The sequence below is a fragment of the Sinohyriopsis cumingii genome, chromosome 1 (assembly GCF_028554795.1).
Source record: "Sinohyriopsis cumingii isolate HCF-2022 chromosome 1, ASM2855479v2, whole genome shotgun sequence".
Taxonomy (NCBI): domain Eukaryota; kingdom Metazoa; phylum Mollusca; class Bivalvia; order Unionida; family Unionidae; genus Sinohyriopsis; species Sinohyriopsis cumingii.
In genome coordinates this window covers 142,700,468-142,837,948 of record NC_142961.1, presented here as the reverse complement: position 1 = coordinate 142,837,948, position 137,481 = coordinate 142,700,468, and the positions used below count along the sequence as shown (strand labels likewise).

The following is a 137,481-nucleotide window of genomic DNA, read 5'->3' as shown; positions in this document are numbered from 1 at the left end:
ATGGCTTTATGGTATACAATTTTTACATGAAGAATATTCCACATATTGGTGGATATTAGTTTCCTTGATATGAATATTTGTAGGGATAGTGTTATCAGTATTCTTTATTACATTTACATCTAAAAATGAAACATGCGTACTAGATGCAGCATAAGTAAAATTAATCGTCGGGTGAAAATGATTTAGGCGATCAATACATTTTTTCAGTTCTTCAGTTGAATGCTTTCAGATCATAAATATATCATCTAAAAATCTGAACCAAAGAGATGGATTAAACTTTTCGTTTTGAAGAAAATCCTTTTCTAATTTACCCATGAAAGGGAAGAGTATGAAGGAGCCATATTAATACCCATTGACGTACCCATTATTTGCATGTAATTCGTATTATTAAATTGAATATAATTATTTTCCAAGAGAAGTTTTGTTATTTTACAAATATCTTCACTAGATAGTGTGCTATTATTAGGATTGTTATCAAGAAAATATTTTCACGCTTCAATACCATCTGCATGCGGAATGTTGATATATAGTGATGTTACATCTAATGATACCAGCATTGAAATTATCAGAAAGCTGTGGAACAGACATGCGGAATGTTGGTATATAGTGATGTTACATCTAATGATACCAGGATTGAGTTATCAGATAGCTGTGGAATAGACTTCAACTTTTTAATGAAAGCAGTAGTATCTTTAATGTCTGAAGGAAGTGATTTCATTAAAGGTTGTAAAACGCTATAAATAAATTTGGATAGGTTTTCAGTATATAAATTACAACCTGATATAATGGGTCGTCCTGGAAAATTTAAAAGTAAATTATGGTTAGGATTTTTATGAGTTTTGGGTAATATGTAGAACTGAGGTGTACGTAAGTTAAGAGGGAAAGCATCAACTTCCTCATATACGGAATTATTATATTTAGCGATCTCATTAATGCATGTTGAAATTTTTATTTAATTTCTAATTGACGTTCAATTTCTTTAACATAATCATCTAGATTCATAATAATATAGTGTTTGACGTATCATCCTTTTTAATCACTATACTGTCGTCATTCATTAGATTATATAAAGACTTAATTTCGTCCTTAGAAATATTACTGTGATTTTGCTTTTAATGATTACCAGTTAATATATCTTTCCAGATACGTTGGGGCGAGTTCTCCCAGGGCGAGTTCTCCACGGGGCGAGTTCTCCGCATACCATATTGTGTTTGTGGAAATGGTACATATTCTAAGCATACGGTTAACCAAAATGACTGCTACTACGTGCTCGAAAAATCAGCCTGAATTAGTCGAAACTGCACTCTCTTTAGCAGTTATTAACACAGGGGAATTTATTTTTTCCAGACTAGACAACACCAGCTTCTGAAAGTGCAATGAATAGATTACCAAGTATATAAAATGTAAATAAAAGTTATCGGCTCTTTATTTTAATTTTATTTTGGTATAATTTTCCTCTTAAGTTCAGGAAGTGAAAATAAACAAGAGGAACTAGTATTTTTTTAATATTTATTATAGCTGTACATCTGAAGTAAGGTCAAGCTGTATATTAAACAACCCAAATTACACCTATCAATCATACACCAAAATAGAGGGAATTAAAGGCTCTTTTCACAATACCTAATGGATGCAATGTCTTCTTTTTTAAAATAAATAGCCATTACTACCAGTGAGGAAATCAAACCATGTGCAAAATATGAAACTGTAGAGAGCAAATTAAAACGAATATGAAAGTTTTTGCAATTATTTGTCTTACTTTCAAATTATCATGTATGATGTTTTCAACAAAACGGTACATTATTACAATAAGTGAGGATGGAAAATTATGTTTCATTAAAAGCTAACCCAATGCGAAATACGATAATGCAGAGCCCCACTTAAATAACTATGACATCCCAAGCATTCAATATCGTATTCCCGATATCCATTACAAAAAATCGTGTTATCGTTACTACTACTACTGCTAGAAGCTAGAAACCGGGGTGGGGGGTGGGGGGAAGAACATGGGAAGTCTTTCTGTGGCTGTGTAGGATTTTAGAAAATTCCCAGATCGACTGTGAATTCCAGAGTTGTTTATATCAAGGATGCCATACTTATTTTCCTCAAAGAAACCCGAGAAGTCTTTGCTCGGAGTTCCCCTAGAAGAATTATATAAGCAAACATATCAACGACGTTCGCGGTTAGAAAGTCAACGATACCAAGTAATATCAACATGGGAGCATGCTTACGGTCGATGTTTCAATACCGATCCAGAATTTAGACGCATTACCAAAAGTTACGACATGATGGAAATCGAACCCTTGAGTCCTCGCGACAGCATGTTTGTAGGACAAATCAAGACTACACGCTTGCTGTATAAAGTTGACGAGCTTCAAGGAGAGCAAATTAAATACATCGACGTGTTCTTTGTGTCCTTGGACGTGTAAATATGCTAAGTTTCCCTGAAATCTTGACAGGACACATTGACTGGAACATATTCGCCAATAATAAGGTTTGATAAAATGCGAAGTCGTACCCTGTGACGAAGTATATACTCAGGCCCTATTTTATTGGAAGTTAAATTTAGTGAAAGATAGCTGTAAAGCTCCAAGCCCCCAGACAGCAATGCTGACGGTTAGATGGTTAAATATACCAAAAAAGGTTGAAATTCAATGAATAGCAATTTAATAACAATTCAGTAATCAAATGACTCAAATTTCCAATTATACTACTTACGCTCGACCATTTAATAAGCCTATTGCATCATTTGATTAGCAGCGTAAGATTGATTTCCACCTATCATTGTATTTCTACTCATCTGTTGTATCCTTTCTCTCGCATATTTCTCCCAATTCCTTCTCTTCGTCCCCGACCTTTCTCCTAATTCCTCCTCCTCCTCGACTTTCTCTAGACTCCTTCTCCTCCTCCTCCACTTTCTCTCCCACGACTACGCTTCTGTCGACTTCGACTGTCTCGGCTACAGTCTCAATTCCGTCTCCGACTATTGAAGACTTGGGAACCAATGGAACCGGAAGTTCTCTGTGACCTAAATGTTTCCTGTTAAAACGCAATGACGGTACAATCTTTTTCCTTAGCCCTCTCATCTCACTACACACAGCCTATCATCACATAACGGCTATTAAATATCTTCGGTCACGCATTCGTTCACACTGAGATACCCATACGCTCTTGTATGGTAAAGCAAACGTCTTAATACTGTGCGGCATTAGGGGCCCCGAGTGGTCTAAAGCGCTCTCCGTTACGGATCACTGCCATCTCACCTCTCTCTGCGTGGGTTCGAGTCTAGGATTCGGCCCATGTGGGTATGTGAGAAAGCTTGTCAGTAGCTTCTCGTGGGTCGGTGGTTCTTTCCGGGGTTTTCTAGGTTTCTTCCTCCGCCATTAGTACTGGCCGCCATGCATAGCATATCGTGTGCTGAAAAATGGCGTTAAACCCAACAACAACAACAACAGTGTGGCATTATTTGCTTGTTATACATGCATCAATAAATTTCGTCACATCAGTACATATTCCTAACCCCGTTATACTAAACAACATCACAATAATCAGACGCATTTCTTTACCTTACAACTCATACAAAGTACGCAAATATTCAAATATCCATGCTCTGATATATGTATACGTCCATAGTAACTAATCTTACATACTTCAACCATTTTTCAAATTCACAATTCAAGCATGTGTAAATTCTAACATAACGCATTAATAAATGCACTGGTTTACTACGAAGTAACCTAACAACGAATTACACAATTAATTTTGACCACAAGCTAACAATATACATAATTCCGCCTCGCATCTAATTATTCTCTACGTAAGCATCAAGCCCATTTCTCAAATACACGTGTAAATTAAACACTACAAAGGTAATTCTACATACTAAACGATCATAGTAATTAAGTTTACATGCTACCAATAATTACAATTATAATGCCGTAATATTCAGCAAATAACGTACTGACTTTTTCGAAGCTTTGTCTTTCCTTAGAATTTAGCTCTAAGTTCTGCTACCAGATTACGGGTGGCTTCTTTCTCGGAGTAGACCCTATTGATCTGCAATCCTTTCAGACGAATACTAAATTACACTTTACGAGTCGGAAGGTATCATTTGGGTCTGAATTGTAATCACGCCATCTATCTCAATTTTTGATTGGATATCGCTGTAGACCGATCCAATCAAACTCAGCGGACAATGTCCCTCTCGCTGTCTGTCAACGTGGGGACGGATAAGAAAACGCCTAGTTTACCCCGTGGACTTTCCTTTTGATCCTTGACATAATCTTTAACATATAAGTGTGATTTAAACAATACGGCAAGTCTCAAGTTTCCGGTCGCTGGCTGGTCACGGTAACCTTGCGTAAGAGTTCAACACTAACTCCGCTGAAACATTTAGAAATCAGACACAAGGCCGCGGTAATGTTCCCAAGACAGGTGGATTATAGCTTACACATGACTCTATAGCTGGGGCTTAGCAAAGATGACATACACCACAACCCTTTGGTACCATCCTGTCTTACCAAATCATTGCCAAGTAAAACTGATATATCCTGTGTACCAAGGCGCCGGGCGACACAGAGGACATGGCTTATGAGTTATATTGCTGAGTACCGGCAACGATGGTAAAGGAGAATAGGGTTATGAGATCTGTTGCTTAGTACCGGCATCCATATTAAAAGGAGGACATGGTTTATGAGATCTGTTGCTTAGTACCGGCATCCATATTAAAAGGAGGACATGGTTTATGAGATCTGTTGCTGAGTATCGGCAGCCATGGTAAAAAGTAAGATATGGTTTATGAGACACGTTAAAATCGGCTTTACGCACAGTTGCGATCATTTTTAAACGATGGTGACTCGTGGATTACATGCTGTAAAAGATGATTCTTTCACGCATCTTCAATGACAGACATAGTCCGAAAGATGCTTTGATGAGAGCAAGAAAATGTGTTGCTTCAAACCTGAAAAGACCTCTTATGTCGCTGAGATATCTTACAAATTCGCTCCACACTTCTGGCCAACGGATTCTTCTTCCACGCGGAATAAACGTACCACTTCAGATCTCGTAAAAACGTTAAGGAAAAGAATAAGATAAGAAGAAAACACGAGCAGTCAGAGAAATGGACGTATTTGAGTACTGACCGAAAAAAGGAAAACTTGATGCGGTGAGATTCTTGCGAATGTTCCAAGCGAGAACTCGATGTGTTTGGCATGCCACCAACGATGATAACGACGCAAGAATCTCGGTGGGTACAATTTTGTCCTGTGTCGTCTTCAGCTACCTCAGCTCCAGTCGATTACCGATGTGGTGGCTTAATGGTAAGAGCGTTCGCCTCAGATGCGGTAGCTCGCGGGTTCGAACCCTCGGTGCTCAGCATTAAGAGGTTTTTGTTAGGACTGGTATGATTGAAAATTTGTTAAAGTTACGTTAAAAATCCAAATTACACACACACACACACACAGAGAAAGAGCTCAATTCGAATTTGAAATCAAAGGACAAACCAAAAATTATATAAATCTCAATAGCAGTCACTTGCACATGAAAGTCAAAGTTCTAAAAGTGGACATAACCAATCCAGGGGAAGATGTCAGAGTGAGCATTTTCAAGCGTCCGTTGTTAAGCAAAGCGGATTTGTGCTTTTTCAAGCGTCCGTTGTTAAGCAAAGCGGATTTGTGCTTGAATAACAAACCGATCAGCAGCAGCATGGATATTTTCTTTACTGAGCGTTCCTTGAAAACCTCGTAACGTACGGAAAAGAAGCGAATAACGCATATCTGGGTGCTTTCGTGGTAGGGAAACGTGACACCTTGAACGTCTGCAACGACAGAGAGTTGTCAGATGATCCTCACTCTGTTGGATTTAACAACAGTCAAAACAAAATCAAACAAGGACGCAGCTTAGAATGACGGAACGTTCGCATTTGGACATGTGGTTGCAAGATATGTATGAAATGGAGTGGATGTGCGCCTTAGACTGAATCGATGTAGTATCTTCTTCCATTTGATGGATAAAGCTAACGAGTACAAAACCATCATCGAGTAAGCCAGATTGTATGTGTGCCGTATGGATGTTTTACCTAAGTGTGAAAGGAAATCAGTCAAACTCTAAGACGAACGACAGCCAAGTATCCACTACGACGAATGGATGTGAAAACCTTCATCATTTCCTCTGGGGTCCGATAAAGATGAAATATCATGTTTTCGAAGGACAAATTCCTACGCGTTTACTCACTGGCATCGTCAGCAATACGAACATGAACGGAGACATAGATCAAAATCCTTTCGAGTTCCAACACTTCAAGCTGTCTGAAATAAAGATGATCAGACGTTGAGTACCAGACCCTGTGAGCCTAACTTCGCACAGAACATTTTTACGTGAGATATTATTAGACACTTAATAACACAAAACAGTTAAGTACCAACAACAGCCACGGTATTTCATACGACTATTCTGCAGTGGAATATGCTTTGTGGACCTTTGATTCCACTCTAGACCAAGGCGGAGATGTAGGACATTTCCACCGTATGAAATCGGGACAACTTAGTGTCTAACTTCAGGTTATTTTACCTCTGGTCATCTTGTATGTAAAAATTCACAATACCCTGTGAATCAACAGTGTGAGAAATGTGATCATAGACTATTAGAAAAGAGAACATGGAACACGAAAAAACATATGGAGATAAGAGATAGGGATGTTTTTGACCCAGAACAACAGGAAGGGAAAGATAACAATAAAGTCATGATGTCAAGATGGCCAGAACATGCACTACATTTAGTCTCCTCTATGAGGGTGCTCTGACTGGAATAATTACAGTTCTAATCAAAGTGTAAAGGGAAAGGATTGACTCTCAATTATCGCACCAGTCGAGTGGTGAACTTTGGTGTGCTGAAAGAAGCTTTGCAGTCTGGACAGGATGGAAACTTTAAAGTGACCACCTACGAACTGCACAAGACTGTACTTTTACCCACACACCAAATTGTCAGTCGGCCTTTGGAAAAAGTCTATCAAATCGTGTACCAGAAGCGAGTGCGGCTTCCCAATCACTTTACTTTACCGTACGATCACGTCAATATTGGACAGCATAAAAAGAGGGACAACGTCCAAGACCGATAGTTCATTGAAACTACAAAGACCAAGCGAGAAAGATGAATACTTTTAAAGAGACATCATTCAAGTTCGGGGATTCTCAAGTGGAGTGCGATGCTCTACTTTGTGATTGCAAGGATACCGTACGCTGTGACGTCAGTGATTCAGTATCACATCATGGGAACTTTGCTATGACTGCTACTACCACTACTACCATACCTTCCATGGAAAGTGATGCTGTGCGTGTCAAACCTGACGTATATGAAAGTGATGCTACTCGTTATCGTGGACCCTTTACTGATTTTCATGGTGGATGTCAACCTCCACGCAAGACCATGCGTCTACCTCACTACAAATGTCATCCAACCCTGAGCAGACTCGTCCGGATTTCACCGTACCCTCATCGAAATGAACATGTGAAAGACGAATATTCATTCCCTGTGCGTTTGCCTGAATACTACGACTTTGAAAGTCGTTTTCAAACGTTCCCAGGAAAGTGGGACTAACTATCTGGGAGGACCTACCCCCGAAGTCTTAGCCAGAGCAGGGTTTTTCTACGTGGGCGAATTGGATAAAGTCAAGTGCTTCAGTTGCGGTGTGTCATGTCACGAGTGGGAGCAGAATGATTCGACTTACATGGAACATGCTCGTTGGTCACCGCATTGTCACAACCTACCTTTGATGGGACCCTAGTCATTGAAGTGGCATACCATGTCGTTTAAGAAGCCAGCTTGACTAGGAGTCAAACGTTGGACAACACATAGACAAGTATTTAAACCCCATTAAAAAATATTAAACGATTAGCAAACGAATTGCAAAGAAGATCTACAAGGAAGTTTGGTAGGGACTTGCCAGAACAAAATCTCAATTGGTGACTGTGAGGAACTTTTGTGTCGAGAAATTCACAAGAGGAAATTGACAAAAGTCAACAAACTCGTCAGATTTTTCTGGATCAAGTCTGCGTTCATCCTATTATTCCGCTTTAGACCATTTACATCAGAAGATTTTATTGCCATTCTTGACCGTTACTCTGAATGGCAGTGGTCAGAAATTACAATGTCCATCACTTTCGCTCTAGGAGAAGATGTTGAAATAAGGACAATTAGAAGTGACCCCAACATGGGTATAAATACTGACTGACATGATCATGGATACTTTACAAGAGAACATTCGTGGTTTGCCTGTGGAGAGAACGCATTTTTACCGAGAGCTGATCAAAATACAAGTTCAACGCAAATAACAACTGCATGCGTTACGTCACCGATGTTTAAACCACTAGTATCTGATACTATAAGAGGACTGATTCAAATGAAAGTGTTCTAGTGGTCAGACATTGATCAACTACCCTTGGGCGAGAGGGATCGGTTTGTTACTGATTGAATGTACTACAACGTAGACTTACTGCAACGAATTTCAGAGGAAGAGTTAGAAGGCTACCAAAATCTTTTACACAGTGTAAACTTATTTCAAGAGTTAACTTCTGAACGATGTGTGATGTGCAAGTTAGTGACTAAACAATTTAGATTCGCCACTGGTGTACGTTCATCTCTGTGCAGTAAGTACACTTATTGCCTCCGACAAAGAGTGGATATAAATACGGGCTACCATGACACGGTCTTTATCAGTGGTGTACAACAAACTGAGTGGAAGGAAATCAATGAGTGTATTCAGACAGTGGAGGATTACCAACACTTATTACACGAACTGTGTCCATTGAATTGGGGTCGACGTGTGGTGTGTGTCTTAGTGACATGCTTTCTGTGGTTTCGTTTACCATGCCTAATTTGACACCCGTTCATCCTTATTTGATGAAACAATGGAAACCCGCGTCTCAAAGAACTTCTCCTTCAGCGGTGACATCCTCCTCCTCTTTAGATGCAGTAGCAGCTTCTCACAAAGTACCTGCCCCCCAAAAATATCGAATATGTTACAGAGTTTACTGGATTTGTCCAAGCAAGAACTGTCGCGATTTAGTCCGTTGCGAACCCCTTCAGTAGCGACGCATTCCAGCATAAAAATGCTACAGTAAAGGATCGGGATCAGCATTTTTGTCCTCCTGAATGCCTCAAGATGTCCCCTTAAACGAGCGCACACCGTTATCACATTCGTCGTTATTCTGTCAAGAAAGGAAAATGAAAATGAAAGGGACAGTCTCGTTATCCGAAAAAATACTAGCCAAGCATCGATGTCTACCCTTTAAAAGTCGCAGTTGTCCAAAATAAATGAGGAGCAACCAAAAGGGAGGATTTTTTTAAAAACCTTCTCAGACAAAAATGGTAAAAGGACGCATGTATAGTGATGGACTTCAGTGTATTTTTAGCTTCTGAACCAAAAAGATGTCCCCTGAAAGAAGTGCACACCACTCTGGCTAAAATAGGAAAGAAAATGAAAGAACTTCCTCCTCGTTTAGACAAACATTGTTGTCTGTCCTGTCCAAAGCTCCTTCACCCATGCGAAAATAACTGATTCAAACAGACTCTAAAGATGTCATTGATACCGTGAACGAATGTTGTCTGAATGTCTTGAAAGGACCGATACCTTTGTCTAAACAACAGAAAGAATGCTTAGCCAAACATCTAAACTTTCTTCGCCAAATGGTCCAAAAGAAAATCCACATCCGTCAAAAGAAAAAGATGATGGTGCAACGCGGAGGATTTTTTTAAGGACCTTTTGTCAAAGGAATAGCGGGAGACATGTTTGTAGGACTATTGTGAGGTGTTTTACTCATGGGTCCAAGATAAAAGGACCAAGAAGATAAAAGGGACATTTGGAGTAAAAAGATCTCAGAAATGTCCTTTGGAAGCTGATGAAAGGACGAAAACTGGCTTTAGTGCCTTACAAATGATGGATGGAATACCATCGTTGGCACGAACAACGGACCCCGCATTTGCCTTCCAATCCTCATCTGACTGAGATGTTCCAGTTACAGCACGAATTGCAATCGTTGATGGATATCAACAATTTGTTCGAAACAGAAAAATCGCAAAGGTATGGTAACTATTGCAACGTGTGCAACTCTTTCACCAGCGAGCTTTCGGCGAAACAGCTGAGCTGACTCTGACAGATTTTAAGAACCTGATTAAAAGTCCAACACCACCACTAACCCCCAGTGAAGAAGACAGAAAAAGGAAAAGAAGAGGAGTTTCAAACTCCACCAGAAAAAAGTTCGCAAGTTAACAACACCACCAACATCCAGAGTTGGATGAATTAAAAAGATGGTTGCCACCCCTTCTTCCACAGAAGAGAAAAGAAAGATGAAGACAGAAGTGAAACAAGAACCAATCACCCCGGTTCAGACACCCGCCTCCTCCTCGACACCTATCGCTCGCCGGACACGCAAAGCATTACAATCCAAGAAAATACAACACGAAAAAAAAGGTAGCATCAGTGAAGAGTAGGTGACTTATTAAAAACAAATGGAGAAGGTGTTAGGCAGGATTTTCTACGATCCATCCCATGCTGCGGGATACAGAGGAGGTCAGAAATTGTATCGTGCTACCAAAACTCGACTGGAAAGTCTCCGTTTACCTCAATTGCAACGATGGTTACAAGAACAAGCTAACGACACTTTACACAAACCCATTCGACGATTTTTTTTTCTTCTCCAGAAGTTGCACCCGAATGGAGGGCATCGATCATCAATGGCAAGCCGATTTAGCCGATGTCTCTCATTTGGCCACCTACAATCGTGGCTACATATATTTTTTGTGTCATCGACGTCTTTTCTAAATTTGCCTGTTTTCTCTGCAAGATCGACAAAAACAACCCTTGTGGGTGTGGTGTGGAGAACGTGTGCCTAAAACGCAAATCCTCTTTTTCTGCCAAATCTATTTGGTGTAATGTGTCATCGGTGCTCCTATTGCCAATTTGAGTTTGCAACAAGGAGACAAACATCTGTGAACCATTTTATTGAGCAGTTGCCTTGGTTATTTTCATCCAATCCCTCCCTGAAATACTCCTCAAACTTGAAAAACGAGAGTCTTGTGTCCAAAGTCAGTCACCACTCCAACAATAACCACTCCAACAACAATCCTCTTTTAGATACTCCTCTGACTTCGAGTGACCCATCTGACAGCAGCAGAACTCTGGAATTATGAACAATAATAACCAATTTTACTTAACGTTACCCAGTGACAGTTCCATGGAGGTGAATCCCAAAAATACTTTGTATTGCTACATGGCCAAATTACCTCAGGTCATCCAATTGGATCACGAAGCCCAGTGGAAAGTGGCTTTGGTGGAAATGATTTACCCTACACAAATCAAAAACATCACTGAAAGTCAAAACACTTTCCTGGTCGAAATCCTGAACGTCCCATTGCAAGAAGAGATTAATAAAATCGGGTTTTCAGGTAACACAAAGCAGCAAGCAATCCATTATTAAACATCTATACTGTTAAAGTTCTGACAGGCTATTATTTTAGCGGTGAATATTTGGTGGACACAATTGCCGATAGGTTCGAGGCAGCCTTTGGCAAATCCCTGAACAGAGCCAAAAAGGTGTTAAGATTGAGTACCATAAAGTGGCTCGTCACCTACTGATGAAATTTTAGAAAACCGAAACGTTGTCCACCAGGTTTAAAGGTAGTTTGTTTAAAATTTTGGGTGGACATCCACAGTTGGTAGCACAGAATTTTAACCCCGAGATCAACAGTAATAAGAATTTTTACAGGGCTTTTGGATCCCCTGTATAACTAAACGAAGGACGCAATTTGATCTTTGTGTACTCCGATGTGGTGAAATACAACGTGATGGGACACACCTCCGTACTGTTACTGCATGTCATTCCATTCAAAGTAAATTCTACCATGGTCGCTGACGAGGAAGGTGGAAATACCTACCACGTTCACCACAAATATTTGTACATCCTCGCTATTTGCCCGTCAGTATTGTATTGAGAAGTCGCTCAACAGCGAGGACATGGATTAGGAGATATGTTAAAATTGGCCTTTCGTTTGGTGGCCACCGTTTTGAAACCGGTGGTGACACGAGGATTGCACGCCTTGAAAGATGCCGCATTGACGCACGGCAAAGAATTTCTCTAAAATGTCACCATCGACAAACAAAACCCTAAAGAACTTTCTTGAGTGCAGGCGAAAATGTCTTGCTTCAAATGAGTAAAGAGATTTTGGGTCGGCGAGAAATTCCTATAAATGCCTTGGACGGTGCCATCTCAGGCATTCCTGCTTCCCTGACACCGTAGCAAGGACAAGGCAGAAAGAGACGACGAAGTCACCCTTCCAGAGGACTTCACATCCCCAGAGCTAGAAAGTCTCAGAAAAGAAGAACTGTCCGAGACTTAGACGTGTTTTATTATTAAAAAGATCACAGAGAAAGGAAGAAAATGATACAAAGAGAGTCTTGCGCATATTCCAAATCGGAACTGGATCTGTTTGCCATGCCACCCACCATGATGACTCTGCATGAATCCCAATGGGTCGAATTTTATCCCATCTCCTCTTTGACGGCCTCAGCTGCCATCGAGTTTGAAATCAAATAACAGCCCGAAGATTACATCAATCTGAATAGTAGTTACTTGTACATGAATGTAAAAGTGAACGAAACAGACGGCAACGATCTAGATGCCGAGGAGGCAGTAGCTCCCGTCAACAATTTCATGCATTTCTTGTTCAAAGAGGTGGATTTTCAGCAGCATGGATACTTACCCTTATCGAGCGTACCTGGAAAACCTCTTGACGTACGGAAAAGAAGCCAAAAAAACACACATCTGGATGCTTGCGTGGTATGGAAACCTGACACAGCGGGCAAGTTCGATGATGTGGCAGATAAAGATTGCACCAATAAGGGATTCGACGCACGTCAAAATAAATTTGCTCTAAGCCGAAGCTTAGAACTAATGGACCGCTTGCATTTGAACACTTGGTTACAAGAGAAGTATTTGCTGAAGCGCGTGGATGTTCGCCTGTGACTCAACCTCAGCAGTACCGCTTTTCATTTGATGGCTGGTGCTGCCGATTACACAACCATCATCTAGGAAGCCAGACTCTACGTGCGACGAGTGGAAGTGTTACCTAAAGTGGGAAACGACATCAATCACGCTTTGAGCATAACGACCGCCATGTATCCTATACGACGCGTGGAAGTGAAAACCGTAACCATTACCACTGGACTCTGATCCGATATCGAAGATCATCTGTTCCAAGGACAGTTACCCAAGCAATTAATCATAGGTAATGTTAACAATGCAGCCTTCAACGGAGCCCCCAATCAAAATCCTTTCAAGTTTCAGCACTACGACGTGTCCAAAATGGAAGTTAGGTGCATTGGCAAGACCTTGTGTACTAGACCCTTCGAACCTGACTTTAGTGTCAAGATGAATTACCTGAAGTCGTACTTATCCCAGTACGAAGCCACCGGACAGTTAGGAATCAACACCAGTCACGGTATTACGTACGAAGATTATGCAGGAGGCTACGTGTTGTGGGCTTTTGATTTCACTCCAGACCAAGGCAGCAACGAGGAACATTTCCACAACTTAAAATCCGGCCAGATTCGTGCGGAACTTCAGTTTGCTAAAGGTCTATTTGAGGCGGTAAACGTCATCTTGTATGCTGAATTTGATAATACGATAGAAATCAACAGTTTGAGAGAAGTCATTCTATACTATTAGAAACAATGGAAAACTGTAATCCCTCTTTGAATATTGGAGAATCTATGGAAATGGAATGGGAGGATACCGTGGAAGCAGAACCCAAAGACGAAAAGGACATAGTGATGAGGTACAGATGGCCAGAACAAGAACAACATTTAGTCGCCTGTTTTGGCAAGAAAGATTGAAATGGATGTCTTGTTAGTTTTGGTGTCAGGGAGTGTTTTCGTTCATATCCGCTTTTCACACATAAAAGGGAGCGTTCGTCAGACTGGCTACCCATCGTATTTCATTAACTTGAAGAAAAAATGAGCAGAATTGCAAAATTGATAGAACTTCAGCTGCACCTGGAGTATGCCAGGTGGTTCCTGGATGAGTTGGCTATTGAGGCAATACAGGAGGTAGCCAATCTTGAGGAAGAGGAGGAGAAGAGAAAGAAGATAGTGAAGGAAGAAAGGATCCTGCCTGACCTCATGCTTAGACCTCTGTGTGAGGTCAAGCCTGAAGTGAGGATGCCTCCACAACCATTAACATCACCACAGCAACGTCAACCACAGCCGCAGCCACAACAACCAGTACAGCGTCCACAGGAGGCATGGAGGCCAGTTCATCCTTGAGTGTGGCACAGAAGACAGAGGAAAAAACAACAAGTATTCACAATTTCTCAAACGGAGGAGTGGGATAGTGAAGCAAATCAACCACCCTCTACGCTCCCAACCACACGCATCAATTGGGATTAGGACTGGAGTAGACTATGCGAGTGTGGGGCTAGACCTGTGAGGTGTCAGCATTAAGCTGGTGCATCTGGAGTTCAAAAACAGCCCTTTTCAGGGCTAACCAGCTCTCTAGGAGAGACTTTCAAATTGCCAATTGGTGTGGAGTAGTGATTATAAACACTCACTCCTTTCCTGATGTGTGTGTGTATGTGTGCGTGTTTTTATGCGTTTGCGTACGTTTGTGTGGATAGCAGAGTGTGTGTTTGTATGCGTTCGTATTTATGTGGATAGTATATCTGGGGTTTATTTTTCTCCTTCCCATTTTTGTGGATAGTATATTTTGGGGTTTATTTTTTTTACTCTTCCCGTGTGTGGATAGTATATCTGTGGTTTGTTTTTTCTCCTTCCAGTGTGTGGATAGTAGATTTGGGGTTAGTATGCGTGCACGTACGTTGTGTGGATAGTAGATTTTGGGCTTGTTTTTTTCTGCTTCCCGTGCGTGGATAGTATGTTTGGGGTTTGTTTTTTCCTCTTCCCGTGCGTGTGCGTACGTTGTGTGGATGGTAAATATTGTGCCCCCCCCCCCCCGCTTCCCTTCTGTGTGGATAGTAGACAATATGTGAAGTTATTTTAAGGAATGTTTTCATTCACGTCCGTGCTTGACAAATAATGTCGAGCGTTAGTCATTCGCGCCATTCAACATTGAATAAACCAAAATGGCAACTAACCACATTAAAAAGATGCAGAAGTCACACGTTTTCGACAATTTGAGAATGACAGAGGAAATGTTAATAAAACTGGATGATGATTACAGTTACAGTCCCCATAGAGTTAAGATGGAGATAAACAACTTGAGGAAGTGTAAGGATATGTTAAGAGATCACCTTAAAGAAGAAAAGGAGGAAATGACGATGAAGTGGACAAAAAGAGGATGAGAGAATGGAATAATAAAAAAGAAAAGAAAGAAGAAAAAGAAAGGAAGAAAGAAGAAGAGAAGAAAAAAAACAGGAGGTGGAAAAAAAGAAGACAACATCGATAACAAAACTAAGAAAATGGTGGAGGAAAAGAAGAAACTAGAACGAACAAGAAGAAGATACTCAAAGGCCCCTTTCATGGACTCTAAATTGCCTCGAAAAAAATTGCTTTCTTGCCAAAAAAATTATTTTTAGTCGATTTTATGTTTTATATTTTATATTTGCCTCCAAAGGCATTTACTCTCTTGCCTAAATTTTTTATGTTTTATGTGTGATAGATTGATGTTCATCAATCTTTGTCTATGTGTTATATATATCAGTGTCTATATCTCTACTGTATTTGTAGCGTGTATTCAGATCAGACCCTTGCAAAAGTGTTACTAATGTCCAGGACCGTGACTTCACCCACGTGTTCCATTCCTATTGTCCCTATATAAAACCCACCCTTTTCCCACTGAGGCTATATCGTCCCAGGGTGTGCTAAAAAGACTGAGGCTATATAGTCCCAGGAGGAGTCTGTAATGTATTTTCCCACTGAGGCTATATCGTCCCAGGTTGTGCTAAAGAAGGTCGAGGCTATCTAGTCCCAGAGGGGGTCTGTAATGTATTTTCCATTGAGGTTATAGCGTCCCCCTTCACTACTCCTTGGAAATTCTTCACCTGACTCACAGTTTGCACAAAGCTTCCTCAGTCATGTGGCGCTTTCTAAGTATAAACTTCCTCATCGAAAACCTCAAGATGTTTACGCCTATGTCATCAATATAGACCAGTCATCGACAAGGAACACGCATGGTGGATGTCTACTTTTCCAACGAACACAGTGTGGAATATTTTATTCTTTTGGATTGTCTCATCTGGAAGATGACATCATTGACTTTATGAGAAGAAACGCTGAATCGACTCGATTCAAATGTGATATTGCAAGGAGCAAGATTCCATGATGTTTGGACAATGTTGTATTATTTTCTTCATCGACGCAGTCTTAGATTTCCCTTAGAACACTTAGTGACTTGTATTGTTCAAGAATCTGACTCAGTACAAAGATTCGCCTTTTCGGAATCCGGCTTGTTCTTGGTGGGTGCAATCTTCGACGGCGAACGTGAACCTTTTCAAAATGATGTGGCACAAGACTTTGCTGGTAAAAGACAGTAAGGTCATCACTCTCAACTTTCCGATGCCATCTTTGTTTAGAAGCTTTACTAGTGCGCCTGTTTTCCATTACATTGGGATATGTTCACTCTTCCAAATCTTACGGAGAATCTGGCACATTATTTAGGAGGGTTTCCTCTCATGCATTGTGCAAACTCCATCTTCTCCAGGCGCCTTGTCCTTATTAAAACTTTTGATTGCTTCCCTCATTCCTCTTCTGTGATGCCCTCAAAACAGATATTAAGGTCTTCCTCAGCTTCTTGTATGTCCAAAATTGTAGTTGGGTAATTCCTGAGTATGAATTAAAAGTCCTGCTTCCAACATTCCAGTTTTTCATTTTTCTCTCAGAACGTACTGCCTTTAGTATCCTTTACTGCGACGTCCTGTTACTGCCCCTTGTCCACTAAAGTTTCATTAGACTATCGTTTCATTGGAGGCTGCTTTAGTCTCAGCTTCAGTTGCAAGATTTTCCCGTAATTTCTCTTGTATTTTCTATCTGGCGTTTTTATTTCTTTATTCTTCTGTACTTTGCTCTTTCCATTTTTGTCTCAGCCTGGGATATTGTATAGGCATTTCTGGACCAGTGTCCGTTTCTCAATCTTTAACCAAGCTGTTCCTGAGATCCATTCTGACTTGTCGATAACTAAACAACATTTTCACTAGATCTTCCATTTATTTGTTTCAATTGTATATTCTGAGCTGTGTCTCATCTCGGAGTCTGTTTTATGGTCCTACTGAATTCAGACTTGGTCTTGATATCTTTATGTCGGGATATATCGAACACTGTTTTTTGGTGGTCTTCAATCCTGGTTTAAATGACACCTTTGCCGTCACGAGATTATAGTCTCTGCCAACATGAGCGTGTCTCGTCGTATCCCGTAGAGATCCTCTCCAGTTGCCATTGATTAGCTTAAAACCATGGAGTCTTAACGCATTGATGATGGTGTGGTCAATCTGGTTCTGTGTCCTCCCATCTGGTTATTTTCAGTTCAGCTTGAGAATGTCCTATGCGCAAAGTGTGCACCGCCGATGGCAAAGTTGTTCTCTTCACATAAGTCATAGAGCATCGCTTCGTTGTGTTTTCCCATTACCCTCGCCCTGTTCTCAGTTTTGTCCCCTACCTTGACGTTATCGTAAACAATATACAGAAGACACAAGTCCTTGTGATGTTTCATATTGCTTATTGAAGGCCGATTATTTTCGTTGTCGTTAAGATGGATAATGTGAAGTTGAGTGCATCCCAATATGACGATTGTTATTTATTTATTTTACATAATGAAAGTACCGTGTGTTTCTATGGCTTTTGAAACCGACAATTACCACCACCACAAAATTGCAAAATGTCATCATTTGACAGATCTGTGTATTTAAAATTTGTGTGCCGACTAGTAGTGTTTGAAGTGCAGATTTCATTATTTGTATTTTGCATGGTAGCAATTCGCTGTGTAATACATCTTCCTCCATAAGTCATTTTTCCTTTTATGTTTTAAACATATTTGTAATCTGGTATTAAAATTTGGCAATTGCACTATGTAAAGTTCACTGTTAAATTCGATTGTTGAACGTGCCCCCTCTCCCTCCCCCAGCTGGGAGATTCATCGGCTTGTCTGGTAGAATGTTGGATCCAAGGGTAGCGGATTCCATACCCACCCAGGCTGTTTCGATCTGTGTTTGGAAAAGGCACATACATCCCATCTCCGTCGCATAATATAGCTAGTAAAATGTTAACGTGTTGTAAGTGACATTAAAAACCAGCCAATACACAACACTCCCCAGCCCTACCAATTTTTTCCCTTATTCTCTCATTTCCCTGGTGTAACAAAGCATATACTGTGCGTGAATATGACCTTAAAACTAACCAAAACCCAACAATCCTCTTGTCCCGTCATATAGCTTCATCCGTCTTGTATTAGAGTTTCCGCACCCAAGCATCCGTCGTGTTTCCTGTTTTATGTAGAGTTTAATTCGGATTCATTTGTCTTCTTCCTTGTAGATACTGGCGTCCATGGAAGCGGGGATTTCGACGTGATAAAGTTGCTTTTATCCAACGTACGTTTCTTCCCAGGTCATCTTCACTTAATTTCTTCCAGACAGTTCCGATCTTGCAGTATTTATCATTACAACTAAGTGCTTTTTGCAATGTTAAAATTCGTAAAAATTTTGTTGTTGTTAGAAAAGAAGGAGCACCTGTTCCGCCAAACAAGATTTGACAAGAAATTCGGCCAAAGACAGAATTTGAAATTTCTTAGTTTGGCAGCAGTTTGTATTTATTTTTTTTTTATATCTTTTTAATCTTATCCAAATTAAGAACCATACTTTTTGATTTTAGTTTCAATGCATCAGAGTTTAAGTTTAAATGTTCGATAGGTTTTATGCACCTCTCCCTTTATTCGATATAGTCTTGCAATTTCGCGACCAGCAGCTTGAATTAAACGTACTCTTGCGCTTAACATAAGCCAGTTCCACACTGAACTATAAAATTTAAATCATAATGATGAAATTGATTTTTGATGGTGCATGTTTTATTGTCAAAAGATATTTAAGGAATGCAGAAGTTGCATTTGGTACGTTTTAAACCTTGTAATATTAATGTTTTGTTGTCATTTTGGCAGGAATTTTATTCATCTTAAACTTTTATGTAGATGAAAAATATTGTTGGTTTAATGTTTTGACAGTTTCTCCAGCCATTGACCTTAACTTTTTTCCATTGTTAAAACATGTTTAATCAACTTTTTTGACATCAACAGGTTTATTAATCCTACTTGTTTTTGCTTCCTGTGTTAAAAATGTTTTCAGTTTTTGATCTTTCTATTGTAATAATATTGAAATTACCCACTGCACACATCAAAGACCAAATAACCAAACATGTAATAGATTTCTCTGTAAAAGTTGTCTCTTGAAATTGAATGAAGAAACATGTCCAGTAGTGAAGAAATGTGTCCAATAATGAAGAAACATGTCCAATAATAAATAAATATATCCATTAATGAAGAAACATGTCCAATAGTGAAGAAACATGTCCAGTAATGAAGAAACATACAAAATGAGCAAAACAAATCAAAATTTTCATTAAAGAAACTTATCTCATAAAAGATGTTTGCAAGGAATCTTGAGGTGCTGTTCTACTTTAAAAATTTGTGGATTGGTCCAAAGCAAATGTTACCATTTTTTTGTTCAAAAGAGATGATAAAAGGGATACAGCCAACAACACACCAATTTCACATGCATGCTTTTTATGTCAAGTGTTGGACAATCTTGTTTGCATCTAACTTGATAAACCACTTCAACAAACATAATATACTGTAAGGCTTACAACATGGATTCACTGAAAGAATAGTAATGTGCAATTCAGCTGATATCACAAGTTGTAGAATTATTGATGATTTCTGTTTAGAAACCTTTCTTTTTTCTACTTTATATCAGCACTCAATCCAAAAACTAATTTCACAGTAAGACTATTTTCAGATGACTCAGTCCTGTATCTCGCTTTTGGTAAAAACTATGACTTCATCAAGGTCTTGCAATTTTTGAGAAATGGAGAAATTGTGGGAAATAATTTTATGACTCTATGGTCTTAAAATAAGTAACAGAAAAGAACAATGACCAGCAGGTTCTGTAAAATTCAACAGATAATTTATTTCCCTAGACTGCAGAGTGAAAATTTATAAATAACTTGGAGGATTGTGAATAAATCCCAAATAGTTCTAAAAGTTATGCCACAAGTAAAAATTTATGAAGGTCCAATTGAATTCCAGTGGTATTCCCAATCAATTCCAATATTGAATATGTTGATGTACTTGCAGTCTCAGACATGCTAATGTGCCAATGGCCTGGAGTGTGGTAATGTGCTAACAGGCTTTTTCTGTATCAGGGTAAAATAATCCAAAATATCTTTGACTGAATTCACTATAATTCCAAATTAAACTTTTAGTCCAAGAATATTATTGAACATTTTGCAATTCCTGTGAATAATAATTTGAATAAATTAATCCAGCCAAATTAAAAACTGAACACAACAATAAGACTGATTCTGCTTCAGCTGTTGAGGCAAGAATGAATAAGTATTAATATATAGTTCTCTACTTGACCTAGAATGCTGTTAACATTTTCTGAAAATGCTCTGTCAACTGATAGGAAATATCCATTCTGGTAGTTTCTAAAGTTAGAATCAATACCATCTTTCACTTAGGTTGAAGTAAACATGTTTAATATTAACAATGGTCTGAATATTTAATCTATTCTCATACAGAAATATTACCTATATATGTTGTTTACAAAATAAGTGTCACTGGTGAGGTACATCTTTAACTTGATTTTTGGACAATGTTGGGTAAAAAACACGGATGTATGTAACATGTTATCATTAAGAAAAGCCAACAATAATACAAATTAAGTATACACAACAGTTGGCTCATATTATGTGTACATATCTCTAAAACCAGACACTCAGTTCAGGATAAATATATTTTATATTGTGAAAAAGTAGCAGCATTAGATCATGCTATATATCTTGTTGTAGATATCCGTGTTGTGGATATCAGTGTTGTAGATATCAGTGATGACGTGATCAGGAACTGTCATATTTCAAGAAGAATAACCAGTACCAATAGATCTCTTGACTTTCTCCAAAGAAACATTGAAATAAAACAAAGGTATACATAACTGCCTATAAAGTGAATACATAAACTGCCTATAAAGTGAATACACAAACTGCTTATAAAGTGTTGGTTAAATTACAACTTGAACATGCTTCACTGTATAGAGCATGCACATGACATCCACAAGATGGAGACAATTGAAACTAAAGCAGGTAAATATGTTAGAAATAGTTACTTCCTAGTTGTTAGTGAAAACTGATATGCAGAATAAATTAGATTGATGATCCCTTGATGACATATACAGATGTTCAGTTGATCATGGATGGGTTTGATAGTAAGGTCCACAAGTATTAATGAGGTGAGGCTGACATTGATACCAGTCCAGAGATCATATTTATGATTGATTTCAATCAAAAGAAAGATATGTTTATATGATCAGAATTTTCGATGAGTTCTATGACTTGATCTTGCATCTGTTTGAGATTGTTACCACTTTTGATGCAGTATTTCAGATCCAGTTTGATCAGACATGGAATTTATGCTAATGTCATCAAGATTTTGTCTAAGTGGATAATGAGTGTGATGTACACACTGAGTTGATCTTGCACATGATTGGCTGAGCTTGTTGCCACTCTGGAAATTATATTTCTGATCCCATTTTGATTAAACATTAAATAAGTTTTTATATCATCAAGATCTTGGATAGGTTCAGAAATGAGTCAGATCGATTTATATTAATGATTTGATTTACTGGTTGTACATGTACTTGTTACCATTGTGGAAGCCATATTTGTGATCCGATTTTGATAAAACTTATTTACTAAAATCATGAAGATCATTGACTGTATCATTGACTGTACCACTAATGAGCAATCTATGAGGTGATCTTGCATGTGATTCCCTGAGATTATTATCACTGGAATCCATAATTCTAATTTGATTTTGATCGAAGCTGTGGGCTTATATTTAGGAGATCTTGGGCAAATTCGAAAGTATGCAGATCTGTGCATATTAATGTAGTGATCTTGCATCTGATTGGCCATCAATGTTAGCATTCTTAAAGTTACTTATTTTATCAGTTGTTTTTACCTTCATCAAGATGTGGATAACATTGATATCAGGAAGAGACTGATCTTTAAAGAGAAGTTTTATTAGGACATAGCAAATAGGTACAATCCAAATGATATAAAATGGAAGATAGTTTACATAGGATGCGTTCTTACAATGCTACATAAGCGAAGGATCAATTGTTAAGTTTATGCAGTACAGGTGGGCAATATCAGGCCCAGTTTGTCCTCTAGTTTCTTTGACCCCATAGGTAGTGTACATGATTCCCAGAAATGCATGAAAATAAGCTTGAGACTCATCTTTGAAAGTGATAATATTATTAGAACTCCTGATGGGACTCTTAATGTTGAAATCCAAAGAAAAACAATTTATGTTCTGGTTTTATTTTTTAACTTTTTTTTTACAGGGAAATGTCCTTTATAAGAAAATCACATTCATCAAGCATTCTGGCAAAGAAAAAGAGGACAGTGAAGAAGAAGCCAGAATGGGATGTAAGTTGGTCATTAGTATTAACTGAATACTGCTGTACTGCTACAATGTGACATTGTTTATTTAGCATGATGTAATGTGTGTGCTGCTATAATGTGACATTGTTTATTTAGCATGATGTAATGTGTGTGCTGCTACAATGTGACATTGTTTATTAGCATGATGTAATGTATGTGCTGCTAAAATGTGACATTGTTTATTTAGCATGATGTAATGTGTGTGCTGCTACAATGTGACATTGTTTATTAGCATGATGTGATGTGTGTACTGCTACAATGACATTGTTTATTTAGCATGAAGTAATGTATGTGCTGCTACAATGTGACATTGTTTATTAGCATGATGTAATGTGTGTACTGCTATGATGTGACATTATTAGCATGATGTGATGTGTGTGCTGCTACAGTGACATTGTTTATTTAGCTTGATGTAATGTGTGTACTGCTACAATGTGATATTGTTATTTAGCATGATGTAATGTGTGTGCTGCTACAATGTGGCATTGTTTATTTAGCATGATGTAATGTGTGTGCTGCTACAATGTGACATTGTTTATTAGCATGATGTAATGTGTGTACTGCTACAATGTGACATTGTTTATTTAGCATGATGTAATGAGTGTGCTGCTACAATGTGACATTGTTTATTAGCATGATGTGATGTGTGTGCTGCTACAATGACATTGTTTATTTAGCATGATGTAATGTGTGTGCAGCTACAATGTGACATTGTTTATTTAGCATGATGTAATGTGTGTGCTGCTACAATGTGACATTGTTTATTTAGCATGATGTAATGAGTGTACTGCTACAATGTGACATTGTTTATTAGCATGATGTAATGTGTGTACTGCTACAGTGTGATATTGTTTATTTAGCATGATGTAATGTGTGTGCTGCTACAATGTGACATTATTTAGCATGATGTAATGAGTGTACTGCTACAATGTGGCATTGTTTATTTAGCTAGATGTAATGTGTGTACTGCTACAATGTGGCATTGTTTATTTAGCTAGATGTAATGAGTGTACTGCTCCAATGTGATATTGTTTATTTAGCATGATGTAATGTATGTACTGCTATGATGTGACATTATTAGCATGATGTGATGTGTGTGCTGCTACAATGACATTGTTTATTTAGCTTGATGTAATCTGTGTACTGCTACAATGTGATATTGTTTATTTAGCACGATGTAATGTGTGTGCTGCTACAATGTGACATTGTTTATTTAGCATGATGCAATGAGTGTACTGCTACAATGTGACATTGTTTATTAGCATGATGTAATGTGTGTACTGCTACAGTGTGATATTGTTTATTTAGCATGATGTAATGTGTGTGCTGCTACAATGTGACATTATTTAGCATGATGTAATGAGTGTACTGCTACAGTGTGTCATTGTTTATTTAGCTAGATGTAATGTGTGTACTGCTACAATGTGATATTGTTTATTTAGTATGATGTAATGTGTGTGCTGCTACAATGTGGCATTGTTTATTTAGCATGATGTAATGTGTGTGCTGCTACAATGTGACATTGTTTATTAGCATGATGTAATGTGTGTGTTGCTACAATGTGACATTGTTTATTAGCGTGATGTAATGTGTGTGCTGCTACAATGTGACATTGTTTATTAGCATGATGTGATGTGTGTACTGCTACAATGACATTGTTTATTTAGCATGAAGTAATGTGTGTGCTGCTACAATGTGACATTGTTTATTAGCATGATGTAATGTGTGTACTGCTATGATGTGACATTATTAGCATGATGTGATGTGTGTGCTGCTACAGTGACATTGTTTATTTAGCTTGATGTAATGTGTGTACTGCTACAATGTGATATTGTTATTTAGCATGATGTAATGTGTGTGCTGCTACAATGTGACATTGTTTATTAGCATGATGTAATGTGTGTACTGCTACAATGTGACATTGTTTATTTAGCATGATGTAATGTGTGTGCTGCTACAATGTGGCATTGTTTATTTAGCATGATGTAATGTGTGTGCTGCTACAATGTGACATTGTTTATTAGCATGATGTAATGTGTGTGCTGCTACAATGTGACATTGTTTATTAGCATGATATAATGTGTGTACTGCTACAATGTGATATTGTTTATTTAGTTTGATGTAATGAGTGTACTGCTCCAATGTGATATTGTTTATTTAGCATGTGTGCTGCTACAATGTGGCATTGTTTATTTAGCATGATGTAATGTGTGTGCTGCTACAATGTGACATTGTTTATTAGCATGATATAATGTGTGTGCTGCTACAATGTGACATTGTTTATTTAGCATGATGTAATGTGTGTGCTGCTACAATGTGACATTGTTTATTAGCATGATGTGATGTGTGTGCTGCTACAGTGACATTGTTTATTTAGCATGATGTAATGTGTGTGCAGCTACGATGTGACATTGTTTATTAGCATGATGTAATGTGTGTACTGCTATGATGTGACATTATTAGCATGATGTGATGTGTGTGCTGCTACAATGACATTGTTTATTTAGCTTGATGTAATCTGTGTACTGCTACAATGTGATATTGTTTATTTAGCATGATGTAATGTGTGTGCTGCTACAATGTGACATTGTTTATTTAGCATGATGTAATGAGTGTACTGCTACAATGTGACATTGTTTATTAGCATGATGTAATGTGTGTACTGCTACAGTGTGATATTGTTTATTTAGCATAATGTAATGTGTGTGCTGCTACAATGTGACATTGTTTATTTAGCATGATGTAATGAGTGTACTGCTACAATGTGGCATTGTTTATTTAGCTAGATGTAATGTGTGTACTGCTACGATGTGATATTGTTTATTTAGCATGATGTAACGAGTGTACTGCTCCAATGTGATATTGTTTTTTTAGCATGATGTAATGTGTGCTGCTACAATGTGACATTGTTTATTAGCATGGTGTAATGTGTGTACTGCTATGATGTAATATTGTTTATTTAGCATGATGTAATGTGTGTGCAGCTACAATGTGACATTGTTTATTTAGCATGATGTAATGTGTGTACTGCTACAATGTGATATTGTTTATTTAGCTTGATGTAATGTGTGTACTGCTACAATGACATTGTTTATTTAGCTTGATGTAATGTATGTACTGCTACAATGTGATATTGTTTATTTAGGATGATGTAATGAGTGTACTGCTACAATGTGACATTGTTTATTTAGTTTGATGTAATGTGTGTACTGCTACAATGTGATATTGTTTATTTTGCATGATGTAATGTCTGTGCTGCTACAATGTGACATAGTTTATTTAGCATGATGTAATGTGTGTGCTGCTACAATGTGACATTTTTAGCATGATGTAACATGTGTACTGCTATAGTGTGACATTGTTTGTTGAGCATGATGTAACATGAGTACCATACTGAGACAATTAAATTTGCAATGTAAGTTAAAGTGTGAACACTGTTTTCTCTAGATTGTAGGAATGGTTGTTAAAAACAATGTAACATACTCTCAAACAAAGAACTTTCAGTGAGAGGATGTCTTTGAGATGATGATGGTAACAATAATAATAATAATAATGATGATAATAATTGAGGCAAGTGACTCATTTATATAGAAACTAATTACCTTGGAACCATATGTTATGTACAGTATTTGCAAAAATACATACTGTATCATAAACTATAAATGGACAATTAGGAGGAAGCTGTTGGCAATTGATGAGTGGACACTTAGCTATTCATATGCAATCAGCCATGACGACACATCTTGAAGTTATGAATGAAAATCAGGCAATTATAATGATATTTAATAAATTTCATAACTACATTCAAAATCAGTTTACTGATGTTGACAAGAATGGATTATGCTAATAATACATATGTCACAGTATTATGATTGTAATACATTTATTGTGGATAACATTATGGTTTGGTAATTTTCATGCTGAAAATAAATGCAGGTCTGAAAGCCCCCAGGCCACAATATTTTTGTATCAGGCTAGAAGTTCCAATGTCTGTGTGCCCATATACAAGATAGATAAAGTTTAAAAACAATAAAATAATGCATTTTATTAGAGCCCTGCTCACTGAAGTTGGCATAGACCTATAGTATCATGTCACTGCATCCAGTAAGCTATCATCCATCTGTCAGTAAGTTATTTTCTGCAAGATAGCATTATTGGGAAAACTGTTGGGTTTTAACTAACCTGGTTTGCCACTATATATTGGTGAGACTCTCTGTTTTGAGCTTTCTTTGTTATCTTTTAGAGGAGTTATGGTCCTTGATAACCCATTACTGCTACACCAACCTTTGTTTCTGGTGCTTAACTTTCCCATTGATTGTTGGACTTGAGCAAAATTTGGCATCCGGTTCTACATTGATGAAACCTTGAATGAGTATGATTTCCAGCTTTCGACTGCTCCGGTGGCCTAGTGGTTAGAGCATCCGCCTCGGATGCGGGAGGTCATGGGTTCGATCCCCAGCTGAGTCATACCAAAGACTTACAAAAATGATATTAACAGCTACCTCACTTGGTGCTCAGCATTAAGAGGTTAGTGTTAGGACTGGTTGGCCTAGTGTCAGGATAATGTGACTGGGTGGTACATCATGATACATGTCTGCGACATGATGCCTCAGTGCTAGACACCACTAAAAACGGCCACACTGCAGACATCATAGTGATATGACTGAAAAATTGTTAAGGCTACATTAAAACTCTAAATCACACACACACACACACACACACACACACACACACACACACACACACACACACACATTTCCAGCTTTCTTTAACTCAATTACAGGAGTTATGCCCCCTGATTGCTCATCCTCCAGAATTTTTTCCACAGCTTGACATTATCAAGTTGTATTAGATTTCACCAAATTTGATATGGAATTTTACATTGATGAGAAATTTATTGAAAAGAAAACTGCTTTCCATGATGAACTGTTGTTTGCTAAAAAGTTTTTTATTTAGAGGTGGTGCTTTGCAACTTTTCTTTTTTGATTTTTAAGTTGGGGAAGTTGACTTTTTCATTCTGCATGGTTGTACCATATTTGTAAATACTTTAGAAAAAGCTTATATTGCAATGGTAAGTTTTTATAGTTGCTTTGGGGACTTTATGATTTAAGAAAGATGTATCCCTGGAATGTTAAGTCTTTGACACTTATTAATTAATGTGGCTGCATTAACATCTGATGCCATCTTTGAGGTTAGTGAACTTTAAGGAGATAGATGCCTCCAAGCCAGACTGGTAATGTTTTTTTTTATCTTAAAGTTGGGCATTGGTGGGACATACACTCCTGCAGTATGATTTGCAATCAATTAAGAAATTGATTCAATTCTGAAAAACGATTAAAACTAACAAGTCATGTTGAAAATGGCAGTGTTTATAATGGCATTAATTTTACAGTTGAAGAAGGCAGAAGTGCATACATTGGTGGCAAAGGATGGTCCTTTTTTAGGGATGAATTGTGGTGTCCCTGTTTTTTCAAGCTGAAACAGATATAAACATACACAAGTAGGTACTTGTATGTACATATTAAAACATACAGTAGTTAAATTATAAGTGATGTGGTATATGTGTGTGTTTTGGATTTTTAACCTCACTTCAGTCATATCTCTGTGATGTCTGCAGTGTGGCAGCTTAAAGTGATGTATAGCACTGGGGCATCATGCTGCAGACACATAGCATGATGTCCCACCCAGTCACGTTATCCTGACACCAGGCTGACCAGACCTAACAATAACCTCTTAATGCAGAGCACCAAGCAAGGCTTCTGCTAGTACCATTTTTATAAGTCTTTGATTGATATGACTCGGCCAAGGTTTGAACCCATAACCTCACACATCCGGGACAGATGCTCTTGCCACTAGGCCACTGGAGCAGTATTAAATGTTGTGGTAAATTATTTACCAACCCAAACCAAGTCTCCATGTATGTTCAAACTTTTAGCTCTTTGCTCTTGCATAGATAATTGACGTGTGACATAGCTTGAGTCCGTCACTAATAGCTCTAGTTTATTTTTGAATGTGATGTCATAAGAACTTTATTTTATTTTGTGTGGCTGCTAAATTGCAAGATATGTTCAGTCCATCATTAATTTTTTAAATATTTTTTCAGGATACAACAAATGATTTGACTCAGATGAGAGCTACGCCAGATGAAATTGTAAGTTGCTAAATATATGCAAAGTATAAAATTGTCTTGGCTGAGTTTTCCATGAAATGTTTTGAGTGGGTAGAGGTAAATGTAAAACTGTTTGGTCTCCAAAAGGAATCCACATTACCTTTGATGAGTTGTATTAAGTGTGAAGGTATTATGGTAACTTCATTTAAGGTCTAGTGTGACTAAGAAGGTGTAGTATTAACTTTAGTTAAGGTCTGTTGGGACTAAGAAGGTGTAGTATTAACTTTAGTTACCGTATTTCATGTTATTTTTCGTACATGAAAAAATAATTATTAATTTCAGTGTACGAAAAGTTATATGTGAAATAAATAATTATCATTTTGTGGTAATTACTGTGTACGAAAAATAAAGGGATCATACCTGACAAGGCCTGTGGAACACACGACACTCGACAACCTAAGGTACAAAACTAATGTACAAAATCGGTCTCATTCTGCTCAACTCAAGAAAAATCTGTTGTTATTATAAGAGAGAGAGAGAGAGCGAGAAATAAGAAAATAATCTTTATTGTTCAGTTACCTGTCAGTTGGCACTATTTTATTCCATTGGCAATTAAAACTTGAATAAATAAATCGTTTTGGTTGTAATTATGAGATCCATTGTCACTGTGCCACATGGCTATGCAGAGGTAATATACATGCTAATTAAATACGCTTGACCTTTAGCTTGGTCTTTTCCAGTAAATACTGGATTGAAGACCAGATTCACCTCTACATATCAAATTAAGGAGGCTGTACGTAGGGAAATGAGGCTACCCATGGGGTATTGAAAATGTGTACGACAAGTCTATTAGCTCAAGAACAATATTAATTTACTGATACTTGTTCTGAAGCCAGTTGAAAAAAGGGCAGATGATTTTAAGAGGGAGGGAGAGAGAGAACAACAAAGCAAATTGTATATAAAAATATTTTTGTATTATAAACATAGCATGTTATTTGAAGAAACTTAATAATGATGCCCAAGCATGAACAGACCAAGATCTTTGAAGATATTAACTACTGGTATATATAACTCGAACTCACGGAGTCAATGACTTTTGTATTTATGATTAAAAGTAACTGGGTTTTTATAGTTTTTTTACTGCATTACTATATTGAGCCAATAAGATTAATTGCCAAATGGTCTGTGGTCTTCGCGTCTTCCTGTATTGAGATATTATTATTTTTACTGGATAAATAAACTCAAATAGCTTCTGAACTCGTTTTCAAATGCACGCTTTGCTTTGTTACATCGACTGACATAATCAAGAGCGTTCATGAGCGACGCTGTCCAGCTGTTGATGAATAGCAGTATATACTGTAATTACAACAACAGAACAAATACATCAATCATTATATTTTCTTGCCGATACAAAAGACAAAGAAGGTCAATAAAATGAATGTGAATAGATTCTCAGTTAACAAAACAGTTGCCATTTCTGAGTAAGCTGAGCACCAGGCTTTCTACACACTTATAGTTGGTGAATTCTTTGGAAATCTTTCTGTACACTTGAAACTTCAACACAGAAGGGGCATTTTTCGGATTTCTTGGAATTATTGGAATTGAAAGGACTTTTAGGAAACAAGAATTCATTCACCGTGCTGTAAGTTAATTTAATTCTTTCACTTCTGTATTTTGAGAAATAAATTATTTTCAATTATGCAAAAGTTGTTTGTTTTGCTGTTTCTTGTTGCTTAGATTAAGACACTGGATTCGTAACATGGTATTGATGGCAAAAGTAAAAGATCAATGAGCAAAATTAACATACATGTATTACTTACAACGCCTGGATTCATGTTTGGTGACACACTCCTTCTTCAAAATATCTCAACCAGTTGAAAATGAATTGACGACTTGTGCCTCAGTTAAGAACATGCCCAAAGTTAGTCATTACTCATAACTTGCTTAGCAAAACAATACCCTGGTCATCTGATGTACCTAAATCGAATTTTGGTATATTTTTGAATCCGTTTGAAATGGGAACCTGTCTTCAATTTTAACAAAATGAAATAAAAATAGTGGATAAATAAAAAATAAAAATGCAACTAAAACAATGATTTTATCTCTTATTCTAGTCTGTAAAATTTAAAGGGTCGTACTTTTTTTTATCACATTGACAAAAGTAAATCTTCACAGAAGATCGTTTTATGTACGAAAAATAATAGGATGACTGAAAAAATATTAAATTTTGTGTACGAAAAAATATGATAGAATTAATTAATTATTATTTTTATGGCTTGATGGTGTATGAAAAATTAAAGGGTACGAAAAATAACATGAAATACGGTAAGGTCTGTTGGGGCTAAGAAGGTGTATTATTAACTTTAGTTAAGGTCTGTTGGGGCTAAGAAGATGTAGTATTAACTTTAGTTAAGGTCTGCTGGGGCTAAGAAGGTGTAGTATTAATTTTAGTTAAGGTCTGTTGGGGGCTAAGAAGGTGTAGTATTAACTTTAGTTAAGGTCTAGTGGGGCTAAGAAGGTGTAGTATTAACTTTAGTTAAGGTCTAGTGGGGCTAAGAAGGTGTAGTATTAACTTTAGTTAAGGTCTGTTGGGGCTAAGAAGGTGTAGTATTAACTTTAGTTAAGGTCTAGTGGGGCTAAGAAGGTGTAGTATTAACTTTAGTTAAGGTCTAGTGGGGCTAAGAAGGTGTATGGGTAACAGTGGAGCTGACAGGAAGATGTAGTGGTACCACTAAAGATTCTATACATCCAGAAACGGATTCATCATCTCCAGTATTCATCATTTCATGTGTGCAAAGAAACGTATTCTTGCCAATGATTAGGGGTGCAAAAGAAATGGCTGCAATTTCTCCACTGTTGTATATAGCAAATATCAAATGTTAATCTTTACTCATTGTGATGTCATTTTTAAACTTGGAACATGAGGGGTAATCAGCGGTAATCTGCTATTTCCTGCTTAGTTAGTTTGGTGCTTTGCAATTGGAGTAAAGTGACTTTCCTAAGGATGCACCACATTAGTTGACCTGGGCTGATCTGATGGTAAAATGTGAACTAACAGCCGTTTGGTCACAAGTTTGGCATGCTAACTAATGCATCTTTGCAGCTCCTGTCTCAGTTTCCTAATAGAGCATACAGTAAGGCCTGTACTACATACCCAAGCCTGTGGAGGGAACTGACAAGTTGATCTGAGACAACTAAGACAAGGCACCTTTTTTATGAGGTAACTAGACTGCCAGTTGGTATTAAGGTCAAGGTCCCTATTTCACAAAATATCAGTAAGCTGTTTTGACAACTTTTCTATTCCACTCTCTTTATTTTGTGCTACAATACAAGGTGGAAGCACATAAATATAAGCAGTTTATAAAGGTCATAGAAGTAGAGGAAAATCCAAATCCCAGTATAAAAGAGAGAGAGAGAGAGAGAGCTGTTAAAAAAACTTGTTTTCTTGTGTTTACAGGAGCACAGAAAAGATATGCACCGATCTAAGTATTCTGTAGGAGTTCATTTGCACAGCAAGCACAGTAACAAAGGTCACAAAGGCCATAAAGGTAATACTGTATTATAATAAAGTATTGTCCATCTGGAGTGCTCTTTTCATAGTTCATACATAAAATAGCTCATTTATAAGTCTGACACAAGATATTTATTACCTCATAAGCAGAATATATGAATATGATTGGTTAGTTACCAATGTGTAGCCTTCTGTATGTTTATCAAATAATGCCCATTGCAGGTTATGTGAATGCTAAATGGGTCATAGCTACATCATATGACAGTCATGTGGTGTGTAAGTAAATCACATGATCACAGAAAGCATCATTGGTATTATAGAAATATCTAATTTGCATTGTCTATTGATTTTTGTTCTGTTTTGCTTATAAAATGAATGAATCAATTCCTGTTTTCAATGTTTGCTCCAAAATGAATATAATAACTTGTATCAATACTTTTAGAATCATTAAGATTGAATGAGCGAAGGGCAACATGGAATTTCTGTTCATGTTTAATTAGGCTTGACCATCAAGTCAAATTTTCTTAACTTTTTAGTATGTAAAAGCTTAAAAGTAGATGGATGACATGAAAATAATTGCATCTGCAGCAGTCCGCTAGAAATGACAAGTGTAAAATGCAGATCATTATGTTAAATCTACGAAGAAAACAAAACAAATTCACAACATCTTAATCTTTTTTACTTTGTAAGTTGTCTAGATTCCAGGCAAGAGTTATTGAGTTTCTATGTATGCTGATCTTTTTTTTTTTCATCAGGAAAAGGCAGTAGCCCCTTCCACTCTGGTGCTGCCAAAGCAAGAACGGCTGCTATAATGAAAGAAGTGTTGTATGACCAAAGTCAGGTACTATATCACAATAATTCTGTCATTATCATCAGATTTGACCTTTACTGGTCAAATTGTATACCATTACTAGGGCACCACACAACATCAGCAGTGTTATAAGTAATCATGTGTGTCCGTCAGTCCATCAGCTGGCTGTCTGGCCATCTGGCTGTCAACGTTTAAGTTACTGTGGAATAATTTGACAAATTGGTCATGCAGCCCTACATTTATAAGACTTCAAAAGAGTTTAGTTTTGAGTAGTCTTTGTCATCATTTAGAAAAGTTATGACTCAAGATTGCCTGTCTTCCTAATTTCATTTCCAAAGCTCAGCTTTCAGCATCAATTATGAATAAAATCTTCAGTGTGTAAATTTGTCATGCTTTTTGTTGAATATTATGTGTATGTTACAAATCTTTTTCTCTGTAAAATTGTTCTAACCAACATCAAGAAATTTACTGTTAAATTGATGAACAGAGATATTCTCTTAAATTACTAATGGCATTACCTTCCTTGATATAGGCCTGGTTTAATTTTATGTGTTATGTTATTCTAGAACAAGATGATGAGTCAGTAATATAGAAGTGTATTGATTGTACAGTCATTCAAGTAAAACTGGTGGATTTTTGTGGAATATTTGGTCATATTTTTTTTCTCAGCTTGGATTTTTCCCTTTTAAACACCTCCATGAAATGGCTGTAATTTGTGCTTCTGATATTCAATTTCTCTATATGCAGCGTCTTTTGAATGTGCTGACTGTTGCTGTACTATCTAAAACCTGCAATTAGCATATCTCAAATCTTTCTTGAAAAGATCACAAAATGCCAGTCCTCAAGCATTCAATTTTCTGATGAACTGACCAACTCCACTGAATTTCCACTTAAGCCATTCCCATTTCCACACATTTTTCAAACCATTGTCCAAAATTTTTGCCATCCTGTTTTCTCCCAACAGTGTGAGATACCATGTTTTGCCAGCATGCTTCATTCTTTCCATTTTTATCAATTTCCTTAACATGAAGATTCATTGGATGAGTATAAACTCTTGACCAATCAGAATACTCTTTGCAACAATTGTGTGTTAAATAATATACAGAAAGAATACTTTACAAGTGTCATTGTGGAATGGGACATGAGATTGTTTTTTTAAAAACTGGATTAGAAATTATATAAAAATGGACTACATCGAGTCTAATTTTTCTTGTCAGAAGAAATTAAAACAGAAAAATCATGTCTGTACTACTCACCAGGGGTAAAATAATGTCACAGTGACATACTTTTTACACGCACTATCAACTTTGCAAGGCTTTTTAGGTTATGCCACAGTGGAAGATATATGTCATTTCATTCTGTGAAATTCTAGTTGTACTCAATGGTTTTGTGACAGTAAGCATGTTCTATACTAAATCAGACCAAAACATTTCATTTATATGCTAATAGAACTTACTTTTTCATCAGTAGAACTCAAATTTTCATTCAGATATGCATGCAGGTGATGATTATGTTTATAATTGGTTCATTACCTCTAGCTGCAGAAAGTGCTGTCTAAAACAGATCAGATGATGGCTGTTGTTAAGGACCTTTTTGGAGATGACCCCAAGGTAAAAATTTGAATAGTGACATCTCTCATAAGTGTAATACCTGTATTGCATCCTGTCATGAATTTAATACCCACATTGATAATCGGTCATCAGTGTCACAACCACATTGACATCCTGTCATCAGTGTCATACCCATATTGACATCCTGTCATTAGCATCATACCCACATTGAGCAGCAGGGAAGTTCTACAGACCCCCTGGCACAGACTAAATTAAGCCTTTCAGACAAATAATTTCCGTAGAAGCCTCAGAATTCAAAAATAAACCCTCCTGCGCAAATTAATCCGCAAAATTTCAACCCAAAGTGCATTTTTAGGCATAAAAAAAAACAGCAATTTTTGGGGGGGGTATTGTAAAATTTGTTTGTGATTGCAAATTCCGACTGCGGATACTAATTTTATTTCACATTAAAACAATATCATTGAAAATAAGATGAGTCGGAAAACTAGCACAGTTGGAGAACCTCATTCTGCCAGATTAGCGCGAGAGCAATTAGCGGCATTAAAGAAGTTCATTCCGACAAAACAATTATTTAAGAGAAATGTTCGTGGTTACGAAGATATGCAGCATGGAATTTCAGAAACTTCGGCAAAATGGTTGAAGCCAGTGACCGGAACAATTGAGCAGGTTGTATATGGCGACGAAAAAGATCCAGATGCTAGAAAACGTGGAATCTTTCCTATGTTGAAAGGTATTGAGGATCAATCACGAACATTACCCGAGCGATTAGCAATAGCAGCAGCGGCGCAACAACTTGCAATTGATGATGGAGGACAACCTGGAGGAAAAAAACCTGGAGGAAAACCTTTAATGATAAAAGGAAAGTTTAATATTGAGAATTTAAGAGAAAATTTTACCGAGGAGGGATGGAATATGATATCGCGACCTCTCTCGGCATTGTATACTATAGAACAAATTGGTGATTTTGCGGAAAATTATTTTAGCGATCGAAATGAATATTTGACTCCAATAGGAAAAAAAAGATATGGAACTCGTGATAATTGGTACAGCATGGTATATAAAGTTTATACGGGAAAAACACATGTGAGTGTAGTAACGGATCCGCGTTACAGAAGATTTTTAGAAGCGGCAAGAGATACACAAAGATTTAATAAGCAAGTAGCGGACGAAAGAAAACAAGAGGAGAAAGAAAGAAAACAACAGGAGAAGAAGGAAAAAACTAAAAAACGAGGGAGAAAAGAAACACTACAGGAAGATATTCAACCACAGGAGTCAATATTTCAACCAGAGGAATTAGAAGTTAGACCAACACCTAAAAAACGAGGAAGAAAAGCAGCACCACAGGAAGATATTCAACCACAGGAGCCAATATTTCAACCAGAGGAATTAGGAGCTAGACCAAAAGAGAGAACTCTACCACAGAAAAAAGAGAGAAAATCGAAAAAGAAAAAAGATCAGAGTGATGAACCGATAATTGTACCTAAATACATATACGATGAATCTGGTTGGTTTATTCCTGATCCTAGTTTACCTGCTGATAATTATTTGGATGAAGATAACATACATGTAATTCGTGAAGATGATGTTGCGAGAGTTGTAATTGCTTCAAAAACTGATTTGAAAACTAAAAAAATTTATTTGAAAAAAGATATTAATGTTGATAAAATCAACGATCTTGTTTGGTATGCGATAGTTTATTTTGGTAGTTTAGGAAAACCAGTAAATTATAAAGATGATGATTTTTCAAAATTTTTATCGGATATTGTTAATTATCAAGTAAGGAAAGATGTAAAAATTTCAACACCCAAATTTGAGGGTTCTCTATCCAAATTTGAGGATTCGCCACCCAAAAGTAAAAGTTCGTCACCTAAAAGTAAAAGTTCGTCACCTAAAGATGAAAGTTCTGATTCATCCTCCTTTGATATTCGCCACTCTATTGAATTTCCTGAAATACGTGAAAAGTTTTATCCTCACACAGAACGCCCCTGGTGGAAAGACCCACCTCCGGAACCAACAGCTTCAAACTACAGGGGTCCCACTGAGAAATATTTATTATACGATCCTGAGGGTAAAAAACTAGAAAGACACCCGGCTGGGACTCCCCCATCTCCACCAGAAATATATTCACCACGGACGTCGTCGGGAACATCGCCGGGGTCATCATCAGAGGAGAAGAAGAAATCTTCAACGCCGTCAGACGATTTATTCTACGTAACGCCATTGGAATCTCCAGAATCACACACAGGAAGTGGATATTCAGTTTGTCCCGATAGTGTTGTCAACGATGTATCTCGCCTCGAAGTATTAATCGGAGGAAAGCGAGCCGGAAATAACTCTCGTGAGATAGTCAACGAAGCATCAGATATTTGTCAGCGATTATTCCGTGGTGGTATCATCGATTCTCACATTTACAAGGAGTTTGTCGATGAACTCATCGATTAAATCAACACAATTGAAATAATATGATTATTCATAAACATCAGCGCAGACCTAATCAGGTTCGCATAGTAAACTCTCGATTGCCAGTATACAAATATATTCACGGTAATGGATTTGGCGATATCGTTGGAAGTCTTGTCACGCGAGTAATACCTAAAATTGGACCCGTGATTAAGCAATTTGGGTTGAAAGCGATAGGAAAGATCGGCGAGACTGCCATTTCTGGTATCGGTAATTTGGCCAGTAAAGGCTTCAACGCTATCAAAAATAAAATATTAAGTTTAGTACGTAAAAAGCAACCTGTTAAATTACCTAGCACCAGAGAAATGCCACCCGAAGTTAGTAAGGTCATAAATGATGCGGCAAATAAAAAAATAAATGATCTAGCACAGGAAGCTGCTATAACAAATCTAGTGCAGGAAGTTGCTAATATAAATCCAGCACAGAATGTTGCTAATACAAATTTAGCAAATACAAGTTTTGTTTCAGGTAGTGGTCTTCGTTTTAGACGATATTATTAATAATAAATGTTCGCACAAGTGTCAAATGAAGTATTTGATATGGACGAGCCAGTAGGTAGGGATACATCAGTGCGAGATTTTCAGTATTTCTCGTACGATGTAGTTGAGCCAGATTCAAGAAATCGGAAGGAAATTCAAGTCCACGATACAACAAGATATTTTCTTCCATCTGAGGCGTATATCGAATTTGTTGGTAAAATTGTAAAGGCAGCTGATGGTACCAACTACGATGCGGATTTTGGTGTTGGGTTTGTCAATAATGGTATCATGGCATTATTCAAGAATGCCACTTACATGATTGATGGAAGAGAGATTGAATCAATTACGAACAACGTTGATATAGCAACGACTATCATAGGTCTAGCAAGATACTCGGATGATTTTACCAGATCAGCCGGTCCTAGTATGATGTTTGCCAAGGATAATTCCAACTACCCTGAACATTTACCATTTGATATTGGTAGACCGGTAGACCCCGCTGGCCAACCCGCTGATGTTCGTTCAGCGATGATTGCCCCCAATGGCAATTACAATCTTGGATTTGCCATAAGAAAAAATATGTTGAAGGGAGATGAACGAAAATTCTCCTGTGCAATTCCATTATCTCATATTTTTGGATTTTGCAGACATTTCAGAAAAGTTATTTACGGAGCGAAGCATACGATATCTTTCGTTCGAGATGCCAATGATGACAGAGCCATTTGGCGAGATCCTGGTGATCCTGGTAAAGTTGTCCTTGAAAAAATTACCTTGTGGATGCCAGCAATAGTTCCATCAATGATCATAGAAGAAAAATTACTGTCGTTTATGAATCAAGGAGGAAAATCCATCATGTCTTGGTTGACAACAATGACTGACTCCAACGAAAATGTTAATTTGGACGGAATTTTTACCTGGCGAATTGCTTCACAGCAAGGCTCTTCCGCACCTAGACATATCTTTGTTGCTCTGCAAAGCATGATCAGAGACGATCAATTACATAGTAACATGATATTCGATAGATTAGAGGCAACAAACGTATCGTTGAGAATAAATGGCCAACAGGAGCCATCTGAGGAAATAGCCATCGATTTTGAAAATTATTCGACGGCACGTGCATATCATCGATTACTAAGTTTTATGGGACGTGATCAAAATATTGATACCGGATTGCAAATATCACAGTTAGATTTTAATACTCTCTATCCCATCTATTACTTTTCCCTGGAACATCTCGATTTGGTAAAGCAGTCTGTCGTTGATATTCATTTCAAAGCCAGAATTAACACGGGAGGACCAGCAAGAGCAATCGCGGTTATTCTTAGTGATAGAACAATGATCCTAGAAGGTATTAGTGGTAGAATGAGAGTCATCGATGCACCCGTAGAGAACATGTAACAAAATTCTAAATTTAGATTAAGTGATTATTAATATGCCATACGATCACGTCAGCGTAACTCTGACCCCCGGTCAGGTGAAAAAACTTCATGCAGCAACAACAGCACGACGAGGTTTAAGTTTAACTTTGAAAAGTAATCAACTTCACGGTGGACCTAACAAACTATCGTTAACTAAAAATCAACACGGACATTTCACCAGAGCCAGATCAGCAAATACTGGTATTCGCTTGAATCTCTCGATAGGCGCAATCAGAGATATGATCAAAGTAGGTGGTATTTTTCCTTTATTCGCCGCTATTCCAGGATTAATAGCTGCAGCGGCCCCCATGATTGCAAAAACAATAGGATTAGGTGCACTCGGTGGGATAAGTACCGCATTAGGAAAAAAGATCGTCGGAGGAAGATATCGCAAAAAAAAGGGAGGATTTATCTCCCCCTTCTCTCTTCTAGCAAAATTGATGCAACCGCAACAAGGATCCGGCCTTTACCTAAGACGACCCCCGTACGGATCCGGTCTAAGTCGAGCCTACCAACCTCAAATTTAGATTTAATCAGTGAAGCAAAAAAAAAGAAAATAAAATTTTTCAGAGGCGTATTTATGCGAGATCAACTACCAGATAAACCAAATCCTACCGAGACAGGAATAATAAACCTCGATAAAAATTCCGGTCCTGGAACTCACTGGGTTGCGTATGCGATTAATCCTCGCGAAATCATTTACTTCGACTCATACGGATTAGCACCACCAAATGAATTTATCAAATACGTGTCAAAACTAAAACTTCCGGTTTGGTATTCAACACTTCCAACACAAACATTAGCGGATCCACCAATATGCGGTCCAGAGTCAATTAACGTCCTTGATGCAATTTCAAAATCATCCAATCCTTTTCGCAAAATTTTATTTGAATATACCGTAGATAAATATCATGGTTGACATTTACGGTAGATCTCTCTTTAGGAAAGAAAAAAAAGACGCAGTCGACATTGATACATCAAAGTTTGCAACCAAGAGTGATATTAACAATCTTTTATCGCTGTCAGAAGTTGATCCTGGTGAAGTTGCTGTTTTTCAAAATACCGAAGGGCGATTACAAACTAGCAACGTCAAAATAACTGATATAATCAAGCGAGACGAATATCGCGATCATATTAGTCAATTTACTCGCCAATCGGAGATGGTATTAAAATCTATTGCTGATATCGCCGATATTATAGCGAAGTTACCCCTGAAGGCCGATAAAACATTACACGACGATCTTCAGGATAGAATGACAAAAAGACTTAATAGGCTAAATAATGACCTTAAAAAACTTGACGATACTTTAGATAAATTTAGCAAAAAATTTGACGAGAATATAAAAACATCCATTGATACTTCCTCCGTATCAGATCAAGCATCACATGACGATCTTAGCGAGAAAATAAAAAAAATCAACGAGGAAATTACTAATATTCTTGCCAAAATTAACGAAGTAAATATCTTGATGAGTCAGAAAATCGATCAAGCATCAATCGACGATCTCAACAAAAAAATAAAAAAAATCAACGAGGAAATTACTAATATTCTTGCCAAAATTAACGAAGTAAATATCTCGATGGGTCAGAAACCATCGATCGACGATCTCAACAAAAAAATCAACGAGGAAATTATTAAACTCGGCAATGTTGTTGTTCCTGAATTTACCAAGGGGATTAACGCGATGCAAGTACAAATAAAATCCATCAACGATGAAATTAACGTGGTACGTGAATTAGCGCGTCAAAAAGTCGATACATCAACGTACGACGGAGAAATTCAAGATTTAAACACGAAACTTCTTGCTGCAACAGCAAAAATTGATCAATCCGCCGATAAAACTGGTCACGCCACTGACGTAAAGCAATTAGGTAAAGAAATTGACGATATCAACACAAAAATATCGTCAATGAACCTTGGAAGATTATCGCGAATTTCGATACCAACGGAGGTAGAAACAAAAAATATTGTCTGCAATGTGCCATTTGTGTTTAAGACATACAATTATGATTGGAACCCTAAAAAAGGTAGTCTCGGATTTTATTTCACTGTGCCAATTACCGGCGTATATCGAGTATATGTTATTTCCAAGATAAAGTTTAAAATAAAATCGAATAGTGAAATTCATGAATTCTACCCCGGATTTTTTATTATTTCTATAGAAAAAAATACCGGCGTAGTCTGCGATCTAGAACCGCCAGATAGAACCGCCACAGGACCGGTGGATTATTTTGTAATTTTCGAATATTTATCGGGATTGAAAACAGTTGGTATTCCAGGATAAACATGATAATCCCGTAATTGTTATCGTAAGATACTAATAAATGACAGCATCGGATTACCGTTATAATCAGGCGCGATCATGGCAGGATTCGTTGCGAAAACAACTTGACGATTATCAAACAAAAATAAATAAATACCAGCGCAAATTAGTTATCATTGATGTTGCAGTGTACGCGGTATCTGCGGTAGTCGCTGGTGCAGGAATAATTCTATCCGCGGTAACAATGATAGCGCCAATCGTTGCAACAATAATAATCTCGTCAACAACAGCAATCGCTGGTGTTCTTAATATCATCGCAAAAAAGATATCCTCGTGCACAAGTGAAAAGTTATCTTCGTACAAAAGTAAACTTGCTAAAATCAATGACGCATACTCGAAGTTATCATTGTTACTTTCTGAAAGTCTCAACGATGGTATTATATCCGATCTAGAATTTTCTTCAATGATTAGTATTTACTCGGAGATTGAACAAATGAATATTAATAATGTCCGAGTTAGCCCAGATCGTGACAAACACGACACCGCCAACAACAACGTTAATATCGCTAAGTTCAACGAAACCCGAGTTTAGTATTAATTTCTCAACACCAATTAACGTTAACGAAATTGCATTAACACAATTGCGCGTCTACAATAGCTGGCCTAATGTTAGATCGAAATCATTCGGTAATTTGATGCCAAATAATTCACTTGTTTTTGCAAATAAGAATAAACCCGATGGAACACCCGATTGGATCGTCGTTGGTATACCAACGGGCAGTTATGAAATTGATCAACTGAATAATGAGTTTACCACTAGAATATCAAATTTAACCGGCGATGCTAAACCGGGTATAAAAATATCTTCACATGATCCAACACTATCGTCAATGATAGAAGTGAAATCACCGTACGTGGTAGATATTTACCAATCATCGATCAGGAATATATTAGGTTGGCCCGAGGTTGCACCTCTGATAAAACCAAAGAAATCGGATGTTATTATTCCAGGTTGGTATGATGAAACCCTTCCAGAACTACCGGAACCAAAAAAGGAAGATTTTACAACCGACGAAGGATGGTATGGAGATATCAAACACAAACCTCTGATCCACAGCGCCATCAATCTCATGAATAACCACAAAATTAACCTAGTAATATTCGCTTTCACTTTTATTAACGAAAGAATTCTCTCATGGCTGCCTCTTCCTAAAATCCCCCCAGATGTGAAAATCTTCGACGCTACCCACATTAACAGGATAATAGCCCCCATAGACGGTATCTTGGTAAGAAGAACACTAGACGAGTTTATTCAAGAACACGAATTACAATTAAATTTATTGCGAGGATCATTTCATGAATGCATCCTAAATAAATCTGGTTCATGTAGTGAAATTATAAAACACGTGAAAATTTTAAATCAACTTGCAAATGATATTGAATATTATCATGATATGTTTATTCGGGCGATAGTCGACGATATATCAATTGCCGACTATGTTCTTCCTATTAGCAAATTCGAGTTGATCAAGAACTCGGGTGAGAAACAAAAATTCATGAGAGTATTTGAATTAACCGAGGAAACACTGCCAAATTTCAAATTTCCCAATTCTGATTTTGATGCGATGAGAAAATCCGTCACTGATACCATCGATGATTTATTTCCGAAATTACATGCCTCATGGACCAAAAAAGTACATTCAGAATTGATTCTTAAACACAATAACGATCCTGACAAAGGTGGACGGCACATATCGCCGGGTATCGTTAATATAACGGAAGTTATCGCGATTTATCTTCACGCGGACGTTGTCGAGGGTAGTTATAATGCTGATGCGTCAGAGTCAAATCAAGCTCATCAGGGTTTTATATTGTATTCATTTTCACCTAGCGCATCTCCCGGTTACTTGATAATAAAAGAACCAATGAATCCGTTTTACCTGCGATGTCATAATCGATTATTGACAAGAATAAATTTCAAACTAACGGATCAGAAAGGAAATTTACTTGATATACGAGGAGAAACTGTAAGTATCAATCTTTTGGTGAAATCGTGAGAATCTCTGATTTTTAAATCGCAAGTGAGATTTTCCAAATCTGTATCCCAGAAATATTTCTGGGCGAAAAAAATAAATAAAACCAGGAGAATTTTCAAAAAATTAATCTTTTTTTTTTGTTTTGCGGAGATATTCAATTATTCTTCGTCACTCTCCGAATCAAATATTATTGGGATATAAGAAAATTCGATCCAATTGCCGAGATTATATGAAAATGTAGCGTGGATTATTTTTTCTGCCGCTCGCCGCACCGATGCTGAACTAATATTATAATATTTCGCAGCTGATTTCATCGATTCGAAAGCGATCTCCTCACCTGTTTCTCGATTTATCGATTTAACCGCCTTAGCTGGTCGCCGTCCGCCACTGGTATTACCAAATCTTGCATTTTCACTCGGAGTTACCGCGCGAAGATTAGAAAGTTTGTTGTTAAGTTTATTTCCGTCAATGTGGTCGATAACCAAATTATCCTTGATGATTCCATGAAAACACTCGAATATAAATCTGTGAGAAAGATAATTTATTTTTTTATTCTCGTTGAAGTTACACGCCAAATACCCCGAATTACAAACATTACCGAGATGATACTTTGTTTTGATATTTCTGATATTACCATCGGCAGATGCTTCGTAATTCTTAATGGTAGGATGAGATCTATACTCGTGTGAGATTTTCATTGCAGGGATCGTTGATTTGTGATTCATATACAATATTCTGTTTGTTTAAATCATAATTTGCTTTGAAACGATTAATATAATCTTCTTCGCATTTTATTACCGAGGAAGATCTTTTTTCATAATATCTTCGTAATTCACGATATTTTTTCCCTCCACAGGAGAAACATAATCGAGTCTTTCCTCGAATACCAACTTGGCAAACTAAACATCGCTGTGGTCCTTTGTTACCTCGTCGAATTTCGTATATATGAGCGCCACAATATTCACCTCTGCAGGATTTGTCACATGTTTTTGTTGATCCAACTGTTATCCACGCGCATTGCTTCATTATAATTTAAACATTTGTCTAAAATATAATAATGGATATATTTGATCTTGATGAGGCAGAATTTATCATTCCTGAAGTTGATCGTGCTAAGAAAGAATTTTTCGATGATGGAGCGATTCATACCTGGTCGACGTGGAAAACTAACTTCGTTAATGCTACGATGAATCTAGAGCGAGCGAAAAAGATAATTGAGCATATAAAATCTGAACACAAGGAAGAGCGATTTATCTTTGGAATAAAATTTATTACACAAATGCCCGATGACATTTGGATTATTCGTGATAAACGAGATCCGGTACGCGGCGGTAAGAAAAATGTTGTTCTTGATAAAAATTCGAAACCAGGATTGCTGCTGGGGATTGATGGTCCTTATTATGCTAGGGCGTATCCTTCTAGTGCTGTTGTTTATGGAATTTATCGGCTGAATAATAATCCTGATGTGAAAAATCTACCTACGATGAGGGAATCTCCGATAATAAACTGCGTGGCTGAGCGAGTTATCGAGCACATGAAAAATGCTCGTCGTGGATCTGGTCTGACTCAATTGAGATTGGATAAAATTAATTCATGGGCAAAGACAGTTACTGATGGCGCATCGATTGACGATGTTGCTGCGTTAAGTAAGAAACTTAAATTTCCTATTACGGTTAAAACACTATCGGGTGAAATATTATATTCGTCGCCGTATAATTCTCGAGGAACACCAATCGAAATTGTTGATCATAATTCACATGCGTGGAGTCAGTCGGTAATGATATTTCCGCGAGATCGTGTTGTTAAGTTTTATCCCGTGGAATCCAAAGATAGTTCCGATGCAATGTTTAGATATATCAAACTATTAGCCAAGTCCGATCCAATATCGATTTGGTTATTTTCTAGCGAAGAAAGATACGATCAATTTATCTTGCCACGCGGAGATATTTACCGAGATGAAATATTACACGAAACAATGAGAAATATCGCGGAGAAGTATTCGTCAAATCCAGATCAGTTACTGACAAATTGCTTTACTGTTCCGTCTGTTGCTGCTCACGCTGCTAGAGAAAGAAATTCGTGGAAACCTACAAGAAATGAATTTCTCAATGATATTCAACTTAGTTGTATCGAATACGGCCATGGAGGATTATGGAATACCAAATATTATTTCGAGGATATGATTTCCGTTGATATGAGCGCATGCTATCCTGGAAGTTTCCTTGGGTATGGCGATTGTGCAAATTACTTTGCTAAATTTGGCCACCCTACTAGCGAGATGACGAGAGTGGCAATTAACGGACCATTACCTGATTTTGTCATGACAGGATTCGCTCATGTTACTTCATTCGAACTTGCTGAAAATTTGCATAAAATTTGTTATATTTGGTTTGGTCGGCATTTATCTCAACGCAGATGGGTCCCTACGGTATTGTTGAGATATATGTTGGATTCGTCGATGTTAATATCATTGACGGTAAATGAAGCAATTATATCGTATAGAAAGCAGACCGAGGTGTGGTTACCCACGGATTGTGAGAACGCGAAAGATATTGGAAGAAAAATAATTGGTAAATTTACTCAAGGAGGATCAGTTGATCATAAGCATAGACACGCTAGGTTATTTATCAATGATGCCGAGATGGATTTTATTATTGCTGATACAGTGTCGCGTGGAATATTTTGCAACAGAGAAAATATTATTATTGATGGAACGAAGTTAGGTACAGTGATAACTTATCTTGATGGAGAATCAGCACAGTATACTCATTTAAGATCATCAATGCTCGCTTATGTGAGTATTAATTTGCTGTCGATGATAAATAAATTTTCTGATATCGCGGTAAGAGTTGCAACGGATTCATTTTATATCGATAAGAAATTCCAGTGTAGGTTGGAGAATTTAATTACCGATGGTTCTTGGGGAACTTGGAGAATAAAAAACGAGGATATTCTAGATTATTGTGAGGACGCGGATGTAGAAGATTGCGATAAATTTCATAAAGATAAATGCGATGAAGTATCAACAGCAGTATCTGCGTTTGATCCAATTTCACGAAACAAATTCGTTTACCTAAATGGTCCTGGTGGTAGTGGTAAAACAACACGAGCGATAAATTTATTTTCAAAATCTGATATGATCGTGTTGACTCCAACTCATAGATTAGCGCGAGAAATAAAACAACGTGGCGTTAGTTCTTGTACGTATCACAGTTATTTCAAATATAGTGGTGGATTGTGGGATTCAGCTCGAATGGGAAATAAATATATCAACAAGATTATAATATTTGATGAAATTTGCACGGTAAATTTAGTTGTGTTAAAATTATTCCTGGGTTGGCTAGAAGAAAAAAATACCGCTGTAATAATGTGCGGAGATCATGGTCAACCTGATCCTATTGATGGTGAATCTCCTCACAGGTGGCTTAGAAATTTTGTAGATTATTATGAAGAAATTGACGCTGATTATAGATCCAATGATAATTTACTGACCGAGTTTAAAAAAATGATTCGATTGCAACCTAATAAATTTCAATGTGATGTGATGAGAAAAATAATCGACGAAACTTCGATGGATAATTTTCTAACTTTGTGGCGTCCTGATCATTTGATCGTTGCTAGCAGAAAAATTATTCGTGATAATATTCAAGAAATACTATTTAAGCTTCACTGTGAGAAATTTCCAACGTTGCAGGTGCCGTTGTGTTATAGGCCAACTGATACTAGGAAACAAAATATCAATGTTATTTTGCCATGCGGAGAAGAAAAAATATTAGTTTTAAATGATATTATTTTCGTCGATATTAATCTTATCAATGATGCGATAAACGCGGAAAGATCGCCATGGAAACTCGGATACGCAGCAACGATACACTCGTCACAGGGATTAACAGTAGATAGTCAAGTCTGGATTGTCGATGATAGAATTTCCTGGTCAAATTTAGTTTATCTAGCTGTGTCTCGAGTAAGAAAATTATCTCAGTTGGGTAGGATTAGATTTCACATTAACGAAGATGGCGGTAATTGAGTATCTCTTGGTATTATTTGTAATTCCTCCTTGGTAAATCCGCGTTGTGGCGCTAGTGAATCTAGAAAATAAATCGCTGGCCTTCCTGATGATCTTGTTACAGCTGATATTTTATGTGTCGTAACACTCCAGTTTGGATCAGTTGCTCTTTTTCTGCCACCCTCGGCTTCTCCTTCCTTATACAAATACCTTACAATAACGCTACCTAGCACAGGTGGAATAGTAGAATCTCGCTTTAGTGGTATTTTTGTTTTTGTAATTGCAATTGCGGGTTTCATTGCTATTGTTCGTGTTACTTCGTTATTTAGTGCGTTAATCACGTGAGGTAATCTTGTTACCCAATCGTGAGATCGTTTATCTTGAATAAATTCTCTCGCGTACTGATATCCGAATAATCGTTCTGCAAGAGTTTTATTGAATCTCTCAACGATAGCTTGATTGTGATGAACACCTACAATACCGCGACGGATTTTAACATTATTCTTTTTCATCAGTGAAGTAACCGCGCCAAGAAATTCTCGACCCGGATCAACCTGGAGAAGCTTCGGCCATGTTAATGGAGATCGTGAATAAATTTCGCTAAACGCCTTAGCAATATCTGTTGCTGTTTTATTCGATAACGGTTCCGCTTCCTTGTATCTGCTAGCAATATCAACAACCGTCAGAACATATTTGTATATAACTCCGTCAACGGTATCGTAAGGAAGAAACATTAAGTCGGCTTGATGAACTTCATTAGGGACGTTGACAGAGAAACTCGCATATGGTATTTTCTTAGGCGGAGGAAGATAAATTTGCCAAACAGCTTGCTTTGATAACCATGATGCAGCGGTGGAGTGTTTTACTTTTGCGGCCTTGGCAAGTTTGGCAATTGCTGATTTTCCCTTCCAGAATCCTCGCGGAGAATAATATATTTGCTCCATTATAAATTACCAGCACCTAGTACTAATTTACCTTTCATTGCTCCTTTTATCAACCAAGTTGCCAATTTCTCTTTGAAATTTTTATCAGGAATAGCATCTATTGCGTGAATTAATTTAATATCAGCGAGATGTCTTTGTTGTAAATCTCCGCTGCGATATGCAAGATCGTGATAGTAGCATGCGTTATCGATAGCGTTTACTGGATCCTCGCCAGGATTTGGTTGATTATTATCGTTAAGTCTTATATCTAGCCTTGTACCAGGTCCGCAGTAATTATATCCTGGTAAATGTTTCTCTCCGGGATATTTCGCCCAGGGAGCTCCAGGCAGATTTGTTAAGGAGGCGGCGATATCTCCTCCGGTTCTACTTTTTTTTTTACAAATCTAAACTTAATTGTCTTACAAACTTCACATTCTCCCTTAATTGCATTCCTGTTGTTGCGTGTAACGACTTCGATTGGATTTATCGTAGCAGTTCGAGTGCGACACTTAACACAATATGAATCCATAATATTCTAATAACATGAATGTAATTGATTTTTCAGCCACAAAGAAACGCGAGCAAGTAAAGCACACCGAGGCATTACCAAATTCGATAAGAATGATAATCATTGGCCCGTCGGGATCTGGAAAAACGCAATTGTTGCTAAATTTGATAATGAGATGGTTAAAATGGGATAAATTATACTTGGTTGCGCCATCCGTTGATGATCAGCGATGTTATAAAGTACTAAAGGAATTTAGCGATAAAACTGAGGATGGCACAATAGAATTTATAACGGACATAAATGAAACTCCATCAGTGGAAAATTTAGACGGTGATACTAATAATCTTGTTGTTTTCGATGATGTGATGCTGGATAAGCAAACTAACCCAGCTAGGATATTCTCGCGTGGCCGACACAAGAACACCGATGTAATTTACGTGACGCAGCGATATACGCAAATTCCAAAGGTAATTAGAGATAATTGTAATATTTTATCAGTTTTCAACGGCGTTGATACTCACACGCTGAGGAATATCCATCAAACTTGGTGCAACGGCGATATGGATATAAATAAGTTTAAAAATTTCTTCAGTCACGCTCAGGCAACTCCACACGGTTTTGTCACGATTAATCTTCATGATCCTCGTAGTAGATATCGAATCGGTCTTGATCAAATTTACTCATAAAATTGCAACCCAAATTCAATTACGGCAAATAAATTTTACAATACCCCCCCCAAAAAAGCTGCCATTTTTTTTATGCCCGAAAATGCAAATTGGGGGGGAATTTTTCGGATTATTTCGCGTAGGAGGCTTTATTTTTGAATTCTGAGGCTTCTACGGAAATTATTTGTCTGAAAGGCTTAATTTAGTCTGTGCCAGGGGGTCTGTAGAACTTCCCTGCTGCTCACATTGACATCCTGCCATCAGTGTCATACCCACAATGACATCCTGTGATCAGTGTCTTACCCACATTGACATCCTGTGATCAGTGTCATATCCACATTGACATACTGTCATCAATATAATACCCACAGTGCATGCTTGGGTAAATGCTGGAAGTTCATCGTATTAAGTGCACATGTCCAATTTCCCACACAGGTATCACATTACATAGACCTTAATATGACTGTTTCGTTAAATGTACATTCTGCACTGCTTTTGGGAAGGTACATTATATAACTTGCAAGAGATCCATTATTCATCATAGATATAATTGACTACATCTTGTTTTGTGGTGCACACTGGACACCAGAAGTTTGCAATAATCATCATAGTTTTACATGCACCAGGTCCACTGTCATGTAGTGGAACAAATACAAAACTTAAGAAATTATCCCACAAAAATATATATGACTTAAAAGTAGATAAGGGATTCAGCTTTCTTTCTTCTTAGAATAACGAAAAACAAATCCTCAGTTAGCCATTTCAAATTTTTCTGTTTCAAGTGTTCTTTTACATTCACCTGCACCAAGTTCCCATAAAGAATTAGTGCCATTACACTATGTTTATACCATTACACTATGTATATACCATTACACTATGTTTATACCATTACACTATGTATATACCATTACACTATGTTTATACCATTACACTATGTTTATACCTGAAGAGTAATTCCTTTGATCTGCATTGAGAGTTTTAACTTTAAAGATTTATTTCTTCTCTCCAATACAGTTATGCCCAAATAAAACTTAACTAAGATCCACTTTTGAGACTGAACCAACAAAGTTAACTAATAATAGGACAGTAGGCATGCACAGTGGTAGGTTGCAAGAAAACCGAGATGTTTAAGTAATTTATATAGCAACCACATCACTCTCTTGAGGCATCTCATGTAGCAACCACATCACTCCCTTGAGGCATCTCGTGTAGTAACCACATCCCTCCCTTGATGCATCCCGTGATGTTTAAGGCATTTATATAGTAGCCACATCACTCCCTTGAGGCATCTCATGTAGCAACCACATCACTCCCCTGATGTATCTCATGATGTTTAAGGCATTTATATAGTAGCCACATCACTCCCTTGAGGCATCTCATGTAGTAACCACATTACTCCCTTGAGGCATCTGATGTAGTAACCACATCCCTCCCTTGATGCATCCCGTGATGTTTAAGGCATTTATATAGTAGCCACATCACTCCCTTGAGGCATCTCATGTAGCAGCCACATCACTCCCTTGATGCATCCCGTGATGTTTAAAGCATTTATATAGTAGCCACATCACTCCCTTGAGGCATCTCATGTAGCAACCACATCACTCCCCTGATGTATCTCATGATGTTTAAGGCATCTATATAGTAGCCACATCACTCCCTTGAGGCATCTCATGTAGTAACCACATCCCTCCCTTGATGCATCCCGTGATGTTTAAGGCATTTATATAGTAGCCACATCACTCCCTTGAGGCATCTCATGTAGCAGCCACATCACTCCCTTGAGGCATCTGATGATGTTTAAGGCATTTATTTAGCAGCCACACCCCTCCCTTGAGTCCCTTGAGGTATCTCATGATCAAGCCACATGCATTTATGTGTGACTTGACGTATAAAGCAATGATGTTTGCTTATTAAGGCATGTACCAGTATGGAATATGGTAAATATCATTATCTGTGTGTTTTATTACTATTAATTTGGTAAATATCATTATCTGTGTGTCTTATTACTATTAATATGGTAAATATCATTATCTATGTGTCTTATTACTATTAATATGGTAAATATCATTATGTGTGTCTTATTACTATTAATATGGTAAATGTCATTATCTGTTGTCTTATTACTATTAATATGGTAAATATCATTATCTATGTGTCTTATTACTATTAATATGGTAAATATCATTATGTGTGTCTTATTACTATTAATATGGTAAATATCATTATCTGTGTGTCTTATTACTATTAATATGGTAAATATCATTATCTGTGTGTCTTATTACTATTAATATGGTAAATATCATTATCTATGTGTCTTATTACTATTAATATGGTAAATATCATTATGTGTGTCTTATTACTATTAATATGGTAAAAATCATTATCTGTGTCTTATTACTATTAATATGGTAAATATTATCTATGTGTCTTATTACTATTAATATGGTAAATATCATTATATATGTGTCTTATTACTATTAATATGGTAAATATCATTATGTGTGTCTTATTGCTATTAATATGGTAAATATCATTATCTGTGTGTCTTATTACTATTAATATGGTAAATATCATTATGTGTGTCTTATTACTATTAATATGGTAAATATCATTATCTATGTTTCTTATTACTATTAATATGGTAAATATCATTATGTGTGTCTTATTACTATTAATATGGTAATATCATTATCTGTGTGTCTTATTACTATTAATATGGTAAATATCATTATGTGTGTCTTATTACTATTAATATGGTAAATATCATTATCTATGTTTCTTATTACTATTAATATGGTAAATATCATTATGTGTGTCTTATTGCTAATAATATGCTAAATATCATCTGTGTGTCTTATTACTATTAATATGGTAAATATCATTATGTGTGTCTTATTACTATTAATATGGTAAATATCATTATCTGTGTGTCTTATTACTATTAATATGGTAAATATCATTATCTATGTTTCTTATTACTATTAATATGGTAAATATCATGTGTGTCTTATTGCTAATAATATGCTAAATATCATCTGTGTGTCTTATTACTATTAATATGGTAAATATCATTATCTGTGTGTCTTATTACTATGAATATGGTGAATATCATTATCTGTGTGTCTTATTTCTGTTAATATGGTAAATGTCAGTATGTGTGTGTCTTATTACTATTAGTATGGTAAATATCATTATATGTGTGTATTAATACTGGTGAGCATGTGTGTTCAGTCCAAAATTCAGTCATGAATTAAAAAATTGCCAGTAGAAATCTGTGTTTATTCAGTCCAAAATATCCATCATGAATTAAAATATTGCAAGTAGAAATCTCTGTGTGTATTCAGTCCAAAATATCAGTCATGAATTTAAATATAGCAAGTAGAAATCTGTGTGTGTGTATTCAGTCCAAAATATCAATCATGAATCAAAATATAGCAAGTAGAAATCTGTGTGCATATTCAATCAAAATATCAATCATGAATCAAAATATAGCAAGTATAAATATGTTCATGTTCAGTCCAAAATATCAAATCAACAATTTTTGCTTACAACATTGTACACATTATTGTTTATGCCCCAATGCACACTGCATTGTTTATATCCCCATTGCACACAGCATTGTTTATATCCTCATTGCTGAGAAAGCTTGTCAGTAGCTTCTCGTGGGTTGGTGGTTCTTCCTGGGGATTTCCCAGGTTCTTCCTCTACCATTAATACTGGCTGCCATGCATAGCCTATCGTGTGCTGAAAAATGGCGTTAAACCCCACAACAACGACAACAACATATCCCCATTGCACACAGCATTGTTTATATCCCCATTGCACAGAGCATTGTTTATATCCCCATTGCACACTGCATTGTTTATGCTATATTTCAGACATCATTGTTTATATCCCCATTGCACACAGCATTGTTTATATCCCCATTGCACACTGCATTGTTTATATCTCCTTTGCACACAGCATTGTTTATGCTATTTCAGACATCATTGTTTATGTCCCCATTGCACACTGCATTGTTTATATCCCCATTGCACACTGCATTGTTTATATCTCCATTGCACACAGCATTGTTTATGCTATTTCAGACATCATTGTTTATATCCCCATTGCACACTGCATTGTTTATATCCCCATTGCACACTGCATTGTTTATGCCCCAATCCACACTGCATTGTCTATATCCCCATTGCACACTGCATTGTTTATGCCCCAATGCACACTGCATTGTTTATATCCCCATTGCACACTGCATTGTTTATATCCCCAATGCACACTGCATTGTTTATATCCCCAGTGCATACTGCATTGTTTATATCCTACATTGTAGCTGTTTGATGTAAACCTTACCGTGATCAAACAAAAACAACATGAGATAGAAAAGTAAAATTTTCAGATAGTCATATCTGTATTCTTATGTAGATAACCTGAGTAGGTATAATTATTAAGTATAAACCATGTTGGTATAAATATTAACCATTAACCATGTTGGTATAATTATTAAGTATAAACCATGTTGGTATAATTATTAATATAAACCATGTTATAATTATTAAGTATAAACCATGTGGGTATAATTAATAAGTATAAACCATGTGGGTATAATTATTAAGCATAAACCATGTTATAATTATTAAGTATAAACCATGCTGGTATAATTATTAAGTATAAACCATGTGGGTATAATTATTAAGTATAAACCATGTTGGTATAATTATTAAGTATAAACCATGTTGGTATAATTATTTAGTATAAACCATGTGGGTATTCTTATTCAGTATAAACCATGTGGGTATAATTATTAAGTATAAACTATGTTAGTATAATTATTAAGTATAAACCATGCTGGTATGATTATTAAGTATAAAGCATGCTGGTATAATTATTAAGCATAAACCATGCTGGTATAATTATTAAGCATAAACCATGCTGGTATAATTATTTAGTATAAACCATGTGGGTATTCTTATTCAGTATAAACCATGTGGGTATAATTATTAAGAATAAACCATGCTGGTATAATTATTAAGCATAAACCATGTTGGTATAATTATTAAGTATAAACCATGCTGGTATAATTATTACATATAAACCATGTTGGTATAATTATTTAGTATAAACCATGTTGGTATTCTTATTCAGTATAAACCATGTGGGTATAATTATTAAGTATAAACCATGTGGGTATAATTATTAAGTATAAACCATGCTGGTATAATTATTACATATAAACCATGTTGGTATAATTATTTAGTATAAACCATGTTGGTATTCTTATTCAGTATAAACCATGTGGGTATAATTATTAAGTATAAACCATGCTGGTATAATTATTAATATAAACCATGTTATAATTATTAAGTATAAACCATGTGGGTATAATTATTAAGCATAAACCATGTTGTTATAATTATTAATATAAGCCATGTTGTTATAATTATTAAGTATAAGCCATGCTGGTATAATTATTAAGTATAAACCTATAAACCATGCTGGTATAATTATTAAGTATAAACCATGCTGGTATAATTATTAAGCATAAACCATGTGGGTATAATTATTAAGCATAAACCATGTGGGTATAATTATTAAGTATAAACCATGCTGGTAAAATTATTAAGTATAAACCATGCTGGTATAATTATTAAGTATAAACCATGCTGGTATAATTATTAAGTATAAACCATGTCTGTATAATTATTAAGCATAAACGATGTTGGTTTAATTATTAAGTATAAACCATGTCGGTATTCTTATTATGCATAAACCATGCTGGTATAATCATTAAGTATAAACCATGTCTGTATAATTATTAAGCATAAACTATGTTGGTATAATTATTAAGTATAAACCAGAGGTGGGCAAACTTTCCAGTGCAAGTGCCGCATACACAAATTTACACCTTGTCATGGGCAACATAGTTCATTAAGTAAAATAATTAATATTTGAAATAGCAAAAACAAAAGGTTTTTCTAAATAACATCTAATTAATTTGAGTTGTTAATATGTTGTTAATATTTGAAAACTTAAACTTCAAAAGGAGCACATTTATTTGATAAACAGAGTAACATAAACAGAGTCAGTGCGAATGATGATTTGTTCCTAGGCCACATGAAAACCCTTGGCGGGCCGCATGAGAGCCCTTGGTGAGCCATAGTTTACCCACCCCTGGTATAAACCATGTGGGTATAATTATTAAGTATAAACCATGTTGGTATAATTATTAAGCATAAACCATGTTGGTATAATTAATATGTATAAACCATGTGGGTATTCTTATTAAGTATAAACCATGTTGGTAATCATTAAGTATAAACCATACTGGTATAATTATTAAGTATAAACCATGTTGGTATAATTATTAAGTATAAACCATGCTGGTATAATTATTAAGCATAAACCATGTCGGTATAATTATTAAGCATAAACCATGCTGGTATAATTATTAAGTATAAACCATGCTGGTATAATTATTAAGTATAAACCATGTTGTTATTATTATCAATATAAGCCATGTTGTTAAAATTATTAAGTATAAACCATGCTGGTATAATTATTAAGTATAAAACATGCTGGTATAATTATTAAGCATAAACCATGAGGGTATAATTATTAAGTATAAACCATGTTGTTATAATTATTAATATAAGCCATGTTGTTATAATTATTAAGTATAAACCATGCTGGTATAATTATTAAGTATAAACCATGCTGGTATAATTATTAAGTATTAACCATGTGGGTATTCTTATTAAGTATAAACCATGCTGGTATAATTATTAAGTATAAACCATGTTGGTATAATCATTAAGTATAAACCATGTCGGTATAATCATTAAGTATAGACCATGTTTGTGCCTTTAGGTAGATGACTTCGTTACATTTTGATGTCATCATAACCATTTTTGAATTTGTATTCTTTCATTGAAATTTAGAAACATTAATCAGCAGTGGCAGCACATAATTTTTTTCTCCAAACACAAATCTTTTTCCTTGTCTAGTTTCCAAAAACATAAAATCATGAAATTTTATTCCTAATTTTATTAGTCGTTTTGCTGAGGATGTATCATAGAAAATCCAAACAAGAACAGGTTACTTGTTTATAGACACGATGACTGTCACATTCTCAAAGAAAAATAACAATAACATTTTCATCATTTATATAAATAATCAGTTTTCCAAGGCACAATCATCTTGTGAAATCTGCTTGACTAACAAAAATTTGCTGTTGTCAAATGCCTGTGTGTAAAAATCAAACTGTTTTTAAAATCTTATTTCATTAGTGAATGAATGGATTAATCTATTCATTTTTTCCTTTTTATTATTCTTTCTTTTTATTTACATTTCTTTATATTCACTTACTACTTAATTTTTTTCAGTCCTTAGATGTATCATTTAAATTAGTTTTGTGTTTGATGTAAATATTTTGACAGAATTATCGTTTTTAACATTAAAACATGGAGGATGGTAATTTATTTTAATTATTTTTCTCCAGAGGTACCATGGATTTCCTAATGTTACAACAGCACCAGATGCAGAAGAGGCAGATAGGTAAAAATAAAAATAATATTTTTCTCTTTTTTTTCTGATACTATTGCACATTAGATATATTTTGATACACTGATTCTGTATATCATCTCATTTTGTAACACCACCTCCTTCTCAATCAAAGGGTGGAAATTCAGCAAGTTTGTTGGATATCATGCTGTCTGGTAACCATGTGCTAGAGGGATATTATATTTGGCTTTCTCCGCAAGGGTCTTTGGTAGGGAACCAAAGATAGGGTGTTCAAATTTCAATTACAGTAATATTTTGTATACTTTTTGGGCACCAAATATTTTTTGTAAGATACAGCTGTAGCAGGAAGTATTGATGTTATCATGAACCAAAACTTGTATGTTGCTACATTTTTACAACATCATCACAAGAACATCACAGTGTCTACATTGTTTCATATCAGCAAAACTTGGGAATCAGTATATCTTTGATTTATTTTTTGCGTGTCTGAATGTGTCATACTTTACAAGGTGCAAAGATGAACATTATAGCTGGCAGAAAATCCCATTTTTTCCCCCACTGACCATTAGTTGTAGATTGTTGCTATTAATATCTGATAGACATGTATCAATTGAAATATGCTAAAGCTGAGGACAAAGACAGTGTCAGTAAACATGCTACTCTGTAGTAATGCTCTGCATTGTAGTGAATTGGAAATGGGAGTGTGTATCTCAATCTACATGGAAATGGGAGTGTGTATCTCAAATCTACATATAAATGGGAGTGTGTGTCTCAAATCTACATATAAATGGGAGTGTGTGTCTCAAATCTACATATAAATGGGAGTGTGTGTCTCAAATCTACATGGAAATGGGAGTGTGTGTCTCAAATCTACATGGAAATGGGAGTGTGTATCTCAAATCTACATGGAAAAGGGACTGTGTCTCAAATCTGCATGGAAATGGGAGTGTGTATCTCAAATCTATATGGAAATGGGAGTATCTCAGATCTGCCTGGAAATGGGAGTGTATCTCAAATCTACATGGAAATGGGAGTGTGTCTCAAATCTACATGGAAATGGGAGTGTGTCTCAAATCTATATAGAAATGGGAGTGTGTGTCTCAAATCTACATGGAAATGGGAGTGTGCATCTCAACTGTATATGGAAATGTGAGTGTGTGTTACAAATCTACATGGAAATGGGAGTGTGTATCTCAAATCTGCATGGAAATGGGAGTGTGTATCTCAAATATATATGGAAATGGGAGTATGCATCTCAAATCTATATGGAAATAGGATTGTGTATTTCAAATCTCTGTGGAAATGGGAGTGTGTATCTCAAATCTGCATGGAAATGGGAGTGTGTGTCTGAAATCTGCATGGAAATGGGAGTGTGTGTCTCAGATCTACATGGAAATAGGAGTGTGTCGCAAATCTCTGGAAATAGGAGTGTGTCTCAAATCTCTATGGAAATGGGAGTGTGCATTTCAAATCTTTATGGAAATGAGAGTGTGTATCTCAAATCTCTATGGAAATAGGATTGTGTATTTCAAATCTCTATGGAAATGGGTGTGTGTCTCAAATCTGTATGGAAATGGGAGTGTGTGTCTCAAATCTACATGACATCATTGATTTAGATTTTATTGTTATTAGTATGTTGTGCTAAATCTGATGATGGTACAGTGCCGTGGTGATATATAATAATACCACAAGCATGAAGAATCAGTTTTAGAGATCATATTGATAGCAACAAGTATATTAAACAATGGACACAGTAACTTAAATAGTTACTATTTTATGATACATTTTCACAATAGGTTGAATTGTGCATGGATTTATTTGTCAACATTGCCATTTGTTATACATTAGAAATAAAAGAATTAGTTAAAGAAGTTATGAAATAATGTCAGTTAATTATTTAGATGACCACCTTACAGTTTGGTACCATAACTCATGACAATGTTTTTTCTTTTGTTCCTTATTGACTTGTTTGGATGTCTTGGCTCTTAGTTTTATCTGAAATAGACCATGTTACTTTTGTGATCTTTTATTTTTATGAACAAAGCTTGTGGGGTATTGTTTTCTGTCTGTCCAAGTTGAGTATGAGGTGTGTATGCAGATGTTTTGGTTTCTGGATGGTAAATAACATCTAGTAAATAGATTTTCATGCAACTTTTTACATTTGTTTCCCTCTTGAGTTTGGGTTCAGTAGTCAAAGATGATGGATACTGGTGTTATAAATAGATTTTAACTGTGAGTTTTGTTTCTGGATAATTACTTAAATTTTAGAGAACAGAATTCAAAAACATTTGGTTCAGTTGCTCCCATTAGCTCCCTGAAGAACTTTATTGATCTTGGGTTCAGTAGCTCCAGTGTCAATGTCACTGTCAGTGAAAATCGATTTGTTTTTCATTGCCAGACAATAAATTCATCACAACAGAATGCTTTTGTTTGAAACTCTGTACTTGGTACATATGCTCCTTTCTGCTCAAGAATTACATCTTTTAATTAGATTAGGACATAGCCTACATATATTTACTTTTTAATCATGTCTGCTACTGACATAGCTATATTTTTTAAATCATATCTACTACCAACATGGCCATTTACTTTTTAATCATGTCTACTACTGATGTGGCTATGTAATTTCTAATCATGGTCTACTACCAACATGGTCATGTACTTTTTAATCATGTTCTACTACCAACATGGTTGTGTACTTTTTAATCATGTTCTACTACCAACATGGTCATGTACTTTTTAGTCATGTTCTACTATCAACATGGTCATGTACTTTTTAATCATGTTCTACTACCAACATGGTCATGTACTTTTTAATCATGTCTACTAGCAACATGGTCATGTACTTTCTAATCATGTTCTACTACCAACATGGTCATGTACTTTTTAATCATGTTCTACTACCAACATGGTCGTGTACTTTTTAATCATGTTCTACTACCAACATGGTCGTGTACTTTTTAATCATGTTCTACTACCAACACGGTCATGTACTTTCTAATCATGTCTACTACCAACATGGTCATGTACTTTTTAGTCATGTTCTACTACCAACATGGTCATGTACTTTTTAATCATGTTCTACTACCAACATGGCTATATACTTTTTAATCATGTTCTACTACCAACATGGCTATGTACTTTCTAATCATGTTCTACTACCAACATGGCTATGTACTTTCTAATCATATTCTACTGCCAACATGGCTATGTACTTTTTAATCATGTTCTACTGCCAACATGGCTATGTACTTTCTAATCATGTTCTACTGCCAACATGGTCATGTACTTTTTAATCATGTTCTACTACCAACATGGTCATGTACTTTTTAATCATGTTCTACTACCAACATGGCTATGTACTTTTTAATCATGTTCTACTGCCAACATGGTCATGTACTTTTTAATCATGTTCTACTACCAACATGGCTATGTACTTTTTAGTCATGTTCTACTACCAACATGGTCATGTACTTTCTAATCATGTTCTACTACCAACATGGTCATGTACTTTTTAATCATGTTCTACTACCAACATGGTCATGTACTTTTTAATCATGTTCTACTACCAACATGGTCATGTACTTTCTAATCATGTCTACTACCAACATGGTCATGTACTTTTTAATCATGTTCTACTACCAACATGGTCATGTACTTTTTAATCATGTCTACTGCTGACATGGCTATGTACTTTCTAATCATGTTCTGCTACCAACATGGCCATGTACTTTTTAATCATGTCTACTACTGACATGGCTATGTACTTTTTAATCATGTCTACTACCAACATGCCATATACTTTTTAATCATGTTTACTACTGATGTGGCTATGTACTTTTTAATCATGTTTATTACTGACATGGATATGTATTTTTTAATCATGTCTACTACCAGGATGGATCTGTACTTTTTAATCATGTCTACAACCCTCATAGCTTTGTACTTTTAATCATGTCTACTACAAATATATGTATGTACTTGGTAATCATGTCTACTTTGTACAGGATAATATCTTGTTGTTGTTGTAGGGTTTAATGCCAATTTTCAGTACAAGATAGGCTGTACATGGTAGCCAGTATAAATGGTGGAGGATGAACCCAGGAAAACTCCGGAAAGAACCATCAACCAACGAGAAGCTACTGGCAAGCTTTCTCACATACCCACATTGGCCAAACCTGAGACTCGAACTCTCGCAGACAGAGGTGAGATTGCAGTGATCCATAATGCTTTAGACAACTCGAGGCCCAAGGATAATATCTCCATTCTTGGGAATTCTAGGCCAGGAATAATTGAAGATTGATTTAGTAGTATTGTTTGTACTGTATAAATACATTTTATTTCATGAGTACTGCAGAGAATATATATTCAAGCAAATAATTTCGTGTTGGCAGACATTGTGTGCTGTTTATGGTACTCATGTTGGCAGGCAGTGTGTGCTGTTTACGGTACTCATGTTGGCAGGCATCATGTGCTGTTTACAGTACTTGTGTTGCCAGGCATCATGTGCTGTTTACAGTACTCATGTTGGCTTGCATCATGTGCTGTTTACAGCACTTGTGTTGCCAGGCATCATGTGCTGTTTACAGTACTCATGTTGGCTGGCATCATGTGCTGTTTACAGTACTTGTGTTGCCAGGCATTGTGTGTTGTTTACAGTACTCATGTTGGCTGGCATCATGTGCTGTTTACAGTACTTGTGTTGCCAGGCATTGTGTGCTGTTTACAGTACTCATGTTGGCAGGCATCTTGTGCTGTTTATAGTACTTGTGTTACCAGGCATTGTGTGCTGTTTACAGTACTCATGTTGGGTGGCATTATGTGATGTTTACAGTACTTGTGTTGCCAGGCATTGTGTGCTATTTACAGTACTCATGTTGGCAGGTATCATGCACTGTTAATGGTACTTTTGTTGATCATGTGTTCATTGCAACATCATGTAGTTGTGAACAGCAGAATTAATTAGAAATTGTTTTTAGGAAGGACTAGTGCTAAAAGTTCATTTTATGGACAAAAATAAATGTTTAGAGAGGTTAACAAGACCAGACCTCACAATTACACTCAACCTTTCTAACTGTATCCTTGTGTATTATGGATCATTGACTACTGTGAATGTAATGTTTTGTTTGCCTATTCCAACTCAGTGCTCATTCAATCATAATTTTCTGGTCCACTTAATAACTGGATTATGCAGAATCAACTGTAACTGTTACTGCATAGAGTAAATCCTAAAAGATAAGGGAATTTGATGATTCAGCTGTATTCCATAAAATATTGTTTGCAAAAATCGATAGACTGAAGTATTAAGTACTAGGTACATGTACTTCCACATTTTGATATTACTAACCTGTTAAATTGTCTGTATTTGCAGAAAATATAATGGTACTAAAATACTGTGTTTCATGATTATAATGTCATTCATGTAAGTCATAGAATACAACTCTGTATTGTGAGACTGCCTTATAAGCAAGTGCATGATACAATACTTCTTCAGTGTAATGCCATTCATGTCAGCCATACAATATATCTGTATAGTGAGACTGTGTTATAATGAAGTGCATGATAAAGTACTACCTCAGAATAACACCATTCATGTAAGCCATAGAGTATACTGCTGTATAGTGAGACTGCCTTATAATGGAGTATATGATACAGTACTCCTTCAGTGTAGTGCCATTCATGTAAACCATATAGTACACTGCTGTATTGGAGACTGCCTTATAATGGAGTATATGATTCGGTATTCCCTCATTATAATTCTCCCAGTGAAAGTCATAGAGTACATGCTGCCTTATAGTGAGACTGTCTTATAATGACATACATTATGCATATCATTTTACTGCTATAAAAAATGGTATCATTAAATATACCCACCTAATAACAGGAAGAGTGTTATCGTGAAGAACATTATTGTGAGAGAGTGCTGTAAATTGATTACATTATTTAAATAGTGGAATTCTCTAGTGTAGTATCTCAACATCTGTTAATATTTATTACCATTGCAGATCAAAGAGCCTTGTAGGGGACCATCCACCCATCCGGACGAGGACTGAGGTTTTGAGTGATTCTGTAATGGATGCTTCAGCTTTAAATGATATACTTGATTCAGACTCTGGTAAGGAAAAGTAGAGGAGTAAAGACGAATGCTGGCAACATAAGCTAATTTAAAACTAAATAGGGATCATGTCATACATTGTGATAGTAATCTGTTAATCTTTTTGTCCCAGTAATGTATTAATACATGTTTTAGGTATTGATACAGTGACCCAACTCCTGTCTTTCTGGTATAATTGCCCTACATTAGTCATCTTTTATCATCAAATAAAGTTGTACAAATAAATAGGGAATTTATATATAGATTTTTCTCATGGTTCTAAAAGGAGTTTTTGGAAACAGGCCTGGGGACTTTAGAAATGTTTAGTTAACCAGACTCTAGTTTGTCTGAAAATGCCCATTCCCATTGTTTTCAGCCTTTGACTTGTTTGCATTGTCTGAACATTTACATCTACACGAAAGTTTCAGATATAGCCACATGCTGTTCAGATTAGATTAACAAAGAATAAAATTGGAGGGCCACAATTGATATACCTTCTGTTTCAGATTAGGCTAACAAAGAATAATATTGGAGGGCCACGATTCATATACTTTCTGTTTCAGATTAGGTTAACAAAGAATAATATTGGAGGGCCACGATTCATATACTTTCTGTTTCAGATTAGGTTAACAAAGAATAATATTGGAGGGCCACGATTCATATACTTTCTGTTTCAGTCAGGACTAATTTCATTTGCACTGAATTTTAAATTGATTAGTTCAAGTCACAGTATAGTGGACTCTGTGATTTAAAGAAGATAGAATTTATATCGGTGGAATCAGCACCCAACAAGTTGGAACTAAATGGATTAAAATAATCACGGTGACCGTTATTTAAATTAAATGGGTGTCATGATAAGCCACTAAATAGCTATGTTAGATTTACTGTCACACACTCATACTGGAACTTGTATACCTATTTATCCATTGATGCTTTTCATTATATGTGTGCAAGCAGGACATTATGACTGCTCTAGTGGCTTAGTGGTTAGAGCATTTGCCTTGGATGTGGTAGGTTGTGGGTTCGAACCCCGGCCAAGTCATACCAAAGACTTACAGATATGGTACTAACAGCTGCCTTGCTTGGTGCTCAGCATTAAGAGGTTAGTGTTTGGACTGGTCGGCCTGGCGTCAGGATAATGTGACTGGGTGGGACATCATGCTACATGTCTGCGGCATGATGCCCCAGTTTTAGACATCACTATGAACTGTCACACTGCAGACATCGTAGCGATATGACTGAAAAATTGTTAAGGCTACATTAAAAATCTAAATCACACACACACACACAAGCAGGCCAATTGTAATCATAAAGGATAACTCAGCCATAATTGTAAGTACCCAATGAAATATACAGCACATTCTGTATGTAACAGAACATCAGCACAATAATGTCTATGTGATGTAAATTTTGAAAAAGTTCTGATAAAATTCAAGAATTGCATAAAGAACTTCAGGAAGATAAATCTAAGTAAATAAATTTAAAAATGCACAAAAAGCTTTTGGAAGATAAATACATGCAAATATATTTAAGGATGAAGTAAAGAAAGTTGAGATTGTGTAAAATGTATGCAAGATATAAACTGAAGAAAAAGAATATAAAATTCTTAAAATATAGGGTAAATGCAGAGAACAGATGTAATGTTCACCAGTTAAATATGACATGCTTTGTTTTTTTACATGTATTTAATACTTTGTATATACACATATATGTGATACTTTGTATATGCACATATATTTTAACACTTTGTATATGCACATATATTTAACACTTTGTATATACACATATATTTAATACTTTGTATATACACATATATTTAATACTTTGTATGTACTGTACATGTTTGGACCTATATTTGTTATGGGTGAGAAACTTATAAACAGCAGCCATAGCAGGGGGCTACATTGCTACATTATTTTAAAGAAGTTATGAAAATTTCATATAATTTAGGACTGACTTTTTTTTTACAAATTTAGTTTGTACATATGTTTCAAATTGTGTATTTTGTAAAATTAATGACTATTTTTATAAGAAAATGAAGTGATTTTTATTTCGTGAACACATTTCTTGTGCAGATTGAGGGTTGTTTCTGTAAAACATGCTTAGGACCCAGGGAAGGGTATAGTGATAATTAGTCACCCGTAAATGTAATTTTCAACTTTGAATCATGTTCAGATAAACTCTTGAACAATATGAGTACCTTTATATAAAAAAAACACCTTGTCTGGGTTCCATATCAGATTAAGTGGAACAACCCTGATATCAACAGTTGACATTGTTTAGTGGGAGTACTGTACAAACATCACAAGTCAGTTGCGTACAAAAGTCTTCAGAGCGTAACATCTTTAAACAACAGATTTTAATGATTGTGAGTTTACCTGTAAGGATTTTGTAGCTTTGTATTTTTTATTTCTGCATTCAAACATGAAATTTTTTCATCCTTGGCAAGTTGGAAGTCAAGTTTGATAACAGAAGCTGCATACAAATTTAGCGTACTTTATATAGTTACATGAAAGTCAAGTCCAACTGCAAACAGCATGGACCCTGGTCTGCCATCACATAATGTGCCAGCAGATCAGAGTTTATGTTGTTTGTTTTACTGATTACTCCTATCAAACTGCATGCACCCAGATCTGCTGGCACATTACACAATAGGAGATCTTGGTCTATGCTGTTTTTAGTTGATAAGTTTTATTGAATTCAGATAAATGATTTTTCATCTCATGTCAGTGTTAAAAAGAACATTTGAAAAATGTCATCTGAGAAATGATAAGAATACTTGTAAAGAGAGGTTGCAATGTATGCTTCTTTCTCTTATCTTTATCATTATTTAATATGTTACAAAAGTTGACCATATTGTCTTTCAAGCATTGTGCAAAACATTTTTTTAGTAAAATTACCATAAAATTTGCATTCAGTATAATAACCATAAGTGAGAACAGTTGTTTTATATTAATACCAAGAAATAAAGTAAAATAAAATATGAAAAAATAAATGAATTTCTCCAACCATTGTATGACCTTCAAACAATGGATGACTACTGCCATAAATGTGTAACATTATTCACAAGAAATCGTGTTTAATTGTGTTGAACTATTATCATCTGAAGAAAACTAGAAATTTGAAGGGCACTGCTGCATCATTTTCTCAAGGACAAATGATAAAATATGGTTGGACAGGGTAAACATTTTTGATTTGAAAGAGGGAAAGAGAAATGCAAAACTGTTTAAAAATAGTATGATCGTCCCTAATTATGTATCTTTTGTTTTTGCTCAAAAAGTGACCCATGTGAATACCATCGACTTGTACCCTTCTTATATATAGACTGATTGTAGGATCATCAGCCTCCCACCAAACTGACAATTTGAGCTACACAGTTTATGTCTTATTGATATTAAATTGTAGGGGAGACTAATTTTAATAATCTAATGCCAGACTGTTGCCTATTAACAGGGATTCACTGTATATGTAGGCTTTTTTGTTTTACTCTGGCACATATGTATAACAGAATCAGTCTGAAAATGCACAGAAATTCTGGTACTTTTGAAATGCAGAGTCTGTAAATTAATTTGAAATAATTTTACAGATGGTGATGATAGAGTGGGTGGGGGTGAGCCTATAGTGTATCAGCCCAAGCTCAACCTGGAGAGATTTCAACAGTTTTTGGCAGCAGAGGAGAGGAACCATACCATCAGCACCATCAGTGGTCATGCAGGGTTGAGCCACCTGGGACCTGGACCTATACACAGTTCTCAAATACCAGATTCATCTCGTAAGTTTGTCTAGCTTGTTTATAACACAAGCCCAGCTATGAACAGTCTTCAGCTGTGAACAGTCTTCAACTAAAATAGCTCTGCATTATTTGTAGAATCTTTTGATTATTGAAAGTGTGTCGCTGCTGTAGAACTCGCCAACACTGTTCAGTAAAAGCCATTTTTGAAAGAACAGGAACTATATATAGCTTTTTAGCAACAAAAAACAAAGTTTTCCATGACTCATGTACAGTCCCATTTGGATTTGAATTCATAAAACTACGACCAAGAATTTGACAAGTAATATCTCCCAAGATAATAATAATAATAATAATAATAATAATAATAATAACAATAATAATAATTTCATGAGAGAAAAGAAAGGTAACTTGGTTTAATACACAGCCTGGTATTTTAATGAAATTAAAACCGTGATAACAAGCATGAACTGTTACATTGTCAAGATTTGTTGTTTTATATCAGTTATACATCTTGTAAAAAAATGTCTGAAAGTTGTGATACCTTTAAGTGGTATGCCATATATCATTATTAATTTAAAGTTAGCACTGGTTAATGGATGTGATTTTAAAAAAACTTGATTTAGACAGTGGTAAGAAGTTTGTTTTGAAATTAATAGTTTCATTGTAAGTAAACAGAGCCTGAAATTTCATTTTGACTCAATGGTCCAACAGCAATGTCTGACTTAGGTATATTTACATGAGTGCATTAACATAAACAAAAGGCAATATAAATATATGTCAAAAATATATAAAAAATTAATGCAAGCTCAAAATTCAGATGACTGTTTTATTGCTTATTAAATCATATAAATATTTTACTAAGTTTAACATTTTAAAATGTTCAAATCAAATGCCTTTTAATGGTGGCTCCTCTTTAAATCTCATTGCTGTAGTTAACAAAGTCTAAAAGTTCTCAACTTAGATAAAAAATATCAAACATTCAAATATAATAAAACACATTTGCTTTTCAAAGTGTGTCGAGTGAAACAGATGGGAAGACAACCAGTAAAGTTACTTTCTGTACAGTCAGTGTCCCTGAAAGCAATAATTCACTTGGCAGATAGTTGAGTTTCCTCTGACCTTTCCCACCCCATTTTTGAGATTTTGACATTTTTGTTGTATTTAAAATTGGGTGGAAAAGGTCAGAGAAACTCAGACTACTTGACAGATTGCTCAGCCTCAGATGAACATTGTCTTGGCTTCTTGGAGCGTATTTGTCAGGTGCAGTTTGTTTTATCAGAAGAAAGCAGTCAGTGGGCAATGGTCTCATCAGGACTGTTTGACATGATGAATAACTTAATGTGCACTCATCTGTGTAACTGGAATCAGGCTATTGATGACTGTGAGGGGTATTTTTTTATTTACTCGCAATAACCTGTCTGGTCATAGGCTCTTTGCATATTTTAATGGGTCATTAGACGTGCCTTTGAATAAGGCACTTGAACAATTCCCTGACTTTATGTATGCTGAACATGTTGAACAAAACATAAATGACCTCTTTTCATCCCATGGCCATGTCTTTTATGGTTGATCCTGGAAAGTCTGAATACATTTAGTTTTATTTCCATCGTTTTCGGACCTGGCATATTTAAAGCTTTTATATGCAACATGTCTTGTAGCAGCTGAATTCTCTGTAGTTGATTCCTGCCTTCCACCAGCAAATCCATACTTAAAACAATCTTGTAACATCTAGAACATATGGTAAGCTGATGCTTAGTTTTAGTATTGGTTGAGAACAGACAAACATCTGACTGACAAAGATCAGGTTTAAAATGGTGGTCAGTGTATTACATGCTATTTTTGCAAAATTTCAGCAGTATTTTAAGCCTCCAGTCTCCCACTGTAGAGTGACATCTGCTAGCATTCGTGATCTTTTATGACTCTTTTCAGATGTTTAAGGGTTAAAAGCACATTTGCTATTAAAGGTCTGACCGGTTAGTGCTGCTTATATATTATAGGTCCATAGCTAAAATAATTGGTCCCGGACCTCAGACCACCATAATTTTGAGACCCTGGGTAAAGCACAACAGTCATAAAATTGAAAAGATTGACTGGTATGCATTAACTTTAATTTCAAGTGTTATTTAATAAATTGTGGATAATTGTTTGAATCTGCCTCTACAGGCTGTGTTGTGACTCTTAAGTTTAAAGACAGTCAAACCATTGTAAGTCGCATTGTTTATACTGTATCTTGATTTTAAAAGCCACATAAAAATGTAACCATGCAAATGCATTTGCCCCATTATCTAATAATGTTAATCATTGCATGTCATGGTTTAGTAGAACACTAAATTTGCATTACATTTACCTTTACGTATGCCCAACATTTGAAATTTAGCCTGAAGATTTAATATTTTGTGGGTGTTTTTAGCTTGAAGATTTAGCTTGGAAGATTTAATATTTTGTGGGTTTTTTAGCTTGAGGATTTAATATTTTGGGGGTTTTAGCATGAAGATTTAATATTTTGGGGTTTTTAGCTTGAAAATTTAATATTTGGGGTTTTTTTTAGCTTGAAGATTTAATATTTGGGTGGCTTTAGCTTGAAGATATAATATTTTAGGGGGTTTTAGCTTGAAGATTTAATATTTTGGAGGGTTTAGCATGAAGATTAAATATTTTGGGGGTTTAAGCTTGAAAATTTAATATTTTGGGGTTTTTAGCTTGAAGATTTAATATTTTTTTGGTTTTTTAGCTTGAAGATTTAATATTTTGGGGGTTTAAGCTTGAAGATTTAATATTTTATGGTTTTTTTACCTTGAAGATTTAATATTTTGGGGGTTTAAGCTTGAAGATTTAATATTTTGGGGTTTTTAGCTTGAAGATTTAATATTTTATGGTTTTTTAGCTTGAAGATTTAATATTTTGGGGGTTTAAGCTTGAAGATTTAATATTTTGGGGTTTTAGCTTGAAGATTTAATCTTTTGGCTTTTAGGGGTTTTAGCTTGAAGATTTAATATTTTTGGGGGTTTTAGCTTGAAGATTTAATATTTTAGCGGGTTTTAGAATGAAGATTTAATATTTGGGGGGTGAAGATTTCAGTAGCGTCTCTTTAATCTGCATTAAGAAGCAAGAATTTTATCTTGTGCAAAGGGAGACAATCATGTGTGGTAGTCCTGACAACAAAACTCAATATAAATATAGACAACATTTATTTCAAAATCAATTGATGTATATAGACTACAGAGATAGCAAAATTAATTCCTGTATATAGACTACAGAGATAGCAAAATCAGTTCCTGTATATAGACTACAGAGATAGCAAAATCAGTTGATGTATATAGACTAAAGAGATAGCAAAATCAGTTGATGTATATAGACTACAGAGATAGCAAAATCAATTGATGTATATAGACTACAGAGATAGCAAAATCAATTGATGTATATAGACTAAAGAGATAACAAATTCAGTAGATGTATATAGACTACAGAGATAGCAAAATCAATTGCTGTATATAGAGTACAGAGATAGCAAAATCAATTGATGTATATAGACTAAAGAGATAACAAATTCAGTAGATGTATATAGACTACAGAGATAGCAAAATCAATTGCTGTATATAGAGTACAGAGATAGCAAAATCAATTGATGTATATAGACTAAAGAGATAACAAATTCAGTAGATGTATATAGAGTACAGAGATAGCAAAATCAATTGATGTATATAGACTAAAGAGATAACAAATTCAGTAGATGTATATAGACTACAGAGATAGCAAAATCAATTGATGTATATAGACTACAGAGATAGCAAAATCAATTGATGTATATAGACTACAGAGACAGAAAAATCAATTGCTATATATAGACTACAGAGACAGAAAAATCAATTGATGTATATAGACTACAGAGATAGCAAAATCAATTGATGTATATAGACTACAGAGATAGCAAAATCAATTGATGTATATAGACTACAGAGACAGAAAAATCAATTGATGTATATAGACTACAGAGATATCAAAATCGATTGATATATACTGGTTGACTACAGAGATGTCAAAATCAGTTGATATATAGACGATAGAGATGTCACAGTCAGTTGATATATAGATTACAGAGATGCCACGATCATTTGATATATAGGTTACAGAGTTGTCACAATCAACTGACAAAGACCACAAAGATATCAAACTCAATTGATATTTAGATTACAAAGATGTTGAAATCAATTGATGTATATACTACAGAGATGTCAAAATCAATTGATATATACACTATGAAGATGTTACAATCAATTGATATAGAGAGAACAGAGATGTCAAAATCAGTTGATACAGAGACAACAGAGATGTCAAAATCAGTTGATATATAGACTACAGTGATGTGTACATATTCGCATTGGTTTCACACAAGCTATTTACAATAAACAAAAAGAATTCTGTATATTGCCATTACATCAGCAGTCTTGAATACTGTTTTGTTTAATACTGATACATTTTTTAACATCATTTAAAGATTTTTCATTGTAAAACTAATTTTTACACTCAATCTTAAGGTGAAAATAATTTCACTGGATGTTTTACTGTTTGTAAGTTACATCAGTATTGAAAACAACAACACTCATTTTGACTTAAACTTTTGTTTTCCATTCAGGAATGTGAGAAAAATAATCCTTCATTATGCATCTGTGTTGTTATGGATCGGAGCCTCTCACCTGACAAAGAATTCTGATCATATGTGGTAGCTTTCTATCATACACTGATGCAGATGAAGAATTTGGCTTGTACTCTTGGTCTTTCTATTTTGCACTTGCATACAAGGAATTTGGCATGTTCTGTTGTTTTTTTCTTTCCTATACTGATGCATATAGTGCTGTTGGTCTTTCTATCCTACACAGATGCATCTATAGAATTTGGCTTGTACTCTTGGTCTTTCTATCCTACACTGATGCATATGAAGAATTTGGTTTACTATCTGTCTTTCTATTCTACACTGATGCATATGAAGAATTTGGCTACTGTTGGTCTTTCTATTTGACACTTATGTATATGAAGAATTTCACTTATACTGTTGATTTTTTCTATCCTACACTGATGCATATGAAGAATTTGGTTTGTACTGTTGGTCTTTCTATTCTACACTGATACATATACAAATTGTGCTCGTACTATTTGTTTTAATATCCTACACTGATGCATATGAAGAATTTGGTTTACTATCTGTCTTTCTATTCTACACTGATGCATATGAAGAATTTGATTTGTGCTGTTTGTCTTTCTGTCCTACACAAATGCATATGAAGAATTTGGCTTGTGCTGTTTATCTTTCTGTCCTACACTGCTACAAATAAAGAATTTGGTTTACTGTTGGTCTTTCTATCCTACACTGATGCATCTAAAGAATTTGGCTTGTACTGCTGGTCTTTCTATTCTACACTGCTGCATATGAAGAATTTGGTTTACTGTCGGTCTTTCTATTCTACACTGATGCATCTAAAGAATTTGGCTTGTACTGTTGGTCTTTCTATTCTACACTGCTGCATATGAAGAATTTGGCTAACTGTTGGTCTTTCTATCCTACACTGATGCATGTTGTACTCTTGGTCTTTCTATCCTACACTGACACATCTAAAGAATTTTATTTGTACTGTTTGTTTTTCTATCCTACACTGATGCATATGAGGAATTTGGTTTTTACTGTTTGTCTTTCTATTCTACACTGATGCATATGAAGAATTTGGCTTGTACTCTTGGTCTTTCTATCCTACACAGATGCATATGAAGAATTTGGTTTACTGTCTGTCTTTCTATTCTACACTGATGCATATGAAGAATTTGGCTACTGTTGGTCTTTCTATTTGACACTTATGTATATGAAGAATTTCACTTATACTGTTGATTTTTTCTATCCTACACTGATGCATATGAAGAATTTGGTTTGTACTGTTTGTCTTTCTATCATACACTGATTTATATAGTACTATTGGTTTTTCTATTTTACACTGATGCATATAAAAAATTAGGCTTGTGCTATTGGTTTTTCTATTCTACACTGATATATAGAAAGAAATTTGCTTGTACTGTTGGTCATTTAGAAAATGCAGCCTGCATCCACACTAGTTCCATGATATATGCATGATAGCAGTCATTACAAGTTTTCAAGGCATTATCAGTACTGGAAAACTGAAGCACTGTATGACAGCTAATGAAAACTATCAGTTTATTGTATAAAGGTTTTGAATTTCGGCATGAATTTTCACTATATGAAATATTTATATTTATAATATAGATAAGGTTTGATAAATCTGTAACTAAGGCATTTTCTCATTTTTGGATGCAAAGTGAGAGGAAAAAAGAGATACCAGTTAACACTGGTTTTTCTTATTGATGGTTTTTGCTTAAAAAATTACCAGGAAAATATATATATTTAGGATCTTCTTCAGTTAAGGAAAAGTACCAAATGCATTGTATCTGAAGCTTTTCTCATATGATCAAGGGCTTTGTAGAACTCAAAATTTTGTGAGAAAATTTCACCTGCCAATTTCAATCAAATGGAGGAATTTTCTGCATATATGTGAGATTTATAAAGAAAAAAAAGCTAGGTATGCATGAATTTCTCATCTTATTTTTATTCTGACTTTTTAGAAGTTATCAAGAACTTTTAATCATGCATTCTGGATTAGACCTTAGATGAGAGACAAAGATAAAAAGGCAAACTGAAAAAAAGACAGGTATATGGATACAGCTTGAAAGAGATAGTTAAAAATAAAAGGAAAAACAAGAATTATTGTGAAAAAAATGGACAGACTAAAGAACCACAAACAAATGGCAAATTTGTCATTGAAATTTTTTTTCTTTAAATTTTTGAGCAGAAGATACATTCCAAACACCAACAAGGGAACAACATGATGAGTCAATTGCCATTTTACGCTCACCAAAATCAGCTATCAATGATACTGGGAAGGTGAAGAAGGCCAAGAGCAGAGTACCAAAAGAAGAGAGACAGGCCAACACCTCATCCAGTTTCAATCTCACAGATCTTAGGAAGGTATAATAATTAATTAGGAGGAAGGTATAATAATTAATTAGGAAGGTATATTAATTAGTATTTACAGGTATAGTTCTACCTCATTATAATGCGTTTGTCAGGGTCTATGACTGCCAACCACATTATGTACTGAACCGTGGTATATTGAAAACAGTATGTACAGAATCATGATATACTGAGAATAGCTTAAGAACGTGAATTGTGATATACTGGTCACTATCATTATTTTTCAATACTGATGCTTTGGAAAGGAAATAAGGATATAAGACCTAAGTTTCACTTTGTTTTCTCTCAATCCACCACTCCGGTGGCCTAAGTAGTTAGAGTGTCTGCCTCAGATGCGGGAGATTGTGACTTCAAACCCCAATATACTAGCATTGTTATATACTTCATATATAGTGATTTCTTAAGGATTTTCACCCAGAGGGTAATTCATAATTTTCAGATTGAAGGGGTGGGTGCTGGCAGTTTTATATGAGAACAGTATTTATGAATAGAACCCTAATGTGTAAAGTGTGAGCCTGATAAATAACATCAATAAAGATAAAACTTGTAGTTGTTTGTCTGGTTTATAATTGTTCGTTACGTTAATGACAGTGTTTTGTATGAATTATATTGCCAAATGCAGTTAACAAATTGCCTTTAATAACTCTATAATCAGTGAAATAATTCATTGCTTAAACTGTCACTTGGTAATCTTGATTTTGATAGTTGACTCAGAGTGAAATGCTTACATAATCAGATTGAATATTAAGGATGGTTACAGGTTTTGTTAGGATGATGGAAATCTTCTGTGCGTAATTTTTCATGCCTTTTTTTTAACATGGTGGGATTAACTAAATTTAGTGGGGATTGACACAACTGTGTGACTCTTAGAAAACTATCTTTATACACAAATAACTTACAAATAACAATGCAAAAATAGTTTTTAACTTGCCTGAGTGCCTTTGTCTGTCACTGAGTCTCTGTAATAGGCAACTACAAAACAGACGATTAAAACAAAAACAATAAATAGAAAGGAAATCATTGAATTTATGAATGTTTTCATGACTATGTCGAAAGGAAGTTTTGTTAGGTGATGTGTTTATTTGGTTTGAATGCCAAAGAAATGACAGTAATGGTTGTTAATATAAATTAAATTCAACATATCATGTTTCATTGTATTTCTGCACACTGAATTTGCATACTTGGTAATGTGTCACTTTATCTATTACCAGCCTTATGTAATGGGACTGTAATAAATTATTGATATATATATAATTATAGGTTACTGCGTTTGTATGGGAAAATATGAATGAGTTTTTCGGATGGAATACTGCATGACCTTGGGAGTGCAGTATATCCATCTGACAAAACAAGTTTATATTTTCCCATACAAATGCAGTAACCTTTTTATTATATGCTCATTTACTTATTCCTCCTAAGGCTTAATTATATAAACAAAATACACTACAAGAAACAAAGTAAATGAATGTATGCCGTATTCCAAACTAAATACACAAGTGTAGATTCATCATTACACAACAACAACATTATTAATGCGCACATAACTCCACCCAGATAAATTTGAACTTATCACGTGCTAGATATAAGTTTCAAAAGAAAATGGCATTTTTGTCTGCTTAAAATTGAAATATGGAGTTGTGAATGAATGCGCATTGCAACAAGTTTTCCTTTTGATCTGGAATGAATAGATTTTTGTATTTTTGTTGATTCTACGAAATTTTGTGATTATGGACTGGATTCATCTGTGCAAATTGTACATGAAATACATCAGATTGAAGCAGCACAGGAGAAGCATGTTGACAAAAAACATGAGGTCTTTCAATTGCAATTATCAAAAAGACACTATTGAATTAAATGTTTACTTCATTTTGAGTGCAGTAAGGGGTATGTAATTGCATTTGGAATATAGTCGAAATTACATTTCGAAATGTGTAATCAAGCTTGAGAACTCATGACATGGCTCATGTAATTTGGATTTGCAGAACTAAGAAAATACATTTTGAGGTAATTCAGGATGTAAAACTGTAAGTATATTTTTTGCCATTCTTATTACCAGGCAAAGAAGACAAGTTTATGCCTTGTCACTTGCATGTTATTTGTAAGGATCCTGTCTGGCGACTACTGTATAGCTAGCCTAAATCTGAAACATTGTATCAAAAAAGTTAATGCAGAATGTGCCAAAGCAGCTGGTATGTGGCAGTCCACGAAACATCTGCTTTACTTCATTCAGAAACAAATTTCATAACCAAAATGTAAAATGCCTACTACGCGAGTGTACATGATTTGTTTGCAAATCAAAAGTGCTTGCGTCTGCATCCATTGTTTGTTTACAATAGAAATTAGTTCCTTTATGCATGTGAATGCAATATGAAGGTGTGTAATATTTTAAAATACTGAACAATTCTGACAATGTAAAGTTAATGGAGAAAAAAATGAGCATATAATAAAGATGGTTATGAAATTCTCCACTTGAAAAATGCTACTTCAAGATTTGGTATTTGTATTGTGCTTTTTGGCACAGCAATATCATTAGGTTATTTAGTACAAGGCAGTTGGAGTAAAGTACCTTGCCCAAGGACACACCATGGTAGCTGACCCAGATAGGTTAGAATCTGCATGCTTTCAGTTTGGCACACTAACCACACAGCTCCTTCAAGCAAGATATGGCTGTCAAAGTGGACTCTCTTACAGCCTGATTAATTTTATTATCTTGCTTGTGATACAAATAATGTAATATTTTTATTTTGAATTCGTAATTTTTATTCTATAAATGGAGTAACTCTCCTTTCTTGGAACAAATAGGTATTGGAGTGTTTGGAGAATGAGATATCTGACTATGAGAGACAGACAGGAAGAAGGCCACCAGCAGAACGACTAAGGCAGGAATCTTTTTCTGGATATACTCTTGCCATTGTGGAGTCTGTCACCAAGCTCACTAGATATCTGAGAGAGGTAAAAAAAAGTCAAAAAAGAATATTGCTGTACATCAGTATTACAATGTTGACATGATAGTTAAATGTGTATTGATGTAAATCAGTAATACAGTGTTGACATGATAGTTTAAATGTGTATTGATGTAAATCAGTAATACAGTGTTGACATGATAGTTTAAAGTGCTTTAATGTACATTAGTATTACATGATATTAAATTATTGAACTGTATCAGTATTACATTGTTGACATAATAGTTAAATATGTACTGATCTGTATCAATATTACATTGTTGACATAATTAAATGACCACTCCGGTGGCCTAGTGGTTAGAGCATCTGCCTCGGATGCGGCAGATCGTGGGTTCAATCCCTGACCAAGTCATACCAAAGACTTACAAAAATGGTACTAACAGCTGCCTTGCTTGGCAATCAGCATTAAGAGGTTAGTGTTAGGACTGGTCAGCCTGGTGTCAGAATAATGTAACTGGGTGGGACATCATGCTACATGTCTGCTGCATGATGCCCCAGTGCTAGACATCACTATAAACTGCTACATTGCAGACATTGTAGCAATATGACTGAAATTTTTTTCAAGTTACGTTAAAAATCTAAATCATATCACAATGTGTAGTGGTGTATATTAGTATTATAATAGTTTTTACATAATTATATGTGTATTGATGTGTATCAGTGTTAGTGTTGACGTGATAATTAAATGTGTGTATATATTATATTATATTATATATATATATATATATATATATATATATATATATATATATATATATATATATATATATATATATATATATATTTGACCGTTGACATGATAAGTAAATGGTATGAATTAAACAATTTTTACAAGCATCAGATTCCTGCGAATTAATCAAGACAACAAACACTGAAAAACATTTATTCACCTTTATAGCAATGTAATTTAAAACAAAAATGTTTTTGTTTTTTTGTGGTCATTGTACTAAATGGACAAATTGTCACACAAGTTGTGATATGCAGTAGTTGTTTAACATATTGTGCTATCTTAAGCTTATAACAAGGATACAGATCACATAAGAATTAGAAAATGTTCTATTATAATACATACATTTTGAAATATTTGTTATATTTTCACATTTTCTCTAATGGATTGTTCTGATATTAAATGTAAATCTCAGTTTAGTGTCAATAAAGCACTAAATAACCTGGCCATATGTTATTGTTTGCAAAATATATCAGAATAATTGTTTGCAATTTTTGCAGAGTGAGATGAGACTTCAGGCAGAGATAACAGTAAGAGAACAGCTATCCCAAGATGTGTTACAGTTACGGGCCCTGATTGATGCTCTGACTTCAGTAAGTACATTGAGATTACCCCCACCCACCCCACTTTGTTCGCCAGACTGGTTGAATGTTTTGATACCATTCATATCATTCGGACCATTTCGATACTTATTAATATCTTTGTACCTGTGACCTCTATCACAAACAGCCAAACATTTTGGTTTCAGTAGTTTCTAGTTATGGATAGATTCCCTTTATGTGAGATTGAAAACCACCTGGAAGTAATCAGGTACAGCTTTTCAGATTTGGTCTCCTTTGATCATTGTAAATGACTATTAAAAATTAATATTAATTCTATTAATTTGTATGCATTAATTGGTTAATACATGCTTCGTCATGTACTATTTACATTCATTCTGCCAGCTTAGCATCTTAGTTAATCATATAAAATTTACCACATTTGTTTTACCTCCTTAATGAATTATTGTTTAATAGTTTCAATCCTTCCATTAACTTCTGTGTGCGTACTATGGACTACAGCACACAATGGAATAATAATTTTATGAAACCAATAAATGCAAGTGTGATATATTTATGTTTTTAATGGGAAGTTGTTGTTATTGTGGTTTTGGGGTTTAATACCTTTTCTTAGCACAAGATAGGCTAATTATGGCAGCCAGACCCACGGGAAGCTACTGGCAGCTTTCTCACGTACCCACATTGGCCAAGCCCGACACACAAATCCATGATAACAGAGGGGAGATGGCAGTGATTGGTAAAAGCAAGAGTTGGATACATTAGTTTGGATTATACAAAATCTACACTCTGGAAGGACATTTATGGATACATTGCCATATTTGCTGGCCTATAAGTCAATGCGGAGTATAAGTCTAATCAGCAAATTTGGCATTTCAATCCTTCATCCATATATAAGTCAAAGGTGAGTATAAGACGAGGCCAGATCAATACCTCAGATTGTGTTTTTCACTTTGTTCCACACAGCATCGTAAATTTTATCCCTATCTGTAACTCAGTCATCTTTCCAATCAGGATCATTAAATGTAACTAAAAGTACCTAATTTGTTTCACGCGAAGTATTTTAAATGTTTGATATACTTTGGTTTCATAAATATTAAAAGTATTGCTGTTATGTTATTTCAAATTACCAGCAATAGGGAAAATGCATAATTAATACTAAAATGCTTTGTCCGTTTTTTTTTTGGGGGGGGGAAGATACAGGGAGAAGGATGCTTATGTATTCCATCACATTTTTCTTCTTGCACCTTGTGATCAAAATAAATATGGTCTGATATATGTGAGAGAGAGAGAGAGATAAAGTTCAGCTCTTCGTTGGGGTTTTTGTTGTTATTTTTAAAACTTATTGCCCCTGTGTGGCTGAAGCTTTTGTCAAAGAGAGAAAACATTAATAAATGAAACAGTACACGTAAACTATGAAAATACATACCACACTCCTTCAGAGTGTAAATATTCACAATAATTATATCCATATAGTGTCCATTAGGTTAAATACCAAGAATGACCATTTTGCATGCTATCTAATTTTCTTTGCAAGTACAATGACCTCTCCATTCCCAAGAAATAAGATTTTGTTTAAAGTGCATGTACTCTTCCTGTACTTAGGCGGCAATTGTTTTTGATCTTTGCTCATGCTAGATGTACTTTAAATTGCTGTCGGTTTCGTCAGCAAGTTCAAAAATGGCACTGGAAGGGAAATTTACACTAGTAACCACCTGGCATTTCCTTTTCATTATATGATATGGTATTCATAATACCCATGGGTAGCCTCATTTCTCTATTGGTAACCTCGCTAATCTGATCTTGTCTGCCGAATCTTGACCTCAAACAGGTGTTAGCTTGGAACAACTGAATACAGCCGTAGCATATTTAATTAGCATGTAAATACCACTACAAAGCCATGTGATTCTTTTAATAATGGAAGTGGCAACAAAAACTAGAAGGAATTGCTTACCTACTGGTATTGATTGATAATGGAATATGGTACTGCACTTGTGCACGAGTAAGATCAGTCATCAGGTAAGTGAACAATACAGATTTACAATCATGAAGACTGTCTGTCTTTCTGTCTATCTTAATGGGGCATACATTGTATTTGATCATTAGGTGCAAGAAGAAAATTGTGATGGAATATGTCTTTGTCATGATAATTCATCTTCTAACTTATAAATTCTAATGCACATATATGTAATCAAATTTAAACAACGTATATTACAAACAACATACATTACTGGTGCATGCTGCTTTAGTGCAATTACATCTGATCTATGTTAATTTTTAATACTGATGATCATGTAATTGTTTAAAATACTCAGTATGGGATCCTATATTTTTTCATGCACGATCTCTTCCCCAAAATGAAATATTTTTTACACTTTATTTTTCGTACTATTGGAGAATTATTTTCCACATGAAAAATATGATAAAGCAATTTAGATGACATAATCCATATATAAGTCGATTTGGAGTATAAGATGGGACTAAGATTTCCGGGTCAGAAAGTATCGTCTTATAGGCCGGCAAATACAGTAGTTTGGATTGTACTAAATCTGCACTCAGGAAGGACTTTTATGGATACTTTGTTCTGGATTATAGTAAATGTACCCTCTGGACAGACCTTTATGGATACATAAGTTTGGGTTGTAATAATTCTACAGTTGAGGAGGGGGGACATTTCTAAACATTAGTTTGGGTTGTACAAAATGTACAGTCTGGAGGGACTTGTATGGATACATAAGTTTGGGTTGTACTAAATCTACAATCTGGTGGTGGGGGACATTTCTGAACATTAATTTGGGTTGTATGAGATCTACAGTCCGGAGTGACTTTTATGGATACATTAGTTTGGATTGTACAAAATCTAAAATCTAGGGGTACTTTTATGGCTATGTAACCTTGGGTTGTACTAAATAAACAATCTGGACAGAGTATTATGGATATACTAGTTGGGATTATACAAAATCTACAATCTGGCAATCTGGACAGGGTATTATGGATATGCTAGTTGGGATTGTACAAAATCTACAATCTGGAAGGACTTTTATGGATACTTTATTATGGATTATACTAAATGTACCATTTTTACTGACTTTTAGGGATACATTAGTTTGGATTATACTAAATGTACCATTTAAACAGACTTTTAGGGATACATTAGTTTGGATTATACTAAATGTACCATTTGGACAGACTTTTAGGGATACATTAGTTTGGATTATACTAAATGTACCATTTGGACAGACTTTTAGGGATACATATGTTTGGATTGTGCAAAATCTACAATTTGGAGGGATTTTTGTCGATACATATGTTTGGATTGTACTAAATCCACAATCTGTTGGTGGGTTGACATTTCTGAACATTAATTTGGGTTGTACAAAATCTGCATTCTGGAGGGACTTTTATAACCCAAACATTCTGATGTAATAGTTTAGATAAACACATTCGTAATTATTTACACACTAACACAGTTAATGGAGATTTTACTTGCATTATGATTAACATATTTTCTTTTTGCAGGACATAATTATAACTCAAGAAGAATATGGAAAATTGGCATCAGATTTTGAGAGGTTCAAGTTTTCCACACAAGAAGAAATGCAAAGATTACAGGTGCTGTTAACTACTACTTTCATAAAACTTATCAAGGAGACATATCTATATGAGTTTTTTTAGCCATCATAAAAGTAGGTCACAGTGCTTCACTGACTTTAGTTATATTTTCTGCTTGAAGTTTATTCCTTAAGCTTACAAAAAAAAGGGTCACAGTAAGCTACATTTCACATTTACTGGCTTAGGTTAAGTTTTAGCTCGTGACCAGATAGGCTTTTTGCATGCTTTATGTATCCTGTTTTACCTAGATTCTAGGTTTGTGCCGGCTAGCGTGGGTACGTGGGAAAGCCTGCCAGTAGCTTCTCATGTGTCGGTGGTTCTTCCCTGGGTTTTCCAGGGTTCTTCCTCCACCAGTTATACTGGCCGCCATGTATAGCCTATCTTGTGCTGAAAAATGGCGTTAAACCCTAGAACAACAACAACTAGGTTTGTGCATTGAACTGTGTACACACTATCCTATATAGAATTATGAAACTTGGTGAGGGGCTGCATCTTGATGATCACTATCATTTCATTTCAGTATTAGGTTGTTATGGCCCATATTTTATGCTTAACTGACCTGGATTAAATTTTTTGTTTGATGTTTGTGCTAGAATCATGATATTATTAACCACATCCTTACAACAAAAGAATCTCACCATGACCTATATTTCGCCTTTTGCTGGCTTTGGTTAAGTTTCTGACCATATGGGCTATTGACATGCTATACATATTGGTTAAGTTTCTGACCATATGGGCTATTGGCATGCTATACATATTGGTTAAGTTTCCTACCATATGGGCTATTGGCATGCTATACATATTGGTTAAGTTTCTGACCATATGGACTATTGGCATGCTATACATATTGGTTAAGTTTCTGACCATATGGGCTATTGACATGCTATACATATTGGTTAAGTTTCTGACCATATGGGCTATTGGCATGCTATACATATTGGTTAAGTTTCTGACCATATGGACTATGGGCATGCTATACATATTGGTTAAGTTTCTACCATATGGGCTATGGGCATGCTATACATATTGGTTAAGTTTCTGACCATATGGACTATTGGCATGCTATACATATTGGTTAAGTTTCTGACCATATGGACTATGGGCATGCTATTCATATTGGTTAAGTTTCAGACCATATGGACTATTGGCATGCTATACATATTAAGTTTCTGACCATATGGACTATTGGCATGCTATACATATTGGTTACGTTTCCTACCATATGGGCTATTGGCATGCTATACATATTGGTTAAGTTTCTGACCATATGGACTATTGGCATGCTATACATATTGGTTAAGTTTCTGACCATATGGGCTATTGGCATGCTATACATATTGGTTAAGTTTCTGACCATATGGACTATGGGCATGGTATACATATTGGTTAAGTTTCTGACCATATGGACTATTGGCATGCTATACATATTGGTTAAGTTTCTGACCATATGGACTATTGGCATGCTATACATATTAAGTTTCTGACCATATGGGCTATTGGCATGCTATACATATTGGTTAAGTTTCTGACCATATGGACTATGGGCATGCTATACATATTGGTTAAGTTTCTGACCATATGGACTATTGGCATGCTATACATATTAGTTAAGTTTCTGACCATATGGACTATGGGCATGCTATACATATTGGTTAAGTTTCCTACCATATGGGCTATTGGCATGCTATACATATTGGTTAAGTTTCTGACCATATGGGCTATTGGCATGCTATACATATTAAGTTTCTGATCATATGGACTATTGGCATGCTATACATATTGGTTAAGTTTCTGACCATATGGACTATTGGCATGCTATACATATTGGTTAAGTTTCTGACCATATGGGCTATTGGCATGCTATACATATTGGTTAAGTTTCTGACCATATGGACTATTGGCATGCTATACATATTATGTTTCTGACCATATGGACTATTGGCATGCTATACATATTGGTTAAGTTTCTGACCATATGGACTATTGGCATGCTATACATATTGGTTCAAGTTTCCGACCATATGGACTATGGGCATGCTATACATATTAGTTAAGTTTCTGACCATATGGGCTATTGGCATGCTATACATATTGGTTAAGTTTCTGACCATATGGACTATGGGCATGCTATACATATTGGTTAAGTTTCTGACCATATGGACTATTGGCATGCTATACATATTATGTTTCTGACCATGTGGACTATGGGCATGCTATACATATTGGTTAAGTTTCTGACCATATGGACTATTGGCATGGTATACGTATTGGTTAAGTTTCCTACCATATGGGCTATGGGCATGCTATACATATTGGTTAAGTTTCTGACCATATGGACTATGGGCATGCTATACATATTGGTTAAGTTTCTGACCATATGGACTATGGGCATGCTATACATATTGGTTAAGTTTCTGACCATATGGGCTATTGGCATGCTATACATATTGGTTAAGTTTCTGACCATATGGGCTATTGGCATGTTATACATATTGGTTAAGTTTCCTACCATATGGGCTATTGGCATGCTATACATATTATGTTTCTGACCATATGGACTATGGGCATGCTATACATATTGGTTAAGTTTCTGACCATATGGACTATTGGCATGCTATACATATTGGTTCAAGTTTCTGACCATATGGACTATGGGCATGCAATACATATTGGTTAAGTTTCTGACCATATGGACTATGGGCATGCTATACATATTGGTTAAGTTTCTGACCATATGGACTATGGGCATGCTATACATATTGGTTAAGTTTCTGACCATATGGGCTGTTGGCATGCTATACATATTAAGTTTCTGACCATATGGTCTATTGGCATGCTATACATATTGGTTAAGTTTCTGACCATATGGACTATTGGCATGCTATACATATTAAGTTTCTGACCATATGGACTATTGGTATGCTATACATATTGGTTCAAGTTTCCGACCATATGGACTATGGGCATGCAATACATATTGGTTAAGTTTCTGACCATATGGACTATGGGCATGCTATACATATTGGTTAAGTTTCTGACCATATGGACTATGGGCATGCTATACATATTGGTTAAGTTTCTGACCATATGGGCTATTGGCATGCTATACATATTGGTTAAGTTTCTGACCATATGGGCTATTGGCATGCTATACATATTAAGTTTCTGACCATATGGTCTATTGGCATGCTATACATATTGGTTAAGTTTCTGACCATATGGACTATTGGCATGCTATACATATTAAGTTTCTGACCATATGGACTATTGGCATGCTATACATATTGGTTAAGTTTCTGACCATATGGACTATGGGCATGCTATACATATTGGTTAAGTTTCTGACCATATGGACTATTGGCATGCTATACATATTAAGTTTCTGACCATATGGACTATTGGCATGCTATACATATTGGTTAAGTTTCCTACCATATGGGCTATGGGCATGCTATACATATTAGTTAAGTTTCTGACCATATGGACTATGGGCATGCTATACATATCGGTTAAGTTTCTGACCATATGGACTATGGGCATGCTATACATATTGGTTAAGTTTCTGACCATATGGGCTATTGGCATGCTATACATATTAAGTTTCTGACCATATGGACTATTGGCATGCTATACATATTGGTTAAGTTTCTGACCATATGGACTATGGGCATGCTATACATATTGGTTAAGTTTCTGACCATATGGACTATTGGCATGCTATACATATTAAGTTTCTGACCATATGGACTATTGGTATGCTATACATATTGGTTCAAGTTTCCGACCATATGGACTATGGGCATGCAATACATATTGGTTAAGTTTCTGACCATATGGACTATGGGCATGCTATACATATTGGTTAAGTTTCTGACCATATGGACTATGGGCATGCTATACATATTGGTTAAGTTTCTGACCATATGGTCTATTGGCATGCTATACATATTGGTTAAGTTTCTGACCATATGGACTATTGGCATGCTATACATATTAAGTTTCTGACCATATGGACTATTGGCATGCTATACATATTGGTTAAGTTTCTGACCATATGGACTATGGGCATGCTATACATATTGGTTAAGTTTCTGACCATATGGACTATTGGCATGCTATACATATTAAGTTTCTGACCATATGGACTATTGGCATGCTATACATATTGGTTAAGTTTCCTACCATATGGGCTATGGGCATGCTATACATATTAGTTAAGTTTCTGACCATATGGACTATGGGCATGCTATACATATCGGTTAAGTTTCTGACCATATGGACTATGGGCATGCTATATATATTGGTTAAGTTTCTGACCATATGGGCTATTGGCATGCTATACATATTAAGTTTCTGACCATATGGACTATGGGCATGCTATACATATTGGTTAAGTTTCTGACCATATGGACTATTGGCATGCTATACATATTAAGTTTCTGACCATATGGACTATTGGCATGCTATACATATTGGTTAAGTTTCCTATCATATGAGCTATGGGCATGCTATGCATATTAGTTAAGTTTCTGACCATATGGACTATGGGCATGCTATACATATCGGTTAAGTTTCTGACCATATGGACTATGGGCATGCTATACATATTGGTTAAGTTTCTGACCATATGGGCTATTGGCATGCTATACATATTAAGTTTCTGACCATATGGACTATTGGCATGCTATACATATTGGTTCAAGTTTCTGACCATATGGACTATGGGCATGCTATACATATTGGTTCAAGTTTCTGACCATATGGACTATGGGCATGCTATACATATTAGTTAAGTTTCTGACCATATGGGCTATGGGCATGCTATACATATTGGTTAAGTTTCTGACCATATGGGCTATTGGCATGCTATACATATTGGTTAAGTTTCTGACCATATGGACTATGGGCATGCTATACATATTGGTTAAGTTTCTGACCATATGGACTATTGGCATGCTATACATATTAGTTAAGTTTCTGACCATATGGACTATGGGCATGCTATACATATTGGTTCAAGTTTCTGACCATATGGGCTATTGGCATGCCATACATATTGTGTCTTGCCTAGAATCATGAAAGTTGATGAATGAAATGTATTATTTTCTAGTTGGTTTCGTTTGGGTGATACATATGTTCTAATAATGAAACTTAATAATGAAATTCATCTCGTTAGTACTACACTTTTACAACCAAAGAAGGTCACTATGTTCTAATTTTGATGGTGTACTAACATGGGTTAAGTATTGGTGTTTATGACCTATTTTTCATGTTCTATTCATCTTAGCCTTTAGCTAAGTCCCTTTAGAACCAGTGTGGTTGCAAGCAGGAATAAATGTTTATTGAACGATACAGTTTCCATATTGACTGTACATTGCATATTGTGATAGGTTACCCATAAAAAGTTTACTCTGTATATTGTACATGCTGCATGTGTTTCATGGGTAGTGAGTTAAACACCAATTCATAAACTTTACTTGTACTTTTGGCTGTCTTTCCAAGGTTATTCAAAGTCTTTGACTATCACCCAGTAAAATCTGGCTTCCTGGGTTGGACAAATATGATAGCTTCTTAAGCACATTCTGAAGAAAATACAGAAACAACATTAATTTTTATCAACTCTTTTGGTACCTCTTCTTTGATATGGAAAAAACATCCTTATTTTTGTTTCATGTATTTTATGTCCTGTATTAGTATGTATGTATGTAAGTAGGTAGATGGGTTGGTAGGTAGGTAAGTTAATAATATGTCAGCACTGATAAAATTTTGCACTTTAGAAAGAGTTAGAATGTAAATAGAGGAAATTGCACAACTTTCATTAGAAAGGCTACCAACTTATTGTCTGGATCATTGTAGTCTGAAGTTCTGTTCTGTTCTGCATGATATTTCATATTAACAGTTAGTGTTGGAGACTCCTAATACCAAGATGTGGGCTGTGTAGTCATTGATTATACTATAAGGTTTACTAAGCTACTTTATGCAAAAGCTATACATGGAACTGAAATATTAGTTTCTGTCAAGAATATCATATCTATGCAAAACAAATTGGTGATTGTTTGAAAGTGATTCCCCTTTTTCTTGTTAGCTAAAAGAATAATGCTGGCAGCAAGGTATATGAATAAACATTATCTTTGAATTGGATAATTACACATTTTATTACAGATTTTCATCTTGAAAGTTACATATTTTGGTCCCAGAGTTTTGGGCTGTTGAAAACACATTTTTATGATTTAGTCGTAGCAACTTTGCAAATGTATTTGTGCAAATTTTGTATTATTCTCAATTTATATGATACTGACTAGTTTAAATGAATGCGTCCATTCCACTACAGGTTTGTGTCCATGTTTGATAAAATAAATTGCAAAAAAGTTTGCATCACATTTTGAAGCTGTGTTGATAAATATCCAAGCCATTAAGACATATTGTCATGGTCAGTATCTTGTTTTCTAGGTCAGCTTTGACAAAAAGGGTGATACACGACAGTCAGTCTACGCAGAACTTGCCTCCTACCCACCACCTGTTTTGACCATGACCCCACCCAGGTCACACTCAGATGAATCATCAGGTTTCTGGTTTTTATTTATTGTAAATGCAGCTTGGAGTATTCCATCTGCACTCACAAAGCAAACTTTAATGGTAAAGTAGCATCTTCATGTACAACGTTTGGAAAAACCCTAAATTACAGTATTCTATTTTTGTTTTGTCTTTTTATGATTTAATTTGGAAAAGAACTTTGCTGGTTTTGGAAACAAGACCGAAATGACTGAATTTTGCTTTGACAGTTTCACAGTTTGTTTCTCTTTCAAATACATTCCCGATCATATAATTGTTAGGAATGTAAGCTCTACTACATCTAGAATCGAGCCCTTCCTAAAGACAAAAATTTGTCTTTCCTGTCCATTACCTCCCCATGCTGCTTCAGGTGGCACTAGTTTTAAGCTTTCACTGTGAACTGACAATACATCGTTCACATTATGTCCCAAAAATTCATTGGAAATTTGTTCTAAGTTTAATATTCAATTGAGAACTTTATTTTATGTGAAGGATTATTCTGCAGGTGGTATACTTTATTTTTTATATTTTGACCATATTTATGTGAATTTTTCTCACATATACTTAGTTTGAAAATTTTTCTCACATATACTTAGTTTGAATTTTTCTCACATATACTTAGTTTGAATTTTTCTCACATATACTTAGTTTCTATGATCCATGACTATGTGGTTCTACAAAGCAGCATGTTAACAGAATATGTTGTAGCTCACGTTTTGTACCCACTTCTTATTTATTTTGTTATCTTTTGTGCAAAGGGATTTCTGGCATTTGTTAAAACAGTCAACTATTAATTTATTCTTTCATTTTACTTTGTAATTTCAGAGATGACAAATTGTGTGAAGTGTAAGAAGCCAGCAAGGACTCTCATGACTCATGTATTGCCTGTACAGAGTACCTCATTAGCAACTTGCAGTATTTGTGCCAGTTGGTCAGAGATCACATGCTCTGCAGTACTGCAAAAATCTGCTAAGAACAGGGAGAGACATGGCAAATCAAAAGATGGAAAATAACTGTTTTGAGTATTTATCCTAGGTACTGAATCAGCAGTCTGACTAGTAGGGGACACCATTGCTGTCCCCCCTCCCCAAAGATACAAAATTCTTTACCAACAGCTACAGTTACATCTGAGAAAATGAAGTAACTGTCTTATCCTTAACCATCTATACTGTCTTTGGAGCTACAGGTGCATTGCTTTTCCTAGTTCTTCTGTTCAGTGGATAATTTTGACATCTTGAGCAAGTATTCCTCCAATTTTTTGGTAGCCCATTTGGAGCAGACCCCTCCCACATCCACATGTCCAGGTATGGTCTTTGGTCCAGGATTTATACATGACTTGTTTTAGCCATACCATCTTCTCTCACCTCAAGTTGGTGTTGTCTTGGCTGCTTACCCACCATCTATCCATCCAATTCTTGATCCATGCCTTCCAAGGAATGCATGGTTTCTATGACACATCAGCCTATGCCTCAGTCAGTAGAACCATGTAATGTTAACATTGTCGGGAATCTTATTAATAGATCGGTCTGACTGCCCAACACCCATACTGATTTTGATTTTGACCAGCTGCCCATACAAATTCAGCAACTACATCTTATGGATATGGTTAGCCAGTTGCTCAATGAACCCTTTTGAGCAATACTTTGACAGATGTAGAGATGACAGCCATGCCTCATCAATGCCTCCTGGCATTTATTTTCCAGATTATTATCCAGATGATGATTTGATCTGGATCAGGATGACCTACACAATGAGTGTGGTGATTAGCCTGATGATGTGTTATACTGAGATCCCACTATGGAGAGGACTGGGTACATCTTTAAGGCTGTGATAGAGGAAATATATTGGGTGATGCCAGACTCAGAATGTCTGCCACCAGCCTTCTACCCCAGCCAACAGGGTCAAGGCTGCATTTTATCTTGATGATGAGAAAGTAAGCCCTTCCTTCCATCTCCTTCCACAGTCAGGGAAAATCAAGGCAGTTGCAGAGATCAGCAAACCAAGACAATTCTTAAGCCTTTTCTTCCTGAGAGTCAGTTACCAGTGTCCTTTGCATCTCACTGGTATAAGACCCATTCTGACATCTTGTTTACTGATCTCCAGTACCAGACAAAAACTATGCAGTGGCCTGTTTTTTATAAGGTGGATAAACATACCGCTTTGAAGCTTGTTCACAGTATAATAGCCCTGTCTTCATTGTTGGATTTGGTGTCTCAGGTAATCTTTAGGTTCGTGGAGAAGTCTGGCATGGGAGTCAACAGCCAGGATAGCTAAGGTGATCAGCAGGGTGACATACTTTGAGTGCTTCTACCTACCTTAACCTTGTGCAATGGAACACATGTTTATGGTTCGACCTCATTTAAGCCACACCACGCCTTGGTCCCGCAGACAACTCCCTTTGGTTCACCTTTACTGGTGTGGCAAGATAGACAATGTGTGGAGGCAGGAAGCTCTGGAGCTGTCCCTCAAGCATTATCCCACTCTGACAAAAGGATACTATATCATTTGCTGTACACTCCCAAAATCAGCCTTGATTTCATCCCTATGTATGGAAACGACCTGCTAATTAATCTCCGATTCAGTCTTATAGAAGGGGTAGGATACAAAGTTTCTCGTCACCATGGCCTCCACCCTCTCACCACTGACTCGTGTCCCCAACAGCCCATGGACAGCCTTCTGATGGGTGTCAGACTCGTACTCTGTAAAGAGCATTTTGCCACCCACCTCCCCTTCCATCCTTCCCATTCCTGATGGACGTACCATCTGACTCAGCACTTTTACTGCAAGATGCTCATCAGAAAGCAGATGGCTGAAATTGTTTGGAATCCACAATCTCCAGCGTGTTCTACTCAAGGCTTTTCTTATCGGGAAGACCAATGGCAGACGTAAGCTGATCATTGACCTGAGTTGTTGACTAAATCAGTTTATACTCCCACTGAAAATCAGAATGAAGACAGCAAGATCAGTCCACCTTGTCATCTGCCCTGATAGAAATTCCTTTGGTTTGCATACAAAGGAAGGCTTTATTAGTTTCTCCTTGTGCCTTCATGAAATTAATCAACTGTGTCATTACCCTATTCTTATGACCTCATCTACTTCAACAGCAGCATACTTGGTGGACTCCTTGTAGAAATATATGGTAAGTCCTTTCTAGTCAAGGGAAGGATCAGTCTCTTATCCCTTTAAAATCATTTTGGCTTTGTGATCAATTGGTAAAAGTCCAATCTTTGTCCATTCCCGTATAGAATTCCTCACCAACCACAACCTTTTATGTCTTATACACCTTTGGCATTCCGAATCGAGTTCATAGATTCGATTTCCAGCAAGAAATGAATCACAGACAGGGTGTTTTGGCAACTCTTTGGATTGTTCAGTGCTGCTTGATTATGAGATCAGAATAACGAGTGTGATAATATCAATCCTGGATCAATGGTACAATCAGGATTGTCTCAGAACAGGAACATGACATGACTGTGTGTACAGATGCAAGTACCCACATTTGGGGAGCCCATCTGTTGCCAGGCTTCACCATTGTCATCGGTCAATGGGATCCAGAGGATGCAAGTCTCAACATCAGTCTTGTGGAGATAAGAGCTTTCATCAGGGTTTTTCATTTCTGGATAGACCATCTTCAGAGCAAGGTTCTTGTTCATAATGTTGAACAACTTAGTGGCTGTGATGTACCTCTTTAAACAGGGTGATACCAGATCAGGTCTGGAAGTTTCATTGCATCAGAGCATCCAGATTAGACATATTCCTGGTAGACTCATTGATCTGACTGATTCTCTGTCCAATAAGGGCCATATTCTCCATACAGACTGGTCCCTCCATTAGTTGGTCTTTCATCAGATTTGCCTGCTATAGGGACATCTGATGATTGACCTCTTTGCAATTTGGTAGAATTACAAACTGCCCACCTTCATCTCTCCAGTACCAGATCCTAAGGCTTGGGCCATCAATGCCCTTTCTATCAGTTGGCTAGATTTGTTGGCCTTTGCCTACCCCAAAACAGTCTTGGTACCAAAAATGAATAGGGCCATAAGTGCAAAATGTGCAAAATTCTGATTGCCTCTCTCCACAGGGACAAGTTCTTCCTGAGGAGAAAAGTTGGCACAATTACTATTGTAGATCTACAGGTCCATGATATCCAACGCTTTACGTCATTATGGTAGAGGGAATATAAGTCATAATCAAAACCTCAAAGACTTGTTGACCAACTAGCTTCAGCATGAAGAGTCAGCGAGTTACATGCCCTCTCTGTTGACCCAGTCAATCATCAGTTTCAATCAGCATGAAGAGTCCTTGAGTTACATGCCCTCTCTGTTGACCCAGCCAATCATCAGTTTCAATCAGCATGAAGAGTCAGTGAGTTACATGCCCTCTCTGTTGACCCAGCCAATCATCAGTTTCAATCAGCATGAAGAGTCCTTGAGTTACATGCCCTCTCTGTTGACCCAGTCAATCATCAGTTTCAATCAGCATGAAGAGTCCTTGAGTTACATGCCCTCTCTGTTGACCCAGTCAATCATCAGTTTCAATCAGCATGAAGAGTCATTGAGTTACATGCCTTCTGTTGACCCAGCTGATCATCAGTTTCAATCACATAGCTAGGCATTCCTAATGAAGCAACCTGGCAATCAGAAAGTCATCTCACCAGTATTTGAGACATTCAGACAGGATCTATATATTTTGTCAAGCTTTGTCTGTAGTGAACTAAGTTATTTTGTGTAGCTCAAAAGCATCTCTTCCAGTTAAGTTAGGAATAGAGGATGTAACACCTTAAGTCTTCTTATCATGGAGTAATATGTATGGCATTTTTTGACATAACACCTGAATAGAGTTCCCTCATGAAAATCTCTGTGTATGGCATTTTTTGACATAACACCTGAATAGAGTTCCCTCATGAAAATCTCTGTGTATGGCATTTTTTGACATAACACCTAAACAGAGTTGCCTCATGAAAATCTCTGTTAATGAGATCAGAGCAAGCTCTGTGAGCCTAGCTTTTGACCACGATGTTTCTGTCTGATACATCATTGTCATCTGGCACACACATTAGAATTTCTCAAGCTTTCACCTTTGAGGTTTAGCTCCACATCATGGCTCTGGAAGGCCCAGCATCAGTTGCACATGCCCAGTTGGCATCAATTCAACAACTGGATGGACACCCTCCACAGCTTTTGCTCAATTCGCCAAGATATTTTTTGGGGTAAGAAGAATTCATTCATTTTTTTTCCCCCAGATGTTAACCAAGTGGCCTCCAGTTCTGCTGCTTATTAATTTGGAGAATGGGTTATCCTTGATATGGGGATTCCATCCTTCTTTCCTGAAAGGTCATCTAAGGTATATGTACGATGTACCATATTCCCACTTCCTAGGTGATTGGAGAACATATTTGAAGGAGAAAGCAAATTTTTCAGTAAATTATGTATTTGCTTGAATACTTACCCAATCATAATAGTTTAATACAATGTTCTAGTCAGTTTATAACTAGCACCACCTGGTCATGGCAAGAGGAGGTAATGGGCAAGAGTTATTGACCTTAGTCTGCATAATATAGACAGGAAAAGATGAATTTTTTTCTTTTGGGAAGACAAGATACTATTTAAAGTAAGTTATATTATCATTAGTATTACAAAAGCACAGAATGATGCATTTAATAAGTATTAGCCTCCAAATAATTAGGTTACTGGGGTCCATAAGTATAAAAAATGATTTTTTCATGCATGCAAGAGTAGGGTTAGGGTGGGAGGAATAAACAAAACATCAAATGTATAGCAATAATTGTGCTTATAATTATTTAGTGCTGTGTAAGAATATTATGATCAAAAAGCTATTGGTTTCTCAAACATAGCTGAATTATTTATATCTGTTTGTCGGCATGGCTGAGGTTTTGAATAGTTTCAGGGAAAAAGGGACATATAAAACTAAAATTTTGACAACCATGAGCTAACCATGTTATTTACAAATTTATTTCCTTTTATAATTGAAGCATGTTATAGGAGGGTTACCCTATAAATTCATGAAAGAATAGTGCCTCCCTCCTTCCCTCCGCACTTCTCAGAGAGTAAGAGGACGTGTTTTGCTCCAGTTCCTGTAAGCATCACCATGTCTCTATTCTGTCTGCAAGACTGCAAACTCAATCCAGAACTGTTTCATCATACTTGTCAAACTTGTAAGGACGTTTTCTTTGGATGGTCCTAAGAACTGTTTAGATCTTGGTACCATGGCATTAAAAACAATGTCATTAACATGCTGTGACAGTGAATATTTGGGATGAAAAAGGAGTGTCCTCAGTTCATATGTGTCCATTACATAAAGAATATTATAATACGGTTTTCACTTGGATGCATGAAAGTGTGTCTTATTAAAAAGTGTCCATTGTCTGAAGATGCATGTTATATGTAAATTCAACTGTAATCATTTAATGGTAAGATTGTTTAATGCTGCAAAAAAAACTCTTTACAGAAGGGTATCTACCACCACCACAACCTTCCAGGGAGGTATCTGCCATCCCAGAACATATGCAGTCCATGTTATCAGCAGTCCTCCTGTCTCCACCAGTCAGAAAAACCCGGGTAGCAGAGCCCAACAGAGGTCCACAGGCACAAAACACTGTTGAACCCAGTAAGGGAGTATTCATTCATGACAGACAGTTTTTAGTTTTACTGATCAAAATCATGAAGAGCTAATGTGATGGTATGTCATCCAGTATCTGTCCATTTGGCTTATGTCTGTCCATTAGCATGTATATACTATTGCTACACTTCTAAACTATTGAAAGGGTTACTATGAAACCGACGTTTATTCCAGAGACAAGTTTGTCTTAAATGAGAAAGGTGGCAAGGCATTTTTTTTTAATGCTACTACTTCTTAACATACGGTTGTATCAGCATTGGATTTTAAAGGAAAGACTTTGTATGACATCTATGTGACCATCTTGTCATCACATCATCTCAGGAATTAATGGTCTTAGTGACATGGAATTTTCTCCAAAACACTTCTTATGATATGCAGTTGGTCCGAAATGAAAATGGTACAGAGCTGACCTCCAACATGGCCATCATGGAAGTCATATTGAAAAATCTTTTTATCGTGCCCTTCCCATGGACAATTGGTCATATCAACATGGGGTTTTCATTAAAATACCTCTCATATGCCCACCTCCAGCCATAATAGCAACCATTGTGAAAAATCTCATTACAGTTTCATAATAGTCCTCTGAAAGCAATATTTCATGATCGTGGAGTCTACAGTGAGTTTGGACATGGTTGAACAAAGCTTCATTCTAACTACTTTCAAGAACCTCTCTGAGCATCCACATTCACTCAAGTAGTAACTGACAGTTGCCTCATGCAAGATCTTCCTTCAAGTCTCTCTAGTTATGGCAAGCAGAATCAGTGAGATCTGTTTCTTATTGGTCTGTCTGCAGTTTGTCATGATGCTTCGGTGTCTCTTATGACAGCCCCAATTTAATTGTTAAGAACAGGCACTCATGAAAATCATTTGACTGTATTGAATCCACTAAAGCAATGCCGGAATTGGACTGAGTCATTTAGAAGAGGGACCTTTCACTTGTTTTATGAAAGGTGAATTTCTTACATGTATCAGGTCACAACAATATGTCGCTAGCATAGCATTCAAGCACAGATTTTCCCTGACCAACATCCCTCCAGCTGTGGGATGGTGGAGAGAGATGACTCCCCAGCTTTTACCTCTGAAACATTTCATCCCAGTTCAGCCTGGTGGAACTTTTATCAGATGCACAGCGAGTTACCTTCCAGATAATTTAGTTGTTTCAGAATGAGGCAGTTACTCTACTTCCTCTGGATTCATGAGAACAAATTTTTGTCTTCATTCTCATGCTGACCATGTGATCTAAAGCTGCTGCACATATGTTAGGAGACTGGAGACAGGGCCAATGACAGGTTTAAAGGATGTGAGTCCCTCCACCTCCTCTTGCCTATTCTCCTAACATGTTATGATTGGGTGGCATATCTAAAGAAGAAACCATTTTTTGGAGTAAATGTTTTGCTGTTATGGAATGGAAAGATATTACCTGAACAAAAAAAGAAACTATGAAAAACCAATTTTGACTGGTCTTGACTGAAAGACTTGCCCTTAACATGAAAATAGAATCTTCTATGAATTGTGGCATGGCTGAACATGGCTTCTTTCTAGCTACTTTCTAGAACTTTTCTGAGTATGCACATTCACTCTAGTGGTAACTGGTGATTGACAAGATTTGGCATCAGTCCCTTGGTCCAAGGGAGACCAGTCATCTGAAAAGGCTGAAAGAGGTAATAATAATAATAAAAAATAATAAAGACTTTATTTTCACAGGGTGACTCAATTAGTTACAAATGAGAAACTAATGGGGGCGCTCACCAGTTATTATGTACTTTTGAGAGAGTGATGTATGTACAGTGAAGTTGTTTGCATCTAAAACATGCACAATGGAGAGAATGTTGGCATACCTCTATGCTGCATTAATGTAATGTAGATGATATTTCTTTGGATATTGTACTTTTGGAAATTGTACTTGATCTATGCACACTGCTAATTAAAATGACTGCTCCCTTGTGCTAAAAAATCAGCCTGAATTAGTCTAAAGTACACTATCCATAGCAGCTATTAAAATAGGGAAAATGAATTTTGTCAGACTCGACAATACCAGCTTCTGAAAGTGCAATGAATGAATTAGTAACTATATAAAATGTAAAAAAAAGTTATTGGCTCATTTTTATACAGTTTACCTCTGATGTTCAAGAAGTGAAAATACAGGGGTATGTAATAATGGTTTCTCTATGAACTAAGGTTATGCAAGTGAAAGCTATGGTTGCTTCTCTGACAAGGAAAGTGATTTTTGGCTGTTACAGATGTAGAAATTCCAATTAAAGTGATTTTTGGCTGTTACAGATGTAGAAATTCCAATCAAAGTGATTTTTGGCTGTTACAGATGTAGAAATTCCAATTAAAGTGATTTTTGGCTGTTACAATGTAGAAATTCCGATCAAAGTGATTTTAGGCTGTTACAGATGTAGAAATTCCAATCAAAGTGATTTTTGGCTGTTATAGATGTAGAAATTCCAATTAAAGTGATTTTTTGGCTGTTACAGATGTAGAAATTCCAATCAAAGTGATTTTTGGCTGTTACAGATGTGGAAATTCCAATTAAAGTGATTTTTGGCTCTTACAGATGTAGAAATTCCAATCAGAGTGATTAGATAGAGTACATCCTTTTTTATTCCACACCATTTTGCTCTGTATTCATTTTGATTATTGCAATAATTTGCTGAAATATTTTACTCTTTATTGGAAAAAGTTCTAATGAAATCCACTCTGCCATAAACCTGTCCTGATCATTTCCAATCCGATTAAGACCTGTGTATCAGATTCATAATTATATGGATTTAATATATTTACAACATTGAACTAGATACCATATGTACTCACTAGGGGTACAATGATACACCTGTGCCACCATATGTACTCAGTAGGGGTACAATGATACACCTGTGCCACCATATGTACTCAGTAGGGGTACAATGATACACCTGTGCCACCATATGTACTCACTAGGGGTACAATGATACACCTGTGCCACCATATGTACTCACTAGGGGTACAATGATACACCTGTGCCACCATATGTACTCACTAGGGGTACAATGATACACCTGTGCCACCATATGTACTCACTAGGGGTACAATGATACACTGTGCCACCATATGTACTCACTAGGGGTACAATGATACACCTGTGCCACCATATGTTCTCACTAGGGGTACAATGATACACCTGTGCCACGTATCGATTCAATTCATGATACACTGCCTGCAATACAATACATTAATGATACACATATTAACTTTATGGTATTTCCATCTTTAGAAGGTCTGTCATTGGTAGGTGGTGACCTTTATGTGATTTACTGGTTGTATTTCCAGTATGCAGAATATAGATAGACATATCCACAGCATCTATTTATATGCCTTTCTCATCCATTACAAGATGACAAAAATTCTTTCAAACAGACTAACTGTTAGTTTTCATTGATTTGTATTCAGCAATTTAGGCCATTTAAAACTGTTCCATTCAATCAGATGCAGGACTCGCTTTAGCCACTAGACAGGTATTTTGATCAAATAAATATCTTTACTTCTTAATTTCATTATCTTTTTATTTTTTATTTATTCAGTTTATCTTAACTCCAATAGGGAAATATAGTTTTGTAGCATGTGATCCCACCAGGAGAAACTGTTTGAGAAAAGAAATGAAAATCGCAGTCTACTTTTAAATTGTCTGTATTTTAATTTTGCTTGGTATTCTGCCTTTTCTACATTTGCTTAAGAGTGATTGACTGGCATGCCATCTATTTTTTTTCCAGAATGTACATCAGACTCATATTTAACACCATTTTCAGGCTCAATATCACCTACTGGTATCATCATTAACACTTTTCCTAGCTCCAGTAATCTGATACACTTCAAAACATTAAAAATTATTGTCATCATAACTATCATCAGCCAGAATTTGCAAAACAAAATTGTCATCTGAAGATGAACCATGCTGCAAATCAGCCATTTTGGGTTCTCTGTTTGTAAAACTTTCTTGAACTTCAAATTTCGAAATAATGCTTGTTTCAGGGCACAATGTGCCAATCAAATTTATTGTAACAGACATGAACAACAGGACAAAAAGTTAATAATTATTGACAACTGCTGATGAAAATAACTTGCATACAGTAAGTATTGTTTTATATAGATTTTCCACCATATGTATCGATATTTATATCGGTACAGTGAAAGTATCAATGCATTAATATATCCATAAATTGTTTCACCCCTAGTACTCACTTATTAGTTGAGTCCAACTGCAAGCAGCATAGTCTGTGATCTGCTGTAGCATAATGCACTGGTGATTCATGGTCTGTTTGTTTGTTCTACTGAATATTCCTGACAAACTGCACAGACCCAGATCTGCAATCCATTATGCGATGGCAGATATGTTTCAGTCCAGTTTGCATTTGGACTCAGTTTAAAGGTCAGTATATTCAGTAATTAAGATTTGTAATCCATACTGGCAGGCAGATTTTGTTATACTTGGGTGGAAATTAATTATGCTTCAAGGTTAGAGTGGAATGTCAGATACATTTTCTTGAATGGGTTTTCATCAACGAAAGGGAAGGAAGATATAGGGTAGGAAAAGTAGAGAATTTGCAATTAGAGAATATGAAGGGACAAGCATGGAACAGAATGTCTGCCAAGATTGAAAAACTTGGAGTGGCATGATTTTGATGAAGATTACTATATCTGCTGAAAGACAATATAAATGTTATGATCCAGTCCTTTGTGTTCAGTTTGTTTTATTTTTATGTTTATATTTGTGATGGAGTCATCAATTATTTATTGTTATTCTTGTATTAATTTCTAGTCATTAACAGTTTTGTTTTTATTTTGAAGTCAGTTTCAGTTTTTTCCTGAAAGATTCATGAACTTGCTGCATTGGAGTTTTATTAATCATGATAATCTCAGCAATAGATCCCTTCCCTATTAATTACCATGTATTACATATTGTGGTGGGTTACCTTTCACATATTAAGAGTGTACTTACCACGTGAATGGGTCAAGGAATTGGGACTACATACTTATCTTCTGAGACATCAACATTAGTGCTGAACAAGGTAATTACTATTATATGAATTATGTTTCTAATACTGGTTGTCAAGGTTACATAAAGCCTATACTGATTGTCGAGGTTACACAAAGCCTGTTCTGGTTGTTGCGGTTACACAAAAGCCTGTACTGGTTGTTGAGGTTACACAAAGCCTGTACTGGTTGTTGAGGTTACACAAAGTCTATACTGGCCGTAGAGGTTACACAAAGTCTATACTGGCCGTAGAGGTTACACAAAGCCTGTACTGGTTGTCAAGGTTACACAAAGCCTGTACTGGTTGTTGAGGTTACACAAAGTCTATACTGGCCGTTGAGGTTACACAATGCACCTGTACTTGTTGTCAGGGTTACATAAAGTCTATACTGGTTGTCGAGGTTACATAAAGCCTGTACTGGTTGTCGAGGTTACACAAAGCCTGTACTGGTTGTCAAGGTTACACAAAGCCTGTACTGGTTGTTGAGGTTACACAAAGTCTATACTGGCCGTCGAGGTTACACAAAGCCTGTACATGTGGTCAAGGTTACACAAAGTCAGTACTGGTTGTCGAGGTTACATAAAGCCTGTACTGGTTGTCAAGGTTACACCAATCCTGTACTGGTTGTTGCGGTCACACAAAAGCCTGTACTGGTTGTCAAGATTACACAAAGCCTGTACTGGCTGTTGAGGTTACACAAAGTCTATACTGGCCATAAAGGTTACACAAAGCTTGTACTGGTTGTCAAGGTTACACAAATCCTGTATTGATTGTCAAGGTTACACAAAGCCTGTACTGGTTGTTGAGGTTACACAAAGTCTATACTGGCCATCGAGGTTACACAAAACCTGTACTTGTTGCCAAGGTTACACAAAGTCTATACTGGCTGTTGAGGTTACACAAAGTCTATACTGGCTGTTGGGGTTACACAAAGCCTGTACTGGTTGTCAGGGTTACACAAAGCCTGTACTAGTTGTTGAGGTTACACAAAGCCTGTACTGGTTGCTGAGGTTACACAAAGTCAATACTGGCCATTGAGGTTACATAAAGCCTGTACTTGTGGTCAAGGTTACACAAAGTCTATACTGTCCGTTGAGGTTACACAAAGCCTGTACTGGTGTCAAGGTTACACAAAGCCTGTACTGGTTGTTGAGGTTACACAAAGCCTGTACTGGTGGTTGAGGTTACACAAAGTCTGTACTGGCCATTGAGGTTACACAAAGCCTGTACTGGTTGTCAAGGTTACACAAAGCCTGTACTGGTTGTTGAGGTTAAATAAAGCCTGTACTGGTGGTTGAGGTTACACAAAGTATATGCTGGCCGTTGAGGTTACACAAAGTTTATACTGGTTGTCAAGGTTACACAAAACCTGTACTGGTTGTCAAGGTTACACAAAGCCTGTACTGGTTGTCGAGGTTACACAAAGCCTGTACTGGTGGTTGAGGTTGCACAAAGTCAGTACTGGCCATTGAAGTTACACAAAGCCTGTGACTTTTACTAGTGATAGTAGCTTTCAAAGAAGATTTTAAGACCATTAATTTGAAAAACGAATTTTAAAAAATTAATACTATTTGAAGAAGATTGTAAAAATATTAATTTAAAAAACAAATCCAAAAATTTATTCTCTGGTTTTTGCCAACCTATTATGTTTCTCTAATTTGATATCACAGAAAAATGAATGTTTTTTAAAAATTGCTTTATATATTATAAGCCCTTATCCTTTATGCATTCATATGGCTGGATGGCATATAAGCACAATACTGGTCATTTACTACCAATTAAAAATTGCCAGAAGGACTTTAGTTTGAAAAGGATCCAGATTTTGTTGTCAAGATCAATTTAGTCAAAATTAATTTTTTATTTTTTATCATGCTTACAATGGCTGCTGGAGACTAATAAAAGTTTTGTCAAGGCAGGCAATTATTTGTTCAGTACATTCTTTCTATAATTTGGTGAAAAGCAATTTAACTCCAGTTTGTTATTAAACAGCTAGAGGTGTATCATTGTTTACAGTGTTTGCACTAAAGGATAATGTAGTTAAGTACAAGGGATTACAATTTTTGCCCCTTGTATTTCCATCTTGCCCACACTATCCAATAGTACAGACATTATAATCTGTAAACAGTACTCAGTTTTTTTAATACTTTTATTCTAGGGAGACCAGCTTCCCTGATGGATATTCCCAGTTATGTTTCTGATGAGGACACCAACTATGATGAAAGACATTTACGGTCGGGCATCCCTGAAACCAAGGAACTACCTCAAAACTCGCATCAACCTCATGTCCATTATCAACAGACAGATACAGCCTATTCATGTGCTGCACCAACTAAGAGGGCTACCATGTCTACAAAACCTGTGTATACAATTCCTATGGCAACAGTTAATGTACCACGCCCTGCCCCACTGGTACAGAGCAATGTGGGAATTTCACTACAGGGTGGTGCTACACAAAAGTTTGGAGTAAGTTAGACCACTTTCTTGTTTTTATGACTGATCCCCACTATATATGCTGCCATGAAGAGTGACATTTTATTTTTAGGTCATTCAAAGTCAAAATGTTTGAGAGTGATTATTAGATCTGTAAGGTGCTTACAGTTTGACCCTATGCTCGTTTTGATCAAACTTGCACTGTATACTTGTATCTTTAAGATCACAAATGAGTTTGATAATGAGCAAAATCATGCATAATAATGTGGTGATCTTGTATCAGATTGGCTGAGCTTGTGGCCTCTGGTTGCCGTATATCTGATCAGTTTCAGACAAGATTTTGGACAAGTTTGAAAATGAGTGAGTTGCATACTTATTAATGATGTGATCTTGTATCAAATTGGCTGAACTTGTTGCCACTCTGGAAGCCATATTCTTCATCTGATTTTTATCAGACTGGAAATATGGCCTAATATCTTCAAGATCTTGAGCAGTTTCGGTAATGTGTGAGATCCTTTTATAAAAATGAGGTAATCTTTCATATTTTTGGCTAAGGTTATTACCACTCTGGAAGCCAATTTTGAAGAGAGCAGGGTCCATACATGGTAATGAGATGATTTTGCATCTGATTGACTGAGCGTGTTGCCATCTTGAAGCCATATTTCTGGTTTGATCTTGATCAAACTTTAAGGTTTATATTATCAAGAGCTTCCATGAGTTTGTTAATGTGTGGGATCCATTCATGTGATTTCATGTGACTGGTTGATCATGTTATCACTCTAAAGACAGTTTCGATCAAACTTGATCATTAGGCTTGAATCATTAAAATCCTCGATATAAGTACAGTTCTGAGCAAGATCAAAGGTATGTTTTTATTATGAGTAAGATAAGTGCATGTTAATGAGATGAGCTTTCATATGATTGGTTGAGCTTCTTTCCACCTGAGAGACTTTGACCCAGTTTTAATCATTTTGTAAATAGATTATTATGAACAAGAAATTAAATACTTTTGTCATGAATAAAACTTATGCACATATTCGGGGTGATCTTGCATCTGGTACAAAGATTTTTTTCTCACCATTCTAGAGATTGTATTTTTCATAGGATTTTCAGCAAACTTGGTAAGTGGACGTATGTCAACAAGATCTTGGCTGAGTATGATTAGTAGTGAAAATCATACATATTAATGATGTGACCTTGCATCTGATTGGCTGGGCTTGTCAACAGTCTGGCAACTATTTCTGATCAGATTTTGATCAGACTTGTTAAAGAGGCTTATGTTATCAGGATCTTGGAGGAGTCTGATTATGCAGCTAGCTCTATGCATGTTATTGACATAATCTTGTATCTGATTGGCTGAGCTTGTTATGACACTGGAGACTGATTGTCTGGTTTCTTACCTTTCTAGATGAAGAGTATATTTCTCATGCAGTTTCTAGAAACCTTAGTAAGTGGGTTTACGTGATCAAGATAATGGATAGCTTTGATTATGACCAAGAGACTGTGTATCCTTAGAAATATGGGTTATCTGGATAATGTAAAATAAAGTCAACATAATAGAATGTTTGGGAGACAGTTTACATAGAATGTGTTCTTACAGCATTATATAAGCCAGCTTAGAGAACTGGTCAATTGTTAAGTTATGTAAGTCAGATGAGCAACATGAGGCCCAGTTGGGCCTCTTGTTACTAAAACAAGACCATACTTAATTTTTGTGAATGGTTTTTAGTACTGGAAGTACACAGAAAAAGAAAATTACATATATATATATATATATATATATATATAGAGAGAGAGAGAGAGAGAGTGCGAATTAAAAATTCTCTAACCTGTATGATAGTATTATTTGTATTAAAATAATAATAATTCTGCCTACTATTATCAGGCATTCTTCTATAGGAATCCAGGGATGGCACTTTTCGTTCTGTCTGGTGTGTGTGCGCGTATATATATATATATCTATATATATATATATATATATATATATATATATATATATATATATATATATATATATATATATATTGTATTAAACTTCATCTTAGATATATTTCAAGTAAGAAAAAAGTGTTTCCATCATAAGCAATTCACTATGAGTGTTTTTTTTTTCTTACTTTTCAATCATATCCTTGATATAGTTCCAGAAATCAAAGATGTTTTACAGACAAAATTTGCAATGTGTTTACATAACAGTGAAGTACAGCACAACTAAATTATGAAATTCTTTTTTACCAGTTTTTTTTTAAAAGCTGATGATGATGACAACAATGATGATAATGATGTTGTTATTATTATTATTATTATTATTAGCGTTATTATTATTATTATTATTATTATTATTATTAATATTATTATCCCCTCAGGGTGGTGGTGACAGAGAGGTTCTTGCCTCACAAATAGCTGAGCTGAATAAGCAGCATGAAGAGGCTCAGAGGAGGCTGCATTCTTTACTTCATCATCAACAACAAACCAGTCTCCAGCAGGAACAACAACTACAGATCAGTCTGCAACAGGGGCAACAACCACAAGTCAGTCTACAATCAAATCCTAGTCAGTCTAGTTACCCATTTCCTCAAAGCAGTCAGCAGCTAAGTAGCCAGGCATCAGGAATGTTCTTGAAGAGAGATTACATGAATCAGTCAGGGGAGCCAATGGCACCTCATTCCCATTTTTCTAATCCTCAGCTAGCACAGCACCAACATCACCAACCAAAACAACAACTTCAATGGCAATTACAGCAGCAGAATTCAAACATGAATGCCCAGAATCAGCCAAGCATATTTCATCAGCCAGATCCAACATCAACAGCCAACCATCAGCAGCTCCAGCAGCATTTACAAAGTCACCAACCAGTATCAGGGCAGTTGACACAACCAACCTTTATGCATCTTACAGGTCAGCAAATATCTTCACAACATCTAGTGAATAACCCAGTGCCTCAACCAATAATGTCCTATTCCTCACAACAGACTGCCACCCAGCCTTCTATTTATTCACAGTCACAATCCATACAGCAGCAAAATCAACAGAGAACTAGACTAGTTCCAGAGAGAGAATCAGGGAGACAGTTTACTTCACAACCTGAAAAGACCCAGTCTTCAGGATTGCCAAAACCTAACCTTAGCAATAGACCAGTAAGAACTAATGTACATCTTTTTTGCATATAAAACAATTTTATCATAACTGATAATACCAGTCAGAAGATGTTCATAGGTGGAATTTTATTATAAATCCTTCTTGCTCTGTTTCTTGTGACTTAAATGGTAGAATACCACACATATATTATCTTTGTTTAATGAGCAATCTTCATCTTTTTATTTACTTCTGCTTTATTTTACTTCAACCACTTAAACAGAGTATTTAAATGGTAACAGAGAAACTGAGGTTGACAAAGACACCAAGAAATCGTGTCCGGATCAACCTTATACCTTTATTGCCAGTTCTTACCATTTTTAGGGCACCACATCAGGATGGTGAAGCATTATGGCAGTAACCTTTTCCATCCATCCATCTGTCTGCCCATCCATTCACACCTCTTATAACTACCATAACTTTGTAAGCCTTCACCTGATTGGATGCCATTTGGTAGGTGAATTGTCTGTTACATCTACATGTGCCTTTTAAATGTTTTGTCTTTCAGGTGCACCTTTGATGGAGTTATTGCCCATTTTCAATCAAATTTAGGTCTCTGCTACAACAGATCCTTGTGGCCAGCATAGCTCAGGAACCAATCATGATGTACCTTGTTTCATAGACACATGTATTTTGTAGAGATTTAGTCTTGTCCACTCCAATTTGGACATAGTTATGGCCCATATTGAACAAATGGACCCATTTCATATTCTCTCAGCACAGGCCTTATAAGGTCATTCAGGAGATGGTAAATCCCACAAGACATTGCAGGGCTTCACTTGAGGGGGCCAACCTGGCAAAGCTATCCAAGTCCACTGAGAAGTCATTAATAAAGAGCAATAATGCACTGTCACTTTTTATTCTGTACATTTAATACTTTATGAAATAAAAGAAGTACAGCAACTCTTAATAATACTACATTTTGTGAAGGCAGTCATTAGCAAAACTTCTAGTGAAAAGTTGGAAAATCATACAATCTTGTAGGTGAAAAATTGGCTTAACAAATTAATGCAGTTTTTTTTATCATTAATTTTTATGTGTGCAAAGATTGAGTATTTCTTTCTTATGGATGTTTGAGTGAACTGTGAAGTGCTCTTATGGATGATTGATTGAACTGTAAAGTGTTCTTATAGATGCATGACTGCACCGTGAAGTGTTCTTTTGGATGCTTGAGTGCACTGTAAAGTGTTCTTATGGATGCTTGAGTGCACCATGAAGTGTTCTTATGGATGCTTTAGTACACTGTGAAGTCATCTTATGGATGCTTGAGTGCACTGTGAAGTCATCTTATGGATGCTTGAGTGTACTGTGAAGTGTTCTGGATGCTTGAGTGCACTGTGAAGTGTTCTTATGGATGATTGAGTGTACAGTAAAGAATTAAGAATGCTTGAGTACACTGTGAATTGTTCTGGATGCTTAAGTGTACAGTAAATAATTATGGATGCTTGAGTGAACTGTGAAGTGTTCTTATGGATGCTTGAATGCAGTGTGTAGTGTTCTTATTGATGCTTTAGTGTACTGTGAAGTGTTCTGGATGCTTGAGTGCACCATGAAGTATTCTTATGGATGCTTTAGTACACTGTGAAGTCATCTTATGGATGCTTGAGTGTACTGTGAAGTGTTGTTATGGGTGCTTGAGTGTACTGTGAAGTGTTCTGGATACTTGAGTGCACTGTGAAGTGTTCTTATGGATGCTTGAGTGTACAGTAAAGAATTAAGAATGCTTGAGTACACTGTGAATTGTTCTGGATGCTTAAGTGTACAGTAAATAATTATGGATGCTTGAGTGAAGTGTGAAGTGTTCTTATGGATGCTTTAGTACACTGAAGTGTTTTTATGGATGCTTGAGTGATCTGTGAAGTGTTCATGATGCTTGGGTGTACGGAAAAGAATTATGGATGCTTGAGTACACTGAAGTGTTCTTATGGATGCTTGAATACAGTGTAAAGTGTTCTGAATGCTTGAGTGTACAGTAAAGAATTATGGATGCTTGAGTGCAGTGTGAAGTATTCTTCTGGATGACTGAGTGTAGTGTGAAGTGTTCCTGTGGATGCTTGAGTGCAGTGTACCATGTTCATATGGATGTTTGAGTGTACAGTAAAGAATTATGGATCCTTGAGTTTACAGTAAAGAATTATGGATGCTTGAGTAAACTGTGAAGTGTTCTTATGGATACTTGAGTGTACAGTAAAGAATTATGGATGCTTGAGTACACTGAAGTGTTCTTATGGATACTTGAGTGTACAGTAAAGAATTATGGATGCTTGAGTACACTGTGACGTGTTTGTATGGATGCTTGAGTGCACAGTAAAGAATTATGGAAGCTTGAGTACACTGAAGTGTTTTTATGGATGCTTGAGTGTACAGTAAATAATTATGGATGTTTGAGTACACTGTGAAGTGTTTCTTATGGATGATTGTACTCCATTTTGGATACAGTTATGACCTTTTGAAAAATTACACATCTTTACATTAGATGTTGCTTTTAATCAGCTCAAGAACCATTATGATGTTGTTTGATGTGAAATTATTTCATAGACCTACATGTGCTTTTTATGGGTTTCGTCTCATCTACTCCATTTTGGACAGAGTTATGGCCCTTGTCAGTTGGATCATATCTTTATATGGGTGTGAGTGTGTGTGTGTGATTTGGATTTTTAATGTAGCTTTAACCATTTTTCAGTCATATCGCTATGATGTCGTTAGTATGTCAGTTTATAGTGATGTCTAGCATTGAGGCATCATGCCGCAGACATGTAGCTTGATGTCCCACCCAGACACATTATCCTGACACCAGGCTGACCAGTCCAAACACTAACCTCTTAATGCTGACTGCCAAGCAAGGCAGCTGTTAGTACCATTTTTGAAAGTCTTTGGTATGACTTGGCCAGGGATTGAACCCATGACCTCCCGCATCTGAGGTGGACACTCTAACCACTAGACTACCGGAGCAGTTTAATTTTACATGGAATGTTGCTTGTATTTATTAGACCTTGAAAGTGTCATGGTCCTAAATGACCCTCTAACCCTTTGGTTTCCCAGTGCAAGTTCCTCAGTATAAGATCACGTGGAGCAGATTGTAAAAAGTGGGCTTTTTTCCATTGCAGCCATTGCTAATAGTTCTAGTTATCTGGAAAAACAAATGAGAGGGTAACAATATCACATTCTCAGGCAAAATCAGTCCTGATTTTCAGTGAAATATTTATTTGAATTAGTTAATAGCTGCATTTGCCTGTAAATTGTAATTAAAAATATGTTATTGGATATATTTCATTTAAATATTTATATCATCCTTGTCCGTTAACAGACGATATTTGCCATAGTTTTGTTTATATCTATAATGGGATTGAGAAATTCAGTTATATATGCTGACCTTTCTACAATAGGTCAACATATATTCATAGTGTCAATATCTTTGTGTTAAATCTGAAATGATGTCAAAGGTTTTACAAGGAAAACAGATTAAAAATGATTTGAAAATGACTCATAGCTGACCCTTACTGTTGGGAGTAATGTTACGCAGCCTTCAAGTCTTTCCTGTATTTATGATACTGTTTACAAGTTGTTTTGGAGTAGAATTTTGAAATAAACTCCTTGTGTCCCCCCTCTGCCAAATAGATCATTGAATGCCTCTCATATATGAGATTTGTCTTGTTGGCATTATCAGCGTCCCAGGTGGCTAAGTGGTCTAAGGCACTTGCCTTACAGATCACCAACACATCTCAACTCAGTCTGCAGGTGTTCCAGTCTTGACTCAACCAATTTGGTATTAAGAAAGCTTGCCAGTAGCTTCCCATGGGTCTGTGGTTCTTCTCCAGGTCTTCCTTGATTCTTCCTCCACAAAATATACTGGCCGCCAATGATGTTAATCCTACAAAACCTAACTAAACATATGCATTGTGTGTAGATGAGTTGAGGGCAAATATTCAGTTTATAATTGTTGACTTTTTTAAAATATCTTACCACTGCAGTAAAAATAATAATCTAGTATTAATGATCAAATCTTGTGAACTGATGCAATCCAATTAAAACATTAATGTTAGCATATCCTGTATTAATAATAGGACCCTCCAATTTTCTAGATACCCTATATTCAAAATTTACAACCGCTTTGATTACGTTAATTATCATGTGAAATAACTGAAGGTGATGTCAGTAGGCAGCAATAAGAACGGCCATCATGATTCAGCTGTTGTCTAAACAAAGCAAGCTGGGTGCTTATTAAAGGTAGTGATGGAAAAATAACCATTCATATTTAGACAGTCGATGGAATTAATTTTTGAATCACTTTTGATAACTTCTAAAATAAGTGGTGATCTGTGTGTTACAGCAAGCTGACATGTGATTGCAGGCTTCTTTGATCTTTACTGCTGGAAGGCTTAGACAGGAAGACAATACAGTCATGTACATTTATTCCTATTCCAACTAAAGGTGATTAACTCGTGTTATATAAAATGTTAAATATGTATGCAGGTTATTAGTTTCCCTTTTCCAGTAAAATAGGTTTACATTTATTTCTGATAAAGCAGTCAGCATCTCTGACACTTGTTACACAAGTTTATTTTAGTGTCAGTATTTTAAGTGACATATTTCCCATTGATAGTGGGGTCAGTCATCATGCCTATAAACAGAGTACATGTATAAATAATGAAATTCCACACTTAAGTTCTTAAACCAGTCAAAGTGATCTGGCTTTATTACATATTTAGAGGAATGATTGCCATATTTGGAGTTATAGTGATGAGATTACTTAAGGTGTTATTGAAGGTAAATATGGATTGTCTTTAAGATTTTCAAAGGTAAGATAATATGCATAGATGTATTTTTATTTCAGTGGTACATTTTGTTCTCAAGAACAGTCTTTATGTTATAAAGTGAAATCAGTATTAGAACTGGGTCACAATTGTAGACAAGTTTCTAGCAAGACTTTTTACTATTGGCACTACATGTACATGCTGAACTGACTGTCATAGTTTTGCAAACAAAAAAGAAAAATGCCATAAATGGAAGCAAAATTCTTTATTTTGTAAAGGAGCATGGAAACATTATCATGCAGGTGTTTTAATTGGCAGTCAAGGATAAAATGCAACCTAGATTACCTTCCTAGACTACTTCTGACTGGCATTCATTTTCTGGACAAAATGCTTAGGAAAATTAATAATTGTCATTAGTGTATTGCATTCATTATCCAGATATTTAAATCACTGTTGGTACTTACTGATTGTTCATTTTCTTCTGCATTTCAGGCTGGCATAACATCCTACCCAGTGTCCCCTCCAATCTCACCAATATCTCAAAAGTCAGATAGCATGGGACTGATGCATCAGACTCTTGATAGCCAGGTAGTACTAGCGTCAAAGAAGTTTGACCTATTTAATTGCTTTTAAGCTAATGTCACATACATGTATACACTATCAATCTGTATCCCTTCGCTTATGTTGTGACACTCTCCATTGGTCCATCTTCCAGTCCCTCTATAACTCAATCACTTACTAAATTGCAAGGTTGAGGTTGACAAAACTTGGTAGGTAAGTTGCCCACATGCTAATCACATACAAGAAGGGCATCATTACCCACCCACCCCACGGTTCCAGGGAGTAGGTCAGAGGTCAACATACAATTTGCAATTACAGTGACCTTTTATAAAAAAATTGTTTACCATCATTTATAGATAAAGTCAGGTCATTTGCTCATATCATTAAGATGTCTGACTTGGCAATGTGTAATACTGAGACATTCTAGCATCTAAGTTGACTCTACTTCTGATCAGATTTGATCAAACTAGGTTACAAGCTTATATCAGGTTATTGTTTGATCATGAGTGACAACTGACCATGTGAATGAGATCATTTGTCATCTGATTTGCTGAGCTTCTTACCACTCTGGAGGTTGTATTTCTGTCCATATTTTACTAAACATTGTATATAAGCTCATATCAATAATAAAACATAGATAAAACATTGTATATAAGATTATGTCAATAATAAAACATGGACAAAACATTGTATATAAGCTCATGTCAAAAATAAAACGTGGACAAAACATTGTATATAAGCTCATGTCAAAAATAAAACATGGACAAAACATTGTATATAGGCTCATGTCAAAAATAAAACGTGGACAAAACATTGTATATAAGCTCATGTCAAAAATAAAACATGGACAAAACATTGTATATAAGCTCATGTCAATAATAAAACGTGGACAAAACATTGTATATAAGCTTATGTCAATAATAAAACGTGGACAAAACATTGTATATAAGCTCATGTCAATAATAAAACGTGGACAAAACATTGTATATAAGCTCATGTCAATAATAAAACGTGGACAAAACATTGTATATAAGATCATGTCAATATAATAAAACGTGGACAAAACATTGTATATAAGCTCATGTCAATAATAAAACGTGGACAAAACATTGTATATAAGATTATGTCAATAATAAAACATGGACAAAACATTGTATATAAGATTATGTCAATAATAAAACATGGACAAAACATTGTATATAAGATTATGTCAAAAATAAAACGTGGACAAAACATTGTATATAAGCTCATGTCAAAAATAAAACGTGGACAAAACATTGTATATAAGCTCATGTCAAAAATAAAACGTGGACAAAACATTGTATATAAGCTCATGTCAATAATAAAACGTGGACAAAACATTGTATATAAGCTTATGTCAATAATAAAACGTGGACAAAACATTGTATATAAGCTCATGTCAATAATAAAACGTGGACAAAACATTGTATATAAGCTCATGTCAATAATAAAACGTGGACAAAACATTGTATATAAGATCATGTCAATATAATAAAACGTGGACAAAACATTGTATATAAGCTCATGTCAATAATAAAACGTGGACAAAACATTGTATATAAGATTATGTCAATAATAAAACATGGACAAAACATTGTATATAAGATTATGTCAATAATAAAACATGGACAAAACATTGTATATAAGATTATGTCAATAATAAAACATGGACAAAACATTGTATATAAGCTTATGTCAATAATAAAACGTGGACAAAACATTGTATATAAGATTATGTCAAAAATAAAACATGGACAAAACATTGTATATAAGCTTATGTCAATAATAAAACATGGACAAAACTTTGTATATAAGAGTATGTCAATAACAATATGGAAAGATCTGGTGGCACCCTACAGTTTTGTATTTTGCATTGGGTTAGATTTTTAAAGAAAAATAATTTCCCTAGTTTTCACCAGTGGTTATAATTGCTGTTTACAAAAAGACCTTGTACATCTTAGGTATTGTTAAAAACCCTGTTATTTCCTAAATTTTGGTGTATGATTGATTGGTGTAGTATGAGTTATAGTGTATACAGCTTGGCCTTACTTCGAATGTGTATCGAAAAAAAACTGCTATTTCCACTGGTTATTTTCACTTCCTGGACTTCAGAGGTAAATTGTAAAAAAAGGGGACAATATATTTTTTACATTTTATATACACGTATTTGGTAATTTATTCATTGCATTTTCAGAAGCTGGTATTGTCAAATCTGTCAAAATTTGATTTTCCCTATTTTATTAGGTGCTAAAGATAGTGTACTTTAGACTAATTCAGGCTGATATTTTAGAACATGGAAGCAGTCATTTTTGTTAGCAGTGTGCTTAGATCATGTACAGTTTCCACAAGTACAATATCCAAAGAAATTTTAGCCACAGTACACGAACATAACAAAGAGGTATGCCAGCATTCTCTCCACTGTGCATGATGCAACTGCAGACAAGTTCAATTTAGACCTGTCACTCTCTCAGATGCTCATAATAACATTGACAAATCTTTGAATATAAACTTCTCTCAATAATAACATGGACAAATCTTGTAAATAAATGTAACTCAGTAATAACATGGGTAAATCTTGTAAATAAACTTATCTCAATAATAACACAGAAAAATCTTGTATATAAACTTATCTCAATAATAACATTGACAAATCTTGTATATAAACTTATCTCAATTATAACATTGACAAATCTTGTATATAAACTTGTCTCAATAATAACATTGACAAATCTTGTATATAAACTTGTCTCAATAATAACATGGACTAATCTTGCTATGGGCAACTTGTACATAATGTTTGTATACTTCTTACCTGAATCAAATGAAATATCATTCCTATTTGGACCTTCTGTTGTTATTTTTCTAATACATTTGTTGACTAAAATGCAGGTATGCTTTTGCAAACATAAGTTTCTTTTTTGTATCAGGGAAATTTGCCCAAAGTTTGCTCCTAAATTTAATATAGAATGATTGATAGTTACCATTATAAATATATATAGTTATTATTTATTTATTTTAATTTTAAATTCCATTGTTGCAATGTATGAAGAATTTTGCCAGGGTGATAAGTACAGTGAGTGCAGTTTAACTGTATATTGTAGTATGAGGCCTACCAGTTCATGTACTGTTTCACTGTCAGGGTCATAAGTACAGTGAGTGCAGTTTAACTGTACATTGTAGTATGAGGCCTACCAGTTCATGTACTGTTTCACTGTCAGGGTGATAAGTACAGTGAGTGCAGTTTAACTGTACATTGTAGTATGAGGCCTACCAGTTCATGTACTGTTTCACTGTCAGGGTGATAAGTACAGTGAGTGCAGTTTAACTGTACATTGTAGTATGAGGCCTACCAGTTCATGTACTGTTTCACTGTCAGGGTGATAAGTACAGTGAGTGCAGTTTAACTGTACATTGTAGTATGAGGCCTACCAGTTCATGTACTGTTTTACTGCCAGGGTGATAAGTACAGTGAGTGCAGTTTAACTGGTAGATTAGTACATTGTAGTATCAGGCCTACCAGTTAATGTACTGTTTTACTGCCAGGGTGATAAGTACAGTGAGTGCAGTTTAACTGGTAGATTAGTACATTGTAGTATGAGGCCTGCAAGTTCATGTACTGTTTCACTGTCAGGGTGATAAGTACAGTGAGTGCAGTTTAACTGTATATTGTAGTATCAGGCCTACCAGTTCATGCACTGTTTCACTGCCAGGGTGATAAGTACAGTGAGTGCAGTTTAACTGGTAGATTAGTACATTGTAGTATGAGGCCTACCAGTTCATGTACTGTTTCACTGTCAGGGTGATAAGTACAGTGAGTGCAGTTTAACTGTACATTGTAGTATGAGGCCTACCAGTTCATGTACTGTTTCACTGTCAGGGTGATAAGTACAGTGAGTGCAGTTTAACTGTATATTGTAGGATCAGGCCTACCAGTTCATGTACTGTTTTACTGCCAGGGTGATAAGTACAGTGAGTGCAGTTTAACTGTATATTGTAGTATCAGGCCTACCAGTTCATGTACTGTTTTACTGCCAGGGTGATAAGTACAGTGAGTGCAGTTTAACTGGTAGATTAGTACATTGTAGTATCAGGCCTACCAGTTAATGTACTGTTTTACTGCCAGGGTGATAAGTACAGTGAGTGCAGTTTAACTGTATATTGTAGTATCAGGCCTACCAGTTCATGCACTGTTTTACTGCCAGGGTGATAAGTACAGTGAGTGCAGTTTAACTGTATATTGTAGTATCAGGCCTACCAGTTCATGTACTGTTTTACTGCCAGGGTGACAAGTACAGTGAGTGCAGTTTAACTGGTAGATTAGTACATTGTAGTATCAGGCCTACCAGTTAATGTACTGTTTTACTGCCAGGGTGATAAGTACAGTGAGTGCAGTTTAACTGGTAGATTAGTACATTGTAGTATGAGGCCTGCAAGTTCATGTACTGTTTCACTGTCAGGGTGATAAGTACAGTGAGTGCAGTTTAACTGTATATTGTAGTATCAGGCCTACCAGTTCATGCACTGTTTCACTGCCAGGGTGATAAGTACAGTGAGTGCAGTTTAACTGGTAGATTAGTACATTGTAGTATGAGGCCTACCAGTTCATGTACTGTTTCACTGTCAGGGTGATAAGTACAGTGAGTGCAGTTTAACTGTACATTGTAGTATGAGGCCTACCAGTTCATGTACTGTTTCACTGTCAGGGTGATAAGTACAGTGAGTGCAGTTTAACTGTATATTGTAGGATCAGGCCTACCAGTTCATGTACTGTTTTACTGCCAGGGTGATAAGTACAGTGAGTGCAGTTTAACTGTATATTGTAGTATCAGGCCTACCAGTTCATGTACTGTTTTACTGCCAGGGTGATAAGTACAGTGAGTGCAGTTTAACTGGTAGATTAGTACATTGTAGTATCAGGCCTACCAGTTAATGTACTGTTTTACTGCCAGGGTGATAAGTACAGTGAGTGCAGTTTAACTGTATATTGTAGTATCAGGCCTACCAGTTCATGCACTGTTTTACTGCCAGGGTGATAAGTACAGTGAGTGCAGTTTAACTGTATATTGTAGTATCAGGCCTACCAGTTCATGTACTGTTTTACTGCCAGGGTGACAAGTACAGTGAGTGCAGTTTAACTGGTAGATTAGTACATTGTAGTATCAGGCCTACCAGTTAATGTACTGTTTTACTGCCAGGGTGATAAGTACAGTGAGTGCAGTTTAACTGGTAGATTAGTACATTGTAGTATGAGGCCTGCAAGTTCATGTACTGTTTCACTGTCAGGGTGATAAGTACAGTGAGTGCAGTTTAACTGTATATTGTAGTATCAGGCCTACCAGTTCATGCACTGTTTCACTGCCAGGGTGATAAGTACAGTGAGTGCAGTTTAACTGGTAGATTAGTACATTGTAGTATGAGGCCTGCAAGTTCATGTACTGTTTCACTGTCAGGGTGATAAGTACAGTGAGTGCAGTTTAACTGTATATTGTAGTATCAGGCCTACCAGTTCATGCACTGTTTCACTGTCAGGGTGATAAGTACAGTGAGTGCTTTTAACTGTATATTGTAGTATCAGGCCTACCAGTTCATGTACTGTTTTACTGCCAGGGTGATAAGTACAGTGAGTGCAGTTTAACTGGTAGATTAGTACATTGTAGTATGAGGCCTGCAAGTTCATGTACTGTTTCACTGTCAGGGTGATAAGTACAGTGAGTGCAGTTTAACTGTATATTGTAGTATGAGGCCTACCAGTTCATGCACTGTTTCACTGTCAGGGTGATAAGTACAGTGAGTGCGTTTAACTGGTAAATTAGTACATTGTAGTATGAGGCCTACCAGTTCATGCACTGTTTCACTGTCAGGGTGATAAGTACAGTGAGTGCAGTTTAACTGTACATTGTAGTATGAGGCCTACCAGTTCATGCACTGTTTCACTGTCAGGGTGATAAGTACAGTGAGTGCAGTTTAACTGTATATTGTAGTATGAGGCCTGCAAGTTCATGCACTGTTTCACTGTCAGGGTGATAAGTACAGTGAGTGCAGTTTAACTGTATATTGTAGTATGAGGCCTACCAGTTCATGCACTGTTTCACTGTCAGGGTGATAAGTACAGTGAGTGCAGTTTAACTGTATATTGTAGTATGAGGCCTACCAGTTCATGTACTGTTTCACTGTCAGGGTGATAAGTACAGTGAGTGCATTTAACTGTATATTGTAGTATGAGGCCTACCAGTTCATGTACTGTTTCACTGTCAGGGTGATAAGTACAGTGAGTGCAGTTTAACTGTACATTGTAGTATGAGGCCTACCAGTTCATGTACTGTTTCACTGTCAGGGTGATAAGTACAGTGAGTGCGTTTAACTGTATATTGTAGTATGAGGCCTACCAGTTCATGCACTGTTTCACTGTCAGGGTGATAAGTACAGTGAGTGCAGTTTAACTGTATATTGTAGTATGAGGCCTACCAGTTCATGCACTGTTTCACTGTCAGGGTGATAAGTACAGTGAGTGCGTTTAACTGTATATTGTAGTATGAGGCCTACCAGTTCATGCACTGTTTCACTGTCAGGGTGATAAGTACAGTGAGTGCAGTTTAACTGTACATTGTAGTATGAGGCCTACCAGTTCATGTACTGTTTCACTGCCAGGGTGATAAGTACAGTGAGTGCAGTTTAACTGGTAGATTAGTACATTGTAGTATCAGGCCTACCAGTTCATGCACTGTTTCACTGTCAGGGTGATAAGTACAGTGAGTGCATTTAACTGTATATTGTAGTATGAGGCCTACCAGTTCATGCACTGTTCACTGTCAGGGTGATAAGTACAGTGAGTGCAGTTTAACTGTACATTGTAGTATGAGCCTACCAGTTCATGTACTGTTTCACTGTCAGGGTGATAAGTACAGTGAGTGCAGTTTAACTGTACATTGTAGTATGAGGCCTACCAGTTCATGAACTGTTTCACTGTCAGGGTGATAAGTAGAGTGAGTGCAGTTTAACTGTACATTGTAGTATGAGGCCTACCAGTTCATGTACTGTTTCACTGTCAGGGTGATAAGTACAGTGAGTGCAGTTTAACTGTATATTGTAGTATGAGGCCTACCAGTTCATGTACTGTTTCACTGTCAGGGTGATAAGTACAGTGAGTGCAGTTTAACTGTACATTGTAGTGTGAGGCCTACCAGTTCATGTACTGTTTCACTGTCAGGGTGATAAGTACAGTGAGTGCAGTTTAACTGTACATTGTAGTGTGAGGCCTACCAGTTCATGAACTGTTTCACTGTCAGGGTGATAAGTACAGTGAGTGCAGTTTAACTGTAGATTGTAGTATGAGGCCTACCAGTTCATGTACTGTTTCACTGTCAGGGTGATAAGTACAGTGAGTGCAGTTTAACTGTATATTGTAGTATGAGGCCTACCAGTTCATGAACTGTTTCACTGTCAGGGTGATAAGTACAGTGAGTGCAGTTTAACTGTATATTGTAGTATGAGGCCTACCAGTTCATGAACTGTTTCACTGTCAGGGTGATAAGTACAGTGAGTGCGTTTAACTGTATATTGTAGTATGAGGCCTACCAGTTCATGCACTGTTTCACTGTCAGGGTGATAAGTACAGTGAGTGCAGTTTAACTGTACATTGTAGTATGAGGCCTACCAGTTCATGTACTGTTTCACTGTCAGGGTGATAAGTACAGTGAGTGCAGTTTAACTGGTAGATTAGTACATTGTAGTATCAGGCCTACCAGTTCATGCGCTGTTTCACTGTCAGGGTGATAAGTACAGTGAGTGCAGTTTAACTGGTAGATTAGTACATTGTAGTTTGAGGCCTACCAGTTCATGTACAGTTTCACTGTCAGGGTGATAAGTACAGTGAGTGCATTTAACTGTATATTGTAGTATCAGGCCTACCAGTTAATGTACTGTTTCACTGCCAATGAACCAGTTTTTGGAGTGTTCCTATAAATACCATACAACTAAAATTTCTGCTTCAACCTTAATTGTTTTTTTTGAATTTGTTGTCTCCATCAATGTCTGTTGTTCAAACCCTGCCTCAAATAAATGTAAAAGATGTGTTCAGTAAGAACATGGTTCAGCTGTACATTATAATCTGCCTGGTAGATGTGGAGCCTTAAAGCCTTGGACGAGTTTGTGCCAAAACAATTGTCTGGCAGCAGTGATTTACAGAAAATCATCCAAGACTGATTCGGTGGTCTGAGTGGTTAGAGCATCCACTTGGGAAGTTGTGGGTTCGAACCCCACCGAATCATACCAAAGACTTATAAAAATGGTACTAGCAGCTGCCATGCTTGGCACTCAGTATTAAGAGGTTAGTGTTAAAACTGGTTGACCTGATGTCAGGATAATATCAAAGGTGGGACAAGTTGCTACATGTCTGCATCATGATGCCTTAGTGCTAGACATCACTAGAAACTGCCACTCTGTAGACATTTTTGCAATATGACTAAAATTCTTAAAGTTATATTTAAAATCCAAATCACACATCCAAGAAAGATGTAAAAATAATTGATAACCTTGCAATTTGTTGGGAATGTTATGAGAAGTTTGCAGATGGGATGATGAACTTCATGCTGACATTATCTTATCCATTTGTATTCCCAGTGTTAGCTAATACCACCTTTCTCCACAACAAGTATGTATATGAGCAATGCTTTTTAGTAATAAACACATCATACCTTATTAATATCATCTGCTCAAACAATTTGCAAATTAATGACTTGGAAAAATATTAAAAAGTTTCCTGGTCTAAGAGAAGAATGATGATAACAGAACATATCTATGTTGGACTGCCCTCCTTATCCCATGCACTATGATGTGTTATCTATGTTGGACTGCCCTCCTTATCCCATGCACTATGATGTGTTATCTATGTTGGACTGTCCTCCTTATCCCATGCACTATGATGTGTTATCTATGTTGGACTGCCCTCCTTATCCCATGCACTATTATGTGTTATTTGTATTGCCACATACTTGGATAATTCCTGTAACTCTTTGAACTTGGTTCACTTTTTAACATTATTTGCACTTTAGACAGATTTTTCCAATATTGTTTTTAATATATATTGCACTGTTGTATTGAATACCCACCGCATGCAATTAAAAATACAATCAAGGCTTATTGTTTTGAAAAAAAGGATTAGTTAGGAGTAAAATTCTCAAGGCTAAATTGTTAAAGCAAGGTATTAAACATAATTTGGAGATTGTTCTTTTGGGATCATTGATCATTTCATTACTGCTTTAAGTTTTTTTCCCAGCCACTATGGATTTCTCAATAGGTTATTAGGTGCAAAAATATACAAGATAAGCATTGCAGAGATTTTTATGTGCGGTGAAGTGCATAAAATATATAACAATTATATGGAATAAAGACAAGCAAAGATGCTGTATCATTGTTTTCAATATTGCAGAGTTCCAGTTTTGTGGCTCCAGCAGCCAGAGGAATTACTGTATCCATTCCTCGAATGGACTTGGATTCATCGGGCAACAGCCCTTCACCACCACACTCTGTTGCCACAGCCCACTGAGAAAAGGACTTAGATTCATCAGACAACAGCCCTTCACCACCACACTCTGTTGCTACAGCCCACTGAGAAATGGACTTGGATTCATCGGACAACAGCCCTTCACCACAGCCCTCTGTTGCCACAGCCCAATAAGAAATAAACAGTGCAGGTCTATCTCATTTCAAACAACAGTCTACTTTTGGTCTTTCAAGAAAATCACAGAAAACTTTAAAAAATTACTTGCTTTTTCAGTCCGTAACAATTCAGTGGAAGAGAAGAAATCATATGACCTCATGGAAAACACATGGAAATCAATAATAGTGATGTACAAGTTCTTCTTGCTGGACTGGTTGAAAGTGTCCTGATTTTGACTTTGCTAAAGTCTTCATGAATCTAGTTTGTTCAGTTTAATGATCATCAGTCACATGTGAAATGGCCCATAATTTAAACTTCACTTGGCATATGAAATGACCTGACATTCAAGCTTCATTTGGCTTGTGAAATGGCCTTGTCATTTAAACTTCACTTCGCCTTTGAAATGGCCTTTGAAGTAAACTTCACTTGGCCTTTGAAATGGCCTGTCATTTAAGCTTCATTTGGCATGTGAAATGGCTTTTCAAGTAAACATCACTTGGCCTTTGAAATGGTCTGTCATGTAAGCTTCACTTGCCTTGTGAAATGACTTTGTCATTTAAACTTCACTTGGCTTGTGAAATGGCCTTTCAAGTAAACTTCACTTGGTCTTTGAAATGGTCTGTCATGTAAGCTTCACTTGGCTTGTGAAATGGCTTTGTCATTTAAACTTGACTTGGCCATTGAAATGGTCTGTCATTTAATCTTCATTTGTCATGTGAAATGGCCATGTCATTTAAACTTCAATTGGCCTTTGAAATGGCCATACATTTAAACTTCACTTGGCCTTTGAAATGGTCTTGTCACTTAAGCTTCATTTGGCATGTGAAATGGCCCATAATTTAAACTTCACTTGGCATGTGAAATGGCCTGTCATTTAAGCTTCATTTGGCATGTGAAATGGCCCATAATTTAAACTTCACTTGGCCTTTGAAATGGTCTTGTCACTTAAGCTTCATTTGGCATGTGAAATGGCCCATAATTTAAACTTCACTTGGCATGTGAAATGGCCTGTCATTTAAGCTTTATTTGGCATGTGAAATGGCCCATAATTTAAACTTCACTTGGCATGTGAAATGGCCTATCATTTAAGCTTCATTTGGCATGTGAAATGGCCTATCATTTAAGCTTCATTTGGCATGTGAAATGGCCCATAATTTAAACTTCACTTGGCATGTGAAATGGCCTATCATTTAAGCTTCATTTGGCATGTGAAATGGCCTATCATTTAATTTTCGTTTGGCAAGTGTCATGATTTTATCATTTAAACAGATTTTCTGATAGTATTTTAAAGTGGAAATACAAAATGTTATAGCTGATGTGTATGTGGACAATACTATGAAGTTAAACAGAAGGGTTATATTTATAACATATCAAAATGGTGAGTCCAAAAATTAGAAATTTTGGACATAATGAATTTCAGAGAAAAATAAAAACCATGAAAATATTAGAAACAAATATCCAGCATCTACAGCATATTTCATTCTTCACCTTAGAGTAGACAGCCTGTTGGGATCTGCATTAGATGTGCTATCTAGAGTAGACAGCCTGTTGGGATCTGCATTAGATGTGCTATCTAGAGTTGACAGCCTGTTGGGATCTGCATTAGATGTTCTATCTAGATTTGCAGCTGTTTTTAATTACATTGCACTAGGGGACCAAAAAAAAGGGATCAAACATGCTTGGTTCAGTTTAATAGCAGATTATGCCTTCAGTTTTTTTTCTTCTCCCCCAAATGATTTAGCTCAGTAAACTTTGTGTGGTCATTGTTCTAGAACGAACTACAGAATAAGTTCTGCATGAATTCTCTACAGAGAGGAGTTTGGTTAAAAAACCCAGAAACAATCAAAAGTTGTACTATATGGTACATGCAAAATATTTGATGTCAAAACAGGTGGCAGTTGTATGATTATGCAAGAACACATCTTTAGTGCTGCAGTAACATTTAATACCTGCACATTGTAAATTCATTTTTTTCAAGCCCATAGTAGTGTGAAGCAAGACAGTGACTTTTCTGGTGTCAGAATAACAAAATAGTTTGTTAAGGCTTTGACTAAAAATTTTAATTTGCTTTTATTTTCTAAATTCCTTTATGGATTCTCATCCATTAATCATAAATCAATATAAAGCAAAGACAATTCATTCTCTGATGCCCCTCTGACCTTGGGGTCAATTTCACGGTAATAAAATATTGGCATTAATCGTTTTGCTTAAGATTTTTAATACAATTATATTTTCTAAATCTCTTGATGGATTATGCTCAATTTTAGCTGAATCATTAATGAAGCAAAGACAGTTCTTTTCTGCAGCATGCTTGTTCATGTCTTTGGCCTTGGAGTCAAGGTCATTGTCATAGAAAATTTGTATTACACTATTTTGTATGCTTGTATTCCCCAAAACCACTTGATGGATTATATTCATACTTGAGTTAAATCAACATAACAATACATTATTCATTCTTTGACATACTCTGGCAACTTTTTTACATTGGTTTCAAGGTGACACGATTTAAAGCAGTTCTTTATGGCTTGACATGTAGGCCCTAGAATTCTTGTTTGGAATGTATATTGTTTAGAAAAACTTTAAATTTTTTCTTATCCAGCAAGAAAGGTTGTTGTTGTTGTTGTTGTGGGGTTTAACGCCATTTTTCAGCACGATAGGCTATACATGGCGGCCAGTATTAATGGTGGAGGAAGAACCCTGAAAACCCCGGAAAGAACCACCGACCCACGAGAAGCTACTGGCAAGCTTTCTCACATGCCCACATTGGCTGAATCTTAGACTCGAACCGCCGCAGACAGAGGTGAGATGGCAGTGATCCGTAACGAAGAGCGCTTTAGACCACTCGGCCACTCGGGACCCCAGCAAGAAAGGTAATATGTGACAAGGACAGATAATGTTAAACAACTGCATATTCATTAGAGCTTATATACAATTAGAGTCCATTCTTGGAAATAACTGAGTCATTTGACCCATATATGTAAAAAAAATCAAAGTTGATGTAAACTTTGCTGAAGTTGATGTCTTCAGCCCTACCCTTTTTGTTGCCATGCAATGATTTTATATTCTGAGAATAATGTCAACTGCTTTGTCTTATTTTTTTATTCAGTGAGAAGTGCATAGTATTGTTTGCTTTCTGATAAACTTTTGTTGATCCTGTAATAAATGAATACATGTCTGCAATTATGTTTCAATCTGTTAGATGCCTGCCCTGCAAAAACCTAAAAAGTTTTAAGAAATTAATGAATAGTGGAGGTTTACAGACAGATTTATAGTTTAGGTAAACAAGTTTGTTTTGAATTTTTGAATGAGTAGGAGGGCTTATTATTCGGTGTATATCACCCATTATTTGTAAAGCAACCAATTATCGAGGTTGCTTGTTTTTTTGGTTGTTGCAAAATTCAAGTCATACTGTACAATAATCTTGCTGAATCAAACTAATTAATTTTTTAACAAAGTTAATGAGCATTTCATTAGTTTTTATATTATTTGTCTGAAATGTTTACAGAGTTACTTTGCCCCCTAATTTTAGTACAATGTGGACTATGTGCAACAAAATGTATTTCATAGTATGTAAAGCATTTTATTTTATTAAAAATCAAATCAAAATTGTATTCATTAAGAACTGTAAATTTGTTACTCATGTGATGATGTTACAGAGATATATTTTTATTTAACAAAATGGACTGAACTGTAGTCAAACCTGTTTAATGACCAAACAAAAGCAGGATCAAACAAAAGCTGTCTTTACATACAAGTGGTTGTTATATAACAGTTAGAGTCTTGTCACTGGATTTAAAACAAAGAAGAATATATTACGATGGATGCATGAATGGACAGGTAGAAAGAATAGAAGAAGGAAAACACTATGTAGTCAGGTAGAAATAAAGTAAATAGAAAGGTATATTGATAGAAAGATAGGTATGATATCGACTCAGAATAATCACTGGTTGCTATGCAGAAGACACGAGTCCAAAAATAGAAAAAGTGACAGTCACCAAACATGTTGTGCAGATGGTTGCTGCACACAGGACAGTGAAAAAAAGAAAATAAAATGGCAGTCACCCATCATGTTGTGCAGATCACTGCTATCTGCAGGCAATCGATATAGAAGATTATGAGGGTATTAAAAAATTGTAGTCTTAATGGATGGGTGGTTGACATGTAGAGTTTGTTGCTAGACTGGGTTATACTGTATTAACATCCATCTTGGTAAAGAGGACATTCTGCTTCAGCTAAGGGTACGTGACAGTTTCTCCATGACACATGGTGTCGAACTGTTTTTAAGATATTTACAGGGCTCTGTGAATTGTTAAAATATTTTAAGATATTTTTTGCTGAAGGCAACAATACTTATAAAGATACATATTACTGTACATAGATAAAATAATTTTGTAGACATGTATGCATAGTTAATTAATTTTCCGAGATAATTAGTGTACTTTTTAGTCCTAAATTTTAATTCCTTTCTATAGAAAATTGAATATTATGTAAAGCTTTGTAATTATCAAAGTATATATAAAACCTATTTATGTCATTTATAACTGAATATTAAAGATCTTTCCACAAGGACATTTTTTTACTTTTAATTTTAACATATTAGTCAGATCAAAGCTGAGTAAATTGCTTGCATGTTTGCATGGAACTGCTTGATGAATTCTACACAGCAAGTAAACTTTTATTTTACTGGATCTTGTTAAAAACTAGAAGAAACTCAAAGGCACACCATGGCAAAATACATTTGTAAAAATAAAAATATTCTGTTTAACATTGAATATAATTTCAGATAAAGTAATAGCAGTTACCAAGCACTGCATGTTGAAATACTCACCTCACATCCTGTTTCCCTCACCCCCAGCCCCACCCTGTACTCAACATCGTCATGTGACAGTGATCCAGGGGGACATAATGCAAAATCCATCAAATACATAGTGCAGCTTCCTGTAATGACTGCATATATAAAGTTTGGTCAGAAAACAGTTGGAACTATCAAGTTACATTTTTTCACATTTGACCTATGACCCCCTCTTCAGGACCATATGGGTGGGGCCAAGGATGACATCTCACTCACAGATGGCTACCAAAGGCTAACTTTAACTATGAATATCCACCCAGAGGTGTAGGAGGTTGCCAAGAAATTTGGAAACCATTCTGCATTTACTGTGAATGTAATTGAAATGTGTATGAATACATGTTGACTTGTATGTACATATTGGATGGACACAGAGACAAAACTGATGTATGCCTTTTTTCTCGGATCAGGTATAATAATGATGGTCATAGAAAATTTATTTTGTATAAAGCACTAATTTAGGCCCAAAAACATATTTTTCATCATTTGTGTCACTTGTGCAGTCATTAAGACTTTTGCTTTGTTTTGGTGTTATTTATATTTAATTTGTTTGTTAGCTTTTTTAGTTTTTTTTATATTCATTATATGATTATATTTTGGACTTGACTTTTTCCAAAATCAAGTTCATTTTTCTACCTGACCTGCTTCATTAATTATTTATTCTGTAAACAACTAATACATATCTAATATTTTCTCTATGTGTATGGGTTTAATTATTAGAATCATTATTAAGAGAAGTAAGTTTATTTATTTTGGTCTGAGTCAAGGACTATGTGTTTTCCATGTTCTTTATTATATTTTTTAGTAATGGACCTTATAATTATAACTAAGATTTTATATTGTAAAGATTTGGAAACTTCCAGAATGAAATTTTCCAACAGGTAATATTTTTTATATGTAGAAAATGCAAATTGTGACCTGAGGTCAGGTGGAGGGCTATATAATCTTGTCAAAGGAAAAAATATTTATTGTGCTTTAAGATCTGAGCAGAACCAGTTGTATTATTGTTGTGTCCAGTATTTCATTTGGGCTGGAATTTATTTATTCAAATTATTTAATTAAAATGATTCTTCTTTGGAAATACAGAGTGTTCAGAAATAACATTCTTGGAAATAGAGACTTGGATTCATCGTGAAATTCAAATAAGGCAGTATATTCTTAGATTATATTATTGTGATTCAACAAAAGACTGTTAGCACATCACTATGAAACAGGCCACCACAGGCACATCCCCACTTCCAACATTGCATTTATTTTAGAATACCACTAACGTTTGTTCAGAACTTTAATTATTAGGACTTGTATTTGAAATTCTAAGATTATCTGGGATTTAGTTTGCAATAATACATTTTTCACTTTGTATTATAGGGAAATAAATTATCTGTTGAATTTTACAAAGCTTGTTGGTTCTCACTCTTTTCTATTACTTATTGTAAGACCATAGAGTTTTAATACTGGAGTCATTGAGACTTTGGCATCGTTGTTTGCATTGGTGCCCCACTTAGAGCTTTAGGACAGCTTGCTATATCTCTTGTTTCTTTTATCACATGGTAGTTATTTTGATTTACTTCTAATCATCATCATCAGCTGGCATTAATGAAGATTCCATACGTTGAAGTTCTAAAACAAAATGTTCTAACAAAACATTTGGTTTAAGTTCTGAGGTAAGTTTTTTGTTGATATCTAGAGGCTCTAATTTGATATATTTCAATATGAATTTAATTTGGGTTTTCCCACCTCCCATCATATTCTATATTAATGTAAATGCCATGCCTGTTTAATACATTTTTTGTACTGTTTTAAACAGGGGCTCATCATTCCGCACCATTCCTGTATCAGATCTCTGCTATCAGTCCAGGGGCCCTGAGTGGCCGAGTGGTCTAAAGGTCTCTCTGTTACGGATCACTGCCATCTTACCTCTGTCTGAGTGGGTTCGAGTCTCGGATTCGGCCAATGTGGGTATGTGAGAAAGCTTGCCAGTAGCTTCTCGTGGGTCGGTGATTCTTTCCAGGGTTTTCCCGGGTTCTTCCTCCACCATTTAATACTGGCCGCCATGTATAGCCTATCGTGTGCTGAAAAATGGCGTTAAACCACACAACACCAACACCAACAGCAATCAGTCCAGACTATACGAGTGCTTTAGAGTGGGATTGGGCCATGTGATTATTTTTTAGTAGGATACATGTAATTTGAAATCGGAATACTTTCTTCATGCTGAGAAGAACCTAGCACTAATCAACTTGATCTGGGATAAATCCAAAATAAACTCTTATGCAGGGATCAGCCCAGCCTAGATTTACTTAACATGGGATCAACCCAGAATACACTCTTATGCAGGCATCAGCCTAGCATAGATGAACATAAGATAGGATCAGCTCAGAATAGACTCTGATGCATATTCTACTTAATACTGGATTATGCCAGAGTCTAATGCTGGGATCAACTAGTGCAGATTCTGCTTAAGCTGGAATCAGCCCAGGATATATTTTTTGACTCAGATCATGCCTAATATACACTCTTATACTCTGATCAGCCCAGCACAGTTCTACTTGATCTGGGATCATGCCTAATATACACTCTTATACTCTGATCAGCCCAGCACAGACTGGGAATCATCATTGACATGTATGGTATTTCTTCAAATTCTAGCTCATGTGTATCCACCATGGATCCGAATATATTTTTGTTTAAATAGTGATAGTGGTATTGTATATGTACATGGTGACTTGGCTGAATATTTGTAATGATGAATGCATTAAAGTGAGAGAGAGAGAGAAAGGTTGCATTATACTCATGTAACCCTTTTATCCTTACAAGCTATGTTCATGCTTCATACAGGTCTGTATTTTGTTGTGCATATTTTCTGAATTTCTCAGGGATTGTACATAGTAGAGTTTAGTTCACGAACACATGTATAGGCTGCAATGTGAGAAAATGTCCTGGCATGAAGTTAACTTTCTAAGATGTTGTGCATTTTCAGAAAGCATTATTCCATGCACATAATGCATCCATACCATGTATATCCATGCATATAATGCATCCATACCATGTATATACATGCACATAATGCATCCAGACCAAGTATATACATCCATATAATGCATCCAGACCATGTATATACATCCATATAATGCATCCATACCATGTATATCCATGCACATAATGCATCCAGACCATGTATATACATGCATATAATGCATCCAGACCATGTATATACATGCATATAAAACAGCCATACCATGTATATCCATGCACATAATGCATCCAGACCATGTATATACATGCATATAATGCATCCAGACCATGTATATCCATGCACATAATGCATCCATACCATGTATATACATGCATATAATGCATCCATACCATGTATATACATGCATATAATGCATCCAGACCATGTATATCTATGCACATAATGCATCCATACCATGTATATACATGCATATAATGCATCCAGACCATGTATATCCATGCACATAATGCATCCATACCATGTATATACATGCATATAATGCATCCAGACCATGTATATCCATGCACATAATGCATCCATACCATGTATATACATGCATATAATGCATCCAGACCAAGTATATACATGCATATAATGCATCCATACCATGTATACACATGCATACAATGCATCCATACCATGTATATACATGCATATAATGCATCCAGACCAAGTATATACATGCATATAATGCTTTGTTGTTGTTATAGGGTTTAATGCCATTTTCAGCACAAGATAGGCTATACATGGCGGCCAGTATTAATGGTGAAGAACCCGTGAAAACCCACGGAAAGAACCACCGACCCACGAGAAGCTACCGGCAAGCTTTCTCACATATCCACATTGGCCGAGCCCGAGACTTGAACCCACGCAGACAGAGGTGAGATGGCAGTGATCCGTGACAGAGCGCTTTAGACCACTCGGCCACTCTGGGCCCCTGCATATAATGCAGCCATACCAATGTATATATATATATGCATATAATGCATCCAGACCATGTATATACATGCATAAAATACATCCACACCATGTATATACATGCATATAATGCATCCAAACCATTTCTAAACATATATATATAATGCAAATGAATATACAAAAGTCTGCATAATGCAACAGCAATATGATGTTGCATGTTCATTTCTATGATGTCATATTGTCTGAAAGGAAGTTGTTTTCATTTAATTGTTCAGATCAATTAATAAGTACATTATTCATTCAGAAGTAGGTTGCTGTATCCAATATTTAATGCTTGAGTGTCTTGTCTTTTTTCTGCATAGAAGGAATTTTTTTAGCATAAACTTGATCATGAGATGCATCTCTATGAAAATAATGCCATTCTTTCTAAAGTAATCACTGTGACCTATATTTGATCCTAGTTTGAACAAGCTTGTATTATGTGTGAAAGTTATGTGACCTTGTAGGCAACAAATTAAAGCTTGGAATATGTGTGAAAGTTATGTGACTCTGCAGGCCACAAATTAAAGCTTGGAATAGGTGTGAAACTTATGTCACACTGTAAGCAACAATTTAACGCTTGGAATATGTGTGAAAGTTATGTGATACTGTAAGCAACAAGTTAAAGCTTGGAATATGTGTGAAAGCAACAAGTTAAAGCTTGGAATATGTGTGAAAGTTATGTGACACTGTAGGCAACAAATTAAAGCTTAGAATATGTGTGAAAGTTATGTGACACTGTTAGCAACAAATTAAAGCTTTGAATATGTCTGAAAGTTACGTGACCCTGTAGGCCACAAATTATAGCTTGGAATATGTATGAAAGTTATGTGACACTGTAGGCCACAAATTAAAGCTTAGAATATGTCTGAAAGTTATGTGACACGGTAGGCCACAAATTAATGCTTAGAATATGTCTGAAAGTTATGTGACACGGTAGGCCACAAATTAATGCTTGGAATATGTATGAAAGCTATGCGACACTGTAGGCCACAAATTAAAGCTCGGAATATGTGTGAAAGTTATGTGCCCATGTAGGCCACAATTTAAAGCTTGGAATATGTATGAAAGTTATGTGACACTGTAGACCACAAAGTAAAACTTTGGAGTAGGTGTGAAAGTTATGTGACACTGTAGGCAACAAATTAAAGCTTGGAATATGTGTGAAAGTAGGCCACAAATTAAAACTTGGAATATGTGTGAAAGTTATGTGACACTGCAGGCCACAAATTAAAGCTTGGAATATGTCTGAGAGTTAAGTGACACTGTAGGCTACAAATTAAAGTTTGGAATGTGTGTGAAAGTTATGTGACAATGTAGACCATAAAGTAAAACTTTGGAATAGGTGAGAAAGTTATGTGACACTGTAGGCCACAAATTAAAGCTCAGAATAAGTGTGAAAGTTATGTGACACTGTAGGCCACAAATTAAAACTTGGAATATGTGTGAAAGTTATGTGACCCTGTAGGCAACAAATTAAAGTTTGAAATATGTGTGAAAGTTATGTGACATTGTAGGCAACAAATTAAAGCTTGGAATATGTGTGAAAGTAGGCCACAAATTAAAACTCAGAATATGTGTGAAAGTTATGCGACACTATAGGCCACAAATTAAAGCTTGTAATATGTCTGAGAGTTAAGTGACACTGTAGGCTACAAATTAAAGTTTGGAATGTGTGTGAAAGTTATGTGACAATGTAGACCACAAAGTAAAACTTTGGAATAGGTGTGAAGGTTATGTGACACTGTAGGCAACAAATTAAAGCTTGGAATTAAAGCTTGGAATATGTGTGAAAGTTATGTGACAATGTAGACCACAAAGTAAAACTTTGGAATAGGTGTGAAAGTTATGTGACACTGTAGGCCACAAATTAATACTTGGAATATGTGTGAAAGTTATGTGACACTGTAGGCCACAAATTAATACTTGGAATATGTGTGAAAGTTATGTGACCCTGTAGGCAACAAATTAAAGTTTGAAATATGTGTGAAAGTTATGTGACACTGTAGGAAACAAATTAAAACATGGAATATGTGTGAAAGTAGGTAACAAATTAAAGCTTGGAATATGTGTGAAAGGTATGTGACACTGTAGGGCACAAATTAAAACTTGGAATATGTGTGAAAGTAGGCAACAAATTAAAGCTTGGAATATGTGTGAAAGTTATGTGATACTGTAGGCCACAAATTAAAACTTGGAATATGTGTGAAAGTTATGTGACACTGTAGGCAACAAATTAAAGCTTGGAATATGTGTGAAAGTAGGCCACAAATTAAAACTTGGAATATGTGTGAAAGTTATGTGACACTGTAGGCCACAAATTAAATCTTGGAATATGTCTGAGAGTTAAGTGACACTGTAGGCTACAAATTAAAGTTTGGAATGTGTGTGCAAGTTATGTGACAATGTAGACCACAAAGTAAAACTTTGGAATAGGTGTGAAAGTTATGTGACACTGTAGGCCACAAATTAAAGCTCGGAATATGTGTGAAAGTTAAGTGACACTGTAGGCCACAAATTAAAACTTGGAATATGTGTGAAAGTAGGCAACAAATTAAAGCTTGGAATATGTGTGAAAGTTATGTGACACTGTAGGCAACAAATCAAAACTTGGAATATGTGTGAAAGTAGGCAACAAATTAAAGCTTGGAATATGTGTGAAAGTTATGTGACACTGTAGGCAACAAATTAAAGCTTGGAATTAAAGCTTGGAATATGTGTGAAAGTTATGTGACAATGTAAGCAACAAATTAAAACTTGGAATATGTGTGAAAGTTATGTGACCCTGTAGGCAACAAATTAAAGTTTGAAATATGTGTGAAAGTTATGTGACACTGTAGGCAACAAATGAAAGCTTGGAATATGTGTGAAAGTAGGCCACAAATTAAAACTTGGAATATGTGTGAAAGTTATGTGACACTGTAGGCCACAAATTAAAGCTTGGAATATGTCTGAGAGTTAAGTGACACTGTAGGCTACAAATTAAAGTTTGGAATGTGTGTGCAAGTTATGTGACAATGTAGACCACAAAGTAAAACTTTGGAATAGGTGTGAAAGTTATGTGACACTGTAGGCCACAAATTAAAGCTCGGAATATGTGTGAAAGTTAAGTGACACTGTAGGCCACAAATTAAAACTTGGAATATGTGTGAAAGTAGGCAACAAATTAAAGCTTGGAATATGTGTGAAAGTTATGTGACACTGTAGGCAACAAATCAAAACTTGGAATATGTGTGAAAGTAGGCAACAAATTAAAGCTTGGAATATGTGTGAAAGTTATGTGACACTGTAGGCAACAAATTAAAGCTTGGAATTAAAGCTTGGAATATGTGTGAAAGTTATGTGACAATGTAAGCAACAAATTAAAACTTGGAATATGTGTGAAAGTTATGTGACACTGTAAGGCACAAATTAAAACTTGGAATATGTGTGAAAGTAGACAACAAATTACAGCTTGGAATATGTGTGAAAGTTATGTGACACTGTAGGCAACAAATCAAAACTTGGAATATGTGTGAAAGTAGGTAACAAATTAAAGCTTGGAATATGTGTGAAAGTTATCCGACACTGTAGGCCACAAATTAAAGCTTGGAATATGTGTGAAAGTTATGTGACCCTGTAGGCAACAAATTAAAGTTTGAAATATGTGTGAAAGTTATGTGACACTGTAGGCAACAAATGAAAGCTTGGAATATGTGTGAAAGTAGGTAACAAATTAAAGCTTGGAATATGTGTGAAAGTTATGTGACACTGTAAGGCACAAATTAAAACTTGGAATATGTGTGAAAGTAGGCAACAAATTACAGCTTGGAATATGTGTGAAAGTTATGTGACACTGTAGGCAACAAATCAAAACTTGGAATATGTGTGAAAGTAGGTAACAAATTAAAGCTTGGAATATGTGTGAAAGTTATCCGACACTGTAGGCCACAAATTAAAGCTTGGAATATGTGTGAAAGTTATGTGACCCTGTAGGCAACAAATTAAAGTTTGAAATATGTGTGAAAGTTATGTGACACTGTAGGCAACAAATGAAAGCTTGGAATATGTGTGAAAGTAGGTAACAAATTAAAGCTTGGAATATGTGTGAAAGTTATGTGACACTGTAAGGCACAAATTAAAACTTGGAATATGTGTGAAAGTACGCAACAAATTACAGCTTGGAATATGTGTGAAAGTTATGTGACACTGTAGGCAACAAATCAAAACTTGGAATATGTGTGAAAGTAGGTAACAAATTAAAGCTTGGAATATGTGTGAAAGTTATCCGACACTGTAGGCCACAAATTAAAGCTTGGAATATGTGTGAAAGTTATGTGACCCTGTAGGCAACAAATTAAAGTTTGAAATATGTGTGAAAGTTATGTGACACTGTAGGCAACAAATGAAAGCTTGGAATATGTGTGAAAGTAGGCAACAAATTAAAGCTTGGAATATGTGTGAAAGTAGGCAACAAAATAAAGCTTGGAATATGTGTGAAAGTTATGTGACAGTGAAGACCACACATTAAAACTTGGAATATGTGTGAAAGTTATCCGACACTGTAGGCCACAAATTAAAGCTTGGAATATGTGTGAAAGTAGGCAACAAATTAAAGCTTGGAATATGTGTGAAAGTAGGCAACAAAATAAAGCTTGGAATATGTGTGAAAGTTATGTGACAGTGAAGACCACACATTAAAACTTGGAATATGTGTGAAAGTTATCCGACACTGTAGGCCACAAATTAAAGCTTGGAATAGGTGTGAAAGTTATGTGGCACTGTAGGCAACAAATTAAAGCTCTGAATATGTCTGAAAGTTACGTGACCCTGTAGGCTACAAATTATAGCTTGGAATATGTCTGAAAGTTACATGACACTGTGGGCCACAAATTAAAGCTTGAACTGCAAACTTCAAAGAGATGATGCATTTTTATTATTCTTGTATCGCTTAACAGAATTTAATCAGACTTGTAAAAAAAGGTCAAACTGAAATGGTATAAAGTTTTGGAGATAGTCTATATTGGTTTGTGTTCTTGCAATACTAAATATGCTTCCTTAGTGAAAAGGTCAACTGTTAAGTTACTTAAGCAGGTGAGCGATATCAAACTAAACACAGTCAATTATAGAAGTTTAACTCTTTTATATTTCTCATACTCTGGTGCATCATAAAACTGGTTGAAGGAATACATTTCAAAGTGAAGTACAACAGAGATTAAAGAGTAGGTCATGATTGTGACCTATAATTTATGTTGCGATTGAAATGAATTTTTCAGAGACACTTCATGGTTGGATTACTGCTTCATTGTGGCTTTCAAATTAGTTACCATAGCAGTCTTCATTTTGGCTTTCAAATTAGTTACCTTAGCAGTCTTCATTGTGGCTTTCAAATTAGGTACCTTAGCAGTCTTCATTGTGGCTTTCAAATTAGGTACCTTAGCAGTCTTCATTGTGGCTTTCAAATTAGTTACCTCAGCAGTCTTCATTGTGGCTTTCAAATTAGTTACCTTAGCAGTCTTCATTGTGGCTTTCAAATTAGTTACCTCAGCAGTCTTCATTGTGGCTTTCAAATTAGTTACCTTAGCAGTCTTCATTGTGGCTTTCAAATTAGTTACCTTAGCAGTCTTCATTGTGGCTTTCAAATTAGTTACCTTAGCAGTCTTCATTGTGGCTTTCAAATTAGTTACCTTAGCAGTCTCCATTGTGGCTTTCAAATTAGTTACCTTAGCAGTCTTCATTGTGGCTTTCAAATTAGTTACCTTAGCAGTCTTCATTGTGGCTTTCAAATTAGTTACCTTAGCAGTCTTCATTGTGGCTTTCAAATTAGTTACCTTAGCAGTCTTCATTGTGGCTTTCAAATTAGTTACCTTAGCAGTCTTCATTGTGGCTTTCAAATTAGTTACCTTAGCAGTCTCCATTGTGGCTTTCAAATTAGTTACCTTAGCAGTCTTCATTGTGGCTTTCAAATTAGTTACCTTAGCAGACTTCATTGTGGCTTTCAAATTAGTTACCTCAGCAGTCTTTATTGTGGCTTTCAAATTAGTTACCTTAGCAGTCTTCATTGTGGCTTTCAAATTAGTTACCTCAGCAGTCTTCACTGTAACGTAATGAAAAATGTTGATTAATATATCTCTATGAAATGTACTGTGATCAACATTTTACAATTCACTTACTTTGGTTAGCAGGGCCCTGGGTAGCTGAGTGGTCTAAAGCACTCATCTTTACTGATCACTGACCGCTCACCTGTCTGCATGGGTTCATGTCTCAGGTTCAGCCTATTGGGTATATGACACAGCTGCCAGTAGCTTTTCATGGGTCAGTGGTTCTTACTGGGATTTTCTTGGGTTCTTCTTCCATCAGCTATTCTGGCCACCATGTATAGCCTATTTTATGCTGAGAAATGGTGTTAAACCCAAAGAACAACTTAGGTTAGCTTTTGCATGTAGATTTGTCTGACGATATCCATTGTAAAATCATGAAACTTGGTAAAGGGATTATTCTTTGTGAGAAGTACATTGCCATTACATATGTAGGTAACTGTGACATAATTTAAATGCAGTGGAGTCAGAGGTTTTGGTCTGTGATGGACAACTGAAATTCTACACTGATTGATAATTGCAGACTAGGAAATCTTAGGGGTTATAGGTGTCATTAATTTTTCATTCTTCAAGTAGTCTAGCTATATTGTCCATCAACATCTTTTGATTATAAAGAAATTCTAATGTGATCAAAATGGCACTGTTTTTGAGAGCCATACTTACTTGCTTATAAGACAAGTCCAACTGCAAATTGCACAGACTCAGCTCTGCCATTAAAGAATGTACCAGCAGATCTGGGTCTGTGCAGTTTATTAGTAGTAATCAGTAGAAGATACAGCATCAATCCTGATGTGCAGGTGCGTTATGCTACAGTATGATCTAGATTTTTGTTTGCAGTTTGACTTGACTTATAAGCAAGTATATACAGTAATATATCACAAATAGTTTCCAAACTGAGACAGTGACATCCATATCCCCACTAAGGTCTACCAACAAATGCATATGTATGTTTCATTTCTGCTTATGTCCTTGGCAAAAAGAATGTTGTGGGGTTTCTATGGTGGGTTTTAATGGAACGTTACATACATTATTGGCTATATCATACAAAAAAAATGGGAACCAAGTACCTTTCCCTGAAGACACCGTGGCATTACTGTCCTGGGCAGGCTTCAAATTAACACCATGGGTTACGAGTCTGATGCTCTATGAACTGAGCTATTGTTGCTTCCTGCAAAGGATCATGGACGTGTAAAGCACCACACAAAAAGAGAGATTAAACCAAACCGCACATTTGGGTGGAACTTTTTTCTGTTCTAATTTGGTTTTTCCATCTGCCCCATTCCCTTGGTTTGCACAATAATTTATGCAAATGCAGTCCAGTTTGGTTCGGCATAATTTAGAGTATCATTTTCCATTGTTAAGGTTCCTGGCATGTAACTATGTTCTAAAAGTTAAGTTTCATAATCAAATTAAATAAGTCTATTTTACATGTAGCATGCATATATATATATATATATATATATATATATATATATATATATATATATATATATATATATCAGGGATTGCATTGGGCTTTGCCAATGTCGCAAATTGTGATTTTCTTTCCTTATTGGCAATAAAATATACCATCTGGTGATCTTTTTGGTGATAACATTTCTTGCTGTTAAAAACTGTATATACAGTCATGGGTTTGGAGCTGAGAAATTCAAAGGCACCATGACAGGAAGTCACAAACTTGGACATAAATTTGCACTGGAATGTATTTTTACATAGACAAATCCTTTGTTCATATTGACAAACCACCCTAACATGGCACTGTTATATTATAATCCGCTTATGCTGACGTCTGGTCTTAGTACTCTGTGCTGTCAAAAATATAACCCAAATAGTCATGCCACAATCGACCACCACTAAAATAGGGAACGGGAATAACTACATTCTGCCAGAAAAATGTGTTGTTTTTAAAATTCTTAAAACAAAATATTAAATGATAAGACAACTGGGAGAAAATTTGGAAATAATGCTGTCCTTACATAAAAATCTATAGCATACAAACAATATAGCAATATACAAATAGCACACACAAGACATAGGAGATCCTTAGCATAGATCACATGACTAGACAAGGGAAGGGATTCTGAACTAGATATTGAAACCAAGATTGGATAACAGCT

General features: G+C 35.9%; 1 protein-coding gene and 1 non-coding gene across 2 annotated transcripts; both read left to right on the top strand.

Annotated features, from left to right (window-relative positions):
• Positions 1-18,535: 18,535 nt before the first annotated feature.
• LOC149808050 (spindle and centriole-associated protein 1-like) lies at positions 18,536-128,131 on the top strand. The gene is made up of 20 exons (XM_089973054.1): positions 18,536-18,598; positions 22,606-22,690; positions 28,809-28,856; positions 32,272-32,362; positions 33,081-33,166; positions 34,675-34,746; positions 56,962-57,017; positions 62,990-63,099; positions 66,665-66,850; positions 73,663-73,838; positions 76,647-76,796; positions 78,035-78,127; positions 81,611-81,703; positions 88,154-88,268; positions 94,724-94,882; positions 102,065-102,372; positions 104,703-105,473; positions 110,718-110,813; positions 120,235-123,072; positions 123,336-128,131. The coding sequence occupies exons 2-19, from the start codon at positions 22,610-22,612 to the stop codon at positions 120,349-120,351; spliced, it is 2,808 nt and encodes a 935-aa protein (XP_089829180.1). The 5' UTR covers positions 18,536-18,598; positions 22,606-22,609; the 3' UTR covers positions 120,352-123,072; positions 123,336-128,131.
• On the top strand, positions 27,096-27,172 carry Trnap-cgg (transfer RNA proline (anticodon CGG)). Its single transcript has one exon. It is a non-coding gene; the product is annotated as a tRNA-Pro (tRNA).
• Positions 128,132-137,481: the final 9,350 nt, after the last annotated feature.

Bases quoted from the DNA above. Each gene is read 5' to 3' on its own strand.
- LOC149808050 (XM_089973054.1), top strand. From the start codon at position 22,610: ATGTCCTTTATAAGAAAATCACATTCATCAAGCATTCTGGCAAAGAAA. The intron at 66,851-73,662 runs GTAAGTTTGTCT...ATTTTTGAGCAG, and splicing joins TCAAATACCAGATTCATCTC to AAGATACATTCCAAACACCA. The intron at 81,704-88,153 runs GTGCTGTTAACT...CTTGTTTTCTAG, and splicing joins AAGAAATGCAAAGATTACAG to GTCAGCTTTGACAAAAAGGG.